General features: G+C 38.1%; 1 protein-coding gene across 1 annotated transcript; it reads right to left on the reverse strand.

The window, feature by feature from the left end:
- Nucleotides 1-41,301: 41,301 nt before the first annotated feature.
- Nucleotides 41,302-94,262, reverse strand: LOC149143314 (uncharacterized). The gene is made up of 7 exons (XM_089451769.1): nucleotides 94,031-94,262; nucleotides 93,765-93,934; nucleotides 93,590-93,691; nucleotides 93,315-93,392; nucleotides 44,040-45,632; nucleotides 42,267-43,914; nucleotides 41,302-42,125 (listed from the first exon to the last, which is right to left on the reverse strand). The coding sequence occupies exons 1-7, from the start codon at nucleotides 94,260-94,262 to the stop codon at nucleotides 41,302-41,304; spliced, it is 4,647 nt and encodes a 1,548-aa protein (XP_089307895.1).
- Between the last annotated feature and the right edge of the window lie 49,917 nt (nucleotides 94,263-144,179).

Below are 144,179 nucleotides of genomic sequence, written 5' to 3' on the forward strand. Positions count from 1 at the left end.
TTGATGATCTGTTTCTTAATTACCTTTAGTTACATCAGTTTCCAAAGGGATGAGTTATTGTTACTGGACCCTTGACTGATAAATTGCTTAGTCTTCTGAATGCATGATTTAGGCTTTAAAGTATTTTGCTGGAAGTAGATTTTCTTTCAAGCATCCATTTACTCTTGTATTTTCTTGAGCACTATACTACTAGCATTACTCTAACAAATGACAGCCTCAAACTGAGTACACTCTTTGAGATAACAAATCGTTCCTGGATTGACAAGTTAATGTGAGGTAATTAGAGGTGAAAAAGACCCTTTTTACGGCTTGACACATAGATCCAATACAACAGCAAATTTATGATTACATAGAATCACTAGAAAAGAAAAACGCCTCAAGGGATCCAAGTTCCTCAGCCAATCCAGAACAACTTGTCAATCCACAGGAACCTCTGACTGACTCACTTAAACAAGAAATCTATGAGTTAGAGATATTGAACAGGCATATTAGGAAAGAAAATGAAGCCCTAAAGGAACAAAGTAAATTGGATAAATCCATTCATGACAATACCATATTGCACCTAGGCCTATGGTACAAGAAAAATAGGAAGTTGAAGAGGAAGAATAGAAACTTGAAGAAGACAGTGATCAACCTTAAATACAAACATCTCATGAAGAAACCAAGGATGGATGTCACTTCAAAGAAGAGCAAGAGAAGAAAGTTGGATGTGCTGGCAGAAGTGTCAGAATATATGCAATACGAGAAAGAAGTTCACATTTTTTAAAATTGCATGAGGACATGTAATGATTTTGCAGTGGGGGTATGTTGAGCCTCAAAATTACTCTTTCGCTAGCAACTCTTCTCATTCCTTTTCTTTGTTTTTCCATGAGAAAGATGCATTCTCATCACCAATGACTGGTATATACTGTCTTGAGGAGGACATTTAGTGATTTACGTGTTATGCTTTTATGTTTTGTTGTTTGAATAAATTTTCGTATATTAGCTATGGAACGCATCCTATTCTGCAGCTAATCAACTATTTCACAACTACCTTCATGCCCTAACAGGTTCCAGGTGTCAAAAGGAGAAACTAGCTACATGGGCAGCTTGGAAATCATCGTGACACAGACCCTGTCCTATTCACTTAGCCCAGGTCGACAAAGAAGATGGCATAAGACTACGGTCAATGGATAAGTCAAACGCAGAGACCGAAGGTGACAGGACTCTGTTTTGTGGTTAATTAACATGTTTCACAATGATGGGAAGCGTTATCCGGAACAACTACCTGTACCTACAAACTCCAATAGCCACCTATAAAACCGAATCCAACAACCACCATGTCTTGGATTTATGTCTCCAGCAGCCAAGGAAGAAATTCTGCATATCTATCTTCTAAATGTTTAGTTGTAGCATGTTTTTTTCCACAAACAGTTATGTGGTTTTTCTTATAAATACCTGTGTAAAGGACTGAAGAAGCTAGTAGTGATAGTAATAGTTTTATTGTGAAATCGAAGTTCTAGACTCTGTAATTTCTGGGCATTTTGTGTCCATGTTTTTAATATGAAGACCGCATGTTTTATGAAAATATGAAGGAGTTTTCTTGGAGTTGATTGAGCAAGCGTAGCCTAATCAGTTGTAGAGGGCCCCTGCACTGAAGAAGGTTTCATTTCATTTTATTTTTCTTCTTCTTGTTAACTGTAAATTCATCATTTTCTTTCATAGTGTTTATAATCATTTTCTTATTAACAATGTTTATAATGCAATTTCCATCATTTTCTTATTAATAGTGTTCATAATTTAGAGTAGCTTCCATTTGCTTGATGTATTTTTAGTTTATCAGTAGTTTAGAAGATGAAACTCAGTAATGTAATCTAGTTTACTTCATTGACTATTTTGCTAGTTTATATTCTCAATTAGACTAATCAGTGCCATTTACTATCTTTGCCATTTTATTTTTAGTTTATTGACTCCTGGTGTTAATGAATGTTTATGAAAAACCCTTCAAGTTGATAATTCATCCTTAACTAAGTGGTTGAACATTTCATTTATGCAATGAGTTATTGCTGCATCTCTATATTTGTTTTCTCTTAGATTAATGAAGTACAGAATTCCTCAAATGTCATCCTAAGGAGACTTTCTCCCAAAATTAAGAGGCAGAGTAACTAAGTATTTCATTTAGTTTTATTTCTGTAATTAGTTAGACATCAATTGCAAATTTCACTTTCATTTTTAATTCATGATTTGGAAATGATTATAAAACAGGAAAAGAAATTTTGTTTTCATTTCTTTCTTAAGCTTTGTTTCCAAGACTTAGCTCCGGTTTCATTTCTTTCTTAAGCTCTGTTTTCATTTTTTTTAGATTTTGAACAGTCTTTACAAAAGTTAGATTTAAGTTTTTGATAATTATATTGTAAATCATTAGGAATTAAAAGACCAAAAACCCCCCAAAACAACATAAAACACAAAAACAACAAAGTAAGAAGGGTTATCTAGCACAAACAGTGCACTACACTTCATCAGTTTACGATACGCAGATTGATAATTTATGTAGAGCAATTTAGGACACTAAATTGACCAAACAAAGGACGAGACGATGTTAACAACATATACAACACATTTCCATTTATAGATTATGCATTACAACAAATGAAACAATTCAGATGTAGAACACAGGTTAAAGCAACATGCATTACAAGTGTTAAAGATCAGTCTTACAACAGATACAATACATGTGTGAAAATGTGTTGGCCTGTTAGCAAGCTTTTGAATTAAGAGAAAGTTTCAAGATACATTGCTACACCATACATCACTAACCCTGAGTATGGAGCATTGGAGCCACTACTTGTTCCTCAAAGAAAAGATTACAGACTCTTGGATATGTGGGAGGAGCCGAGGCGAAAAGTCCTTTCCATGTACAAATGACGGGGTATTTATAGCCAAGGGTGAAATTGACCCTTATGGTTGTTCGACTACCCTCATGACTATTTGACTTCCATGACTTTTCTACTTACATGACTCTTTGTTCAACAAGTGGGTCTCTTGGACTTCCATGTTACATCACATTGATTGACAACATAGCCCATAGTGGAGATCTGGGCGACATGACTCAACATGACTTGACATGACTGTGCTAGTACATTCGTGCTGCTTCTGTAGTGCATGTTAAGCTACAATGCTGTTAGGTGATGGATGTCTTCATGGTGTATCATAGCTTCACCTCCGCCTGGTGAAGTGCGCAGAGTCTTTGATGGTCCTTGGTTTGCTTGATGAAGCTTCAGCATGTTGTTCCTTGCTTGCATGTTGGAAGGCTTGACTAGCTCATCTGTTCGCGAAGGTGCATTTTCGTCACGTTCGTTCCTTTCACATGCATCGTTCGTTCTTCCGTCAGTGAGCCTATCCTTCTGCATCAGCTCCCATCATTCATCCCATTCGTTGTCTTGCCATGTTTGTTGGTGTACCTATACCTGTAGTCACTCATGATGAGACAACATCAAATCCAAAACCTCCTAATCTAACATGACACATGATCATTTCGGATGTAGGTGACCAGGAGACGTGACAAGGTTGTGAAGTGGGATGATGGCTCTGGGCACTATAGATGAAAATTGCACAAGAGTCACTGAGTGATGGAGACAGGAAATCTGAGTCGACAGTGACTGTTTGCGAGGTTTGGCTCGACTGGGAGGAAAAAGTGCGTAAATTTTGGGAGGGAAAATCTGGGCTGCCGGAAGGCAAGGAAAGCATGCTCTGCACATTTTTAAGAATGAACAGGAAGCGAGGGCTAGACAACCAGAATTGTGCAATTTTCTAGACGAACAGGACGGGTTACATGAAGGGTTAATAGGCAGAAATTGCGTAGTTTTTGGGAGGAATTTCCCAGGAGACTGGCAGCCAAAACTGCACAATTCACAGAGGGAACTGGCAGTTGGCTACTGGGGTCACTAGTAGCCAAAACTGCGCAATTCCTAGTGGGAATTGGTGGTTAGCTGCTGGGGCCACTGGCAGCTGAAACTGTGCAATTCCCAGAGGGAGCTGGCAGTTGGCTGCTGGGGTCACTGGCAGCCAAAAATGCATAGTTCCTAGAGGGAAGTGGCAGTTGGCTACTCAGTCACTGGTAACATAAACTACATAATTCTTGGAGGGATTCACTGGCAGTATGCTGCTAGGAGCTACTAGGGGGGAATTGCACTAAAGCTGGGAAGTCGACTTGCTGATCATCTCTGTGAAATTTCTAAGATGAGCGAAATGCTAGACGACAGAAGGCCTACTCATGAAAACTACACAATTTCTTGGATGAGCAGTCGGTCAACTGTCTGGATGACTGAATTGGAAAACTGTGCAATTTTAGGAAGGAGACAAGGACGTGAACTTGGTGTTCGTCCGACCTGTTTGTGAAATTTCCTCAGTCAATTGAGCAAGTGAGGTTAGTGGCCTCTATGTGATTTTTGAAGGGAGTCAGTCCCCGGGGTGACTGTCGTGTCTAACTGTCTGGGTGGTTGGCATGGAAGATGATTTGATTGCTTGCGGGCATCGCAACTTGAAAAGATTAGCTTGTAGAGAATAGTCTTTCAGATTAATCACATTGAAAGGATTGGGTCGACGTTTCAAACCAACTAATGTGGTTCATCCTCCGGACAAGGTGATTAATCCTTGTCCTAAGGATGAACCACATTAGCTGGTTCGAAATGTCAACCCAATCCTTTAAATGTGATTAATCTGAAACACTATTCTCTACGCAATGGATCATAGAAGTCTTAAACCTAATACTAGCTTAGTGCCTCTGCGTTGTTCTGGTTGATAGTCGATAGAGTCGAAAGCGGTGTGATGGTCTGGTTGTCAGAGGGGAGTCTGGTTGTTAGAACTTTAGCAAAAATGAATAAGTGTGTGAATGATTGAAAGATGCATGGGTGATCATACAAACACACACTCACATGACTCGACGACGAAACAACCCAAACCATCTAGACACACATGTTCAACATGACTGACCGACGGTGCAAGTGACAAGCGTGACACTCGTGATTGACCATTCATTGATCGAGATGACACTTGCATGATAGTGAATGTGACTCTGTGTGTGAGTGCGACAGATGCTTTCATAATGAACATAACAAGCACATACGAAGCGAAGACTTTGAGCATAACCAGAACATGGTCGCAAGCATGACTTAGACACCAGCATGTAGAAACTTGAATGAAATGAACAAGCAAGGCAGATGCAAAGACTCACACGAGCTCACAAAGTGAACCTGAGTGTGTGTAGTCATTAAGTGAAACTCTCAAGGGAGGCTCCAAAATTGGTGCAGGCCAAAATTTTGGAGGGTGGTTGTAGTTGCTACAACAATTGGCAACACATTGGTAGAAATCCAGCTTCTCTTTTTCGGTTTATTACTAGCACGGGGACTTGTTCTTCCAGGGATTCTTGAATCGTTGTGCGGGTTACTTTAGTTTAACCCCACTTACCCCATGGACATACATGGTTCACCCTTTACCAACTCAGTCAAACAAAATCAAAAGTTCAACTTAGATCTTAGTGTTTTGAATCCAGGAAGGGTAGTTTAGCTCACGAGTTGAAGATTTTTAGAGTATAAGTTTTCATCTCTGATGTTGCTCCGATGCCAGCAGGCCTAGATAGTACCCCAGTGTAGTCACGCAGGAATACACACATTGCTCCACTGCCAGCGAGACTGGTCAGTACCCCGGTGGAGTCACATGCTTCACCTCTCTGCACAGGAAGCCTTTCTCTTCTTTCGCCTTTGTATTTTTAAAGAGGACTGTGAATAGGCACTTATTTATTTTTGGGGTGGAAGAGGTATCCCAAATTATTGAGAGCAGAAGAGGTTGTTCCTTCAGAGAAGCATGTAATACCTCTGACATAGGTTTGCTCATTTATATTTTCCCCTTCTCCATTTCTACTAGTTGGATGAGCTTGAACACATAGAGCAGAAGGATGAGTACAGGCATGGGGCTTCCTAGTGTGGACACAAGTTCATGGTTGGACCAAAAATTCCCTTACATATGGTTCGTATTTTCCATCAGGACTTCATTAACCAAAGGTTATAACCAAGCACAGATAAGACGGAAACAAGACTAGCCAAGTGCTGCAGTGTCACAAGTCTCTTCAAATTTCAGCCACATACTCTATTCAAAATCTAGAGCGTAGTAGTTGGCATCAATTATTTCCATCAACATAAATAGTAATATATCAAACAAACAAAACACATGTGAAAAAAATTAGTAAGCAGAATCAAACAAAGAAAAAAAAAAGATAACAAGCAAAACAAACTGAATGAAAACAACAAGTAGCAAGAAGACTATGTACATGGCATGGGAACGGCCCGACCTACTAAAAATAATGCTTGAGATCTTGGCCATTGGAAGGAAGGTTGTTAATCCTTATACCCAGTGATTGCAAATGATATATGTGTGGGCCAAGATTCTCGTATACCAGTAAGTCCACTAGGTTTTGTTACTGAAATCTGGTGGCCTTCCAGAAGACCTTCAAGTGAAGAGAACACCATTGTTTCAGGCATTGCATGCAACATGGGCTCTGATGATGGCACATGGTAGTTGTTTATATTCCTGGAAGGGTTCAAGTTTCTGAAATCAATGTATAAGAATATTTTCCCGGAGTTCTTATGTGTGGGATTTAAACTAGAAAACCAAGTATGATGACGAACTTTGCAGGTAGTCCAATCACCTAAAATGTTAGTCAATTGTTTCTGTAAAAGGAGTGCAAACAACATGTATGTGTTACCTGGTCTTTGCTGCAATGGCTTGTCTCCCCCTTTACCTATAATCTCATGTTTAATTTCTCATGTGTAATGTGTACTCATTCATCATCTACCCTTGTGGACACATCCGGGTACTATTTGATTAGGTGGTCAAAAACTGACCATTGCTACAGTATGCAGTTTGTACCAAGACTAACCATCTTCAGATCGTGATTGGTCCCCAGGTTGCTTTGTTTGTTCATAGTGGTGAGCTTGCGGGTTCTGCTATTTCTTGGTCCTTGACCAAAATGTCGCAAATCATAGAGCTTGTTTATATAACCCAACCCCTTGGGGATGGGGTTTCCTTTCTTGCCCTCAGATGTAGTTTTCAAAGAAAGATCGTGCTTACCTTCATCAACTGTTATGTTCTCAAAAGTATCAAAACTGTTCGCAGAGTATGGTATCACCTTGAGTGTGACCATGTTGAGGCTGAGGGTCTTGGTCTTTGAGCCATCATGTGTCTTTAACTTGTCAAAATCCATGGCCCACAGCTTGGTAATGCACAAGTCATTTGGCATGCTAGTACTGCTGCTGCTACTATTTCTACTGCTAATTCTACTTTCGGTACATTGTACTGTACAAGTTCCATTATTATTAGTTGGGCAAGGAAGCAGTCCCAACTACGCACCAGGTGAGGTTGGAGCTAGCTGTGCAAGATAACACCCCAATGTTGTCTCAAGGATGCAGTTGTCGAACATGAGTTCTGCGAAGGCCAATGGTTCATTTTCGCCATTGAGGGGAGTGACATTATGTTTCATGTACCTCTTGGATTCTACTATGATTTGGTTGCACAAGCCACATGTGAGACCAGTCTATAGCGAAATATCCATCTAGCTTGCTGGACCAATCTCTGCTGAGTAATAGACCATATGTTTCCGGTATGTCCACAACAACTATGTTGATGCATTGGTGGAATCGACTGTCATGGGATAGTCAAATGTTCATGTCTCGCAGTTCACCAATGGTTAGTATTGATGTTCGATCAAGTTGGATGATTCACGTGGATGTCTCGCTCCATTGTGCATTGATCTTCTTAGCAATGGAGAGTGGCATGACGTTGGTTGTTGCACCAGAATCAACCAATAAGTTGTGGACATTGTAGTTAAAAACTTGAAATGAAAGTAGGAATGGAGGGAAATCTGAGTTTGCTTCTTCCATCCGGAGTGAATTGAGCACTGTGGAAAGTGATCTGGGAGGTGTGCTTACTCCTTTGCTGGTAGAGGTTGCACTCTTTACTGTTGTCTGTCCCAAAGCGTTCAACATGATATCTCGCTAACTCTGGATCTTAGCCAACTCTAACAAACTGATGTTTGCTCGAGTTTTCTTCATGTCATCAACAATGTTGTAGTCCAGAGGTGGTACTCTCACCGAGGTGTCCAAGGTGGAATGGATGTTCACGTTGTCCAACAGAGTGTTTGAAAAATGTTGCTTATGGATGTACTCTTATCTGACGGTGTCTTCCCTGGCTTGCTTTGTGTTTTCTACTTCAGGATGGCCGGTGGATCGGCCTTCCTTAACAGTAGTCTGATATTTTCTTGCATCTCCCCAAGTGTAGGGGGAGCCCCTTTACTTCTAATATTGTAATGGTCAGTTTTCTTCTGGGTTTGCTTCTCAGTGTTAGTTTGCGAGCACTGGTACACGTTCACCATAGAGCTTGATGGCTCATCAGGTGCAACCCCTTGATCATTGTTAGTGTCTTCTGGCTGCTCTTGCATATCTCTTCGCACATTAAGTGTATGACTGTAGAAAGCATTTGTGACTCACTTCCAGTCCTTACAAGAGTTCTCGAGATGATATTCTTCATGGAAAGAATAGAACTTAGGATCCGTACACTATTTGAGCTGGAACATAGGCTTCTATGCACTTTTTGAAGCGAACTGGTCGCTACTTGACGAGTTGATTACCTGTCTCTACCTGGGCAGATGACTACTTGCAAAAGTGTCCATTTTAAGTTGTTTGAGTTCGAACACTTCAGTGGTCAAGCTCATGACAAGGTGAGTGAGGGTCTCAATATTGATTTCTTCCTTGTCCCTACCCTTACTCACCATTGCTTGGGACTTCCTTCTTGCATCCTTGGAGTCCTTTGTTGATTCGTCATCCTTGATGACTCCTATCGCACGTTAGTCTTTCCCAATAGTGATAGCCTCCTCACAAGTTTCTAGAAGTGTTGGTCTCGCAACCCACTTGATGAACTGTGCAATGCTGGTTGGCAGTGCAGACGTGTAGTAGTCAACAATAATGGAGTTATGAGGTTTAGTGTTCGCTGAAAACTTGTTCAATATGCGTGTAAACCTCTGATTGAAATCTTTCACTCTCTCTTTACCCTCCATCTTCAGGCTTCCCAATTCTTTGAGTAGCATGGCTAGGGTATTGTCATCGGAAAAATTTTCAAGAAACATATGTTTGAAAGCACCCCAATTTTGTATGGAGTTGGGTGGAAGGTTGTGATACCAAGCAGCTACGCGGTCGTCCAAGGTACATGGGAACAATCTACATGCTACATCGTCATAATGTACCTCAGGGTCTGCAGTTGTAGGTAGAAGTTGTCTAAGTGGTCTTCTGCCTTCACCGTGCTGTCAGGGTTGAACTTGATGTTTATTCTCTCAGCTCGCTTCGGAATCTTATGTAGAACAACCCAGAGAGCCAATGGTCCTTGATTCATCCATTCAAGATTCGGGTCAGCCATCTCTTCATCTTCTTCATCCTCTTCCTCTCCTTTGGAGTCTAATCATTCCAAATCTGAGTCTGTTGGTTTGTCTCTGCCTCCCACTCCTCCATTTCCTTTCCCTCCGCCTCATATACCAGAGTTCGATCCCAATATCACAAGAGTGCCTTGTTCATCTCGCGGGAATATTAGAGATTCCTCTCCGTCTTCAATAGCTTCTTCTAGACCTTCAAGCATGGTAAGGACTACTTCTTCCATCGACGATACAACAACTCCTATGGGAGTGGCTTTTGGCTTCCTAGATGTGTGTGGAAGATGTTGTATGCCTAGGATCAGTTCGACTGCTTTCGCGAACTGGCGAGTGATGGGACAAACGGAGTGAAGGTGTTGATATGAAATCTCGTGTTCAATTCTGGGAGGTGAGGAGTAACCAACTGCAGAGTCGCGTGTAGGTGAGAGGGAGTGTGAGTTACTACCTTGACCAGATGGTTGATGAATGAGTGTGAGGGGAATTTCATCCATGTACAACTGGCTTCCCTCCTTATAATGCTAGAAATTTTGATGGTGCTGGACCTGCCAACATTCAGGGGATCTCCCCGATATGAAGTCCCAACTAGACCTCACACTGTTTGGTGTAGGAGTCCCATCCAGTACGATGGCACGATTTCCATTATCTGAAAGATCTGCCTCAACTCTTGCTTGTTAGTACAGGAGAGTGGTTTTCTTGGTCTTCGAGAAGTGAGGTTCGCGTGCCTGGTGAGTGTACATGTCACTTGTGTCAATGGTTCTTTCACCATCGAGGGAGACGGTGAGAGTGAGTTCCCGGTCAATTAGGAGCACTCCCAATACTGCTAGGAACACACAACACAACAAGACATGCATAGCTTCTAGAGGAGAAGTCCACACAGATGAGGCAGTCACACATACAAGGTAAGATAACACGTACAACACTCAACGGATTAGTTCGAACGAGTGCAATGGTTGTTACATCAAGATTCATGTGAATGGTCTTTCTGATGTTTGGGAGAGTAGTATACAAGGGCAAGACAGCGTTAACAACATATGCAACACATTTCCATTAATAGATTATGCATTACAACAAATGAAACAGTTCAGATGTAGAACATAAGTTAAAGCAACATGCATTACAAGTGTTAAAGATTAGTATTACAACAGATACACTACATGTGTGAAAATGTGATGGCCTATTTGTAGGCTTCTGAATTAAGTGAAATTTCCAAGACACATCGTTACACCATACATCACTAACCCCGAGTGTGGGGCATTGGAGCCACTACTTACTCCTCAAAGAAAAGATTACAGACTCTCTTGGATATGTGGGAGGAGCTGAGGTAAAAAGTCCTTTCCATGTACAAATGAGGGGTATTTATAGCCAAGGGTGAAACTGACCCTTGTGGATGTTCGACCACCGTCATGACTATTTCACTTCCATAACTTTTTGACTTACATGAATCTGTGTTCAACAAGTGGGTCTCTTGGACTTCCATGTTACATCAAATTGATTGACAACATATCCTATAATGGATATGTGGGCGACATGACTCATGACATGACTCGACATGACTTGACATGACAGTGTTGGTACATTTGTTCTACAACTGCAGTGCATGTTGAGCTACAATGCTGCTGGGTGATGGATGTTTTCATGGTATATCATAGCTTCACCTCCACATGCCGAAGTGCACAGAGTCTTCGATGGTCCTTGGTTCACTTGATAAAGCTTCAACATGTTGTTCCTTGCTTGCATGTTGGAAGGCTTGACAGGCTCATATGTTCGCGAAGGTGCATGTTTGTCACATTCATTCGTTTCGCATGCATCGATCGTTTGTTCGTCGATGAACCTATCCTTGTGCATGGGCTCCTTTCCCTCACCCCATTCATTGTCTTGCCATGTTTTTTTGGTGTACCTATACCTGTAGTCAGTCATGACGAGATGACATAAAATCCAAAACCTCCTAGCCTACCATGACACATGATCATTTTGGATGTAGGTGACCAGGAGAGGTGACAAGGTCGTGAAGCGAGATGATGGCTCTGGGCACTACTGATGAAAATTGCGCAAGAGTCACTAAGTGATGGAGATGGGAAATCTGAGTTGATAGTGACTGTTTGTGAGGTTTGGCTCAGCTAAGAGGTAAATTTGTGCAAATTTTTGGAGGGAGAGTCTGGGCTACTGGAAGGAAAGGCAGGCATACTCTGTGCATTTTTTAGAACGAATGAGCGGCGGGGGCTGGATAGCTAGATTTGCACAATTTTTGAGAGGACGGGCCGGGCTACATGAAGGGTCAGTAGGCAGAAATTGCGCAGTTTAGAGGAGCTTCCCGGGAAACTAGCAGCCAAAACTGCGAAATTGCTAGAGGGAACCAGCAGTTGGCTGCTGGGGTCATTGGTAGCCAAAACTACACAATTCCTAGAAGAAACTGGTAGTTATCTGTTGGGTTTAGTGGTAGCCAGAACTACGCAATTCCAAAACGGAACTGGCATTTGGCGGCTAGGGTCATTGGCAGCCAAAACGCCGCAATTCCTAGAGGGAACTGGTAGTTGGTTACTGAGTCACTGGCAACAGAAACTGCACAATTCTTGGAGGGAACTGGCAATTTGCTGCTAGGAGCGGCTAGCGAGTAAATTGCATTGAATTTGGGAAGTCGGCCTGCTGATCATCTCTACGCAATTTCTAAGCTGAGCAGAATATTGGACGACAAAATCCCTGCTCATGAAAACTGTTTAATTTCTTGGATGAGCAGCCGGTCGACTGTCCGTATGACTGACTGGGAAAACTATGCAATTTTCTGAAGGAGACAGGGATGGGAACTTGGTGTTCATCCTGTCTGTTTACGCAATTTCCTCCAGTAGTTCAGCGAGTGAGGTCAGTGGCCTCTGTGCAATTTTTGAAGGGAGTCAGTCATGGGGTGACTGTCAGGTCCGACTGTCTGGGTGGTGGGCATGGAAGATGATTTTATTGCTTGCGGGCAGTGCAACTTGAAAAGACTAGCTTGGTGTGTCTGCGCTATTCTAGTTTATAGTCAATCAAGTTGAAAGCGGGGTGATGGTCTGGCTATCAGATGGGAGTCTGGTCGTCAGAACTTCAGTAAAAACAATTAAGTGTATGAACAATCGAAAGATGCATGAGTGATCATAAGAACACACACTCACATGACTCGATGATGAAATGACCCAAACCATCCAGACACACATGTTCAACATGATTAACTGATGGTGCAAGTGACAAGCACGACACTCGTGATTGACCATTCATTGATCGAGACGATGCTTGTGCGACAGTGAATGTGACTCCGTGTGTGAGTGCGACGTATGTTTTCATAGCGAACACAACAAGCACATACGAAGTGAAGAATTTGATCATACCAGAACATAGTCGCAAGCATAACTTAGACACCACCATGTAGAAAATTGAATGAAATGAACAAGCAAGGCGGATGCAAAGACTCACACGAGCTCATGGAGTGAACCCAAATGTGTGGAGTCATCAAGTGAAACTCTCAAGGGAGGCTTCGAAATTGGTACAGGCAAAAATTTTGGAGGGTGGTTGTAGCCACTACAACAGGTTGCTTGGGTGGAGCTGGATGAGTGACTTGTGGTTGATATGGAGGTGGAGGTGGTAAAGCATGGGTTTGGATGAGTTTAGGTCTCCACCCTTATGATGGGTTATTCCATTGAGGATGTGGAGAAGCATATGGATGAAATGATTGATTGACAGGTTGGGGAGGATATTGAGGAGCATAAGGCCAAGAAGGAGGTGTGGACCATGATGGATGGGTGGAACAGTACCAGGGTGGAAAGTGTGAATTCTCTTTGGGATGGTAATAAGAGTAAGATGCACCTTGCATGCCCTGCTAATATGGCTGGGGTCCTTGAGGCCTCCATTTTTTATAAACCAGAGTTGCTTAGCCCCACCTTCTGCCCCTTTGTATACAAATTTTAATCCAGATAAAGAAGGGAATTTATTTGTGGCATGGTTTTCCTCACAAACTGAGAAAACCTCTATGACATTTAATGGGAATTCACTTCTAGGGTGCCTTCTAGTGCATTTAGGGAAAAAAATAGCTAAGGCCCTTTCTGCTTCCTCTTGTATCCTCTTGATATGCATGGTATCCATTTGCAAAGCAAAGGTATGCAACATTTCACTTTTAAATTCCTCAAACGTGTTTCCAGTTTCATTCTTGATGGATGTTGTGGAGGGAGATGAACTAACCACAGCATGACTAGCCCTACCCTTCTTCCTAGCAACCCTAGAGTGGTTCTTGAACACTGTTTTGATGTCTTCATAGGATAATTGATAGATGTGTCCCCCAGACATCATGTTGAGGGTTTCAAGCATGTCCTCCCTAATCGCTCGGAGAAGAAATAACTTGAGTGATTCAGGATCAAGGGTGCATCTGGCCCTCCTATAACTGATTTAGAATCTCTCCTCATAGTCATCTAGGGATTCATCAGGTCCAAGAGTGATTCTCAAGATTTATTCTTTGGTTTATTTGGACCTACATTAGTCCCTGTACTTGTTGTTAAAGGCTTGTTGCATTTGATCCCAGGTAGTGATGTTATCCCCAGGAAGAACCATAAACTAGCGCAAGGCTGCATCCTTAAGGGTGGATGGGAAAAGATTAAGCTTTTGGTCATTAGAGGTATAGTCATAAGTCCTACAGACAACAACAAAATCAAACATCAAATTATCAGGATCCTCAAAGTTTAAGCCATGGAAGTGAGGAAGGGCAATAGGGCTTATATTCTTCATTCTAGCCTCTCCATTAGTCTAGCTGATAGAGGAAACTTCCTCATTCCTATTTTTAGCCATGGTTTGGGTATGTGAAATGGGTTCTTCTTCTTCCCCAATAGTTTCTTCAAAAATCTCAGGTTGTTCATCTAAGGGTTCTTCTGACTCCCCTGTAGTCAGAGAGGGAAGATAACAATCACCAAAGAAGAGTGAAGGTTGACTATTTGGGGGTGTGGGGGTGTTTCATAATAATTTTCCTTGAGTATCTCTATTCCTATGAGGCATGAAATAAATTTTTTCTTCTTTTATATGATTTTTGAAAACTGCATGCAAAACAGAAAACAATGCTTAAGCAGAAATAATATCTACCTAGACACCTCCCCGGAAACGACCCTACAAAGTGGTGAGCCCTACTATTGCACCAAGAGTGCTGCAACTCATAAGGGCTCCTCAACATTATTTATTAAACCAATGTTCATACAAACTTTGAGGTGACAATGCTATATACACAAATATGGAATTCTACCCATGCCACCCTCAACTAGGTCATTTGATCAATAGGGCTCCAAGACCATCCTTCTACTGAATCGGGCGGGAATTAACTACTAAAAATTAAATTTAAAAGCTAGCCCTAATTTATAAAAATTAAATTCTTTTCAAATCCTAACTTGTATATGCTACCAATTGGTAAATGCTACTTAATCAATTCATGCAAGAACACAAGCGTTATACTACCTGTAGAAAGGAAACTACACTATTTGAAATCAATCATCTAGCTATCAAATTTACTTGTAAATAGGAAATTATCCTACTCAATCATAACTCAATATTTCATGTATCCTCTATCTAGTTCACACTTGTGTGTAAAGTAATGTTCTACTTGTGCTAAATCTGTGATAAAGAAGCTAATGCTATTCTATCTTGTAGTGAACGAAAAAGGATGGTTGGAATGGTTGCGGTGCTGACTTTGATCACGGAGTCCACTCTGGGGATTCAACCTACTCCTAAATTAAGTCAAACTTGCATTATAGGTCAAAATAATGGAAAAGCAGGCTGCTACAGGATCCCTATATTACTACAAGAAGGCCTGTAATGCTACATGAAGGCTTCTGAGAGGGTTTGGAGGGTAAGAACGATGATATCAATGGATAGAAAGGTGGATGGAGGTGTTGGGTCGTTAATATGCCATTATTATTGTCACTTGTGAACGTTTATTCCACCCATTTCTACCATTCTTCATCATGTCATTTATTATAATTTATTATATAAATCCATTTTATGATGATTTATGCTCTTATATTATTTATTCTCCTTTATTTCTAATAAATTGATGATTATGTATTATTTTACCAATGATAGTTCTAATAAGTTGGTTATAACATTATTCACCATTTTTAGCCTCCAAGGTAGCTTCCAGATTGAAGATTTGATTTTTAAATCTGCAAACTCAGAAATTCGCTGGTTTAAGGAGTGACAGTTTTGCGGTTGAGATTCTGAGAAAATGAAGGCGAATTTGAGAAATCCGGAACATGGGTTTTGTCCAGAACAGGCCCAATTAACTTTACAAAGAACGGTTTGCCCAAATTCGGCTTGTACAGGGCGAAATGTAGGGTTCTTTGAGCACGATTTTCTCAGATTTGCAGTTGCGGCCGTCATCCAAATCTCAGCTGCAAACCCAAATTCGTATTGATTTTGTTGAGAGATGAAAGGAAATATATTTTCTTGTTGATCATCTGGTTAGAATCAACCTAAATGTGTAAAAGAAATCATGTTGTAATTATCTATGCTCTGATCGTTCTCTATTTAAATGAAACCAAAGATCAGAGAGGGAGGACGATTGTTTTTTGTAATTTTACGGTTCCAGAACAAACTTTAATCATTGAGTCTCACTGAGACATGATTTTGTTATACTTTTGTGGATGCGATTAATATAAAAGACTTGGTGTTCATTCCGTCTCTGCGTCTGGAGTAATCTAAGGCGGTGTACCATCGGCAGCTAAGGGCCCGGCTCCGAAGGACACTTGCTTTTGTATCATTATACGGTGATTTGTGTGTGGATTGTTTATCTTTATTACGTAGCAATTTGATACGTTCTTTATATGATATGCTATGCTCTGTTATGATCAATGAATGAATGATTTCTCCATGTAAGAACTCTGCACTATATAATTGAATTCACACGGGGTCGAATTGTATCTTTATTCAACCATTTCTGTAACAGAGTGCTGGTATGAATATTTGTGGGATTTGAGAGTAGCGTCATTCTGTTTAGAAACATAGTTATATCATCCAATATTCTTAGATTTCTATATTAGTGTGTTGTGTATATATGATAAATGATGTTCCATAATTCATTTGTGAATATCGTCTCATAAAGTAAAGTTCATTGAAATTGCTTTTGAAGATTGTTATTTTATTGCAGAGTGTGAGTAAGTTGGTTTTGACTCGCGAGATTTAGTTCTTTTGATTGCTGTTTCATTTATTGCTGTTCTATTTCCTTTTGCTATTTCATTTTACTTGCTGCCATTCCATTTCCTTGCATTTACTGCTTTGGTGTGAGAGAAGGTCTAAGCCTGTAGTGAGCCTCAGCAAGTCGCTGCTTAGCTCCCAGACCTATGGTCCATGCTCTAATTTCCTTTCCATCAGTTTCTAGAGGGATGGATTATCACTTCCGCACCCTTGACTGATAAGCTATCTTGTGTGATTTTATCATTTTGAAGTAATTTAGTCATAGTTTAGCATCCGTCTACTCTTTTGTTCTCTGAACGTTGTACTACTAAACATTACTCTTGAGTAAATAGCCGCCTCAGACTGAGTACACTCTTGAAATAAAAAGTCGTCCCTGGGTTGAAAATTAATGTGAAGGTAATTAGGAGTTCAAAAGACACCTTTTTATCGCTCCACATTTTGGCGCCGTTGCCGGGGAGAGTGTAGCCATTTCTAAAGAGTAGTGTGAATCTGATGAGTGCCTGCTAGGGAAGAGTTGGATCTTAAAAACGGAAGGTAAGAACCTGCGTACAGAGCATGTAAAAGCCCTACTCCCCCGTCCGCTTTCCAGCAGCACTGTTAAAGAACTTAAAGTAGAAATAGATGTTTGAATTTTTGTGTGAATAATTAGGAAAAAGATATATATATATTTTTTAAAATGAATCACATGATCTCACGCAAGTGGTGATGTAAGAACCACCCATTTCACTAACTAATTGACAGGAACATTTGAAGAAGGAGCCTTGAAGAAACACATGAAGAACATCTTCTATTATGGAGCAGCTCTCCGATGGTTCATGAGCCTAGGTGGAAATTGCATCCAATCATGGGAGGACATGAAGAACATATTCTTGAAGAAGTACCAAGACTATTGCAAATCCAATGAAGATATTTTCGGTATGATACAAGGGGAAGATGAAAGTTTGGAGGATTATGTAGATTGATTTCAATACAACCTTCAAAAATCAAAATATAAGCATTTGGAGAAAGAGACCTTAAAAACACTCCTTCTTAAAGGGATCAAAGATGAATTTTTAGAACTCTTAAATCTGATAGGAAAAGGTGATGTTTTTCAGTTATCATATGATGATGTTTGTGAGTTGTGCATAAAGTATTCAAGAGGAATCTCCAAGGCTGGTAAGAATTCTAGAGATGTTTGTTCTTTCTTTTCCAAATCTGCTACAAGAATAGGAGACATAAGAGCTGGAATCAATGTTTTATTTGAAAATTTTAAAGTTGATTTTATTAGCTCTCTAAATGAAAAATTGGATGTTTTGCAGGTTCATAAAAATGAAGAATTTGATGAAGTGTTTTGTTCTCATGACCGAAAGGAGCATCTCATAGATACTCACACTTCCTTATCTAGGATGGAAGTATCATATCAAAGAGGTAAGGAGGCTGCAACAAGGTCAAAACCATGGAAATCATGGCCTACAGGTATGGTTCAAAACACTCCCTCTCCACTTTCTTACTTGCATAATCCATTATGGAATATTAATGTGTTAGGGCAGCCATGTCAATTTCAATATAACCACCTATCTTGTTTACAAGTTGGGCATGGTTCATCTTATGATGGCATGACTACTCTCCCTCATCTTGTAGCACAAACATATTCTCCATATTTTTCACCAGCACTTCCACAACATCCTGCTTGCATACCAAATTCATTCACTCAACCCAATCAGCCACATCATCACAATGCTCCATTCCTTACACATTTTCCTGCTCAACTAATTCCACACCCTCACCACAATAAACCAGTACAACATGCTTACAATGTTGAACTGCCAAATTTACCCACCCTTCCCACCCATTCTATCTCACATGTGTTATTAGAGAAAACCTACAATGAGATTCAGAATGTTTCAAATGAAAAAATTGTAGAAGCTATGGAAGAAAATGAGGTTTCTTTTACTATGCATCAACAAGCTATTTTAAAATCTCAAGAACTTCATGATATGATGGCTATGCGAAATCAAAAAAGTAAAGGATATATTGAAGATTGGTTTCACTCCATCATTTGTTTACAACATCACTCTGTGCTTCAACAATTTTTGATACCATTTTTTGAAGGGAAGTTGGCTTCTCATACCCTAATATCCATTAACATGCATTTTTTCAAATTTGGTTATGTGCATATGTGAAGCCTTACTTCGAAAATGGCTTCACTGGAAGTACTCATATAATTAGTCATATTTATCCTTCAATCAAAGTAGGTTAGTGAAAATAAAAAAATAAAAAATAAAATAAGGACATAAATATGTGCATTTTGTTCTTTTGTAAAACTAGTTGTTTTTGTTGCAACATGCTATCGAAATCAACATCGGTGATAATTTTTTTAATAATTTGTGTATTTAGATGAATGATAATGGAAATAATAAGTTCTACAAACACTCATTTTCATTTTTATCACCAATTTGAAAAAATGCTTGAATTTCATTTTTTTTGGCTTGCAGGCTTGATGAACTTTCTGGAAAAACAGTCGGGACAGTCACGTTTTGAGGGACCAAAAGTGAATATTTTTAAAACCTTTTTCTACCCCACGTATCCCTTGATGTATACTTTCTAACCCAATTTGAATCACTCAATTTGGATTTGAAACGAAAACGTTAGAGCCAAAACATTGACCGGATGTCTAGCGCGCAGCTCAGGAATAGAGTTGGGACAGTCAGTTTTTGGAGGCCTAAATGAATGAATTTTTAATACCTGTTTCTATGGTAGATTCCCCTATGAATCTAGTTTACAATACAATTGGAATCACTCATTTTCGATATCGTATGGGGAAGTTATGATCAAAATACTGACTGTCTATCGTAAATCAGCACCCTTAAAACTGTCTTTCCGGTTGTTCCTTACAGTATTTGACCCATCAATTCTTCTTCTCTTCAAAACCTGTTTTTATTGGAGATAAATAAATGAATCTACTTTCATTTCCAATTTGAATCATTCGAATCCGACATCAAATGAAAAAGTTATGCTTGAAATATCAATTGTTGGTCTAAGCTGGGTAATCGACAATGACTCTATTATGCAGGTTGTTCTAGCTGAAATTGACATATCATATCATTGAATTTCTAAAATTTGTTTCTACTGGAGACAAACATTTGATTTAGCTCTCATTTTTCTTTGGAATCACTCGATTTCGACGAAAAATAAAGAAGTTGTGATTAAAACACTGCGGGCTAGCATGATTGGCCACTGCTCTCCTGCAAGTGACAGATAAATTTTACTTTGTTATTTTCTCAATGGATTTGTTATACAGAGTAACTACTTGTTGTTTTTTGCATAATTCTTGGACTAGGGGAGCCCGATCACCTCTCTTTCTCCATGATTGAATGTTTTATTGCAGGTAGACACTCGTTTTTTGCAGGTCCTGGGAAAATAAAGAAGGTCAATTTATGGACGAGTGATTTTTCAAAGAAATTTTTATAAAACAAAGGAATTTTATCCAAATCATTACCCAACGAATTCATAATAGAACAAATGAAGAATTGATTTCCATTTGAAGATTCATGTCATGTCTTTGCTGCGAAAACATTTTTCGAATAGATCATTTTTTTTTACATAACATCATAGCTGTTGCAACTCAATTTATTTATTTACATACTGCTTTTTGTTGTTTCTTTTCTAATTTCTCTTATATTTTGTGTTTCAGGTGTTGCTTCATTCAAAGTGCAACTCATCCTCAGCATCAATGCAGTGAACAGCTAATTCATTCTTTGCGTGTTTGCATTTTATGGTTGTGTATTTTGCTGTTCCTTTTCTGAAGGGACAGCATTTGTGTGCATTTTTGTCGTTCATGCTGTTCCTTTTTCAAAGGGACATAATTTTCGTTTTGCTATTTATTTTCTAAAGGAATAACACTTTTTGGTTCAGCCATTCATTTTGTTGTTCCTTTTTCACAGTTCATTTTGCTGTTCCTTTTCGAAATGGAACAACTGCTGTTCCTTTTCGAAATGGAACAGCACTTTTGCACTTTCACGTTGAGTGTGTTTTTGCTGTTCCTTTTTCAAAAGGAACAACATTTGGTGTGTTTTTGCTGTTCCTTTTTCAAAAAGAACAACAGTGTGTGTTTTTGCTGCTCCTTTTTCAAAAGGAACAGCAGTTCGAGTTTTTGCTGTTCCTTTTTCATTCCTTTTGAAAAAGGAACAGCAGTTCGTGTTTTTGTTGTTCCTTTTTCAAAAGGAACAACAGTTTGAGTTTTTGCTGTTCCTTTTTTCAAAAGGAACAACAGTGCGTGCTTTTGCTGTTCCTTTTTCAAAAGGAACAGCAGTTCGAGTTTTTGCTGTTCCTTTTTCAAAAGGAACAGCAGTTTCAGTTTTTGCTATTCCTTTTCTCAAAAGGAACAACAGTGCATGTTTTTGCTGTTCCTTTTTCAAAAGGAACAGCAGTTTGAGTTTTTGTTATTCCTTTTTCAAAAGGAACAACAGTTCGTGTTTTTGCTGTTCCTTTTTCAAAAGGAACAGCAGTTTGAGTTTTTGTTGTTCCTTTTTTTCAAAAGGAATAGCAGTGCGTGTTTTTGCTGTTCCTTTTTCAAAAGGAACAACAGTTCGAGTTTTTGCTGTTCCTTTTTCAAAAGGAACAACAGTTCATGTTTTTGTTGTTCCTTTTTCAAAAGGAACAGCAGTTTGAGTTTTTGCTGTTCCTTTTTTCAAAAGGAACATCAGTGCATGTTTTTGCTGTTCCTTTTTCAAAAGGAACAGCAGTTTGAGTTTTTGTTGTTCCTTTTTCAAAAGGAACAGCAGTTCGTGTTTTTGTTGTTCCTTTTGAAACAGTTTGAGTTTTTGCTGTTCCTTTTTCAAAAGGAACAGCAGTGCGTGTTTTTGCTGTTCCTTTTTGAAAAGGAACAACAGTTCGAGTTTTTGCTGTTCCTTTTTCAAAAGGAACAACACTTGGTGTTTTTGCTATTCCTTTTTAAAAAAGAACAACAGTTTTGCCTTTCTTTTTTTTTGACAAGCACTCATGATCTTAGGAAAACGGCATCCCAACTATTTGCTTGCATGGATTCTTCTCTTTCAAAAGGAACGACATTTTCATTTTCGCGTTTTTGTGTGTATTTTTTTTTTTTGGTATGCATTTTCTTTGTTGTTCCCTACACAGAACACCACTTTCTTTTTGAGTGTTTTTGTTGTTCCTTCAAAAAAAAGCAACACTTTGAGAGTATTTTTGAGAGCAACCCTTCCTTTCTCTTGTGGGATTATTCATAGTTCATCTCAACCACATTTTCTTGATTCTCTTTCATGGCATGAAGTACACTACTTTTATGAGGACAAGAATTATGGATTCTATTGAAGCAAGTTAATATCATTCACGTTATGATCTTTAACAGGACAACTCCTTGATGATAGATTCTTTTCAGAAGGGACACAATTATTTATATATCAATTTACTGCATTGTTTTCTGTTGAACATGATATTGATTGACCATCTTAATACCATGCTGGTTCCATCATCCCTGGTTATAATCTTCTCTGTTTGTAATAAATGAGATTATGGGTATATTTTTTTCTATTGACATCTTCAACTTCTTCCACCATCCCTGCTCTTAAGGAGTACTGAGCCTCCCTCATTTTATCATAAAAATACGTAATAACAACACAATTTTGTTCGCAGATGGAGGATAGGGGGTCTTATTACGAGCTAGCCTACCATGTTCATAAGGCTGTAACAAAGTGACATTCCCATTATGGCCACCACACCAGGGTTATGATCCATTGGATAGCCAAATTATCCTTGGAACAGGAGGTCTCATCACGAGCCGGCCTGATCACTTTTGCTACATCCTAGTGAATGGCAGTGTGATTATCTGGTTACCACGCCAGCACACTGATCTCTTCCATAGAACAACACTGTAACTCTTCATTTATAAATTGAGGATTCTGGCTCATATGGGTTAAAAAGCAACCCTGCCGAGGCTATGGACGGCTGCTGGCAGCAGCGGCTCTGCTTATGGTATTAAAGTTATATCTTATCGTCAATTATTATTATAATACCCTTTTCTTATTTTCCTTTTTATCAGAGACATTATTTCCTTAACTTTTTCCCTGTTTTGAACCTTTATGCATGAGAAATTGTTTTATGATCAATCACATCATTTTCAGCTAGAATACCGTCAGCAAAGCATTTTTTTTAGCATATTGTTGTCCTTTTCCATTTTGCATAAACTATCATCACTCCTAAGCGTCCTATTTCTTATTCATGACTATCTTTACATACTTTGCTCTCATTATAACCATAACTCTCGCTGTCCTATCATTGATAAGTGTACTCTGCTTCACTTACTGATATATTGTTCATTCCATTGCCTTGCCGTCCACACCACCCCTCTCATATGCTTTATGGTTATGAAACCCATTTTCCAATTGGAGGGGGGGAATGTATGCATTATGGGGTTTCATGCGATATGATTACTACACTTTGCCATACCTTGTTGATTTGACAACATATTAGTATTGCATGTATACATAAGTTTTTCTAATTGAAATTTTGCATGCATTTTATCTGTTGCTACTCAAAGCTAACGCTATGGATTCAAGAACATTGTATGCAAAATAGTGCTTTGTTTATAAGAGAACAACAAGTATGGGCAGAATTCTATTCGTAGCATGACCACACTATTGCACTTCACAGTAGAGGCTCGTGAACATGAACAATTCTTCAAACATGATGTGCTTCCCTGGATTCCACCTTTTGCATCACTTTTAGCACCAACTCTGCCTACATCAGCTTCAACAACTGCCAGTATTTATATGTCATTCCACATTTTTGGAGGTAAAACTTGAGGTAAAATTGCATAGTTTTCTAATTTATTATAAATTTAGGAGAATCTAATGAAAATCCATTTTGAGCATTATTTGTCATCCTTCATTCCACATCTTTACCACTTCCCCTTTTTCAGCAGCATGTCATTTTCGAGTGTGGGGGAGTGTTCTTTTCATTCATTTCTTTCTTATGACCACGCCATTCATATTCTTTATCATCCATTGCTATTCTTATTCATTCTCAACACCTCCCTTTTACACCAAGCATAGAATTCAACAGATAATAGCTACCACCTCTATTTGTTTTCTAGCATCGCATGAGGGCATGCTAATTTTTCAAAGAGGGGGAGGAATTGCTACGCATGATGGATGTTTTCTATTTCTTTCTCATTTAAGGCATACAATTTCAGTGTAGAAATTTATTTCCATAATATTTTTTTTAAAAACTATGAACTCAATTCTTGTGATCTCTAGGAAACACAAACATACTATTAAAATACACATACCTAGATAATTTCAAGATAAATTGGTTCATAAAAATTTTGGAAATCATGCACTCTCACCTACAGCCATTTTGTTTATATCTCATGATCCGTGCATCAAAACAGTCCGATTTTTGGATCATAAAGGCATTTATATATTATAAATTACTTGCCAAATTTTGACAAGCTGGTTTATAGTTTTTGGGAAAATGGTTAATGAAGTTTGTTGTTATCTATGTCATATTTTGCTGCAACTTCATACATATAGTTGAATGTCAATCTAAAAATTGTTATGCCTTCATCGAGATTGCTAAAATTGAATATTCATTAATTAAGGAAGCATTCATTTGTTCTCAAATTTTTATTGCTTGGTTAACACATGGGTTTTTGTCTTTGGGTTGCATGAAGACATGCAATATATTCAGTTTTCGTTGCATGAGGACATGCAACATATTGAGTGTGGGGGTATGTTGGGCCATGAATACGACCACTTTGTAACACTTATTTCATCCATTTTTACTCTTCTCTATTATATCATCTATTATAATTGATCATTTAAATCCATTTTATAAATGATTTATGCTCTCATGGATGAATATTATTTATTCTCCTTTATTTCTAATAAATTGATGATTATGCATTATTTTATCAATGATAGTTCTAATAAGTTGGTTATAACATTATTCACCATTTTTAGCCTCCAAGGTAACTTCCAGATTGAAGATTTGATTTTTAAATCTGCCAACTCAGAAATTCACTGGTTTAAGGAGTGACAGTTTTGCGGTTGAGATTCTGAGCAAATGAAGGCAAATTTGAGAAATCCGGAACATGGGTTTTGTCCAGAACGGGCCCAATTAACTTTTTCAAAAATGGTTTGCCCAAATTCGGCTTGTAAAGGGAGAAAAGCAGGGTTCTTTGAGCACAATTTTCTCAGATTTGCAGTTGCGGCCGTCCTCCAAATCTCAGCTGCAAACCCAAATTCGTCTTGCTTTTGTTGAGAGATGAAAGGAAATATATTTTCTTGTTGATCATCTGGTTAGAATCAACCTAAATGTGTAAAAGAAATCATGTTGTAATTATCTATGCTCTGATCTTTCTCTATTTAAATGAAACCAAAGATCAGAGAGGGAGGACGACTGTTTTTTGTAATTTTACGGTTCCAGAACAAACTTTAATCATTGAGTCTCACTGAGACCTGATTTTGTTATACTTTTGTGGATGCGATTAATATAAAAGACTTGGTGTTCATTCCGTCTCTGCGTCTGGAGTAATCTAAGGCGGTGTACCATCGGCAGTTAAGGGCCCGGCTCCGAAGGACACTTGCTTTTGTATCATTATATGGTGATTTGTGTGTTGATTGTTTATCTTTATTACGTAGAAATATGATACATTCTTTATATGATACGCTATGCTCTGTTATGATCAATTAATGAATGATTTCTCCATGTAAGAACTCTGCACTATATAATTGAATTCACACGGGGTCGAATTGTATCTTTATTCAGCCATTTCTGTAACAGAGTGCTGGTATGAATATTTGTGGAATTTGAGAGTAGCGTCATTCTGTTTAGAAACATAGTTATATCATCCAATATTCTCAGATTGCTATATTAGTGTGTTGTGTATATATGATAAATGTTGTTCCATAATTCATTTGTGAATATCGTCTCATAAAGTAAAGTTCATTGAAATTGCTTTTGAAGATTGTTATTTTATTGCTGAGTGTGAGTAAGTTGGTTTTGACTCGCGAGATTTAGTTCTTTTGATTGGTGTTTCATTTACTGCTATTCTATTTCCTTTTTCTATTTCATTTTACTTGCTGCCATTCCATTTCCTTGCATTTACTGCTTTGGTGTGAGAGAAGGTCTAAGCCTGTAGTGAGCCTCAACAAGTCGCTGCTTAGCTCCCAGACCTATGGTCCATGCTCTAATTTCCTTTCCATCAGTTTCTAGAGGGATGGGTTATCACTTCCGCACCCTTGACTGATAAGATGTCTTGTGTGATTTTATCCTTTTGAAGTAATTTAGTCATAATTTAGCATCCGTCTACTCTTGTGTTCTCTGAACGCTGTACTACTAAAAATTACTCTTGAGTAAATAGCCACCTCAGACTGAGTACACTCTTGAAATAAAAAGTCGTCCCTGGGTTGACAATTAATGTGAAGGTAATTAGGAGTTCAAAAGACACCTTTTTATCGCTCCACAGGAGGTTGTGGTATATGGATGAAATGTGGCCAATACCCCTAGCCAAGATCAACACTTTAGGAAGGTCTGTTTTGGACTAAGAGGGATGCTCATGGTGACTTGAGAGATAGAGCTCAAGAAAGACATTTGAGATTCGTGAAAAGAGGGCAGAAAAGTCCTAGATGGAGATGGTAAAAAGGTCCCTTTCCTGAAGGTCCAACAATCCTACAACATCACATCCACCTCCTCTCTTATCATTCACAAAATATCATAAACAATGATGGAAACAATGAGTTGAATTTAAAAACGATCTAACTTGTGCCAAAAACTTTGACTATGCAATGAATAAACTTCTAAACTACAACAAACATATGCAAAAAAAGATGACTAATATAGACATTTTTCCAAGAAATCATAATCAAAGTGTTTTTTGGCTGAGTGTAGATTCCTCCACCCATGCTCCCATGAGAGAGATGAGGTAGAGGTAGCAGTCACATGCTTTTTGAGGAATTATATTCTAATAAAATGCAACAAGCTAACAAACACTCTAAGCTAAAAAGGAATACAAGTACACAAGAGGGACCTAAGATATTGGGGTTGGGCCCAAACCCAAGAGCCTCAACCCTCTAAAACTAACTTAGTGATGGATCAATAATAAAATTCTCATTATCATTTCATAAATGTCAAATACATCACATAACAAGTCAAAAATAGCAGTAACAAGTGCTTGAGCTCAATAGCTTCTTAGCTGAAAACAAAGCTCAAATCCTAATGAGCTGTTTGTCATGTTTATTTACAGAAAAGGGTAGCTAACAACAAATCCCTAGAAAATAGAGATGTTTGTCTCCCAAAAATTAAGAAAGGTGGATCTAGATCTCCTTGAACTGCACTTGCTTGGCTGCCAATGAACTCGTCCTACTTGGGTGCCAATGACCTCATCCTGCTTGGGTGCCAATGACCTCGAGTTGATGAGAGAAAAAGTGGTGATCTTGGCTGATTGAGGGAGTTCAAGAGGTGTACAACCTCCTAGATTCTCTCCCTGTTGTCTACTCTAAGTTCCTGCATTGAAATTATCTCAAAATTTCTCCACTGCCTGCATTTAAACCATATTAGGGCACATGACATAGAAAAACATCTTTCACCCCTCTCACTAAGAATAATATAACAAAATTATAAATAAATGTGAGAAAGAAGTAGTTTTAAAGTTGGAGGATGGAATTATGATGCCTATGATATTCCTATTGATGAGCCTCATCACTTGTATTGAGACACAGTTGTTGCAGTCGTTTTCGTCCCTAGTGTGCCCCTGGTATCTTTTTCCTACCTTCACATACACTGAGATTTTTTTGTATATTGACAAGAATTTTGAAATTTTTTCTTTCTAGTTTTATTATCCGTTTCATATAAATGCCATGTCTGTTTATATATATATATATATAAATATATTATAAATTTTCATATAATTGCATATTAATATATTATACATGGTGTTTGTGTTTTTCTTGAAATATAGCATTTTGTTTATAATAAAAAGAAATGAATACAAACGAACAGAAATGGTACTATAGCCTTGTTATTTGTTTCTTTGAGTTCAATGGGATTTGTTTGTAAAGATTGATAATTATTTATTTTTCTTTTCAAATTATTCATGTGTTGTCTTGCATAAAGTTGAGAAGATTATTCTCTATGCTTAGGTACAAGTTTATAATGAAATCACTATAGAGTTGATCTTAGATATGTGAATAAGGTCATCTTGGTAGTTTTCTATCAGGGTTTCTTTATTTGCATTTGTGCTAGAGATCTTTGTAGATATTCAAATTACTTTGGGATTTGCAAGTGAATATTCATCCTAAAATCAAACACAGTTCTTCCCTTCCTATTAGAAGCACTTTAGCTCTTGGCTAAGGGAGAGGTTATCTTTCTCTTTGACAAGATAGGTTTCCTTTTGTGTTATTTTGCATCGTAGGATTACTTGCATTTGATTCCTTTATTTTTTAAGTCTCCTTGCATAGGAGCAAGCGTCATAGTGGCTAGACTAAGCCCCAGTTTCAGTCACACTTAAAGGGTCATTTTTTCTAAATCTATATCATACATATGATTCCCTTTCCTTAATTTTTTTAATCACAACCATATTCACTCATAAACAAACCGAAGGCCATCATTGTAGATATTGTACATATTAGGTTACTTAGATTAAACTTACTTTAGGCTAGTCTTAGGACACAGGTAACTGGAGACCCATTGAACCAATCAGGTTTTCCATCACAATGGAAATGAGTCAAATAAGGACTCTGACCAGGAAATTCCTCACATGTTGATCCAGGACATTTCCAGGCATCAACACTCCCACATCTCGCTCACTCAACATTTTCAAGGTAACTTACAGTCTCAACAGCTTGGCCAATGTATCCCTCAAATTCCAGTAGGAAAAACTGTGTATGGTATGGAACAACCTCCACTGACCTCACCTTATGTGGGTATGATGCACAATCCCACAGGGCAATAATATCAACCTTTACAAGGTATCCTTCAGACACCTTATTTAGGCCATCAAATCCAAACTCATCCATTCTAGCATTTTCAAGGTTATCATGGATCTAGACAACAAGGATATGCATATATTGGTTATTAGAATCCTTCCTATTCTGGTACCTAGGTTCCTCTTTATCAGAACCCTCATTATTATGGAATGAAAATACCTGTTTCTCAGGCTATCCCATCTTATCCAGGTTATCCTTCTCTGAATTTTAATAGGAAGTTGTCATTTTTGGCCACTCTTGAACTGCCAGATTTGACTCGGCTCACAAATACCACTTTCACTACCCTTTCACCTCCCATCAAGATACCATCTTGTGAAAATATATTTAACTGTTCCATCAAGTTATTATCATTTGTAGCATCAACAACATGTGCTAAAACCTATTTATATTCTTCCTTTCCATCCCATTTCCCAAGGATTACACAAGACATCAAGACACTATCTTCTAGTAACTTAAATAATATCTCACATACTTTCCCACCTCGATCATAATGCACATGAGAATCAATACCAAGTTTGAAAGAAACTTGAATGAATGTATTGTTAGTCCTCTTTTCATATGAATCAACCATGAAGGAAGCATAGGAACTTACTTTCTTCACTTTATCTCCATATGTGAAACCATTGGCTTTTTCCCATCCAATATCAATATCCTCAACTTCTTTGCTCAAAATTTCCATTTCATCTAAATGAAGTATGATTAGCTCCCTTGAACGCACCATGAAACTAAATCTATTTCAAAAATTTCAAGGCCTTATAGGTCATTCTTGATTCAATAAATATGGAAGCCATATTTCTAGGCATAAAATCCTTACAGATCTCTTTCATAAAAATTGAATGATTTTTTTCGAGTACTCCATCTAGGTCTTCAATAACATTCTCAATTTTGGACTCTTTTTTGTATTTTTTTCTCACGATCTTCCTTGAATTCTAGCAATAATGTCATTTTCTTCTACATATTGAAGTGACTTTCCAAATAACCATCTACCAATTTCCCTAAATTTCTTCTTCCCCTCATCTACTCTACGATTAAACCATCCTGAGCTCTTCTTAAGACTCAATAAGGATGTCCTCAAGTGGTTTCCAGGTGGCCTTATAGTATAAAGTGTAGTTTTATATTTTGAACAACCTTCTGGGATTTCTCTTAAATCTTGTTAATTTTCAAAAATTTTATTTTCTATAGGTGCATTTCTATCCATTTGATCATGTAAGTTACTAGTTGTTTCCATTGTATCATGACCTATAGTTTGATCTACTAATAGAAATTCAGGTATTGCTCCTAAAACTTGTTCATTTGTAGAAATTGGATTTTCTGTAGGTGCATTTACATCCATTTGATCATGAAAGGTAATATTTCTTTCCACTATTTCATGACCTATACTTTGATCCACTAAAAAACCTTCAGAGATTTCTCCTAAAGCTTGTTCATTTAGAGAATTTGGATTTTCTATTAGTGCATTTCTATCCATTTGATCATGAAAGGTAAGAGTTTTTTCCACTGTTCCATGACCTGTAGTTGTGTCTACATTCATTGGATGCTTTTTGAAATTGTTTTCCATTGGGTAGGACTACAATTTCATTACTTTCAACTATTATTGGAGACAAAGTTGCCTTGGTTGTTCAACAACATTTTTGTTTGCCACAATTTTCTTGCATAGTGGACATTGAGTTTCAACATTTGTTGCATTATTGCATGTTGTTTGATGGGAATTCATTATATACTATTGTGGGATGTAGTTTTTATCTACAAATGCATTATTTCATGTTTCTTGAGGCAAATTCATGACATTATTTTATGGTATGGAGTTCTGATCTGCAAATTCTTAACGTTGTTGACAAGAAGCACATCTAGCAACTCTTTTACCTCTAGTAGGAGTGACTTGTAGGATAATGTTATGTGGTCCTAGAATTGGAATATTAGGCATTTCTATTTATTTTCATAGCCCTTTTTTCAATGAATTTTTTTTTTGATATTGCTTGTTTGAATGACCCATTCATGCATTACAACAATTATTCACTAGATGTTAGGGTTATATTGTCTAGAAAGGATTCTAGGGTTTTATTTGTTGTGACTGAGGAGTCAATTTCTAAAATGTTGGTTCTATTTAGGTCTCCCATGAATTTCACTTATCCTACAATTGACTTAGTTGAGGAAGAATTAGTTTCCAAATTCAAATCTTGTCTATCTCTGCAACAAATTGAAATTGTCAAAAAATATCTAAATCTGAAAGCATATGTTGAATAGCTAGATTTCCCTCTCAAATATGTTATTTTCAAATCAAATGTTCGAATGGTATTTTCCATGTTAACTTACATTCTAGGATATAGTCATGATAAGTTGATAGATGAAAAATTCTTAGTGTTTCTTATGTCACTTTTTGAATCTAAGAGATTTAATTTCCCTAAGTTTCTTGCTGAGTATATCCATGATCAAATGGTCAATTATAAAAAGGTCAAAACCTTCACATGTTAGTAATACCTTGTGTATCTACTGCTGGACAATTTAACTAATGAGTTTAAGGAATTGTTGGATGAAGCTCTATCTAAATATTATGGGATAGAGTCTATCATTCATAGAGCACCATTTGTAAGAAACAAATCAACATGTTTTTTTCTAGTTTGTCAATAAATTCATGCGAAAGTGTATGATTTTATTTTTGAGGAGTCCCCCCAAGAATGGACACAAATTTTGAGAAAATTTTACAGCTCAGTCATCAAACTAGGGTGGGTGATTGGTTTCTGCATGAAGATCATACAATTCTTAGGGTATTTGGTGCTAAGGTTCAACCCTACAAATTGCCAGTGTTCCTACCACTGAGAAATTTTACCTTAGATTGTCTAAGACAAAACTTAAATTCAGACCAAATCATAGTTTGCAAAGAAAAATCTTCCTTTGTCTTTCAAACTTCTTATGAATATTGGTCCATTTACAGTGAAGAATAGGAATGTTGCCAAAATTATTGAAGATATGTTAACCTGTTTGAAATTTGAAATTGTAGAGGCCTTTCAGTATGACCCTTATAAGGTTATTACAAAAAAAATAAGGAAACATTCTCTGTCAGAGTATGAACTTCAAGGTAGACAAGAACTAGTGGAAACAACTAACAAGGAATCATGGAAGATTATCACTGACAAAGAATTAGTAGAAATATCCTTGGAAACAAATACATATGTGATTTCAAAACTTGCAAAGAAATAAATTGGTAGCAAAAGACTTACTTCTAAAATGGTAATTTACCTTGAAACAGATCAACAAAATGGATAGGATTCAGAAGGAAAATGGTTTAAATAAGTTCATATTAGTGAAATAGATTTTGCAGCTTCTTCTTTAAGTTAGCCTATTTCTAAGAAATATGTGTCAAGTGAGCCTATTATATAGATTGAATATTTATCTTCGGCTAAAATGACAAATGTTCAGTCTTGACAAGGTATTTCTAGTGTTGTAATTGTAAAGTAGTTTAGTAAGATAAAATCACAATCAAACACTAAAAGAGATAAGGAAAGTCTACAATTAAGGAATAAAGGTTCACCTATCTTCGCATCATGTTTTAAACATAGTAATATGTCTTTGAATGTAGCAATTTTGGAGTCAATTAAGAAGGATGTTAGATATTATGAAGACTATAAAGCTACTCAATTCAACATTCAGATGCATAGATTTAGTATGCAAGATGTGATGGACATGCACGAGAAAACTAGTAAAATGGTCTTTTCAGACTGGATTAAAGTTTTTCGTGAGCAAGGAAAGTCTTCAAAAAAGACTATTAAATTAAAAAATAATAGTAAATTGTGGTGGAGAAAAAAACATTATGGTTTGAGAATCAAGAACTGTAGAAGAAGATAGAAGAACTAGGTGATGATCCCACTAATCTCGCTGCTCTGAAATATTTGATGTGGGAAAAAAGAGATCAAAATAAGATTTTAAAAGGAAAACTTACTCCCAAACTTACAACAATACAAAAAGAAAAGGATGAACTAGAAGATAGTGCTATGAAACCAGCTCACAAAAGATAGAAAAGATAGATCAATGCCTTAGAATTCAGCCTCTTCGAGGGGGCAACCTCCTTTACATTACATAAATGAACAATTCTTGGATGATTCAAATGAAAAAACCTCCTTTCTATATATAGGAGTCTAAGGAGTCATAATATAGCCCAGCGGACCTAACAATAATAATATAAAGCCACAAAAATAACAATAGAGGGATTCTATGGGGCACAATAATAACAATATGGGGACAATATGGGCACAACAATATTAATAAGGGATACAACTACAATAGTAATGGGGTAATCACTAGTATTATAGGGAACTAACATGCCCCTATCCTTCAAAAAAGTGTTCTCCTCAACGCTTGAGTAGTTCTGGATGCTTTTGTATAAAATTCTCATCCTACCATGTGGAATCTTCAGCGGATAAGTTCTTCCACTTGATGAGATACTCCGAAATTGATCGATTTCGTAGTTGTCGAGTTCTTGTTTCTGTGATTACTTCCGGTTCCAATATAATTTTTCCTTCCTCGTCAAGTTTTGGAAATATTGTTTGAACTAGGAGCTTGTTGCCTATAACCTTCTTTAAACATGAAACATGGAAAACTAGATGCACTCAAGAAGCTGCAGGAAGCTCAAATTTGTATGCCATAGTACCAATCTTTTGCAACACCTTGTACGAACCATAATACTTTGGTGATAATTTATTATCCTTCTTAGCTTGCTTGAGGGACATTTGTTTATATGGTTGTAGCCGTAGGAATACACAATCACCTACATCAAAACTTCTTTCGCTGCGACGTTGATTTGCCTGTTGTTTCATTCTATTCTGTGCCAACACGAGGTTATCCTTTAAGAGTTGGAGGACTTGTTGTTGATGTTCGTTGTGATGTTACACTGCTTGAACCTTAGAATTTTCTCTTAAATATGATGTGATGGATGGTGGCTGATATCCATAAAGTGCCATAAATGGGGTCATTTTTGTTGCTGTATGGAAGGAAGTGTTATACCACCATTCAGCCAGAGGCAACCATTTGACCCATTCTGTCTATTTATCAGATACAAAGCAACGGAGATATCCTTCCAAACATTTGTTTACTATCTCAATTTGCCCATCAGATTGAGGATGATAAGATGAGCTATGAGCTAACTGAGTACCAAGACAAGAAAATAATTCTGTCCAAAAATTTCCAATGAAAATGGGATCTCTATCACTTACAATAATCTTTGGGTTTCCATGTAGCTTTTGAATTGTTTCCATAAATGCAGTAGAAACTGTACTGGCTTTAAATGGATGTGATAATGCAAAAAAGTGTGCATACTTGGTAAGTCTTTCAACTACCACCATGATGAAACTCTTTCCCTCAGACTTGGGTAAACTTGTGATAAAATCCATTGAAACCTCCTCCCAATGTTCGCTTGGAATGGATAAAGGTTGTAATAGACCTGGGGTCTTAATTGTTTCAACTTTATTTTGTTGGCAAACCAAACATTCCACCACAAACTTTTGAATATCCGATTTAAGGCCATCCCAAAAAAATTCCTTCTTAACCCTGTGGTAAGTTTTTAAAAATCCTGAGTTCCCTCCTAAGGGAGAAGTGTGCAATTCCATAAGAATCTTTTGTTTGAGTTGGGAATTCTTACAGAGGTATAAGCGATCTTTGTACCATAACGAATCATTTTTCCAGCTAAATGTATCAGATGTACTGGAATCTTGTTGTAACTTTCGAATAAGTGCCCACACTTCTTCATCATTCTTCCATTCCTCCCTTGCTTCGTTTATCCAATCTGGTTGGATAATAGAAATGGCGCACAACAATGCTTCCACATCCTCATCCCTTCTTGAGAGTGCATCTGCCACCAAATTTTTCTTCCCTTTTTTGTAGATGATTTCAAAGTCATAACCCAACATCTTTGTGACCCACTTTTGTTGCTCTTCAAAGGATAATCTTTTTTCTAAAAATTATTTAAGGCTATCATGGTCCGTTTTTACCTTGAAGTGTCTTCCCATTAGGTAGGGTCGCCATTTCTTAAGTGCATGTAGTATTGCCAACATTTCCTTCTCATAAATAGCTTTGTGTAAAAACTTTCCCTTTATTGGACGACTTTCAAAAGCAATGGGTCTTTCATCTTGCATTAAAACAACACCAATTCCATTTCCTGAAGCATCACATTCCACAATAAAGGTTTTTGTAAAGTCTGGTGTAGCTAAGACCGGTGCTTGCCACATTGCCTCTTTAAGATGTTCGAAGGCCTTTGTTGCTTCTGGAATCCATGAAAATGCATCTTTCTTCAATAATTTTGTTAGAGGTGCTGCTATTCTCCCATAATTCTTAACAAACTTGCGATAATACCCTGTCAACCCGAGAAATCCTTGTAGATGCTTTATGGATGTGGTTATTTTCCATTTCTTAATGGCTTTAATTTTGCTAGGGTCTACCTTAACTCCTTCATGAGATACAATATGACCCAGATATTCCACCTCTTGTACTCCAAAGAAACATTTGGATCTTTTTGCATATAATTTTTTCTCCTCCAATAGTTGTAGCACCCTATCAAAATGTTCAACATGATCCTTCCAAGACTTTCTGTAGATTAGCATATCATCAAAAAATACTAACACAAATTTTCTAAAGAAGGGTTTGAAAATGGAATTCATCAACCCTTGAAACGTAGAAGGTGCATTGGTAAGGCCAAAAGGCATGACCAAAAATTCATAATGACCCTCATGAATTCTAAATGTTGTTTTCGGAATGTCTTTAGTCTTCATTCTGATTTGATGATATCCTGAACGAAGATCCAACTTGGTGAAGTAAATTAATCCATGCAATTCATCCTGTAATTCATCAATGACAAGAATGGGAAACTTATCTTTAATAGTGAGCTCGTTCAGCTCCCTATAATCTGGACACATGCGCCATGATCCATCCTTCTTGTGCACCAATACTACTGGAGCATAGAAAGAACTTTGACTAGGTTGAATTATACCAGCCTCTAGCATCTCTGCAACCATACGTTCAATTTCACTCTTTTGGGCATAGGGATATCTGTACGGCCTGATGTTTGGAGGAACACTTCCTGGAATCAGATGAATAGCATGATCATGATCACAAATAGGTGGGAGACCTTTGGGAGTCTCAAATACCTTGGAATGATTATCCAAGAATTTTTGGAGATATGGAGAAATAGATGATTCCGATGTGGAAACATCTAGCGAACATAATTGTGCAATTACACCTCTTTGTTCCTTTTTTAGAAGCTTTGTCATACCATTAGAGTTGATTATCTTTCCCGGTTTCCCTGCAATACCCCTTAATTCAACTTCCTTTCCTTCTGCAGAAAATTTCATGAAAATCTCTTGAAAATTAAAAGCTATTGTACGAAAGGATTGTAAACATTGGACTCCTAGTACAACATCAGCACCTCCCATTGGAATGGAAAGCATTGGGCTAGTCAATACATATTCTCCCATGGATAGTTTGATATTATGGCACTTTACAGAGCAATTTATCATTCCTCCATTTGCAACCATCACTTGACACTCTGGTGTTGGATATAGGAAGCAATTCAATTCTTTTGCTATCTTACAATGAATAAAATTGTGGGTACTTCCTGAATCAATCAACACTATTACCTTTTTCTTCTTGATTTTTCCTTCTATCTTGATGGTTTGAGGAGTGGTAATTCCAGCCAATGCATCACAAGATATGGTCGGATTCATTTCTTCTTTATCTAGGCTTTGTTCCTGGAGTATATCCTCTTCTTTTGACCTTTGTTGCTCCTTTTCCTCTTCCTCTTCACAATCTATGTATAATAGTTTCTTCTTAGCACACTTATGACCTTTAGTGTATTTTCTATCACAACTATAACAAAGCCCTTTTGCTCTTTTTTCTTCCAATTGTTGTGGTGTCAACCTTATATGTTGTGGAAGACTAGGGGCAACAACACTTCCATCTTTATAGTTGTGAGTGGTATGCTTCCTGGTTGCCATAATTTTGCTTTCCATTTTTCGTGCTGACCTGAATGTCGTCTCTAATGAATCAGGTTCCCAAAGGAAAACATCATGTTGGATATTATCCTTTAAAGTCCCTATGAACACATCAATCATATGCTCCTCTGGAATATTTTTTACCCTTATGTTCAATTTGTAGAACTCCTCAATGTGCTCCATTATTGAACCCTTTTGTTTGAGACTTATCAATTGGCTAAAAAAAGTGTTTCTTTTTGTATCCTCATAATGTGCTGTCAATTTATCCGTAAAAATTTCCCAAGTGATAATTTTTTTAGGAGATCAAAGCCATTGATACCATACAAACTGATTTGGTTCCAAATATAGAGTTGCAATACGTACCTTTTGTGTCTTTTACACATTATTGAGATTGAAAAATTGCTCCATCTGTAATATCCATGTTGTGGGATCCTTGCCATCAAACTTCCTCATATCAATTTTTGGAATATGGTGGGTCTTTGCTCCAACATTAGAGTCTATGAATTCATGATTAACATTTCTTTTTTTCTCACCATGAATTTCCTTCACTACCCTTTCACCCTTAGTGAGCATTACTTGTAGAAACTTTGTCAAATCTGTCTTCAAATCTATCTTCAAATCATCCATCTTAGCTTCCACATCATTCATCTTAGCTTCTACGCCTTTATTTAAACAATCCATCTTAGCTTCTACACCTTTCTTTAAACCATTCATCTTAGCTTCTACATCTTTCTTTAAACCATCCATCTTAGATTCTGTTACTTTTTGTGCAAGTGACGCTTGTTGCACTTGGTCTCGTAATTTTGATATATCATGTTGCATTTCTTCCTCTTCTTCATGCGTCATGCTAGAGATTTCAGGTTGCTTACTAGGTGTTTGAATTTTCTTTCCTTGGGGCATTAATTACTGATAATAATGCTTTACTATGCCCTTCGAATTCCTTCAAACTAGTTTTTCAAACCAAGCTTATGCAAAAATTTAAAAAAAACAACACACCTTTTTTCACTTTGTAGGAGCTTGATATTGAATCTGATGTATCTCTGTAATTTCAGATCATCCAGTTCTAAAATTGCGACATGCGGTAGCTCTTTGTGTCCTCTTTCCAATGCCACCAGTCTGATCCAAATTGGATTCTCCAGGGAAGAGTTATGCCAAATCTCACACAGTGACCTGATTATAGACTAGTTCAGTAGACCGAACTTGTACGACGTGCCACGAGCTACTGTTTCGATCTTTGGCTCTGAAAAATATATACAAGAAACTACAGTCCGTCCTCTTTCTGTACCTTCTTATGAAATTTCAATCGGATGCTCAGAGAGAAAGTTATAACGATTTTCCCAGGTCACATGTTTGGAATGTAATTCAGGAGTCTTCAAAAAGACCAACTTCCTCAGATCATATCTCCGCAAATATAGTGCGAAAAGATTTGAAATTCGGACCCTAGGTTCAGTGCGATTTTGTCTAATGGGTTTTTTTTTTAGCTTCTAAAACGTTGCAGAAAAAACAGTTATAGCGAAAATTCCACGATGACCTATTTGGAGCAGCGAAACCCTAGAATCCAAAGCTTTGATACCAAATGTTATGAAACTAGCTCACAAAAGATAGAAAAGATAGATTAACGCCTTAGAATTCAGCATCTTCGAGGGGCCAACCTCCTTTACATTACATAAATGAACAATTCTTGGCTGATACAAATGACAAAACCTCCTTTCTATATGTAGGAGTCTAAGGAGTCACAATATAACCTAGCCGACCTAGCAATAATAATATAAAGCCACAAAAATAACAATAGAGGGATTCTATGGGGCACAGTAATAACAATATGGGGACAATAGGGGCACAACAATATTAATAAGGGATACAACTACAATAGTAACGGGGTAATCACTAGTATTATAGAGACCTAACAGATAGCTTAACAAATGCTAAAGGAACAATAACAAGATTACATAATGAAATTACATAGTTAAAGCTTGAAATAATGTTTCTTAAACAAGGAGGATATCCACATACAAGTGAAGGTTCAGTTGAACCTAAAGGTCAATTTGAAGATGCATGGAGAAATATCCAAGTAGAATTCACCTAGCCAAAGAAAATTATATCACAAAAGGAACAAGTGATTGAGTCTAAAAATATAACTCTATAAAATCTTGTTTCAACAAAGTATGAGTTGCATAATGAAATTTTGGATATGAGGATCAAAGTGACTAGAGTATCTACCCTGGAAGAAACTAAGCATCTTCTTTGGGATATTATCATGTTTGAGATCAAGAAATTAAAAGAATATCGTGGCTTAGCGGAAGATGAGTTGTTAGATGTAAATTGTCTTGAGAATTCTGAGCTCATTAAGTAGAATTTGGGAGAAAATCTAGCAATAGCTCATGGTGCTATACAATATTTGGAATAGAAAACAAAGAATGAACTAAAATTAAGAGGAGCCATAGACATAGTGGATTTGATTTTGCTAGTTAGAAAGGTGACTAATAAAGAAGTAATGCTTAAAAAAGTTGAAAAAAAAAATTAATCACGTGTCTAAAAGAGAGGTTGATTTTTTTTTTTCTAAATTAAGACTACTGCTATATTAAGGAAAAGAAAATATGTACAGAGGTTTACTTTCTGCGAGGAGGCCGAAGCCAGTCCTCAAGCTTAAGCAGCTTTAACTGTATCCTGAGACAGAGTCCATTATAGTTCTTGGACTTCATACAATCTAGACCCAAAATGACAAAGACTTCATATTCACTGGCCGGACAGAGCCATTTTACATCATGAACCATTAAACATAAATAGCAAATTGCGGAAGCCTGAGGCTTGCAGTAAAGGCCTGACCCAAAAACATAAAAAGGACTCCAAAAACACAACATGAAATGCAGTATCATGACGGTAAGAAAAACTAAAACAGAGCACCCGTGACTTAGACTGGCTGGTTGGATGTGGCCTTCTGCCTTCCAGTATCTGGGCTTGGCCGGCCGAGCCAAATCACCGACTCGTCCTCGTTCTGAAGCGGGTGTCCCTGAACTGGCGAAGCACGAACATTGAAAACCTCCACCTCCATATTTGAATTGGGCGGTGGCATGACCTCGTGTACAGAGGCGGCGTGACCAGTAATGTCCTGTCTTGGAGCACAGGAGCTGTAAACGTTCATCTCCACATTGGAATTGGGCAGCGGCTGGACCTCTTGCACAGAGGCTTCATAGCCAGAAGTTTCCTGAATTGCTTGCTGGGCTGCGTGTCGATGAGTGCGATACACCAAACCTTCCATATCAGCCAGGAGGATATCGCTGTCTTGGACAATTTCCACTGTGGGGGAGCTGGAATTAGACCGGCCAGGCTCTTCTTCAGAGATGAAGACTGTAAAGGTGACCACCACTTCAGGGCGAACAAGGCGGCTAGGAAATCGGAATCTGAAGGTCTGGTAGGTGCCCTGTGGAAGGAGACACTCCTGCTCCGAACTAGAGGATGAGGGTGGCTCTACAGCAATTGGCGCAATTGGGTGTAAATCGTCCAGAATCACGCGGGTGCCAGACCTTCCTCCACGCCTAGGAACCCCTCTACTATGCGGCATGGCTTGTAGGATAAGCACGACCAAACACTCAGCGAGCCCTTGAGAATTTGCAGACAGGATGCCTTCACTCAGTGCACTGAAAGTAACAATAGAATGGTTATGCACTGTGACTAGCATTTCAAGAGCCATAGAATACTTAACCTGTAGTTTCCACACGGGGGAAAGGCTTTGGGCCTTTCTCCCCTTTCGCATCAGAGCCTGAATAGCCATGCTTGGCATTAATGCAGCATCCTCCCTCTTTTGCCGCAGACCAAGAATAATAAACCATTGCATTAACTCTAAGAGCTCTGTACAGGCTGCCTTGTACAGGCGTCGACGTTCTCTTCCGCCTACAGGTGTCATGGCGCATGCCATGGTGAGGGGCTAGTAAAGACACCCGCATCCGGGTGCGAGGTTTGAATCTGAGCGATTTCCTGAGAGATGATTGCCCTCAGTGTGTCTAATTGATCTCTGGAAGGAAGGTTGTCTACAGCGCCTTCGAAGTGGTTATCTTTTGCTTCCACTCCAAGGTTGGCTAGTAGATCGGCTAGCTTGTTTCCTTCCCGTCTGATATGCTTGAAAGTTATAGCTTGGTGCATGGATATCCAGTGGTTGATCAAATCAAGCCTCTGGGACAGTCTCCAACTACTACTTACTTTGTGTACCGGGGAGCCATGCTGAAGCTTTGTGGCCATTCTGATTATTATCTGCGAGTCCCCTTCTACAATGAGGGGGAAGAAATTTTTCCTGTGTGCTATTTTGAGTCCTCTCCATAGACCTTCCAATTCCGCAGAATTGTTAGTATCCCAGCCTATCGAGCCCATGAAGATGCTTAGAGGATGGCCATTGTGATCCCTGAACACGCCTCCATAACCTGCTTGTCCGGGGTTTCCTTTAGAGGCTCCGTCGAAGTTGAGTTGAATCATGCCTGCCGGAGGAGGATTCCATGAACTTGCTTCCTGTCTGTGCTTGTTTGGAGTTCTATCTTTAGTTGAGTAATGGTTTATGCTCATTTGCCAGTTGTCCCATATGGCTTTTTCTTGAGGTAGAGTGGGAAGGTCGTCGGGATGCCATTCCTTGAGTGAGAGAGTCTCCTTGATGTTATTATGGACAAGATTCCACAGTTGTTCCAGCTGCAGCATTTGATCCTTGAATATTCTACGATTGCGCTCTTTCCACAAATTCTAGGGAAGCCCATGGTGTGCTAGGATTTGCCAGCCATCGCCACCAGATTTTGGCTCCCATTGCTTTGTTATTATGCTCGAGATCTCTTAGACCTATGCCTCCTGCATGTTTGGGTAAGCATACTTTCTCCCACTTTAGAAGAGCCCATTTTCGATTCTGTCCTGAGCCTCCCCATATAAACCTTCGTTGTAGATTCTTGATTTCTTTTAGGACCCATTTGGGGGCTGCTAAAATGGAAAAGAGATACAAAGGCATTGATTGTAGAACTGCTTTTATTAGGACTATTCTGCCAGCGATGTTCAGAGATCGATTTGTCCAAAGAAGCAAACGATCTTCTAGTTTTTCTAAGAGCTGCCTCCAGGAGGAATGCTTGAGAGCAGAGCTCGTGAGCGGGGCACCTAGATATTTAGAGGGCAAAGAGGCGGAGGTGAAACCCAGGATGCGTTCAATTGCTCTTTGAGTGGTGACAGGGGTGTTGAAGAAATAAATTTGGGATTTGACTTGATTGATGAGGGCGCCGGAAGCATCAGAGAAAGTGGAAAGAAGGGTTTTTATGAGGCGAGCTTCTTGGACCGAGGGATGGGCAAAAAGCATGTTGTCATCTACAAATTGCTGGTGGGTGTGGACCGGGGAGTTGTGAAAAGAGAGACCTCTTAGCTTTCTATTGGTCTTGGCTGCTGTGATGCTTCTACCCAAGCCCTCAGCCATGATAACAAAAAGGAAGGGGGATAAGGGATCTCCCTGCCTTATGCCTCTAGAGGGTCGAAAAGTGGCTGAGGGGATGCCATTAATTAAAACTGAGAAGAAAGCAGAGGATATTAAACTATAGATCCATCTAATCCAAGCGGGAGCAAAGCCAAAAGCTGTTAGAATTTTGTGAATGTATACCCAACTTAGGCTGTCAAAAGCTTTGGAGAGATCTAGTTTAAGCAGCATACCTGGTTTTTTTGTGACTTTTAGAGAGTGAATTAGCTCATGAGTGAGAATAATTCCATCTGTGATTTGGCGTCCTTCAACATAGCCAGATTGCTCAGGCGAGATGATGAGGGGAAGAAGCGGTTTGAGCCTGTTGGCAATGACCTTTGAGATAATTTTGTATATCATGTTACAGAGTGCAATGGGCCTGTATTTGTCCGGTTTGTTGGAGTCTTCTCCTTTGGGGACTAAAGCAATGAAAGTAGCATTTAGTCCTGGATACATCCACCTGAGCTCTCTGGACTCCTCTACCACCTGCCAAACTTCGTTGTTTATCAGGTCCCAGAAACGGTGGAAGAAGTTTGCCGTGAAGCCGTCTGGTCCGGGCGCTTTTCCTTCTTTCATCTGTTTTACCGCCTCTTCGACTTCCTGCATAGTGATGGGCTGTATCAGGAGATTTTTGTGCTCCTCCGTGATGACCTTGGGTATGTTCTGAGTGAGACGGTTGATTGCTGGCATTCGATTGATTTCGGGCTCTTTGTAGGCTTTTGTGAAGTGGTTGGTGAATTCCTTTTCTATTCCCTCATGCGTTTCAATCTTCTCTCCCTGCTCATTATTAACATGAGTAATTTGATTTATCATTCTTCTTTGGACTGTGGTTTTGTGAAAGAATTTTGTATTTTTTTCCCCTCCTTTGAGCCATCTTATTCGGGATTTCTGCCGCCATAGGATTTCCTCTTGCTTAGCTCTTTCTAAGATCTTTGATTCTATATCTTGTTCCTGTTTGGAGAGTTCCTCTGTTCGCCCACCTGTGATAATTGATTGTTGTATTTTCTTCATTTCAGTCTGGAGTTGGGCCTGATCTGCAAAAATGTTGCCAAATATCTTATGGTTCCAGTTTTTGATTGCCTTTTTGAGATTTTTCAGTTTTTGTTGGAACCTGGCCATTCTTGAGCCCTCGGTTGAATTGAAATTTGTCCAGCATGTTCTGACCATCTTTTCAAAATCTGGATGAGAGAGCCAAAATTCCTCAAAACGAAAGGGGCGTCTGAGGTTTTGACCAGGCCTGTTCCATTGGAGTTCTATGGGCCAATGATCCGATCCAGAGCATGGGATAATGGAAGCTGTAAATTCTCCACCTACATGAGTTGCATTATCTGAAATGAGGAACCGATCAAGGCGCGATGCTATTTGTTGCGCTCCTGCTCTCTTATTTGTCCAGGTGAAGATTCCGTTGCTGGTTGGGACATCCATAAGCCAGTTGCTGTTTATGAAGTTCTTTAGAAGACCGTCATCATTATTTGAGTTGCTTCTGCCTCCTCTTTTTTCGTCCATACTGGCTATCAAGTTATAATCTCCTCCAGAGATCCATAGAGGAAGAGGTCTATCTCTATTGAGTTCCGATAATGTGTTCAGAAGTTGGTTTTTTTGAGCTGTTTCCTGTGGGAAATACACATTAGTTAGCATTCCATGAGCATTCGTACCTGAGAGGTGGAATGTGGCTTGAATGAAATTCCTATTAGCTTGAATGTTGCTGAGGTGGATTGTCCGGGCATCCCAGAGAATGGCTAAGCCTCCGGAAGCGCCATGTGCATCTACTGCTGTAACTAGCCCTCCCGGCCAGGCCTTCGCAGCTATTCTTTCCAGAACTGCTGAGTTACATTTCGTCTCCTGCAAAAAAAGAATGCTGGGTTTTTCTTGCTTCAACATGTTTTTTAGGATTCTTCCTTTTTTGGGGCCGTTAAGCCCTCTAATATTCCAAGAGATTAATTTCATTGAGAAAGGTTGGGGTGTACATTGAAGTACTTAGTCAGTTTGGCATATCGCCCTGACTCCACCAGAATCTCTCCTATCTTGATTGTTCTTTCTAGGGTGGTTTTCCGTCCCCTTTTTTTGTTGTCCTTTGATATGAACTTGCCGTCCCATGGACTGCCAATCTGTACCCCTAGAGAATATTTTTTCTGTGCCTTGCTTAATACTGCTACCAGATTGTCCACCTGTTGTTCCGGGATTTTTTCAAAGTTCTCTGTACTACATGCTTGTTCTAGACCTAGGATATCCAGCTCCCCGATGTCTAGGGTCTCCAGGTCCTCGTCCATAACTTGGGGCGATTGAAGAATGTCTTCAGTTTCTGTCGAAACTTTTCCACTTAGTTGAGAGTATTCCATATCCATTTTTTCCGTTGGCTTTGACATATTATTCTGATACTCTTTCCGGTGCTCTCGATGGGTGATATTTTTCCCTCCTTGCGTTGATGTTTCCCCCGTTTGGTGTTGCTGGACTACTTCATCTTTCTCCTGTACCTCGTCCGAACCCTTCTCAGCTATTTTGTTTAGGGGATCGAATCTATTGCTGGATGCTGCCTTGTAGCCAGGGTTTGCCTTGGGATTATTGGTGGGCTTTCTGTTTCCTCTTCTTCGATTGACAACCTTTGTAAATCCATCAGGAGAATGATTGCTCGATTTGTCCGGCATAGAGGTTGGCTTATTTAGTGGGCAATCTCTATACAGGTGTCCTATTTCATGACATTTTCTGCAACGAAAGGGAACCTGTTCATAGTCTATGACTTGAACCCATTCAGAGTCTTCGTGAAAGAAGCTTACCGTATCTGGCAAAGGTTGTTTGAGATCCATGTAGACGCATATTCGGGCATATGAGATCTGCTTGCGAAGTCTTGTTTCCTCTGCTATTCTGACAAATTCGCCAATAGCGTTGCCAATCTCCTTCAGTGAAGTTTCCTCCCAGTATTCCCAAGGCAAAGAGTAAAGCCTTATCCAGACTGGCGCAGAACTCAAATCCTCCTTGTCTGGGTTGAATCTTTCCACCCAACCTTTGAGAAACAGGCCCGCCGAGTTAAAGAAGTATGGCCCTCCTTCCAGGATTCTGGTTCGATCTTCTAAACAGTTGAAAACAGCAGTGAAGAAGCCCTTTGCTCCTAGATGCAGAGATATGTCCCCTTTTGGATGCCAAACAGTGCTGATCCAAGCCCTTAGAGCTCGTTCTGTGGGCCAAATCCCTATAAACTTGCCGATCAATGCATGATCCCGCATATACTGTATTCGGGCGTTGATTCTTTCACTTGGAAAGTACACCTTTGGTCGATTAGTAGCAACAGGTTTGCAGGTTGAAGAACTTGCTTTATTCCTGTTCTCTGTCTCAGAATCTCTATCCCTCGGCTGACTGTTTTGCCTGGTCCCTTCGCTGACCTCATTCGGTTTGTCTCCATCTGTCGTTTGCCGTTCTCTCGCAGTCGGAGAGGGGGGAGGCTCTTGGTCCTCCCCCTGAGGGGGAAACATTGTTCCGGCCCTTATGATGCCGTCCACCAGCGCTCTGCTACACCAGTGATTACCGCAGATCTCTGGCTCGACAGACCTGCCGCCTGCAGGGTACTGTCAAAACCCTAGGAGGACCCGTGATGTTCCATTCGCCTCTCTCGCCAGTCCGATTCCGGAATCATAAAAAAAAATCATTAAAAGAGAGGTTGATTTAAAGAAAATATTTGAATATATTTTCAAACAAGGGTTCCCTTCATTTTGGGATGAGAAGGGAAATTGTATTCTAGAATCTGAATATCAAAAGAAATTGGAGAGATGCCAAGATCAACCCAACTTTTTGAATCTTGCTTCTCCATTAAAGGCTCAAACTATTTATGATCCGGAGGGAAATGATTTCAACATCCTTTATATTCTTGGAAACTTTATCAAATCCCCCCTATTTTCTATTGATATCATACAGATTTAGATTTGTTGACCAAATAAATGTCAATCATTGGCATTCCAGGACAATCAATGCGGGATAATATTTCCAAATATGGAAACAAAGTTCTTATTCAAAGTCAACCTCCTACTCCAAAGGGTTAGCAGTAACTGTTTCAGTTTTTTAAGTAGTAAAAGTAGAGTTTATAGTCATATCCCATTTTCCAAGGAAAAATCAATCATTTGAGGTCTTAATTGTTCCAGAATATTTTGTAATTTTTTCAAAAGTAACATAATTTGTTCCATATATGAGATGGATTTCAAAGGAACTCCCATCATCCAAGGGAAGGAGAAACTAGTGTAAACCTGAGGGATGTTAGTCTTCACATATTAGTCATGTTGTTGGTTTCTTTTTAATCATGTTTATTGAATTTGGTTAATGTTTAGTTCTAATTTTGAGTTTTTCAATCTCTTGTTCAGAGTCTTTTTATTTCTAGTTAAACATAATGTAAACTTTTTTTAACATTGTTTTATATATAAGTCTAGTTAGACGTAGCCTCTACGAGGCATACAATGACATTCACCTCCACTTCCAGCAGGAACGAAGGTAATTTTGCAATATATGTATATTTCAGTAATTAATATAATACAACTGTCAATACTTTTTTTGTAATTTTGATGTTAATATGTCTCATTATGAGGGATGATGGAACATGAACTTAGACTCTGATGGTGGATATGACTTTTGTAATGGCTTATGAAACTCTTTATTAATATAATGGTGTTATTTTTTTCCTTACTAGAATTAAAAAAAAAAAAACTCTTAGTACTTTACAAGAAATTTATAAATACCATTAATGGGAATTTCTTTTTATGAAAAAACATAGTTTGAAGTAGAATAGAATGAAATAATATAGTTTTAAGTAGAATATAATATCGTTTCCTTGTACAGTTTGAAGTAGAATACAATATTGTTCCCTTATTCAATTAGAAGTAGAGAATTAGAACTTTAATTAAATCCTTGAAGAGGATTACTTTTCATCATATATTCAAAGAATTGAACACTGTAGTAGATAAAATGCCAAAAGAAATGTTTGGAAACAAGTTGTATACTTGTTCTATGAAGAATACAAGGAGGAATTACACATAGACAATAAAAAATCATCGATAGAAATAAATAATTTCAATAACCTGAAGGAATTTTTGTGTGTGTGTTATAAACTCCTGGTATAAGATCTTAATTTTTAAAAATTTCCTCCATAAACTTGATGGTAAACATTTTTCTAAGCCCATCTTTTTTGTTTTACTCTTTGTTTTTCCTAAGAAACTTAGGATTTTAGCCATTCATTTCAATTATGACAATGTTTCTTATAGTTTATGTATAAGTATGATACCATCATGATGTTGTGAGCATGCTACAAAATCCTCATGAAAATGGTAATACACATATATGGACTTCATGCAAATGCTATAAGAAAAATATGGACTTGTGTAAGACCATGAGAGGAAGAAACATATTCTCTACAACTAAAAGCACTTAAAAATACCAAAGGATAAAACTCAGTCTTGCATTATGGTCAACTAAGCAGGCATTTCACATTTAGAAGATAACCTTGTAATGTATTTACATAGTAGTTTTTTTAAATCTAAAAATTACTAAACTAGAAGTAAAAGAATGCCTCAAATTAAAAGAAAAATCATTTCTCACTGGGATCACTAAAGAATACTCAAAAATAATGATTGGGCATGCATTTTACTAAACTATTCAAATTCAATTAAAAACAGAGGAATACCAATTTTGAAAACCTTCCAACTTAGAATGATTTTCAAAATTATTAAGGAGGATTTTTTCAAATGCATATATACCTCCAAGTATATGCTCTTATGTTTTTAAAAAAACCTCTATAAAGCTAGTGGAGGAAATTTTTCTAAGCCTATTTTTATAGTTATCAGACAAATCTATAAAGTTATGGACTTCACACAAATGTTATAATACAAATATGTACTTATTTAATACCATGGGAGGAGGAAACATATTATCTACAACTGAAAGCACTTAAAAATACCCAAGGACGGAACTCATGCTTGCGTTTTGGTCAACTAAGCGGACATTTCACATTTAGAAGGTAACCTTGTAGTGTATTTACACAGAAGGATTTTTTTAATCCAAAATTAGGAAATTAAAAGTAAAAAAATGTGTCAAGTTAAAAGAAAAATCATTTCCTATCGAAATCACTCAAAAATACTCAAGAATGAGGGTTGGGAGTGAATTTCACTGAACTAGTCAAATTTAGTTAAAAAATGAGGAATACCAATTTTGAAAATAATGTTGCAGACAACTTAGAAAGAGTTTCAGAATTATGAAGGAGGTTTTGGTCAAATATGTGTGTGTGTGTGTTTTAAAAAATGCCTCTATAAATCTTGTGGCATGCATTTTTCTAAGCCTATTTTTATAATTATAAGACAAATATATAAAGTTATGGACTGCATGCAAATGTTATCAGACAATCTGGACTTGTTTAAGACCATGGGAGGAAGAAACATATTTTCTACAACTGAGAGTACTTAAAAATACCCAAGGATAGAACTCACACTTGAATTTTGGTTAACTAAGCAGGAATTTCACATTTAGAAGGTAACCTTGTAGTGTATTTAAATCCAAAATTAAGAAACTAGAAGTAAATGAATGCGCCAAATTAAAATAAAAATCATTTCCCACTGAGATACCTCAAAAATTCTCCAGAATGATAGATGGGCATGCATTTTACTGAACTAGTCAAATTCAAACATGGTATTTTCATAATAAACATGGGATTTTAGCCATTCTTTTCAATTATGACAATGTTTCTTATAGTTTATGCATAAGTATGAATCCACCATGATGCAATGGGACTGCTACAAAATCCTCATGCAATTGTTAAGACACATATATTAACTTCATGCAAATGTTATAAGACATATATGGACTTGTATAAGACCATGGGAGGAAAAAAGATATTTTCTACAACTGAAAGCAGTTAAAAATACCCAAGGATAGAACTTAGGCTTGCATTTTGGTCAACTAAGTGGGTATTTCACATAACTTTGTAGTGTATACACAACAAGATTATTTAAATCAAAAATTAGAAAACTAAAAGTAAACAAATGTGTCAAATTAAAAAAAAAAATAAATAAAATCATTTCATATCGAAATCACTCAAAAATACTCAAGAATGAGAGTTGGGCGTGCATTTTACTAAACTAGTCAAATTTAGTTAAAAACTTAGAAATACCAATTTTTAGAACATTGTTGCACACAACTTAGAACGAGTTTCAAAATTTTGAAGGAAGCTTTTGTCATATATATATATATATATATATATATATACCTCCAAGTATATGCTCTTATGTTTTAAAAAAATCCTCTATAAGCTCATGGAAAACATTTTTCTAAGCCCATTTTTATAATTTTACTCTTTGTTTTTTCATAACAAACATAGGATTTCAGCCATTCTTTTCAATTATGACAATGTTGCTTATAGTTTATGTATAAGTATATGAATAACATATATAGTATGATCAGTTTAAATTTAGTCAATAACCAGATATCAAAGGCAAAGGGATGTCTATCGATAATGAGGAAATTACCAGCTAAAAGTCACTTACAAAATGAGACAGAATTCCCAATGAAAATTTGTTAAACCCAACAAATATTATATGAATACAAGAACAAATTAATAGTATTTTAAAATCGAATTTGATATCACTTTTCCAAATTTTTAGCCCAATTATAGTTCATATTTTCTTTTCAATTGGTAACTAAAATCTATCTGGGCATAGCTTCAGTTGTTCATTGAGATGATTTAACCTATGAGCTTAAAAAAGGGAAGCAATATTTCAGTTTTTTATTACGTTACCAACTTAAATCCATCTGTCAATGAAAATTTTGAAGTTACCGGTCATATGATAGATAATGAATGAATGCATGATCAATTGAATTTCTTGATTTTATGACTAGGTACTGGTTAATAAATGTGCCACCCTCCTCTTAGATACTATATCAATTAAATATATATTTTATTGTCATTTTTTCTCTTGGAAGAGTGTGCGCAGAAGCGGATATTTATTGCAATTACGAATTCCCGCTATCTTAACTCAACATGTGTTAAGAATTTCATTTAGATAACTCATGTTCAACTTGTTTTTTGGGGAAAACATGATAGTTTTTCTGCAATATTTTCCCAAAAATTCTATCTGTTTGTATTTTTGTGGCTAAACCATGTTGAGTGAGTTGAAAGACACACATTCTTAATAATAAAAAAACAATACTTTTAAATCCTATTAGAAATCATAGCCAATCAAATAAAGCATATTTTGACAAGGAAGAACACATTTTGAAAAAAAAATCATATTTTTCATATCCATGATTAAGAAATAGGATATATTCTAGTGTTGGATAGAATGTTATGACCTTTACCCAAACAAATTATTTCTTCATTGTTGGGGTGTTTTCTTCTCGAAGGTGTACGCAAAGAAACCACTTTAGAATATGGATGAAAAACAACCTCAACAATAAAAATGGTTGTAAAACAGTGTGGATCTGCAACAAATGATAGAAACAAAACCTGCCAAAGCCCTGATCTATGCAACAAAAATAGTTAAACAAAAAAATGGAATAAGAAAATAAGCACAAGTAACTTCAATAATCCAATGGAAACCAGATATGTAAAGAATATATTCTATTAAATGACACCTGTGAAGGGAACAAATAATGTACTAGTCCCCCTCTATGGGATGGGTTCTTGGCTATCCTCAATGCCTTCAGCTTTTGTAGAGTCTCTCTCCTCTATAATGTGTAAATCCCAACAAACAAAATGTTTGAGCTCAGTGAGAACTCAATTGAAAAATAAAATGGTGTGCGACAATGATAATAATCAGAGCTACAACAGTGAGTGCAACAATGAAAATGGTAAAAGTGAAGAATGAATGTAAAACCCTCCAATTTATAGAAAAATATCAAGTTATCCTCGAAGAATGGGAAATAATAACATATTACTAACCATATTCTAGAATGAACCATTTGGAATATTTTATTATATTTGTTTGGAAGGAAAAAGTATTTAAATTGCTTAAATACTTTTGTTTAGAAATAATAAAATAAATAAATGATTTATTTATTATCTCAAGAAATATGGTTAAGGAATAATAAACAAATAATGATTTATTTAAGTATTCCTAAGGGATTTAGTCAAACTTGAGAAGGAATAATAATCAATTAGTGATTAATTAATTATTCCTAGAGAAAAATAAGATAATTAATTATTTATCTATTTATTTCTCATAATTGGGTCAAATATGACAAGGAATATTAGTTAAACAATGGTTTAATTAATTATTCCTAGAAGATAATTAAATAAATAATGATTTATTTAATTATTCTTCATGGGTTTAACTAGAAATAACTTAACAAATGTGGTTTATTAAGTAATTTCTTATAGTGAAAGCAATTTTACTATGGTAAAATTGGCCCTACATGGTGTACTTCAATCCATCTAGTAAATTATGGCTAGATGATCAATTTTTGGTGATAACAGATTGCCCCCCAACATATGAGTGTTATTATCAAAATGTATGACCAAAGTACGTTGTAAGGACACAATCACTAGACACCGAAGGGGAGTCAAAGAGAGAGAAAGAGACCAATGGAGATGAATCGAAAGAGGATAGTGACAGAGGGTGCGAGACTAACTAACTGATGTAAGTCTCTTTTTATGATGTGGTAGATGATCTCAGTGAGGCAAGGGAGGCATACTTATACCCTCTGAGATAACTCAGTAAAAAAAAAAAAATGCACCCAAAAAATGAAACTGAGCAGTAAAGTACATGCTGAATGGTACATGACATGCTGGCATAAATGAGCCAAAAAATAATACAATGTGTCCCACATACATAATGTGCCTCAAAAAACACTAGCGAGGAATGAATACAATAACATTTGAGTACATGAGATATAATGGCCCTTCCCTCAAAAAATGGGTGGGAGGGAGGGTATAACAACCAAAGAAGCCCTGCTGAACAGGAAAGAGCTCTTCAAAATTGAATGGATCATCTGAAGAAGACATGCATGTTATGAGCGTTGCAAGCAACAGGAACCGAACCCATCAAATTTGTAGAACTGGATCTGAGGCTGTAGCATAATATGAAGTCATCTAGACATGTGGGGGGCTACCTAAAGGGCCACCCCCTCATGAGGTCTGAAACATCTCACACACACCTGGGAATCAATTGTACAATCTGTTGCATCACTGGACCATCAAGTGTATGAATCACGAGCATGACACAATCAAGTCAAAGGGAAATGATGATTCCCTTTGCTTGATCTGAGGCACCGAACAAGAGTGGAAGCTGGAACTAAGATACACCGCCCTCTAGGCCATTCTTCTAGAATAGATGTGTTGATGTCAAAAGAATAGGGCTCGCCATAGGTGAGGCAATGAGGATCCTCAACTAAGGAATGAGGGAGAATAGTAATATGATTGATGGACTGACACTAGGGAAAATGGGGAAAATGGGACTGAGGGACAAACATATGACTTCCCTTGTCAGAGCATAAAGTGTATGGTTGACCTGGCAACGACTGACTCGACTCCGGAGGGAATGGGGGACAGTATGACTGAAGTCCAAAATGGGCAACACGGGATGAAGGGTATGCAAATATCGATGGAATAATGTGACATGATATAATGGGATGTGAAACAGACTCCATGGATGTAAAGGTGACTCATCGCAGATGCTTTGAACAAGGGTGACTTGATGATGTTGCCATAGAGAATAGGCGCGGTGGGGACCATGAAAACATGAGAAAATGATGGTTTCCCATGAGGAAAATCGACATGTGAGATGACAAGCACCAAGGGAAGGTGGTCCCTAAAGTAAAAGCGTCTCATATGAAGAAATTCGATTATAAGAGGCGACGAAGTGACCCTTAGTGGAAAAATGACTTCTAGGTGAAGTTTCAAATCATCAAAAACTAAGAAAGACACATCATAGTACTCGATGAGAGATTTCCAATGGTGCTGACGGTTTATCAAAATGCGCTATGGTTTGGCCGCAATGGGTGACAAAAAAACTGTGGGTTTTTCCATAAAAGGACGCTTTCCCTCCAATTTGAATTCATGTGCTAAGTGAGTTGTGGTGAATTTGGAGAGGAGGAAAAGGCCCTAAATCTTGTGGAGATCGTAGTGGACAAATCGATCATCAGAATCAGGATTTGTGACTTTCAAGTAGGTGGCCTTACTCATCTCTTCAGTTTCAGTGGTTTATTTTTTTATTTTGGTGCCTCACATCTCCCTAGGAGACCCCTACTCATCTTCATAGTTGAAATACACTTTTTGGGCCCAGAACTATGCTCTGGCTCGGAGGAAAGAGAGGAAAACATGTGTGCTCATAGGTTCTGGGAAGAAAACTGTGATTTGGAGCTGAGAAGGAGAGTGGTTTGTTGGCCTAGTGGGGATTGTAGGATGAATAGTCAAGGCCAGTGTTTTCTTCTCTGAATTGACAAGACATGTGGTGTTTTGCAGGTATGGCAGAGTTGAAAATCAACTAGCGCAAGCGAGATTTGGACACCCTTCAATCCGATATTCAGAGGGATTAGGGGGTTCGAGCGGCGCTAGCTCCCTGCAGGGTTATCAAGTTGTTAGAGAACCCATTGATGAGGGTAGGTGAGCCCTTGTTATCGATGATCGTGAGCTATTTGGATCCCGACCAGGACATATTTTTGGTGGAGGGGAACAGGATCGAGTTCACATTACAGGATATTTATTTTTTGACTGGACTCCCCCCCTTAGGGGTGATGGGGGATATACACCTAGTATTTACTCGTGGGAGGAACATTACAGAGTTTGTGAATTGCCATTTTCCATGGGGTGTTTGTGTGAAGGACATAACCATCCCGATTGGTGATATATATAGGTTAGAGACACGGGATGTCGCCTAAAAAATGCTACGGATTTTGGGTAGCCAAGCGTTCCACCACATCATTGGCGGGCACATGATGCTTGTTGAGAGTGTATTGGTAGGGACCTACTATGGGTGGGCCCAAATGATGTTGTCATCGGTGAAACACCAGCTGAGTCTATGCAGGAGATAGGTGAACAATGATTGTCCATTTGGTATAGTGCTATGTGCTTTCTTCTTTGAAAAGATATCCACCATCTGCTCTCATGTACAAATCTGGGATGGGGGCCTAGAGGAGACCAAGATGCACCTCTAGGGGAGCTATTGCAGAGAGGAGCAGGTGGGGGGGTTGTGTTGGGTCCCTATAATACTAGTGATTACCCCATTACTATTGTAGTTATACCCCTTATTAATATTGTTGTGCCCCTATTGCCCCCATATTATTATTATTGTGCCCCATAGAATCCCTCAATTGTTATTTTTGTGGCTTTATATTATTATTATTAGGTCGGCTGGATTATATTGTGACTCCACAGACTCCTATATATAGAAAGGAGATTTTGTCATTTGTATCAGCCAAGATTTTTTCATTTATGTAATGTAAAGGAGGTTTCCCCCTCGAAGAGGCTGAATTCTAAGACGTTGGTCTATATTTTCTATCTTTTCTTGAGCTAGTTTCATAACATTTGGTATCAGAGCTTTGGATTCTAGGGTTTCGCTGCTCCAAACAGGTCATCGTGGCATTTTCACTATAACTTTTTTTCTGTGACGTTTCAGGAGTCACAAAAAAACCCATTTGAGAAGAAATCGCGCTGAACCTTGGATCCGAATTTCAGATCTTTTCGCGCTATATTTGCGAAGATATGATCTGAGGAAGTTGGTCTTTTTGTAGACTCCTGAATTACATTCTAAACAGGTGACCTGGGGAAAATCGTCATAACTTTCTCTCTTAAGATTGAATTGAAATTTCGTAAGAAGGTACAGAAAGAGGACGGACTTTGGTTTTTTGTATGAATTTTTCAGATCCATAGGTCGAAATAGTGACTTGTGGCACGTCGTACAAGTTTGCTCTACTGAACTAGTCTAAAATCAAGTCACTGTGGGAGATTTCACATAACTCTTCCTTGGAGAATCCAATTTGGGTTAGACTTGTGGAATTGGAAAGAGGACGCAGAAGGCTACTACAGGTCGCAATTTCAGAACTGGATGATCCGAAATTACAGAGATACATCAAATTCAATATCAGGCTTCTACAAAGTGAAAAAAGGTGTGTAGTTTTTTTTTTAAATTTTTGCGTAAGCTTGGTTTGAAGAAATTCAAAGGGCATAGTAAAGCATTATTATCGGTAACTGATGCCCCACAGAAAGAAAATGAAAACACCTAGTAAGGAACCTAAAAGCTCTAGCATGACTCATGAAGAAGAGGAAGAAATGCTACATGATATATCAAAATTACAAGAACAAGTGCAACAAATGTCACGCTCACAAAAGCTAACAGAAGCTAAGATAAATGGCATGGAATCTAAGATAAAGGGCATGGAAGCTAAGATGGATGATTCGAAGACAAATTTGAAGAGATACATGGCAGATTTGAAGACAGATTTGAAGATAGACATGGACGAATTGAAGATAAATATGAATAAGTTGCTACAAGAAATGGGCACTAAGGGTGAAAGGGTACTAAAGGAAACTCATGATGAGAATAAAAGAAATGTTAATCATGATTCTATAGATGCTAATGTTGGATAAAAGACTCACCATATTCAAAAAATCGATATGAGGAAGTTTGATGGCAAGGATCCTGCCACATGGATATTACAGATGGAGCAATTCTTCGATCTCAATAATGTGCAAAACACACAAAAGGTACGTATGGCAACTTTATATTTGGAACCAAATCAGTTTGTATGGTATCAATGGCTTTGATCTCGTAAAAAATTTATCACTTGGGCAATTTTTACGGAAGAATTGGTAGCACATTATGAGGATACAAAAAGCAACACTTTTTTTAGCCAATTGATAAGTCTCAAACAAAAGGGTTCAATAATGGAGCACATTGAGGAGTTCCAAAAATTGAACATAAGGGTAAAAGATATTCCAGAGGAGCATAGGATTGATGTGTTCATAAGGTCTTTAAAGGATAATATCCAACATGATGTTCGCCTTTGGGAACCTGATTCATTAGAGAAGGCATTCAGGTTAGCAAGAAAAATGGAAAGCAAAATTATGGCAACCAGGAAGCATACCACTCACAACTATAAAGACGGAAGTGTTGTTGCCCCTAGTCTTCCACAACCTATAAGGTTGACACCACAACAATTGGAAGAAAAGAGAGAAAAAGGGCTTTGTTATAGTTGTGATAGCAAATACACTAAAGGTCATAAGTGCGCTGAGAAGAAATTATTCTACATAGATTGTGAAGAGGAAGAAGAAAGGGAGCAAGAAAGGTAAAAAGAAGAGGATATACTCCAGGAACAAAACCTAGATGAAGAACAAATAAATCCAACCATATCTTGTAATGCATTAGTGGGAATTACCACTCCTCAAACCATCAAGATAGAAGGACAAATCAAGAAGAAAAAGGTAATAGTTTTGATTGATTCAGGAAGCACCCACAATTTTATTCATTGTAAGGTAGCAAAAGAATTGAATTGCTTCCTATATCCAGCACCAGAGTGTCAAGTAATGATTACAAATGGAGGAACAATAAATTGCTCTGGAAAGTGCCATAATACCAAGCTATCCATGGGAGAATATGTATTGACTAGCCCAATGCTTTCTATTCCAATGGGAGGTGCTGATGTTGTACTAGGAGTCCAATGGCTACAATCCCTAGGTACAATAGCTTTTAATTTTCAAGAACTTTTCATGAAATTTTCTACGGAAGGAAAGGAAGTTGAATTAAGGGGTATTGCAGGGAAACCAGGAAAGATAATAAGCTCGAATGGTATGACAAAGCTTCTAAAAATGAGCAAAGAGGTGTAATTGCACAATTATGCTCGTTAGATGTTTCCACATCGGAATCATCTATTTCTCCAGATCTCCAAAAAGTCCTGGACAATCATTCCAAGGTATTTGAGACTCCCAAAGGTCTCCCACCTATGCGTGATCATGACCATGCTATTCATCTAATTCCAGGAAGTGTTCCTCCAAACATCAGGCCGTACAACTATCCCTATGTCCAAAAGAGTGAAATTGAACATATGGTTGCAGAAATGCTAGAGGCTAGTATAATTCAATCGAGTTAAAGTTATTTCTCTGCTCCTGTAGTATTGGTGCACAAGAAGGATGGATCATGGCACATGTGTCTAGATTATAGGGAGCTCAACAAGCTCACTATTAAACATAAGCTCCCCATTCCTGTCATTGATGAATTACTGGATGAATTGCATGGATCAATTTACTTCACCAAGTTGGATCTTCGTTCAGGATATCATCAAATCAGAATGAAGATTGAAGACATTTCGAAAACAACATTTAGAACTCATGAGGGTCATTATGAATTTTTGGTCATGCCTTTTGGCCTTACCAATGCACCTTCAACATTTCAAGGTTTGATGAATTCAATTTTCAAACCATTCCTTAGAAAATTTGTGTTAGTATTTTTTGATGATATACTAATCTACAGCAAGTCTTGGAAGGATCATGTTGAACATGTTGATAGGGTGCTACAACTATTGAAGGAGAAACAATTATATGCAAAAAGATCCAAATGTTTCTTTGGAGTCTAAGAGGTGGAATATTTGGGTCATATTGTATCTCATGAAGGAGTTAAGGTAGACCCTAGCAAAATTAAAGTCATTAAGGAATGGAAAATCCCCACATCCATAAAGCATCTGCGAGGATTTCTCAGGTTGACAGGGTATTATCTCAAGTTTGTTAAGAACTATGGGAGAATAGCAGCACCTCTAACAACATTATTGAAGAAAGATGCATTTTCATGGACTCCGGAAGCAACAAAGGTGTGTAGTTTTTTTTTTAAATTTTTGCGTAAGCTTGGTTTGAAGAAATTCAAAGGGCATAGTAAAGCATTATTATCGGTAACTAATGCCCCACAGAAAGAAAATGAAAACACCTAGTAAGGAACCTAAAAGCTCTAGCATGACTCATGAAGAAGAGGTACAAATGCTACATGATATATCAAAATTACAAGAACAAGTGCAACAAATGTCACACTCACAAAAGCTAACAGAAGCTAAGATAAATAGCGTGGAATCTAAGATAAAGGGCATGGAAGCTAAGATGGATGATTCGAAGACAAATTTGAAGATATACGTGGCATATTTGAAGACAGATTTGAAGATAGACATGGACGAATTGAAGATAAATATGAATAAGTTGCTACAAGAAATGGGCACTAATGGTGAAAGGGTACTAAAGGAAACTCATGATGAGAACAAAAGAAATGTTAATCATGATTCTATAGACACTAATGTTGGATCGAAGACTCACCATATTCCAAAAATCGATATGAGGAAGTTTGATGGCAAGGATCCTGCCACATGGATATTACAGATGGAGCAATTCTTCGATCTCAATAATGTGCAAAACACACAAAAGGTACGTATGGCAACTTTATATTTGGAACCAAATCAGTTTGTATGGTATCAATGGCTTTGCTCTCGTAAACAATTTATCACTTGGGCAATTTTTACGGAAGAATTGATAGCACATTATGAGGATACAAAAAGCAACACTTTTTTTAGCCAATTGATAAGTCTCAAACAAAAGGGTTCAATAATGGAGCACATTGAGGAGTTCCAAAAATTGAACATAAGGGTAAAAGATATTCCAGAGGAGCATAGGATTGATGTGTTCATAGGGTCTTTAAAGGATAATATCCAACATGATGTTCGCCTTTGGGAACCTGATTCATTAGAGAAGGCATTCAGGTTAGCAAGAAAAATGGAAAGCAAAATTATGGCAACCAGGAAGCATACCACTCACAACTATAAAGACGGAAGTGTTGTTGCCCCTAGTCTTCCACAACCTATAAGGTTGACACCACAACAATTGGAAGAAAAAAGAGCAAAAGGGCTTTGTTACAGTTGTGATAGCAAATACACTAAAGGTCATAAGTGTGCTGAGAAGAAATTATTCTACATAGATTGTGAAGAGGAAGAAGAAAAGGAGCAAGAAAGGTCAAAAGAAGAGGATATACTCCAGGAACAAAGCCTAGATGAAGAACAAATAAATCCGACCATATCTTGTAATGCATTGGCGGGAATTACCACTCCTCAAACCATCAAGATAGAAGGACAAATCAAGAAGAAAAAGGTAATAGTGTTGATTGATTCAGGAAGCACCCACAATTTTATTCATTGTAAGGTAGCAAAAGAATTGAATTGCTTCCTATATCCAGCACCAGAGTGTCAAGTGATGATTGCAAATGGAGGAACAATAAATTGCTCTGGAAAGTGCCATAATATCAAGCTATCCATGGGAGAATATGTATTGACTAGCCCAATGCTTTCCATTCCAATGGGAGGTGCTGATGTTGTACTAGGAGTCCAATGGCTACAATCCTTGGGTACAATAGCTTTTAATTTTCAAGAACTTTTCATGAAATTTTCTACGGAAGGAAAGGAAGTTGAATTAAGGGGTATTGCAGGGAAACCAGGAAAGATAATCAGCTCTAATGGTATGACAAAGCTTCTAAAAAGGAGCAAAGAGGTGTAATTGCACAATTATGTTCGCTAGATGTTTCCACATTGGAATCATCTATTTCTCCAGATCTCCAAAAAGTCCTGGACAATCATTCCAAGGTATTTGAGACTCCCAAAGGTCTCCCACCTATGCGTGATCATGATCATGCTATTCATCTGATTCCAGGAAGTGTTCCTCCAAACATCAGGCCGTACAGATATCCCTATGTCCAAAAGAGTGAAATTGAACGTATGGTTGCAGAAATGCTAGAGGCTGGTATAATTCAACCGAGTCAAAGTTCTTTCTCTGCTCCAGTAGTATTGGTGCACAAGAAGGATGGATCATGGCGCATGTGTCCGGATTATAGGGAGCTCAACAAGCTCACTATTAAAGATAAGTTCCCCATTCCTGTCATTGATGAATTACTGGATGAATTGCATGGATCAATTTACTTCACCAAGTTGGATCTTCGTTCAGGATATCATCAAATCAGAATGAAGATTGAAGACATTCCGAAAACAACATTTAGAACTCATGAGGGTCATTATGAATTTTTGGTCATGCCTTTTGGCCTTACCAATGCACCTTCAACATTTCAAGGTTTGATGAATTCAATTTTCAAACCATTCCTTAGAAAATTTGTGTTAGTATTTTTTGATGATATACTAATCTACAGCAAGTCTTGGAAGGATCATGTTGAACATGTTGACAGGGTGCTACAACTATTGGAGGAGAAACAATTATATGCAAAAAGATCCAAATGTTTCTTTGGAGTCCAGGAGGTGGAATATTTGGGTCATATTGTATCTCATGAAGGAGTTAAGGTAGACCCTAGCAAAATTAAAGCCATTAAGGAATGGAAAATCCCCACATCCATAAAGCATCTGCGAGGATTTCTTGGGTTGACAGGGTATTATCGCAAGTTTGTTAAGAATTATGGGAGAATAGCAGCACCTCTAACAACATTATTGAAGAAAGATGCATTTTCATGGACTCCGGAAGCAACAAAGGCCTTTGAACATCTTAAAGAGGCAATGTGCCAAGCACCGGTCTTAGCTACACCGGACTTCACAAAAACCTTTATTGTGGAATGTGATGCTTCAGGAAATGGAATTGGTGTTGTTCTAATGCAAGATGAAAGACCCATTGCTTTTGAAAGTCGTCCAATCAAGGGAAAGTTTTTAAGCAAAGCTATTTATGAGAAGGAAATGTTGGCAATACTCCATGCACTTAAGAAATGGCGACCCTACCTAATGGGAAGACACTTCAAGGTAAAAACGGATCATGATAGCCTTAAATACTTTTTAGAACAAAGATTATCCTCTGAAGAGCAACAAAAGTGGGTCACAAAGATGTTGGGTTATGACTTTGAAATCATCTACAAAAAAGGGAAGCAAAATGTGGTGGCAGATGCACTCTCAAGAAAGGATGAGGATGTGGAAGCATTGTTGTGCGCCATTTCTATTATCCAACCAGATTGGATAAACGAAGCAAGGGAGGAATGGAAGAATGACGAAGAAGTGTGGGCACTTATTCGAAAGTTACAACAAGATTCCAGTACGTCTGATACATTTAGCTGGCAAAATGATTCGTTATGGTACAAAGATCGCTTATACCTCTGTAAGAATTCCCAGCTAAAACAAAAGATTCTTATGGAATTGCACACTTCTCCCTTAGGAGGGCACTCAGGATTTTTAAAAACTTACCACAGGGTTAAGAAGGAATTTTTTTGGGATGGCCTTAAATCAGATATTCAAAAGTTTGTGGCGGAATGTTTGGTTTGCCAACAAAATAAAGTTGAAACAATTAAGACACCGGGTCTATTACAACCTTTATCCATTCCAAGCCAACGTTGGGAGGAGGTTTCAATGGATTTTATCACAGGTTTACCCAAGTCTGAGGGAAAGAGTGTCATCATGGTGGTAGTTGACAGACTTACCAAGTATGCACACTTTTGTGCATTATCACATCCATTTAAAGCCAGTACAGTTTCTACTGCATTTATGGAAACAATTCAAAAGCTACATGGAAACCCAAAGATTATTGTAAGTGACAGAGATCCCATTTTCACTGGAAATTTTTGGACAAAATTATTTTCTTGTCTTGGTACTCAGTTAGCTCATAGCTCATCTTATCATCCTCAATCTGATGGGCAAACTGAGATAGTAAACAAATGTTTGGAAGGATATCTTCGTTGCTTTGTATCTGATAAACAGACACAATGGGTCAAATGGTTGCCTCTGGCTGAATGGTGGTATAACACTTCCTTCCATACAGCAACAAAAATGACCCCATTTATGGCACTTTATGGGTATCAACCACCATCCATCACATCATATTTAAGAGAAAATTCTAAGGTTCAGGCAGTGGAACATCACATCGAACATCAACAACAAGTCCTCCAACTCTTAAAGGATAACCTCGTGTTGGCACAGAATAGAATGAAACAACAGGCAGATCAACATCGCAGTGAAAGAAGTTTTGATGTAGGTGATTGGGTATTCCTACGGCTACAACCATATAAGCAAATGTCCCTAAAGCAAGCTAAGAAGGATAATAAATTATCACCAAAGTATTATGGTCCGTACAAGGTGTTGCAAAAGATTGGTACTATGGCATACAAATTGGAGCTTCCTGCAGCTTCTCGATTGCACCCAGTTTTCCATGTTTCATGTTTAAAGAAGGTTATAGGCGACAAGCTCCCAGTTCAAACAATATTGCCAGAACTTGACGAGGAAGGAAAAATTATATTGGAACCGGAAGCAGTCACAGAAACAAGAACTCGACAGCTACGAAATCGATCAATTTCAGAGTATCTTATCAAGTGGAAGAACTTATCCGCTGAAGATTCCACATGGGAGGATGAGAATTTTATGCAGAAGTATCCAGAACTACTCAAGCGTTGAGGACAACACTTTTTTGAAGGAGAGGGGCATGTTGGGTCCCTATAATACTAGTGATTACCCCATTACTATTGTAGTTATACCCCTTATTAATATTGTTGTGCCCCTATTGCCCCCATATTGTTATTACTGTGCCCCATAGAATCCCTCTATTGTTATTTTTGTGGCTTTATATTATTATTGTTAGGTCGGCTGGATTATATTGTGACTCCTTAGACTCCTATATATAGAAAGGAGGTTTTGTCATTTGTATCATCCAAGAATTGTTCATTTATGTAATGTAAAGGAGGTTGCCCCCTCGAAGAGGCTGAATTCTAAGGCGTTGGTCTATCTTTTCTATCTTTTCTTGAGCTGGTTTCATAACAGGTTGGGAGCATGTTCCTACCCAAATTTTTTGCACACTAGGATGAGATGCCCCTATTCTTAGATGATTATCCCTATAGTGGGATGAACTACCAAGATGATACTAACCTACCGCTTCCACCTAGACGAGCATGGGGACCAGACGGAAAGTGTTAAGTTGCTACTTTTTATAGTGCATTTTATATTTTTATCACATGTATATGGTACTGAGTGTAAAACATGTGGTATGCATATATAGCACCGGTAAAACTGGCAGGATATGCAGGCCAATCAGCAGTGCCTGGGGCTACACATCAGGGAACATCATCATCATGCCAGGGTCCAGACGATAGTGCTCTACTCGCTGACATACATCGTAGATGTGATGTGCTCCTGACCGGAGTTTCTAAGCATGGGTGGCATGAGTTAGACGATCAATACACATATGAGTGTACAAGCCTTTCCTCAGAGTGGCAAGGGATCATGCAGCACATGGATATGGCTGGTCAAGCGGTACATGATCTACGGGTATGTGGAGCAAAGCCTTTGGTGTGGGATCTACCAGACAGTGACTAGGGACAAAGACATGTGGGTCCCTTTTTTTTATTTTTGTAACATGCTATGGGCATGTATGATGTATTTAGAGCTATGGGATCCAAACACTTTTATGTTTTTTGTGATACATAATGTGATTATGCATATTTTTTATGACGATGATGGTTAGTCATGTGTTGTGTTTATGGTTGTGGTTTTTGGTATACATGTGATGAATGCCAATCCAGAATTTTATTTGTAATGGTATCCACAAAGTTATTTTGGGCTCTAGGAAAATGACTGAAAGTAATGGTTTCAAATTCACGTACCAACATCTTAGCTCGTAGATATTTTCTAAATAGGACTTGGTTATGCACATGATACACACCATTCAATTGCATGACAAGAATAAAGGAATATAAATGAACATAAAGATGAAGGATGCAATGAGAAAGGGCATCGACTAAAAAACCTATCATTACACTATATTCAGCCTGGATATTGGTGGTAGATACAATGCACACGCCGTTAGAATGGACTAACGTATGTAAGGGGGTAAAATTGGCCCATGCTAGTGAGGCTAGATTCCTAAAGAATCTACTCACACCATCGGCATAACAGATATAAAGTGTGGATGATGGATCCATATAAAAGGTGAAAAATAAAACAAATGAGATGATGCAACCTACCTAAATGCATGATAGAAATAAATACATAAATCAATGGGATATGCTATGGGTGAATGGGTCTCAACTTCTGACGAACAGGAGTGGCATCGGGCCATGTGTCGATATGGTGTTCAACAATGGCAGGATTAATTCCGGGCATCTCTGAGTAAGACAAGAAGAAAACATCATGGAATTCTTTGAAGAGATTGGTGTATGCCTCAATTTCTTCCAGTGTGCATTGTGCCCCCAAGGTAATGTTTTCTTTAATCCCTGGTTTGTAGAAAATGTTGATTTTGATAGTAGGAGAGATTTTGGCCATATTTCCTTCTTCGAAAGCATCTAGGGCAGTGATGGGATGTTTAAACCAATCGACTTCACCATGGATGAATTATTTTGATTCCACAACGTATTGGTTGTGAGACTGTTGCGGCAAAAAGTGTGCACGATGGTGCATATCATCCCAAGGGTAATCAGGGGTAGACATAGCTTCCATGATGTCCTCATCAGAATGGAAGATGGGCAAATGGGAGGAAGATGGACTACATGACATGACGATGATACCTGGTGCATCATCCTAAGAAAGAAGGTTCACATACGCATCATCTGAAATGGTAGACGACGAACTAGTAGATGGAAAATCTACCAAGTTGAGACTCGGGTTTCCGATGAAGGAGGTTCAGTAGGAGTGCGCGTAGAAACTTTAGAAAGGTTTTCCTATGAAGAAATCAAGGATGACGAAAGGTAAAGGATATGGGTCATGGTATCTGTCATCTCTTCATCTGGGGGAGGGATCACAATGGTGGGATTAAAGTCTCCCTATTCTGGTGTACTAGTGGTACCAGAATCCAAAGGTAGAGGAGTAGATGATCCACTATGAGTGGCCTCGAAGTCACGAAGCACTTGGACGCAATCACGAAATTCATCGAGACGAGGGAAACAATGGGAATAATGACCATAATGATCGCACAGGGCACAAGGGTGATTTGTGTGCAATGTTTTAAGTCTTTTGACTGAATTTGGTAAGGTAAATTGGACCTCAGGGACATTAGACTCAGGAAATGTTTCATAAACCAAAGGTCTGAGATGAGAAAGTTCAGGACAGTTATTGGTGGCATGCCCAATAACCTCACACAAAGTGCATGGAGGTGTCGACTTTGGATTTTTAGGAGCTGGAGGTGCTTGGGGAGCGTTGTCCTTAGGTTCCTTCTTCTTGGCTTTGTCCCCCTGTCCGAATACTTTCGCAAGAGTGGGCTCCTGTTGAGGTTGCGGTGGAACTGGAGCATCGATAGGGGTTGTAGGAACTGTTTGAAACAGGGTCAAAGCCTGATATAGTCTAAGTTGACTAGGCGAAGTGTTCACTGGGGGATCGATGTACGAGACTAGGATCCCCATAGTCATATTAGGGAGAATCAACAAAGCCATGACAAGGAAATAAAAGATTCCAGGAGGAGGAAACAAGAAAGGTATTTGTCCTATAGGGTAATGTCCCGACAGAACAACTCCTGGATGGTTAAGACCTGGAGGAATAATTCCTAGTGGGAACAAAGGAGAGGCACCCACAAAAGGAGGAGGTCCTGGAGGGGTGGATTCAAATGACTTGGCTGATATGGTAATAGTAGGGTGTTGTGGAGCTGGTTGTTGACCAAAGGTACTAGACTGCTTTTGAGCAGCTCGTGACGCTTGTAACATGTAAACACTCGATGAGTTGGGCTCAGAGATGGGAGGGTGAGGACCAGGGAAAGAATGCAACAAGTTGGAATATTTATAGACTCCGGGTGAAACACTGGTGAGAGGGGTGGCACACTAATTTTCGAACATCGACGAGATAATGGGCTTAGGGGAGGTCAACTCGTAGTATGTCAACTGATTGATAGTGACGATATTCCCTTCATGGGGAAGCACATCTTGTGGAAAACAACAAATGCGACGGCTGACATGGCATAAGTGTAACTACAACCCAATAGAATGTTGTAATCTAGAGGGGCATCGATAACCTCAATGTCTAGAGAAAGAGTCTTTCCTACAAGAGTCACTGGACAATTGCGATACATGACGAGGGGCTGGGAGGGGTGACCATCCCAAGCACATAAAGTGATGGTGGATGGGGACAGTTTAGGTGACTTGAGTTGCTTCCAAATGACAGCAGACATCACGCAGGTGGATGCACCTTCGTCAATAATGCATCAGGAGATGACAACATTACAGACTCGGACTGGTATCTGGAAAGAAATGGATGATGGTAATGGAGGATGTTCTAATGCATCAACAGGAAAGATAATCAAATGATCATCTGAAGGATCTATTTCACCCAAAGTAGTTAGTAGAGATTTCTTCTGAGAAGGGCATGACTAGAGGACCTCCAGCATCGACATGGCGGCAGGTGATTGCGCCAAGTCGTCTATTATAATGTACGTGTGGGCAGCTCAGTTGGAAGCCACATTATGACTCAATGGCCCTTTGGGGATCTTGGGAATTGAATCAACCTTGGGCTGAGGGATCTATAAGGGACCATTTGGTGTCGTAAGAGGCTCAATAGATTCTTTGGTTTTGGGCTTGGTTGCAGATAAAGTCGATGGCTTGTTGTATTGACGCGACCGAGTTTGTAAGTTGACATCGAAGGTACTAAACTCGTCAGAATTCATCATGAGGATCTGGTAGTCACTAGGACCATAAGGTTGGGGAGGGTGGGCTGCTTGACCTTGCTGAGGTTGAGAAACAAGAAATCCTTATTGAGGGAAAGGATTTGTAAGCACGACCGGTTGAGATGGCACAGGATTCTGAGGCGGTTACTGGATGAGAGGTTGACCTCTAGAAGCTGCTTGGGCTTCCCACATTTGGCACATCTAAGGTAAGAGGGGACACTCATGGATATAATGGCCATGTACACCACAACATGCACAAAACTTGTTCATATGAATAGACTTGTTCTTCTTGGGTTGGTTTCCCTGTTGCTGGTTATTGCTGTTAAGCTAGTTCCCCTGGGGTTGATTAGGTTGATTATGGTGGTTACCCTGGTTTCCCTTGTTACCCTTCCCCTTATTCTTTTTTTTCAAATTTTGGGGATTGGTCGCACTCTGTTGTGCATACACTTGACCCTAAGGGGGCGGTGGCTACTAGGACTGAGGATGCATGGGAGGTTGCAACGCTAATGCATGAGGGGATGGGGTGCTCAGAGGTTCATAGGTGTAAGATGGTGAAGAGGCAACGGTCTAGTAGACAGTTTGAGCAGTAGCTAGCCCTGACATCTGATGGTGTGGTTGGGTGAATGCATAAGATGTGCTTTGTCCTGAATACACATGGCTGGCAAGAGGAAGATAAGCATTGGAGGAACTAGTGCCCCCCTGCGGATGGCCATAACATTGCTAAGAATATGGAAAAGGATGTGAAATATCTCCAACAATACTGTCGGTGGCGTGAGATGCCCCTAGTGCATTGGCACCACCAGGACAAGGGAGGTCTGGTATAATAGTATAGACATAACCAGATTGAGCATAAATCAAGTCATATTTCAGAGCAGTCTGGAGAGCCTCTTCCTCTATCTGAGGAAAGTGAGATACGACATCTTTGGAAATGGGCGCGAGTCATTCCTGGACATGGTCGGAAAGATGGGTGGTAGAGGACTAACGAAATGTGGTCAAGAGCTCTGTACTGATGTCGTATCAGAGAGGTAACTGAAAATATGAAAGGAATGCTTTAGCAAGCATCGCAAAAGTGGAATGAGAAGCGGAGGGCTGGTCAATGTACCACTTTGCATCATCTCCAGTGAGCGTGCTTTGAAACAACCGAAGACGAATGGAGTCATCAGTGATGGAATTAGATGAACAACACATATGGAAGGAGCGGATGTGATTAGTGGGGTCCTCTCTAGAATTACCCTCAAACTTGGGAATGTCTGAGGGAAGCTTAGTCGGCATACTTGGCCAACCAACATCATGGTGTATATGGTCATTAATCAACTGGTTAAAACCTGGGAGACTTAACCCAGCCATGAAAGGTAGTAAATGGGATGTCGGAATGGTTCCTGTAATGGATCTAATAGCTGTGACTACCGGGATAGAACTGGAGCCACCACTAGGTTGATTTCCTGCACCTCTAGTGGGTCCTGAATGGTGATGGTATGCGGTGAAGGAGGCTCAAAATTAGATGAACCAGAAGAAGAGTTGGTATGGGGACTCGGGGGAGGACTAACTCAAACCCTACGGGGATGAGTAAAACATCCAAGCAGAAACTAGGAGGAATACCTAAAAGTCTCCACAACAAATGCATTGGTGGCGCAATGGTTGCAAGACACAAGTGACATGGAAATGGTGAAGCGAGATAAACAACATATCTTTGTCTCTGTTGGGGAGATAAATTAATTAAGTCTTGGCTTGGTGATGCTAACCAAGCACCCTTTTCTTAAGGTGTTCTTGTGTGTGGAAATATGTGTGTTTATTAATTAAGCCTAGATCGTGTTTGAAAAAAGAAAAAGAAAAATATTGTTAAAATACTGTAAAAACAAAAAATGAACAACAAATCAACTATCTAAAACCCCACCCAAACTGGGTTTGCAAATATTGCGCTGGTTGGTGGTGAAATCAACCAAAAACACACAAAAATGGCTAAGAGATCTAAGTGTCAGTGTGACTATTACGAAACTAGCTCACAAAAAGATAGAAAAGATAGATCAATGCCTTAGAATTTAGCCTCTTCGAGGGTGGCAACCTCCTTTACATTACACAAATGAACAATTCTTGGATGATACAAATGGCAAGACCTCCTTTCTATATATAGGAGTCTAAGGGGTCATAATATAATCAGAGCCGACATAACAATAATAATGTAAGGGCACAATAATAACAATAGTGGGCTTCTATGGGACACAATAATAACAATATGGGGACTACATGGGCACAAAAATATAATAAGGGGTTGTACTAATAACAATAAGGGGTTACACTAGTAGTATAGGGACCTAACATGCCCCTCTCCTTCAAAAAGTGTTGTCCTCAATGCTTGAGTAGTTCTTGATGCTTCTGTATAAATTCTTGTCCTCCCATGTGGAATATTCAACGGATAAGTTATTCCACTTGATGAGATACTCCGAAATTGAACTATTTCATAGCTTTTGATTTCTTGGTTCTGTGACTGCTTCAAGTTCCAATATGATTTTTCCTTCCTTGTCAAGTTCTCGCAATACTGTTTGAATTGGGATCTTCTACAACTTTTTAATGAGTTCCCACTCCTTTGGGCATATGGATATATGTAAGGCCTGATGTTTGGAGGAACACTTCATGGAATCAAATGAATAGCATGATCATGATCACGAATAGGTGGGATGCTTTTGGGAGTCTCAAATACTTTGGAATGATTGTCCAAAACATTTTGGAGATCTGAAGAAATACATGATTTCGATGTGGGATCCTCCAATGAACATAATTGTGCAATTACACCCCATTATTCTTTATTTAGAAGCTTCGCCATATTGTTAGAGTTGATTATCTTTCCAGGCTTTCCTTCGATACCCCTCAATTCAACTTCCTTTCCTTCCCAAAATAATTTCAAGAAAAGTTCTTGAAAATTAAAAGCTATAGTACCCAAAGATTGTAGCCATTGGACTCCTAGTAAAACATCAGCACCACCCATTGGAATGGAAAGCATTGGGCCATTCAATACATATTCTCCCATGGATAGCTTGATATTATGGCACTTTCCAGAGCAATTTATGGTTCCTCCACTTGCAACCATCGCTTGACACTCCAGTGCTGGATATAGGAAGAAATTCAATTCCTTGGCTATCTTACAATCAATAAAATTATGGGTTCTACCCGAATCAATCAACACTCTTACCTTTTTCTTCTTGATATTTCCTTCTATCTTGATAGTTTGAGGGGTGGTAATTTCTTCTAATGCATTACAAGATATGGTCGGATTGATTTCTTGAGATTCGATGTGATCTTTCAATTCTTGAACATTTTTCTTCTTGATATGTCCTTCTATATTGATAGTTTGAGGAGTGGTAATTCCATCCAATGCATTACCAGATATGGTCAGATTCATTTCTTCTTTCTCGATGTGATCTTTCACTTCTTGAACCTTTTTCTTCTTGATATGTCCTTCTATCTTGAGAGTTTTAGGAGTGGTAATTCTTTCCAATGCTTTACAAGATATGGTCGGATTCATTTCTCCTTTATCTAGGGTTGGTTCCTGGTATATATACTCTTCTTTTTACGTTTCTTGATCCTTTTCTTCCTCCTCTCCACAATCAATGTAAAATAATTTCTTCTCGGCACACTTATGACCTTTAATGTATTTGTTATCACAATTGTAACAAAGCTCGTTTTCTCTTTTTTCTTCCAATTGTTGTGGTGTAACCTTGTATGTTGTGGAAGGCTAGGAGAAACAACACTTCCATCTTTATAGTTGTGAGGGGTAGACTTCCTTGTTGCCATAATTTTGCTTTCCACTTTGTAGCAACACCCTTTTTCTCTTTTTTCTTCCAATCATTGTGGTGTTTCTCTAAAGAAGGTGCTGCTCTTTGTATCCTCATAATGTGCTATCATTTCCTCCATTAAAATTGACCACGTAACAAGTTGTTTACGAGAACAAAGTCGTTTATACCATAAAAATTGATCCGATTCTAAGTATGAAGATGCAATACATACCTTTTGTAACAGTGGTACACCATGTAGATCATAATATTGCTCCATTTGTAGTATCCAATTTACTAGATTCTTTCCATCAAACTTTCTCATATCTCCTTTTCTTGATTTCAGGATCTCGATCTTCAAATGACTGTAACTTTGTACTTTCAAATCTCAAAGTTCTGAAATTGCCTCCTGCAATAGCCCTATGAGTCCTCTTTCTAACCCCACAAGTCTGATTAGAATTTGATTCTTCAAGAAAGAGTTATGCCCAATCTCCTAAGATGACCTGATTATATAATGTTTCAGTAGATCGAACTTGTACGACGTGCCACGTGTCACTGTTTTGACCTTCGGATGCAAAAACTATGCACAAAAAGTTACAGTCTGTCTTCTTTCTATAACTTCTTATGAAATTTCAATTTGTTGCTCAGAGAGAAAGTTATGACGATTTTCCCTAGGTCACCTATTTAGGATGTAATTTGGGAGTCTGCAAAAACCCTAACTTACGCAGATCATATATCTGAAAATATAGCGAGATAGGATCTGAAATTTGGACTTGAGATTTAGAACGATTTATTCTCAAACGGGTTTTTTCTTTAGCTTCTAAAACTTTGTAGCAAAAAGGTTATAGTGAAAATACCACGATGACCTGTTTTAGATGAAATTCTAGAGCTTGCCAAAATTCTAACTTCCTCATATCATATCTCCGAAAATATAGCAAGACAAGATATGAAATTCGGATGCAGGGTTAAGAATTATTTCTTCTCAAATGGGTTTTTTTAGCTTCTGAAACGTCGCAGAAAAAAAGTTATAGCGAAAATACCACGATGACCTGTTTGGAGCAGCAAAACCCTAGAATCCAGAGCTCTGATTCCAAATGTTATGAAACCCGCTCACAAAAAAGATAGAAAAGATAGATCAACACCTTAGAATTCAGCCTCTTCGAGGGGGCAACCTCCTTTACATTACACAAATGAACAATTCTTGGATGATACAAATGACAAGACCTCCTTTCTATATATAGGAGTCTAAGGGTTCATAATATAATCAGAGCCGACATAACAATAATAATGTAAGGGCAAGATAATATCAATAGTGGGATTCTATGGGGCACAATAATAATAATATGGGGACTACATGGGCACAACAATATAATAAGGGGGTTGTACTAATAACATTAAGGGGTTACACTAGTAGTATAGGGACCTAATAGTGACTGGGATCAAATGACACTATGCTACTGGAAAGTGGTGCAACAACAACAAAAAACCAGTGAGGAAAATCATTGCAAAAGATAGGGAGATGGGTGTGAAACCTAAGGCAAATAGTGGCACCCTAAGGAAAATGACCAAACAAGGCTCAAGAGGGAACTTTGGATGGAAAAAACCTATCTTTGAAGATATGAAAAAGGAAGGTACATATCTGGAAAATATGGCTTAAAGCTCTGCAAAAACTCAGACTTATTACTCAGCTAAACTCCTCCTATAAAGGTGGAAGCGTACTAGAAGCCCTAAGGGGCTAAATTCCACTTCGACGAGTGAAATAGAGTATATCAAGGCCTAATCGGGCTAAGACAATGGTCAACCAACCTAGAAGACTGCTCTCGGCAAAACCCAGAAAAAGATCAGAAAAATATTCAAAAACCCTAAAATCATAGGTAGTGACCTGATTTAGGGGATATCACACTTTTTGGGCCAGAAAGTACATTTTAGACCTCCATATCATAGGTTTGGGGCAGAAAAGTGTGATCCTTAGTTCTCGGGCAGCAAGTCTCGGAAAATTTGTCATCTCTGTCGTGACTGGTTCTTGTGACCTACAGAAATAACCAAAAAACTTGCGGAAGTTAGAAATTTGACTGATCTAGGGGTAGAATGCTAGTAAACAACATTAAGAGATTGAAAAAAGAAAAACCCTAAGCTGAAAACTGAAGGTCACCCAGGTTTCTAAATCAAAATTAAAAATGCAATGGAGTCGCCATCTATTGGTGACAATAAGAAATTCCCCACTAGAGTCGCCATATGTTGGTGACAATCAGAAAATTCCCAGCGGAGTTGCCATCTATTGGCGACAATCAGAAAATTCCCAGCGGAGTCGCCATCTATTGGCGACAATCAGAAAATTCCCAGCGAAGTTGCCATCTGTTAGGGTGTTTTCTTCTCGAAGGTGTACAAAAAGAAACTAGTTTAGACTATGGATGAAAAAGAACCTCAATAGTAAAAATGGCTATAAAACAGTGTGGATCTGTAGCATATGATAGAAACAAAACATGTCGAAGCACTGATCTATGCAACAGAAATAGTTAGACAACAAAATGGAATAAGAAAATAAGTAACTCCAATAATCCAATGGAAACCAGATATGTAAGGAATATATTTTATTAAATGACACCTATGAAGGGAAAAAATAATGTTACTAGTCCCCTTCTATGAGATGGGTTCTTGGCTATCCTCAATGTCTTCATCTTTTAGAGAGTCTCTCTCCTCTATAATGTGTAAAACCCAGCAAAAAAAATGTTTGAGCTCAATGAGAACTCAAATGAAAAAGAAAATGGTGTGCGACAATGATAATAATCAGAGCTACAACAGTGAGTGCAACAATGAAAATGGTCAAAAGTGAAGAATGAATGTAAAACCCTCCAATTTATAGAAAAATATTAGGTTATCCTCAAATAATGGGAAATAATAAAATATTATTAACCATATTCTAGAATTAACCATTTGGAATATTTTATTATATTTGGTTGGAAGGAAAAAGTATTTAAATTGGTTAAATACTTTTATTTAGAAATAATAAATAGATAAATGATTTATTTATTATCTCAAGAAATATGGTTAAGGAATAATAAACAAATAATTGTTTATTTAAGTATTCCTAGGGGATTTAGTCAAACTTGACAAGGAATAATAACTAATTAGTGATTAATTAATTATTCCTAGAGAAAAATAAGATAATTAATGATTTATCTATTTATTTCTCATAACTAGGTCAAATATGACAAGGAATATTAGTTAAACAATGGTTTAATTAATTATTCCTAGAAGATAATTAAGTAGATAATGATTTATTTAAATATTTTTCATGGGTTTAACCAAAAATAACTTAACAAATGTGGTTTATTAAGTAATTTCTTATAGTGAAAGCAATTTTACTATGATAAAATTGGCCCTACGGTGTACTTCGATCCATCTAGTAAATTATGGCTAGATGATCAATTTTTGGTGATAACATTCATATTATAAGATGTTGTTCAAAATAATAATTTAACTAAGTTATATATATATATATATGAATGACAACCTTGTAAAAATACATCTTTAGTCTAAAATTATTGTGATACATCAAGGAAAGCCTTAAATTTCCATTTTGATAAGAATTTAAAAATATTTTATTTGATGCATTATCAAGCCACTAATTTGGAGGATAAAACAAAATAAAGATGTTATGTTGGAAAGGAAATTGTTGAGATTTTTGTAAAGTTATATTAACCCATCTTATATAAGTAATAATATATTAGTTATTAAGGGGAAATTTTCTAAGAGGAGGTGTTACTTTATGGTATCAAGGGGTGTTACATTGTGGTATCACAACTTGGTTCACGCACTCAACCCTTGGAACCATAATAACATTCCACATTGTTATTTACTATTTCATAAACTAATGTAAATTGATTTTTTTCTTAAAGCATGTATCATGGATAGAAGAGGAGTAGGAAGGAGTATTGTTACAAGAGGTCACAACATGGTGCCACATTGGTAGCAAACTCCAGTCATGCCACTTAATGATGGGTAGTATATTGCAACACAGGAATAGATTCCTGCTGGAGAAATTTTGAAGCTAATGAGATCTTTGCAACAAATGTATGAAGCTTTAATGAACTTATTTCAGTGAGAATAGGGAGGACCCTCTGCTCTAGAAAAAGAGTCCCAAAATCCAACATGAAACAACATGCATTGGGAACTACAAAAATTAACATTTCCAAAATTTTGGGGGCCCATGGATGAACAAGCCATGGAAGCATGGCTAGAAAACATGGTCATGTGTTTCACTTTGATAGACTACACCTTTATTGTAAAAGTGAGGATGGGGGTATTTCAACTTAAAGGAAAATATTTACTATGGTGGAAGACACTCTTGCCCCAATTGGGTATGGATATTTTAGAAGTAACCTAGGAGTTGTTCAAGGAAAAATTTAGAGAACAACTAGGAATTCATTGAAAGGAAATTGAATGAGTTCAATTCCTTGAAATAAAGCAGTCGCTCTATACTCGCATATGAGACCCAATTCATGGAGCTGCTCAAATATGCTCCACCTTGAACACCAAAAAGTTAAGAGTAAACAAGTTTGTTTATCGATTGAACTTTAACATCTCAGCCAAGGTAAAAATTTTGATGCCTCATACCTTGCATGAGGTGGTTTAGTGAGCCATCATTGTTAAAGAGAAGACCTTGAGTAATGGTTAGGCTAGGCCACCCAAAACTACGAGTTTAGGGGCACCTAGTGGGAATAACATTGAGTGCATAAACCATATAAAAGTACTAGTCTACAATAATCAAATATGGTCAACAAGAAACAAGAGGCCACCATATAGGCCTCCATTAAAGTAGTCATTATCTACAACATAGCAGCCATGTTCGACATACCATTATTGCCACATACAACAATTTTTTTCCACACCTTAGTAGTACATGATGCGACGGTCTGATGCATACTAGAAGAATTCCAAGTTAGAATTTAGTTCATTTGGTAGTGGGAGCTAGGCTCCTAAGACAAGGTGTTGGACTTGTGGAGTTCCACACTATGAGAGGGATTTTCCTTGTTGAAATTATAAGGTTAGTGTAGTAGAATACAATTTTCTGCCAAATAATTACCTCCTAATGATTTTCAACTAGTATTTTATGCATTTTCTATCATTAGATAATTACACTTCAGAAAATATCAACAGTAAATGTAGTGGAAATAGTAAAGATCATAGAAATACGTCCATGCACAAAAAGAGATAATATTTGTACCCTAGGAAACCTAATATTAGGAGAAATATCAACAAATTTCCTTGGGAGAAACTGTTCTTCAGAAAGGTTTAAAAATCAACCATTTTTTCTAGAAATATATGCCAATAATCCAAGTCAAACACCATGAAAAACTAGCCAAAACATCTAGTTGTCAACACTAGTCAAACCAACCAAAAATCATAAATTCAACACTGGTCAACTCATCCTAGTCAAACTAACATGTGGTCAAACTTCAGCCCTACAGTCAACTGTGATCAACCCTATGGTCTGCGATAAAATATATATGTTCAACACTATGCACGTGCAACCCTAATTCCATCAAATCTGGTCAACTAAGTCTGAAAACAGCTCGGACAACTTTGGTCAAACAAAGATCAAACTTGCTCGTCAAAATCATCCTTCTTCTCACATGTGTGACATTAAGAATATGAATATTAATGATGAAAATAAATAAATAATTTCTTTGCATTAGTCTCCAAATGAGGCATCTTAACATATTATTTATACACATCTAGGGGGTGTGAAAACCTAAGGTACATGTCCCTTCACAGGTTGGATGGCATGACCTTTTCCTCGGCCAACCTATCTCAATAAAAATAAATTTTACATAATTTTTCTAGGGATAACTTTGAGACCCTTTAGTCATGCGGTAATACCTCTCAATGGTACACAAAAATCGATGCTCCCTCCTAGTGAGGGGGGTATTCTACTTAGCTAAAATTAGATTTATCCTTGGCTAAAATTTCTCCTCCACCAGAAATGTTCATGAGCTTACTATGTTGATGTAGTTTCTCCTCACATGTATGTTTGTAGATATAGATCACTCCGTCCTAGAGCAAGCAATGTTAGTATCCTAGTCCATTTACCCATAGCCAAATCAGCATGGCCCAATGGGTAAATGTTTCAATATCACTTAGTCAAATTAGCATGGCTTCTTAAGAGAAATTATTCCCTTGGGCCAAGCTACCATTCACCCCTGGCCAAATCAACATGGCCCAGGAAAATTATCATGGCTTCTTTGGTGAAGGTATCAATCTTCCCTAGTCAAATTAGAATGAGTCTATCGATTCCAAATAAACATTAATGGAAGTGTTTCCACCCTATGTTGCAGTTACCCTAGGAAATTCACCCCTAGCCAAATTAACATAGCTCCATGGGTGAATGTATCATTCCCCCACTAGTCAAATCAACATGACCCCATGGGAGATGTCTGCCTTATCCAGCAAGCATCAACACTTGAGGTCGTTCAACCATATCCATTTCAACATGGCCCAATGGGTGAATGTATCATTCCCCCTAGTTAAATCAACATGATTTTGTGGGAAATTTTCTTTGTAATGTTCCCTCCCATCCCCTTGGACTCTCCAAGGCCCATGAGAGGTGTTACTTATGTTTGACATGACGTCATAGTTATGTCATGGAAATGAGGTCACAAAATTATTCCTTTTTCCAACTGATTTAAAACTAAAACCAACACCACCATCTTGTCAAGCTCATCAAGACCTTTTTTACAATAATTTTTTTCCCTAATTCAACTTATGGATCAAAATTTGTGGTCATTATAAGTTTCACCCACTAAACCCTGCCACCTCATTAGGGTCTGCCACACGGTGCCCACGTCGTCACTTCAATAGTCCTGGATGACTCCATGTGTAATGGTAGAAATACACACAGTTTTAGCGTAGTCAAGGTTGGTCCCCATTGCCACAATCAGCAAACAACATTATCGTGTACTGATTACTAACCCCCCACCCTGGTCTACTCCCGACTTACCTAAGCCCTGACTATCTTGGGTCTAAATTTCGCATGAATACTACTTCCAGGATGACTCACCCAACTACCAACCTTTCTGACTCTCGACTCACGCTTGGATCCCTTTTCACAAAGTTCTCGGACTAAAAGTGTTCTGTGAACTTCTTTTAGGCAATACAAACCTACATTTTAAGAATTTTTATTGTGTGTACAATACTTTTCCTCACCTCCTATGAGCTCATGGGTTGTAAATCCAAGTAGATCTAAACCCTAGCTAAACTCTCTCAAACATGAAGACTTAGTCATCCATGCCTAAACATCAACTTTACTTGTTGAAACGCGCAATAAATACTTATTCCCCAGACTTCACTAAACTATCATAAAAGCCTCATGTCATTGCGTTTAACCATTAAAATACATGAATATCATACAAATGAACATAAACCCATGAACATAACCCAAAAGGTTATATGGAATCTCAACTAGCTCCCTATTTACTTATACATAGATTATGAAAACAAGTTCATTCATTCCTTACAACTCGACACACACAAAGCATAGAAATATAAAAAATAACATTACATGCCCAAAACCATGTTTACTCATTACAACTCAACATAGCATAGAATATAAATAAAAACAATACTTGTCACGATACCATATTCATTGATTTAGTGAAATAACATCACAAGAACAAAAACATAAAAAACACGTATCTTATAAGGATGCATGACAACTGAGATTGGGACTTCAAATCTCCACCCAAGCTTAGGAAGACTGCAATGCAATATTTCTTACAGTCAACCAACCTTGAGCCAAATTCCATAGCTTAAGGAAAATTTCTTTAGATAAACCACCATATCTCCTCATCGCACGAGGGAATCCAGAGATATCACCATCTCCACTCTTGTAACCAAACTAGGGAATCCAAAGATATTAGTATCTCCACCCTTGTAACCAAAGTACGGAATTCAGAGATATCACCATCTCCACCCTTGTAACCAAACCACGGAATCCATAGATATAAAAATCTCCACCCTTGTACCCAAAATAAAGAATCTAGAGATATCACAATCTCTACCCTAGTAACCCAGGCAATAATTTTTTAGTGACTCCACCCAAATCCGGGAATCCAAAGTTTATTGAATGTGATTGTTGGCCTGAAAAAAAAGTATGGGAAGACATCATGAACTCTATTTTAATAAGAACCCAAAGGAACATGGTCTTCACCCAAACTAGGAATCTAGAGAGCCTTTGACCTTCACCGATGGGAGATCCATATGCCCTCTTCCTACACTTAAAATCGAAAGTCCTCCTCTAGCAACCCACTAGACAACCAGTGCAGGTTGTTGTAGCCTTGTTTCCTCCACACTACTCTCATAGTTTTTTCACTATTTTTCCTCTCGATCTCTTGTCCCTTTTTTTTGGGAGGCCCTCCCCCATGGAATTCCAACACTATTGTTGCAACCATATACTAGTGGAGTGGTTGTGCGCTTAACCAATATAACCACTCTGCTAGCGCAATCCACCATAATTTAATTTGTGTCCTCTTTCCCTTGTAGATTTTTCCAAAGAGGTATGTTTCTAGTATTTTCTTTATCCAACTAAAGTCAAGGTATAATCAACTCATTTAAGGTACCATAAGAATTCCCATGACCTTCATTAGTAACCATCTTCCTCCAACTTCCGAAAAAAATTTCCTCCCCAAGCTCTGAAATCCAAGTCCTAATATCTCAACTAGTTTTCAATTTTAACAAAAATGGATACATTATTTACAACATGGGAATTTGTTAGGCTATCAAAAGCCCCACCACCTTGGAGGAACATCATACTTGGTGTTCTATATCCATACGCATTTACAACTATGCTTTAAACTAAGAACAAAACCCTTAAGAGTTTTATATGCATAGCTATGCATAATCATTTACAAACTTATTTACATTTGATTAACCAACAAAAAAAATGGATATGTTGCCCACATATAATGATTCACCTCCCATGTGGCTTCCTTGATTTGAAAGTTCCTCCACTACACTTTTACTTTCTCGATTACTCAATTATGGAGCATGAGATACCTCTGATATAGGATGCGTAGAGGTTCCAGCTGGAACTCTCCCTCTGGTTCTACCTAAAACATTGACCAATCAATCCCATGATTAACATCTTTCATATACGTTTTGAGTAAAGAAACATGGAAAACATTATGAAATTTTATTGTTGGTAGTAAGGCCAAATTATAGGCCACTCACCCTATCCTTTCAAGCACTTGAAATGGCCCACAAAAATGTGGTGTCAACTTGGCACATGACCCAATTTTTAGAGAGATTCTTTTCGGTCTAACTCATAGGTAAGCATGAACTCCCACTTTAAATTTCTTATGCACCCTATGTTGGTTTGTATAGCTATTTTTCAAATATTGAGCCACCTTTAAATTCTTCCTGATTGTCACCATTTCCTACTCCATCCTGAGCATATCATGCCCAGTGAGAACACTATTCACTAGATCACTCCAACTGATAGCAGTCTTACATCTCCTCCCATAGAGAACCTCGAATGGACTCATTTTCAAGGATTCATGGTAACCATTATTGTAAGAAAATTCAATGAGTGGAAGATATTCTTCCCACTTCCTTGTCTAGTGCATGGCATACATTTTAAGCATGTCCTCCAATATCCTATTTGTCCTCTTTGTCTACCTATTTGTTTGTTGATGGTATTTCATACTTGAATAATGAATTTGTACTAAGTTAACAAACAATTCCTTCCAAAACTTGGAAGTAAACTTTTCATCTAGGCTAAGATAATTCTCTTAGGTAATCCATGCACCTCACAATTTCTTTTATAAAAATTTGATCTATGTTACTTGTGGTGTAAGTCAATTTACCAACCACAAAGTGAGAAACCTTGCTCAATTTGTCAACCATGAACATGATGGCATCATGTTTCTTAGCTATCCGTGGAAAACTTGTGATAAAATCTAGTGAGATTACTTCCCACTTCCATTATGATATGAGAATAGGTTGTAATAATCCTATTGGATGTCTACACTCATCTTTTACTTACTGACAGAATGCACTTTGAGATAAAATCAACCACTTCCTTTTATAAATCTGGCCAATAGTAAAAAAAAAATTGGCTATTAAGGTCTTTTGGTATCATGGGTGGCTTGAATATGGATTTTTATGAAATTATTTTAATATGATCTTCTTCAAGTTGTTCTTATTTGGCACATAAATTCTATTTTTAAATTTGATTAGTCCATGCTTTGTGAGTTGAAATTTCTTGTCTTTCTCATCTTCTAACAATTATTGTAGCTTTTATTTTATTTGTTGATATTTGTCATCTTGTTGTCCTGCAATTTTAATTCTTTCCTTGAGATCAGTCCCATAGGAACATATGGCTACGTCATGGGCTAATTGAATTCACCTATTGAGCACATCAACAATGCAATTTTCCATCCCTTTTATGAATTTAATTTCGAAATAAAACTCACTAATTGTGGCCAACCATCTAGCCTAACTAACATATAACTTTGGCTGATCAAATAAATATTTTAGACCTCCATGGCATGTCATCAATATGAATTTTCTTCCAATGAGAGAATGTCTCCACATTTTTAATGCGTGAATGATAACCATAAGTTCCAAATAAAGAGTCATGTAATTTTTCTCGTGCTTCTTTAACTTCCTTGATTCATAGCACACCACTTGGCCTTCCTGCATCAAGAATCCACCAAGTCCCTCCTTGTAGGCATCTATGCAAACCAAAAAGTCCTTGTCTGGGTCTGCTATTCTTAACACCAGTGCATGTGTAAGCAAGTGCTTCAGTTGTTCGAAGCTTGCAACACATTTAGTTGTCCATTTGAATTCCTTCCCCTTCTTCTGCAATATCGTGATTGAGTAACCAACCTTGGATAAGTTCTTAATGAATCTTCTATAATAACCTTCTAGAATCAGAAAATATCTAACCTTGGTCACATTCTTTAGTGCTATCCATTCCATAATGGCTTTAATTTTCTTTGGGTCAACCGTTATGCCCTCCTTTAAGACCACATCTCTTGAATATTGAATTTGGGACTAAAAGAATTCACATTTACTAAGTTTTGCATAAAGCTTATGCTCTCTCAACAGTTGTAGCATAACTACCAAGTGTTTCTCATGTTCCTCTTTGTTCTTTGAATAAACCAAAATATCATCAACAAATACCAATACAAATTTGTCAAAGAATGGACTAAATATGTTGTTCATCAGGCACATGAAGGTTGTTGGTTCATTAGTTGTTGGGAACTTTGTTGGAATTGATGTCAACAAGTCATATACAAGATGATGCAAAGGTATCTGGTTAGATAATTCCTTATGATGATGACATGAAGATTACAGAGGAGCTACAAGAGGTTGGAAAAGGTCTATATAATTTGTAGAAGATTAGAAAAGGTTTGGAGAATCTTAACTGTGAAGTTTTGAGCATAAGTTTGGGTAATGCAAGTTTCTAAGTAGAAACCCAAGTTATAGTGTGCCTCACAGAGTAGAAACCTGAGATATAACATAATTTTTGAATGGATAGGGTGTGTCATTGTCTATAAGGGAAGAAAAACAAAAAACCTTAGGGAAGAACCATGGAATTTCCTAAGGTATTCACAAGCGAAAGGTTGTGCAACGTATATTTGATCCTATAGAATATTACCATCAACAAAACACTAGGTTTTCCCATGGTAATCTTGAGGAAAATAAGTCATAAAAGGGTAAGTTGTTTGATCAGTCTAGTGTGTATTTGGATGAGTCATTTTTGCTCTATCTTAGAATAGGTATTTGCACCAATGGGAGAGGGTTAAGGCTTAAGCCACCTTAAGGTTTAGTAATCTAATGATATGGTAAGTATTTCTCAACATATCTCAAATTATGTGAATGTAATTCATCTAATTTTATCTCATTAGAGCGCAAGTCATGCATCAATATGATATATGAGTTTAATTCTTTGAGGGGAGAATATGAATACAATCATTGCTTAAATAAGCACGTAGAAAGAAAATGTCTCCTTACAATCTATCTTGAATCAAAAAGTTTCCTTGATTTTTTTGTGCATCATGGTTTTCGCTGATGTGTTGTGAACACTAAAAGGTCTATAAACTTGTGTGCACCATCACTCCACAGAAATATTGATCAATTGTGCACTCCTACAATGTTTACCAATAGGTCGTGTGTCTTGTCACAAAGATGTTGATGATTGTTCTTCATTGTAGAGGGTGTATATATGTAAAGGGGTATATATCTAACAATGTATGCATAATGAAGGAAAAAGTTCTTGTTTTTGTAGATTATTCTTTCACTAGGGTCTACTCATAGATCCATATGTGCACACTAGTAGTTTAGTTTCTGAGTTTGTACACATAGTGAATCGAGGTTGAATATTTTTTTCATGAATTTACATTGACCTTTTTTCTAAGTACACGGGAAAGATATCTAGATGGTGAGATAGAGATTAATGTGTGAAGTTGTTTCTTGTTTTAACGAATGAACATTTTCATGGTTTCCTTATAATTTGATTTGCTACTTAGAGTTTACGAGAGTGTGTAAGAGTTTCGTAGAATGACTCTCATTTTTGATAGATTGATCTACTATAGATAGATTTCCATTGACTTGTTGCAGAAGATGAATAGGTAGAGAAAAGTTTTAATTTCTTGGTTTATACTTGAATGGGATATTTATGATGCCATTATTTGTTTTGCAAAGAGCTTAAATGCAGAACTCATGACTAAGTATGGTGTATACCGAAACTAGTGAGAGACTTCTATTTGACAGAGTTTACTCTTACATTTCATTAACCCTCATGTATGCATGACCTTGTATTCCTAAAGGAATGCAGTTATAGAGAGACCTTCACATGTTGAGAGAGAATTTTTTATAGATCTATGCTTGTTAGCATTGGATATTTATCTACTCCTATTGTAGAAGGGGTTTGTGCACAAGAAAGAGGATTATTTACAACCTTGTTTAGACATAGGCATACAAATCGACTATGTATGCAAGATTGATGAAACTTTTGTTTGTCCTTTGTATGGTGGCTTGTTGCAAAGGTTGAGAGTTATCTTTATTTACGACAATGAACTAAGTTCAGCATTATTGGCACCTTGTGCTTAGAACTACCCATGATGATGTTGTTTCTTGTATTGCAAAGAGATTGTCATGATATAATGCAAGGGTCACCTCTGTGGTGATTATTTATTGAATTCAAGGTTTATCTTTATGGTTGATGAAAGTAGTTTCTTGTTTTGTATCTTGCAATGAGAGTAGATGGTTATGCTTGAGATTGGTTTGTAAGAGGCTTAACAGATTGCACACACACACACATATCCATTTTGATGTTGGATGTACTTGATGCATTGTAGTGTTGGCATTATGACACAGATTTGGCCTATCACACAGGTGTTGTCCTTGATGCAACTCACTCAGATGACAGATCACAGTTCAGACTCACAGAATGAAGAAAGAGAGGTATACGCAGGTTCCCCATTGACCAAGTCGTGTGTACACGTGGGTTCGCAGACCAAAAGGTGCGTATAGAAACACACACAATTTCACGGAAGGAAAGGTGCGTACATGTTGGAAAACTTAGTTTTGGTCTATGGTATTTGGTCCATGGTATTGTGATCCATGGTATTGGTCCAAGGTATCTTGTTCGAAGTGTTGACCCTAGGTATTTGGTCCAAGGTATTGGTTCTAAGTGGTTTTGGTCCATGGTATTGAGTAAGGCCTAAGACTATAAAAGGAGGAGAAGATCATTAGGAAAAGACACTCAAGTATTGAATATCTTATGAAGAGCAAGATCTAGAATACAGGTTATTGGGTAATGGTGCATAGCTGGATCTAAATCAAGGATGAACCTTAGCGCTTGATGAAGGATAAGATCTAATGATGGGTCAAGATCTTAAGGCTTGAAGAGAAGTATCTTTGTGTGGTTTTGATCTTTTATCTAAATAACTGGCACATGTTGTAATCTGTAAATATGATGATCTAGGTATAACTGATGTCTGGAATTGTTGTAAATTTTAAATCATAATTTACAGATTTATACACAGGTTCACTTTAGCAAAGGAACATATACACGCTGGTTCTGTATATCAAAACAGTGTATACATCTTAAATTTGATTTGCAGATCTGTACGCAGGTTCGCCTTGAGAAAACAATGTATGTAGGCAAGTTCGACACATTGAAGTAGTGTATACCTCATAAAATATGCTTTAGCTACTTCTGTTTGTTGTTGCAGTGTTTTAGGTTCTGGCTTGGGTTCTGGTTACTATTACTGTTTTCTGGTTACAATATTCTAAGAAGTGATTGTTTGATTCAATTTTGGTTGGTGCAAAGGAGATTTGTTGATGCAGATATATTTGATGTTATTGATGGATCCAGTCTAAAAATTTATGAAACATGGTCCCTGGAAGAAAAGAGAAGGTTGTAGCCTTCTGTAGGTCAACACCTACGTACTAGTAAACACATTAGCTAGTACAAGAGCTAGGTGGTTGTAGCTCCCTTTCAGGAGAAGCTGGAGAACTAGAGAAGGTTGTAGCCTTCAACAGGTAGAAGCCTGCGCACTGGTATAAGACTGCACCAGTACAAAAAATTGTAAAAATAAGTTTCTTATTAAAAGGAAGATAGAGACGATTGCAGCAGGTGGTTTTCACCTACATTAGGTTTCCACCTTATATCTTGTGTTCATGTGTGTGATATGTTGTTTTCTTTTTACTACAATTGGTTACTGTTTATATGGTTCTGATGCACAGATTAAAGATCAACATATAATAAATTAACTAAATTATAAGTTTGCAGGGTATATGCTAGTTGCCTTAAATACAGTTGCGTATACACGAAAGTTTCACTAACTGAAGTAGCGTATATGAATTTGATTATGGAAATGAAATATTATTGACTTGCTAATACTGATTCATCCCCGCCCCCCTCTCAGTATTATTTCCAACAATTGGTATTAGAGCAGGTCCTTCAGAAGAAGCTTGATCGCTTGAAGGAAGATCTATTATCATGAGTAAATACGAAAGAGAGGGATCCATTAGACCACCAATCTTTGATTGGAGCAACTTCATTTATTGGAAGGTAAGAACCACAACCTATCTTCAATCTCTTGGAACAGATGTATGGGAAATTTTGGAAGGAGGATATACATTTCCATTAGCAATTCCTATAGATATGGTAGGTAAAAAACAATATGAAACAAATGCCAAGGCTATCAATACATTATTGGGGAGTCTGTCACAATCAGAATTTTTCAAATTTATGTAGCTCAAAACCGCCAAAGAAATATGGGAGAAGATCGTTCTAAGCTATGAAGGAGACAATCAGGTAAAACGTGCAAAACTACAATCTCTCATAATTCAATATTAAACTCTTAAAATGCACAATGATGAAAGTATAGATAATTACTTCTTACGTATAGATGATATTGTTAACTGCATGAAGAACTTGGGTGAAGAGATAAAAGAAGTTACTTTAGTTGAAAAGGTTTTAAGATCCTTGTCTACTAAGTTTGAATCAAAAGTTTCCTCTCATAATTCAATATTAAACTCTTAAAATGCAAAATGATGAAAGTATAGATAATTAATTCTTACGTATAGATGATATTGTTAACTGCATGAAGAACTTGGGTGAAGAGATAAAAGAAGTTACTTTAGTTGAAAAGGTTTTAAGATCCTTGTCTACTAAGTTTGAATCAAAAGTTTCTGCCATAGAAGAAAAGCAGGATCTTCAGAGTATTACTATGACACAGCTGCACGGAATCTTAACTGCTTTCAAAATGAGAAAAGGAGGTCCATTAGATATGAGAGAAGCCACATTCAAAGCTTCAGGAAGAGAAGAACTCAATGAATCAGGACATATTTCAGAAGGAGAGGAAGAAGCAAACTTTGTCAAGAACCTTCAACGGGGTTCTGGAAGATTCAGAGGTAAACTACCTTTCAAATGTTTTTCTTGTGGAAGAGTTGGTCATTATGCTACCAAATGTCCTCACAAAGATAAGCTTGATAAAGGTAAGGAATCAACAAAATGGAATAGAAAACAAAGTGTAAGTAAGAAGAGCTACTATACGCATGAAGATAGCGATGGTTTATCAAATAGTGATGAAGATGAAAATAGTAATGACTATAGACTCTTGATGGCTTTCAAAGATGATGATTTCTCAGATGTTTTAGATGAAGATGGCCTTTATGAAGAAGTCTCTAAACTGAAAAGTTGATTAGAAGAAAAGCATATGATTATAGATACTCTGACATTCCAACTTGCTGAAAGATAAAAACATAATGAAAAATTAGAATGTGAAATTGTGGGTCTAAGAAAGGATATTGAGAAAACAAAAGCTCTCAATCTTAGATTTGCTAAAGGATCAAAAACCCTAAATGAAATTATCAAAGTGCAGCGTTCTCCTCTGATAAAGATAGGTCTTGGATATACTGAAGAAGCATCCCAAGCACAGAAGTCGTCAACCTCCACAAAAAGCTATCTTGATGCAGCAAAGAGAAGTGAACAATTTGACAATCGACAGCAAAGGCATAAAGTAGATCACCAGGTAAATCAGGCTCAATTTACATCAAGGATAAATAGAAGCTACAACCAACCTCAGGTAAATCATACTCAATATGTTTCAAGAATGAATAGCAACTACAATCACCAGGTCAATAGATTTGATAATTGCAGGAACTTATTCAATGGCTAATGATTTTCATGTCATAACTTTGGACACAAAGCTTCTCAATGTGTTGCTTATAAGACCATCATGACTAGAGAAGCGATAAATCACAGGAATGTGACGGGGATCATGAAACAGACTTACAATAACTTTTCTCTTCTAGAAAAAGAAATAGAATGCTCCATCACAACTTCGATCATGAAGAATCTGAATGCAGGAGTAAATTTCAGCAAACATCTCAGAAGGAGCAAACTTCATTAAATCCCAAAATATGGAGGAAGAAAGAACCGCAAACAGAAAGATGTGGTATAGCCTTGTATGCAAAAGGACAAGAAAATTAGTGGTACATCGACAGTGGATGCTCGAAACACATGACAGGTGATAAAGAAAAACTTCAATCATATAATGCCTTATAAAAGGAAAAGAAGGTCTCATTTGGAAATGACACTCCTATTGTCATAAAAGGTAAAGGTTCTGTTATCTTAAAAGAAAAAGTTAAAGCTAGGAACGTTATGTATGTCGATGGTATAAAGCATAACCTATTGAGTGTCAGTCAAATGTCTGATAAAGGAAATGAAGTAGTATTTCGATCAAATGGATGTGTTGTTCGTGAGCTTGATACAAGAGAAACTGTGATCAAAGGCATAAGAACTCCAAACAACTTATATATACTCAAGGGAGGACAACAATAATGATATCTAAGCAAAAATGATGAACACTGGCTATGGCACAGAAGATTGGGGCATCTAAGATTCTCTCAAATAAGAAAAGCATGCAAATTCCAGATTGTTCGTGATCTTCCTGATATCAGCATTCCAGAAAATACAATATGAAAATCATGTCAATTTGGTAAGAAACCGAGCACATTTCCCTTAAAAGGAAGGATCAGCTAGTAAGCCTCTTGAACTTGTTCATACTGATTTATGTGGTCCATCAAGGAGAAAGTCATCTCGTGGAGAAGAATACTTTATATTGTTCATTGACGATTTTTCTAGAATGTGTTGGATAGGACTTCTAAAGCATAAAGATGAAGCATTTGAAAATTTCAAAGCCTTCAAAGCTTTGGTTGAAAATGAATCAGATCGCAAAATCAAATGCCTCAGATCTGATCGAGGAGGGGAATTTACCTCGGATGAATTCTTCAACTTTTGTGAAGAACATGGAATAAAAAGGGAATTCTCCACCGCAAGGACTCCTTAGCAAAATGGAGTGGTAGAAAGGATGAATAGATCTGTTAAACAAATGGCTCGTGCCATGCTAGATGAGTCTGGAACTCCTGCAACTTTCTGGGATGAAGCTGCATTTGTTGCAGTCACTATTCTCAACAAAGCAAACGTTCGGGCAAACAGCACTCAAACTCCACATGAACTTTGGTATGGTAAGACTCCTACTGTAAAATACTTCAAAGTTTTTGGAAGCAAATTTTACATCAGAAGGACTAATGAAAAACTTGGTAAGTTTGAACCCAGAGCAGATGAAGGCATTCTCCTTGGTTACTCTTCTCGAAGTAAAGGATATAAATGTTATAATAAAAGACTTGGGAAAATTATTGAAAGTATTGATGTTGTGGTTGATGAAGCATGCAAAAATCCAAAGCAAGTAAAAACTGAAGACTATGAAGAAGATGAGGATTATCCTTCCACATCAAATCAGACTAATTCTGAAGAAGAAACCAATGAAGCACCAGAAGAACAGATAACAGTAGAAGAAAAGACTCCATCCAGGTATGTTCAGAAAAATCATCTAGAGACTCAAATTTTGGGACAGAAAGAGGCAGGTGTGTAGACAAGAAGAACTATTACAGAAGCTTCAAACTATCTAGCATTTATTTCCACCATCGAACCTAAAAATGTAAATGAAGCATGCAAAGATGAATGTTGGGTCAAGGCCATGAATGAAGAACTTGAGAAAATTGAAAAGAATAATACTTGGGAATTAGTTCCTAGACCTCATGATAAGAATATCAAAAATGGATATTCAAAAAAAAGCTGAATGAAAATGGAGAAGTTATTAGAAACAAGGCTAGACTTGTCTGTAAAGGGTATGCTCAACAAGAAGGCATAGATTTTGAAGAAACTTTTGCACATGTTGCTAGACTTGAAGCCATAAGAATGTTCCTTGCTCTTTCTAGTTTTTAGAAATTCAAAGTATATCAAATGGATGTAAAATCTGCCTTTCTTAATGGAGACTTAGAAGAAGAAGTATATATTGAGAAACCAGATGGATTCATACTTGGAAATGATTCAAAATTGTATGCAGACTTATAAAAGCTCTCTATGGTCTAAAACAAGCTCCAAGGGCCTGGTATTATCGTCTTGACAAATCCCTCCATCAACAAGGTTTTTCAAAAGGATCAACTGATAGCAATCTATATACAAAGATTGACAACAATAAATTACTAATACTTGTTGTATATGTTGATGATATCATTTTTGGTAGCAATGAAGAAGCCATGAGTCAGAATTTTGCTTCGGTAATGTAGCAAGAATTTGAAATTTCCCTGCTTGGTGAGCTTACATATTTTCTTGGTTTACAGGTTCAACAAGATAAAGATGGTATTTATTTGTCACAAACCAAGTATCTCAAGAAGATCTTGAAAAAATACGGCATGGAAGATTCTAAACTAGTATGTACCCATATGGTAACAGGATGCAGTCTCAGCTCAAATGATGAATCAGCAACAGTACATCAACCAACCTACAGATCCATGATTAGCAGTCTGCTTTGTTTAACAGGTACCCGACCAGACATCATGCATGCAGTGGGAAGTTAAAATGGTTTTCAAATATCTTCAAGGAACACAAAGTTTTGGTTTATGGTATCCTAGAAATAAAGATCTTACACTTCATGCATATACAGATGCAGATTGGGCAGGAAATGTTGATGATAGAAAAAGAACTAGTGGTGGTGCATTCTATATGGGTTCCAGATTAGTGTCTTGGTTCAGCAAGAAACAAAGTTCAATTGCATTATCTACAGCTGAAGCAAAATATGTGGCCGTTGCATCTCGCTGCACACAACTCCTTTGGATGATGCAAACATCGCAAGACACTCAAATCACATGTACTCCACCCATCTCCATTCTATGTGATAATACAAGTGCCATCAGTATTTCAAAGAATCTAGTCATGCATTCCATGACCAAGCATATAGCCATCAAATATCATTTTCTACGTAAACAAGTGCTTGAACAAAAGGTCAAATTGGAGTATGTTCCCTCCAAAGAACGGGTTGTTGATATATTCACCAAACCTCTGCCCAAAGAGCCAATGCAAGCTGCAAACAAATTCTTCAATAATAATTGAAGATGAAGCTGAAAATAACATCAATGGTTTTTCTCAATTGGATTTTCCATCTCAAAATCAAGTTTCCCATGTGATGATGTGCTTGTTTATTTTTTGATGTGCTTTGTGATTATATTATCTATTATGTTATCTGGAAATGCTTAACCCAATTATTCATTAACATTGTAAAATAAAAATAAAAATACTAATTGCATGAAACACAGATTCACCCCTGTTGGTCTGCTAACAATCCCCCTGTAGTTTTAGCCCAAATAAAAGGGCTCCATTATAAATTTGAAATAATCCCCCATTTATGACATTTGGTTGGTTAATGGTTTTGATGCTTCTTTGCTCCCAAAAGACTTTTACATTTCGAAGCAATTTGACAAATATCTCTTTGGAAGCAATCCCTGATTTTTGTGATGGATGAATCTTGATTCGACCTTCACTCCACATAGTATCATATACGCCTTTCTCAATTACCATTAAATGTCACATATGTATTCATATAATGTACATGATATAATCTCTCTATAGTGTACATAGTATACTCATATTAATTTTTTATTAAACTTTATATTCTATTACAAATTACATATCATATGAATAAAGTTTAAACTAAAAATATATTACATTTTATTATAACATAAATCGAATTATCACATTTCGAATACCCTTGAATATATATTACATAATATAACCTTTGTAACTATATGTATTATAGTTCAGAACGAAAAAGCGCTATATATTTATATAAGATATATATAAAACTCCATATACATGATGTAGAACAGAGCATATGAACTATATGTATTATAGTTCATGATGCGCATGTGTCATAATAGAAAGTAAAGGTAGATTATATATATATTGGTTAACAAAACGCTTCAATGAATTTTAATAACATCATAAAATGAAATGCCTAACTTAAATGAGGTAAACCCAAATAAAAACAAACGAATAAAATAATCAAGGGTAATAAATTACAATCCATGGTTTTTGTATTTAATATACACTGTTTTAACCCATAAGTAAACGAATTTAATATGAAAAGGCACCTTATGTATTATTTATAACAAATAAAGTCGAATTAATGCTCTTAGAATGGGATTTACGAAGGTTTTGAAGAAGACTCCATACAGTTGCTAAGGGACAATGCGACAAAGCGAAAACACGAGCCAAGCAATGGATTTAATAATCCATCCATCAATGAATAAAGTCTTACTGATTGGCGGTTAATGAGTGAATGTAACGCGCGGAAGTGAAGTTATGTTGCTACGATACCGTGTTGATTTGGCGAGACTTGGAAGGGTGAAAATTGCTCAAGCCATGCATAATACCAGCAAAGCAAATCGTGACTGCGTAGGGATTTTATTGTTATGAGGATTAAGGGATCCTTGTTACTCTTGTAATTTATGTTGTAAGGCATTTTATTGTTATGAGGATTAAGGGATCCTTGTTACTCTTTCATTTCATCCACGTTCCACGATAACCTGTTGATTTGGCGAGACTTGGAAGGGTAAAAATTGCTCAAGCCATGCATAATACCAGCGAAGAAAATCGTGACTGCGTAGGGATTTTATTGTTATGAGGATTAAGGGATCCTTGTTACAGTTGTAATTTATGTTGTAAATAATTTTTATTTTAGTAGTTTTTTCTTATTAAAAAAAAAAAAGGAAAAGGAAATAGAAAAGAAAATAAAAGAAAAATTAATTAATTAATTAAAAAAGAAATGAAAAAAAAAAAAATAAATAAATAAAAGAATAATAAAAAAAAATATAATATTATGAGCATGTTTAAATGTAGCATTTATATTTTCTTATTCTTAGTTTTTAAATAAATAATTTTATTGTAATAATTCAATGTGATTGATTGCTGCAGAGCAATTAACATTCATGCAACTTTGAGTGACGAGATCGGGCCTATTGAAATCAAAGGTTCCCGACATATTGTGGGACCCCCGCATTATATTTTATAAGTGTTAAAGGTTCAGTACTTTGGTCATCTAATTCAATTAAAACCTTACTTAAAGATGCTTTGGCACAGTTCCCCAGCCTAGAACTGTCTACAAAGTTACAACAATTACAACCACAGTTTTAAGGATTGAAGAAGATAAAACAAGTCTGAGAATTTGTTACACAGGTAACGGTCTGCAACATACATAATCATCAAATCTCACAACAGGTAGCATGATATCTTATTCGGGAAAATTATTAAACTTGTAGTAAACAAAATAACTCTAGGACACAATATCATGGTATGTGTTGGTCTACATGGGCAATCCTAAGTTGGATTTACAACACTTGTGCATCGTGTTTATGATCATTTGTTATGGTGCAATTTGACAAAAAATGAAGAGAACAAAACGTGGAGCAGAGGATTTCTCTTCTCAGTGTTACGAATCAAATAAATAAGATTACATTGGAAACATGAGTAATAAATGAGTGGAGTGAAACTCGACTTAAACTGGACTAAGTGAAACTAAACTAGGAAACTTGGAGGGACAATTTTGACACCTAATAGGCTGTTGGAATTAGATTCTCCAACACTCCCCCTTAATTACAACTATATACAAATTCAATTAAAATGCCTGCTAGTCTATGTCTAAGCTAGGCTTACAATTTAAAAATTTGGCTTCAACTACATTTACTTGTCTTCTTCTTTTCTTCTAGATGATGTAACCTCTAAATTGTTTCAACATTTTCTTCTTGTTGTATCCTTCAAACCTTAGTTTCTTCATTTGCTGGTGCAGGTATTCCATTGTTCTAGTCTATTTAAGCATGTCCTGGACTTCTTCAAAAATCGGCTTGTATGTGGATTGCTGCCACATGTCATCTTTTGTTGTGTTCTTTTCATCATCAATATGCTGCAACATAAGACCATAATACAATTTCATCTCTTCAGGACTCCAATACCTGAAAATTTCATTAATTTGTTCATCATCCAAGCTGTCCTCAAGGTTCATTGCTGCAAATTCTATGCAAACCTCATCTAGACATGGTGTTGCAAGCCATACTTCAAGGAAATTTAATTGTTCTTCAAAATAATTTTGTGTACCTGCACACTGAAAATCAATGATAAGTTTAAAAACATTTGTAGAACCACATTGGTTCTATTCTTTTTGCCTGCAATGAGAGCTTTCTCCTGTTGCGCTTCCTTTTCTGCCTCTTCCTTTGTCTCTGTTTTCTCTTTGTGGGCTTCCTTCTTTGTCTCTGCCTCTATCTCTGTCTCTGTCTCTGTCTCTTCCACTTTTGTACTAACCTGTGTTGTTGCAGACAAGTCGTCTTCCACTTGGTTTTCAAATTCAAGTGGCCTTCCTTCATCGAATAGCATCATGTCGATATCATGTTTTTGTTGCATCATCTGCAACCATTAATCATTACTCAAAAAAATCTTCATCGAAGTTTACAACAACAATATTAATTTCTGGATTAACCATAGCATTGACTGCTCCAATGGCTACTTCACTGTCATCAGCAAGCTCAGTTGTTGGATTTACCAAAATTTCATGAACAAGATCTCTTGCTGGATTCATCAAATTTTCATCTACTTGAAACTCTGCATAGTGGGATTCACGAGCATTTATGCACTCTTTCACTACTTCTTCTATAAATTTATCACAATCATATTCCACTTGTCAGTAAGCACAATGGGATTCAACAAACTTTCCATCTCGTTGTAGATTTGTTGTTATAGATCCACCTTCATTTTCAACTTCAATGGTCCCCCTTACACCAAAACTCCTCTCAAGGGTATCCCAAGCCTCCTTGGTTGTCTTGGCATTTGAAATAAAGGGAAGAATATTGTCATCCACGAATTCTTTTATGCATTTCAATGCAAAGGCGTCCTGTTGTCTCTTCACTTCCAAATCTAAAAATATTTCAAACATCTCCTGTTGTCGCTTTGAAATTCTTAGCCTCTTGGCTTTTCCCATTTGTTGAGAGCTCACAGAATGCGGCTCAACAAACAAATCGACCTGAAGACTTAGTGATTTCTTGCAATAAAAATATCTTTGCCACTGTGACTTTTTTATTCATTTTTAAAAAAATAAATCTACAAATTTTCCAAAAAACAATACTTCTTTTACAAAAACTATCACAAACCCCTTTTTTAATTGCAATGCCCATGACCAATTTGAACAATATCCCCTTTGTCTTTAACAAACAAATTTGATTTTCTATTATTTTTAAAGAAATCTTTGTCCTTTAAACATTTTGAAACAATACAAGAGCATTTAAAAAACACCATCTTTAAAGAAATTGAATGTAAGCCCTTTTTTAAATTACATAAATCTTTTCGTTAAAGTGCATGAACCATTTATAAAATCACGTAAATTGTTTTCCATAATACCATGGAGCTTCATTTCAACATTTAGATGAACTCTTTTTTAAATTAATACCATCCTTCATCCAAGGCAATTAAAAAACAACTTTTGTCACTTTTCTCATTTACCTTTCACTATCTGTCATCTTTTTCTTTTCATTCTTAAGTGTTGGAAATAATAATCCCAACCACCGCAATAAACAACTTGACAACAGCCATACATGTTAGACACTTTTGCAGGGTGCGTCTCTGCTTGAAGACATTTTTGCAGGTTGCATCTCAGTGTGAAGATAGAAGGTCTGAAGTCAAACGCGAACCATTCAGAAACCCAGCAAAGGCATTTAAAGAATTTATGTACTTAGGTAAACAAATATGGGCAAGCATTAATTCAACAACCTTGCCCACACTCCAGAAACACCTGCGCGACTCTGATCACACTCAACAACAACATCAAAATTAATTTCGCTCTGTCATGAATTAAATGTAAAATTGTATGTTGAGTTATATATGAATGTAAAAGTCATTTTGTAGGTGTTAGACTGTGTAGAGAGGTTAGAGAGTAAGAAGTAAGAAAAGAGCGCAAGTCTCTGTGGAGAAAATGGTGGAGCAATTTTTGGTGGGCGCGTGAAAACAACAGTTACTCTGTTTTACTATGTGTTTTATGTTGTAAATGAGCCACAGTCTCATGTAGATGTATTTTCATGTTTAACAAGTGAATACAAAGTTTTAGTGTGTTGCTCCAAACCTATCTTGTTATTTTTACTGTGAGTATTCATTAAGTCTCTTGAATAGTTCCAAGGTGTGCGAAATCCAAGTCTAGGAAATTAGCCTCGCAGTTCACGAAGGTAGCTCCGCGAAATCTGCTTCGCGATGTGCGAACCTAGTTTCACGAAAGTCACAACTCTCTGCCTCTCCCCTCTGCGAAAACGAAAATTAAATTCGCCAAATATTTCTAACATGGTATCAGAGCAAGTTAAACTCTGTTAGTGTAAAAACAAGTGTTTTTACTAACAGTGAAAATTGTTTTGAGCGCGGATTGTTTTTTAGCATATTTACCAGCAGGTAGAAAGTTTTTTTTTATGCTCAGAAATGGAAACATCAAGCACAAGCTTGACTAATCCTCAAATACCTCAGTTTAATGGAAAAATTTATAATTATTGGGCTATTACAATGAAGGCCCTGTTTTCTTCTCAAGACATTTGGGATTTGGTGGAGAATGGTTTTCAATAACCAGCAGATGGAGCAGCATACAATGCCTTATCTCAACAAGAAAGAGATGTGCTAAGGGAAAACATGAAGAAGGATTAAAAAGCCCTATTTTATATTTTCCAAGCAGTTCATGAAAGTATTTTCCCAAGGGTTGCAGCAGCAACGAAGTCCAAGCAAGCATGGGACACCCTCCAGACAGCCTACCAAGGCATGGCAAAAATCAAAACAACAAAGCTGCAAATGTTAAGGAGATATTTTGAAACACTTTGTATGAAAGAGTCTGATAATATAGACTCGTTTTTTACACATGTAAGTGGGTTGGCTACTCAAATCAAGTCTCATGGTGAGACACTTGAGAAAAGAAGAATAGTTGAGAAAGTTTTGAGAAGTTTGCCAGCAAGATTTGAGGCCATTGTTGTGGCCATAAAAGAGAAAAAGGATCTCTCACAGTTCTCAGTGGATGAGCTTAATGCATCATTGATTTCTCATGAACATAGACTGAATAGAGCAGCAAGCTCCTCATTGGAGCATGCCTTCAAGACATAAGTATCGTTTGGTCAAGGTTGATGTAGAGGAAGATCATATTCTAGAGGAAGAGGAAGAAGCTCACACATAGGTGGAGGAAGCAACCCTTCAAGCTCAAATGGAAGAGGCAGCAATCAAAATCCAAGTCAAGGCCCAAGCCAAAATCAAGCACAAGGTCAAAGGTATGATAAATCTCAAGTCCAATGTCATTACTGTAAGAAGTATGGTCATTATGCAAATGAATGTAGAAAGAAGCAATATGACATTAGTAACAAACCAAGTGTAAATTTCACAAGAGAAAATCAGAACCATGATAACATGTTTCTAGCTTGTAATGTAGCACAAGAAAAACAGAGTGATATATGGTATCTAGATTTAGGGTGTAGCAACCACATGTGAGGAAACATAGAAATGTTTTCTGATCTAGATGAAAGTGTGAAATCTGAAGTGACATTAGGGATTGATAGCAAAGTCTCTATCATGGGAAAAGGAAGAGTTAATATCCTAACAAAGAAGGGGGAGAATAAATACATCTCTGATGTTTACTTTGTCCCCGGTCTGAAACATAATCTCATGAGCGTTGGACAGCTCATGCAGAAAGGCTACAATGTCTTCTTCAAAAATGATGTGTGCACAATTTTGGATAGGCCTCCAAGCAGACAGTTGATTGCAAAGGTTCAGATGACAGAAAATAGAATGTTTCCCCTAAAAATAATATTAGATTTTCAGAAAGAAGGTGAACAAGCACAACTATCTATGAACTCACAAGAAAATGGAAGAAAAGGGACAGTTGTCACACAAGTAAACTTTCAAGCAGAGGTAAAAGATGAAAACTGGTTAGGGAACTTGAGATTTGGACATCTCAACTTGGAGGTTTGAATCTGTTGCATAGGAAATGCATGGTGAAGGGTCTACCACTCATAGAAAAACCTGACATCATATGTGAAGGATGTATCTTGGGCAAGCAACATAGAGAGACATTTCCAGCAGGAAAGTCAGTGAGGGAAAAGGCACCTTTGGAGATTGTCCACTCAGACTTATGTGGACAAATGCATACATCATCAATTGGTGGCAGCAACTATGTATTGACCTTCATAGATGACTACACAAGGAAGACACGGGTCTTTCCCCTAAATCAGAAAATTGAAGTGTTTGAGCCGTTTCGCCAATACAAGGCTCTTGTTGAAAAGCAAAGCGGACATTTCATCAAAGTCCTTAGGACAAATAGAGGTGGAGAATACATCTCACATGACTTCCTTCGATTTTGCAAGGAACATGGAATTCATAAGCAATTTACAACAAGATATACACCACAGCAAAATGGTGTGGCAGAAAGGAAGAATTGGACCATTATGGAGATGGCAAGGAGTATGTTGAAGGCAAAGCATTTGCCAAATGACCATTGGGCTGAAGCTATCGCTTGTGCAGCGTATATCTTGAATAGATGTCCAACCAAAAGCATCCAAAACATTGTTCCTAAAGAGGCATGGAGTTGAAGAAAGCATAGTGTCACTCACATGAGAGTTTTTGGATGTGTAGCTTATGCACATGTCCCGGATGAGTTGAGAAAGAAGTTGGATAGCAAGGGGGAGAAATGCATATTTGTTGGATACAGTGATGAATCCAAGGCATACAAACTCTATAATCCATTAACCAAGAAAGTCATAATCAACAGAGATGTGCAGTTCATAGAAGAGGAAGCATGGGATGGAAGTTTAGAAAGGACAATCAATGTCAAAGCATGCATACCACATGAGGACACAGAGGAATTAACAACAGCCAGTAATTCCTCAATAGTGACTCCCTCTATTCCTATTCAAGCGCAGCGAAGCAGGCAGCAAGCAATTCCATCAACAAATAATAGGACAGTTTCACATAGCCAAGCAAGTGCTTCTCTAAGCACACCACAAAGCGTGACACCAAGTGACATATCAAGCCCATTTTCAGCAAGCACAAGAAGGCCAAAATTCAGAAATTTAAATGAAATCTATGAGCAAGATGAAGTTGATAGTAGCACAGGTCTGAATTCCTTATTTGCATTATTTTGTCATGTAGATGACCCAATCCACTTTGAGGATGCAGTCAAAGAAGAAAAATGGGTTGCGGCAATGGAGGAAGAAATAGAAGCAATAGAACGGAATGATACATGGGAGTTCGTGAGCCTTCTGAAAGGAAAACATGTCATTGGAGTTAAGTGGGTCTATAATACCAAAAGCAACATTAAGGGAAAGATTGAAAGACACAAAGCAAGGCTAGTTGTCAAAGGATACAAGCAGCAACATGGAAGAGATTACACAGAGATGTTCGCCAGTCGCGCTGATGGAGACAGTGCGTGCAGTTGTGGCGATTTCCGCACAGCATAAATGGACAGTGTATCAGATGGACATAAAGTCAGCGTTCTTGAATGGAGTGCTGAAAGAGGAAGTGTATGTCATGCAACCGCCTGGTTATGAGATTGAAGGACAAGAAGACAAAGTATATCGGTTGAAGAAAGCTCTTTATGGATTGAAGCAAGCACCGCGTGCATGGTACAGCAGGATAGATGCTTACTTGTTGAACAATGGTTTCGAAAAATGTGACGGTGAGCCTACTCTCTACATCAAAGAGAGCAAAGGTAAGATTCTCATTGTCATCTTATACGTAGATGATTTGATCTTTACAGGCAGTGATGATTTCCTCATCGCTGATTTTAAACAAGTAATGAAGAGTGAGTTTGAAATGACTGACTTATGATTGCTAAGATATTTTTTGGGCATAGAAGTGAAGCAAATAGAAAATGGCATTTTTATCTCTCAAGAAACGTATGTGGTGGAAATTTTGGAGAGGTTTAAAATGCAGAATATCAAGTCCGCACCGACTCCAACTATCACAGGGTTGAAGTTGAGCAAAGAACATTGCAGCAGCAATGTCAATCTGACATTATACAAAAGCATGATAGGCTGCCTGATGTATTTGACCGCCACTAGGCCAGATATAATGCATGCAGTAAGTTTGGTGTCAAGTTTCATGGAGACACCCAAGGAGACACATCGACAAGCAGCGAAAATGATTCTGAGGTATGTTAATGGGACACAACAGTATGGCGTTTTGTACACAGCAACCAGTGATTTCAGTCTGGTTGGTTACACTAACAGTGATTGTGCAGGCAGTGTTGGTGACAGAAAAAGCACGTCAGGATATGTTTTTCATTTGGGTTCTGGAGCCATTTCATGGGCCTCCAAGAAGCAGTGAATAGTGTCACTGTCAACAATAGAAGCTGAATATGTCGCAGCAATAGCAGCAATGTGTCAGGCAGTTTGGATGAGAAGGATGTTGAGGGATCTTCGTCATGACCAAGAGGGCGCGACAACTATTTTCTGTGACAACACCTCAACAATTGCATTCTCAAAGAATTTTGTCTTCCACAAAAGGACCAAGCATATTGATGCTAAATATCATTTTATTAGATAGTTGATTAAAAATGATGAAATTATGTTGCAGCACTGCAGGTCACAGGAACAGCTTGCTGATATTTTCACAAAGCCATTGGTAGGAGAAAATTTTGTTTATCTCAGAAACTATTTGGGAATTGTCAATGGCGGCAGTTGTGATTAAGAGGAAGTGTTGGAAATAATAATCCCAACCACCACAATAAATAGCTTGACAGTAGCCATACATGTCAGACACTTTTGCAGCCATACATGTCAGAAACTTTTGCAGGTTGTGTCTCTACTTGAAGACATTTTTGCAGGTTGCGTCTCAGTGTGAAGATAGAAGGTCTGAAGTCAGACGTGAACCATTTAGAAACCCAGCAAAGGCATTTAAAGAATTTATGTACTTAGGTAAATAGATATGAGAAAGAATTAATTCAACAACCTTGCCCACACTCCAGAAACACCTGCACGACTCTATTCGCACTCAACAACAACATCAAAATTAATTTCGCTCTGTCATGAATTAAATGTAAAATTGTATTTTGAGTTATATATGAATGTAAAAGTCATTTTGTAGCTGTTAGACTGTGTAGAGAGGTTAGAGAGTAATAAGTAAGAAAAGAGCGCAAGTCTCTGTGGAGAAAATGGTGGAGCAATTTTTGGTGGGTGCGTGAAAACAACAGTTACTTTGTTTTACTGTATGTTATACCGCGTAAGTTTAAATCTCTGTAAAATTTGATTTTATGTTGTAAATGAGCCACAATCTCATGTAGATGTATTTTCATGTTTAAGAAATGAATACTAATTTTTAGTGTGTTGCTCCAAACCTATCTTGTTATTTTTACTGTGAGTATTCATTAAGTTTCTGGAATAGTTCCGAGGTGTGCAAAATCCATGTCTGGGAAATTAGCCTCGCAGTTCACGAAGGTAGCTCCGCAAAATCTGCTTCGTGATGTACGAACCTAGTTTCGCGAAAGTCACAACTCTCTACCTCTCCCCTTCGCGAAAACAAAAATTAAATTCGCCAAAAATTTCTAACAAATATTTTCGATACACCATATGAATTCTTTGACTTTGTGTGTCTCGTGCTTGATCTTTTCTTCCTGGAAACTTGTTGAAAAGCTTTAATGAAATGAAGGTTGACATGTGGCTTGTCGTTTCTTGAATGGAAAATGACCTTTCATACCTTTTAAAATGTTGAATCAACGTTTGCGCAACTCCATGGAATTTTGTGGGGAGGTGTGAGCGCTCGTTCAATTGTTGTTTCTTGCGCAATTTCTTTTTGGTTCAGATGCAAAAACGCTGCATTGAACTTTTTTTTTTACCAATTTCATTTTTTCTCTCTTCACATGTGGTGAATTCATATATTTTTTTTAGACCTTTTTTCTTCTTTTTTTGGAAGTTAAAAAAATTGAAGCATTGCTTTATCTAGATGTGACCTGGTGTTGTGATACCATGACAAAAATTGAAGAGAACAAAACTTGGAGCAGAGTATTGATCTTCTTAGTACTACGAATAAGTTAAATAAGATTACATTGAAAACATCAATAATAAATCACTGGAGTGCACTCGACTTAAACTAGACTAAATAAAACTAAACTAAGACACTTGGACAATTTTGAGACCTAACAAATAATTGAAATTAGATTCTTCAACACAATTATTCAACACATTGAACTATCCAAAATAAAATTTGTGATACAAATCTTTTGTTAATTTGCATTCTCAAAAGGATTTTGTTGTTCATACAATATTTTAATAATTGTGTTTGTTGTTTGCAGGTTCAATAGTATTTTGAGCCTAGTAGACGCGATTCGTCACCAACTGGAGCCGCTCTTCTAAGAATTTTCAAAGGTCGAATGATTTTTAACACTGGCATGTTTGGATGAAAGGATTCAGTTGTTATAATGATTGTTGGAAATGGTCTTATTCTAGAAAAACTCAATACGGCACATCAGATCGAATCGTTTCCTTTCCCATTTTTAGATCGATCTGTAGGAAATATGGAGCGCTCTCTACGAGCTGAGACTGTATAAAAACAAGTATAGTTGACATGAAAAAGGGAATGAAACAATAATGTTAATCTTCCACTTCGACTGTGGAGTATACATAATTTTTGTAAGCTCTTCTTTTGATGTGATTTGAATCTGTTAAAAATAAATTTTATATGAGTTATCTTTCCATAGTTGTATATTGTCTGTGTACTTTCTATGATTTGGCTTTGGAAAGTTTATGGATGATAAATTTTACGGTTCTATGAATTGACAAATATTTTATCGTATTATTGTTCATTATATTGATTTTATTTGCTATGCTTTAATATTATCTCATTCATCCTCCAGTGACTTGTGTCGTGAGGAGAATACAGATCTCACATCTCGCAGATTCTGACCCTTGTGATTTGATCCCATGAGTGCAAATTCCTGAGGATGTTTTTTTGCAATTTAGATTGATATATGTGTTTTATGGTCTATTTTATTATTTGTTTGTTGATTTTATTTATAAATATATAATTAACAATGGCACCCAAAAGTGCAAAGTTACACGGAAAGAATAAAATATATGAGAAAATTATTTTGGAAAACTATTTCAATTAATATAAAAACTCTTATTCCTAATAAAATAAATATTACATAAATATTAAATAGATCAGTTTATAAATATTATATAAATTTTAAATCAATCGGTTTGCACACTAGTTCTATGGTTTCATGTATGTATATTGGTCTCAGAGTCTTCAGTCACATATGTTCAAGAGTATGTAAATTTCTAATAGTTAGAATTCCAATTGGGAAAAACAACTATATAGGGAATCCAATCCATTCCACATGACTTAAATAAAATTGTGAATACTATATCAATCTCTCTTTATGTGCAGTTCATTTTTTTTGACTTTGTTCACAAATCATTGTAAAATTCTCTCTTTCTAAGTTTCCACATCACGAGTTATATAATTGAACTTATGCGAGTTATATGATTGAACTTATTTTTTATTATGTGAGCTAGGGACGTGTAAAATAATGAAAATTTATGGTCTAAATACTGCTAAATTGGGATCAACGGATGTTATTGAGACTGTAATGGGGCACATAGTGGTTATAGGGTGCCTTTTTGTTATGGGAACTCTGTATTTGTGTTGTACAACAAATTTATCAGCTATTCTAACAACCCTACGTTTAGAACCAACCCTTAAGGACATCAATAGTGTAGTGGCCAACAGGGTAAAAAATGGGTTTCAAAAAGGGTCATTTTGCCAAGGACAATTGAGAGAATACTTCAAAATTGATAAGAGCTATGAGAAGAAAACCCATACACTTTCTTGAAATGAACTAAGAACTCAAACAAAATGAATTAAATGGAGCTATGAGATATGTTCGGAAAAGCTTTGTGTACATAGCTTAGTTTTCACATGTATCTTCCTTCATATATAATATTGCCTCATCAAAGAGGGCTAATTTTATTAAGGTTAGAGTTCTAATTCTCAACAAGTAAGATTTTAATTATTTTTAATTAGGGGTGCATCATATGAGGTGGATGGTGAGAAGATATCTTACAATTTCATATTATCAATCTATGAGTATTGAGTTAAATTTTAAACTGGTTGATCTCTAGAGTTTAAGTCTTCAATATTACATTCTAAGAAACATTAGGTTATTAAATTTTCCCTTGTTAGACATTGACGAACTATGCAAGGTTAAATTTAACTCTATTTCTATAATTCTTTTTCTATATAGTTGTTGGAATTATTTATTAAATATTGCATAAGCTAAAGAATTTTCACGCAAGTGGTTATAGATTGCTTGAAATCAACGCCATTCATGAATAAAGTCAGAGGTGGGGGGCACACACCATTAAATTATGTTGACTTTAGTTAAGACACCAATTATTGAAGAAAAAATTCTTTAAACAATGAAGATGACTATTTCCATGCTTTGTTTAGTGGTAAGGTATGTGCCATTAGAGACGAACATCCATACATGGAATCCCTAGTAGTCAGAAATTCCAGTATCCTCACCTTTGCTTGAAAAATGTTCACCACATAAAACTAGGGATCTATAAGTGATTCATATTTCCCAATGTAATTTGATTTAAGTTAAAACCACTCAAACATCCACCAAACTTACTATTCATGATCTTCAATCCATTTTTTGTTTTTATGTAATCTCATTTAGATTGAAAACTTATCTGCAGGAATTTAGTTGCATGCATAAGAAATTGGCAGAGAAGATTTCTAATATAATACTCAGCTTAGCAAACAGTGCCACACTCCAAGTCCTACAAAAAAAATGGTTGCCATATTACCATGAGGATTCCAGTGGATATACTCAATCAGAATCCGACCAAATTCAAATTGGCAATGTGTGGGTATTTTTGTCATATTAGGATTGGTTACAGTATTATTGCTTTACTTGGCGAAATGGAAATGGAATGCTTCAAAAGTAGCTGCACAAAATGTCCTCCAAGACTCATCCAACCATGGTGAAGGCTTCAAAATTTAACATAAATATGTGGCTACGTGACACGTCCACCTTAATCTCTATTTGGAGTGATCATGTTCTATTGCATGAGATTCATTCTCTCTTTCAGGCCACCCGCAAATAAATCCCTCCCTTATCAACACTTGCATACAACACAATTCATAATCCTTCCCAATATCTTGATATGCCTGAGAGGATTTATTTATACTAAATAAACTGATGATGAAGACCGGCACAAGTGCATATGAAATCCTTCACAACAATTTTATCCGGTTCATAATCCTTCCCTCATGTGCATTTTTTGTTAAAGAAAAATCCAATACCAACTAATGCTTACAACTCCTACAATCATATTCAATCGACAGGTCAACTTAGCCTCTGCAGTGCTAAAATTTCCAGTGTTTACAACAAAAAATTCACATGAGTCTTTTCTTTTCAAGACTTTTGAGCATTTGAGATGGTTGATTAGTAGCAAGAGTCATGCAGAAAATCCATGGACATACACCCAATTCAACATAGATCATGGGTTTCATTACCTTGTTCATTTCTGGTACAATCTTGTTGTTTTTTATGGGTGTCACCACAAGGCATTTCAATGTCTCTGAAACTTGTGCGAGGACCTATATCATAAGAGAAAATGCCGAGGAAATATCATTAGGTTCCTGTACTTAGATTGCAAACAGTTATAATGCTTGTGCTTCATTGCTGCTAGAAAATGTTGTTAAGGGTGAAGCATCACTGCTACTAGCTACACATAATTTTGAATACGCTAAGCTTGTTGTTGGTACTTTCTTATTATGCTAATACAAGATTTTTCAATAATATGGGTTTGATTTATCCTTTGGTAATGGCCACAATTTTCCAGTAAAATTAGTTATTGCAAATGCTAAAGAATTGGGAAGAATTAGGGATTGTGAGAAAATGTCATGGTGGGTTACAATTCGCTTAACGGAAGGGCATGGTGGACAGTTTATTTTTGCTTTGATGAAAGCGGTATTTTCATTTAGAAATTATCTTCAAAGATACCATCCCAACTCCCTACAACTTTTCTTAGTTGAAATAGAAGGAAACAACTGCCCCAAGATTAAGACAATTATCAAGTCCATGCCTCGGGATATTAGAAGTTTTAGGGAGTGGTTAAGTCCATGCCTGGGGATATCAGCAGTTGAAGGGGATCTTAGAAGTTGAAGAGAGCGACCATATGATGATACGACTCATCATCAGAACCAAAAATCGGTCCACACTCCTCTCCTTCCATTCTTAGGTGCAACTAAAAAATGGTACAGCGCGACAACCATGCCTAGGAATATGCGAGAGCTATCAAATTTATCATAAACCTTAATGAAATATTGAGGTAAAATCAAAGTAAATGAGACTCAGGAAAGGGAAAACAAGCTAGCGACAAGGGGCAAAGGGGTTGGTGACAAAGGGATGAAGGGGAAGGGGTGAAGGAGTTGGTAACAAAGGTGAAGGGCGAAGGGGTTGGAGACAAAGGATAAGGGCGAAGGGACAAGGAAAAATGGCCCACAAACCCTTTCCACTTTCCACATGTCATATTTTCACTGAACGAAGGAGGAGGAAAATGGTGCGTTGGGATTGGCTGGGATGAACAATGTTTTCCTAGCCAACTCCATAGAGGGAACACCTTCGGTGTAAATTAAGATATTATTTTAATAATAAAATTGATAGAGTTAGCCCTTTTCATACTCTGTCTCAACTAAGAAATTAATAGTAATAAGAAAACACACACACACACACACATATATATATATAGATATATATGTTTATTATTATTAATGTGTATTTTTAAAACCTAACAATGTTTGATCTCTGTTAAGTTTGAGGGAGTCAAAGCTTGCATTGATGTAGTTCCATATCTTTCATCTCAAATCACATTAAGGATTAATATTTCTTGTTTGTATTTATAATTTTATTTATAAATTAAGGTTAGATTATGTTATTTTCCTTAGTTTAATTTCATTTCATAAATTAATTTGCAAATTGCATATTTTTTTTTCTTCCAAAAAATACATCTATATTTCACACACCAATTACTATACATTCTAACATTCACTTCCTATATCATAATCTTGTACATTTCTTGTATTATAATGCCTTGTTTTATTTTTTGTAACATAATTCTATTTTAGCACATTGTTAGTTTTAGATATATTTAACAATAGTTTAGGTTTTATATAGTTATTATAGAATAGGATAAACCCTCTGTCTTTTCCTTTTATGAGAGGAAGAGGTATCTAGGCTAGCCAAGCCTTAAAACACATCGAGGATGACCATGCCAAATAGCTAGGGTTATTAAAGAGCTACGGTCTAGGTCGTTTCTCCCTTTTTAACTAGGATGCATAAAACCCACGTCAACACCCCACTTCTTAGCATTTCTAATAATTGGTATTAGAGCTAGATTCTTAAAGGAGTATCTTGATTGCTAGAAGGAAGATCTAACATAAATGAGTCGGAAAGATGAATTTTTTCATTAAAGCCACATTTGTTTAATGGAGCAAACTTCATATTTTGGAAGATTCGAATGAGGTCCTACTTGCAATCGCTTGGAGCTAATGTTTTAGCAGTTATTGAAAGGGGATATCAATGCTCGAGATCCATTCCATCATATGATGTAGGAAATAAACATTACAGAAGCAATGCTAAAGCAGTCAATGCCATTCTCTGAGGACTTGCAAAATTTGAATTTGTGAAGGTGATGCAGCTCAACATCGTAAAATAAATGTGGGAAAATTGGTCAATAACTATGAAGTTGATACAAAGGTAAAAGGTGCTAAGTTACAATCATTTGGAATTCAATATGAGTCTCTTAAAACACATGAAGATGAAAATATTGCAAACTTTTTCCTCAAAGTAGATGAAGTAGTAAATACTATAAAGGGTTTTGTTGCTAAGATTCAGGATTCTATGATTGTTGAGAATATATTAAGGTCAATAACTCCTAGGTTCAATGCCAAAGTTTCAACAATTGAGGAAATGCAGGATTTGAATCAGTTATCTATAGAAATACTCCATGGGGATTTAATAGCTTCTGAAATGATAACAAAAGGGGACTAATCGGAAATTAGAGAAGCTTCCTTTAAATCTACAAGTAATAGAAAACAAAAGAAAGAACATGATGATGCTAGCTACATCTCAGATGAAGAAGATGCAAACTTTGTCAGGAAGATGCAAATAGGTATTGGAAAATTCAAAGGTAAGCTCCCATTTAAATGTTTTTCTTGTGGAAGGGTAGGACACTATGTTTCTAAATGTCCATACAAAGACAATGTTGCAAAAGGAAATAACACTTCTAAGAAGAATGTTAAAAGGAATTAAAAAGAAGAGTTTTTATACCCATGAAGATAGTGAATGTTCTTATGATGAAAAAGATAATAACTCTTACTCTAATCAAGAATATAAAATTCTCATGGCCTTTGAAGATCAATTAGCAAGTGAATAAGTTAATTGTGATGATTCAAAGGATGCATTGAAAGAGACTTACATGCTCAAATTATAAGCAAGAATCAAGAAAAGGAAATTAGAATGTACAAAGAGAATAGCTTAGCTGAAGAAATGACTTAGTTAAAGGTTTATCTATAGGAGGCTAAAAGAGTGGAGGAAGTACTAAGAAAACAACTTCAAGAAAATGAAAGGCACTGCAAGAAATTAGAATCTAAAATAGTGGGATTAAGGAAAGAATTCGAGAAAATAAAAGTTCAGCTAAATTTAAATCTCATGCTTAGAAAGGGATCTAAAACATTAGAGGAGATCATTAAAAGTCAATGTTCCACATCAAACAAGACAAATCTTGGATACAGTCTACATCATAATAAAAAATTATCAAAACCTATGATCTGTACTGGAGTAGGTCCAAAGAGTCATGCCAATGTTGTAAAGGGAATTAATGGTCAAGGCAACAAGGCTCAACAAAAGTAGGAATATCAAGCCATGCAAATGTAAAAAATGGCGGCAGCCAAGACCAGAGAGAAATCCTTTCTATAATCAAGAGCCATGTTATTCAAGAAAGTTCTTTACTCCCAGGCACACTTATTTCTTTGGTCAAACTTTGTTTGTCATAACTTTGGCCATAAATCAATTCACTATGTAGCTTATGAAACTATCAAGACTAGAGAAGTAAGATCCAAGTATAATTTAAACAAGACAATCAAGTATAATGATGCTTTCTCTCCTCTTTTGAATGAAATTGAATTTTCTATATACAGTAACTTTGGGCATGAGGAGATCACATGGGTACTGGACCGAGAGCGATGGATGCGTTTCACGGTATTAGGGTTTCAGCAGACTGCGTCGCCGCGGCTCCTGGAGGTCTGCCCTGCTCTCGAACGGCCAGAAGACTGAACGATGGTCACTCTACGCTTGAATCTACCCTCTCGCCTTGGGTCAGATTCTCAGATGGGAAGATTATAAACGATTCAAGCTACAGCAAGAAGAGTTCGGCGTGTTACCCTCTCTTCTAGGCGCAGTTCGAAAAATTCAAGGCGGTACTCGCCTTTCATCCAGAGGTTCTCACTCTAAAACAACTGATCCTCACCCAGACTTGTCTTGATGCGCTCCCCTCTGCAATCGCATTACACAGGCCCGGCAGATCCGTTTGCGTCTATGGAAAACAGAGGCGCATGGTGTCCATGCCCCATTTTGGCAAGGAGAGGATCCGATCTCACGAGCCAGGGTTGATTTCAAATGACAGGGTCGAAGATCAAGTTTGTGGAGGGAATATGGACCTGGATCCACGATGTTCAGGGATTTCTATGCTCTCGGCTGCGCAGATCTGGTCTTCTTTCACCCTGACGCAGCGTTCTTACAGAGGATTCACAGATCCCTTTACAGCAGATCTGCGTTGGGGCAAAAAATATCTCAGCCAGAAGATTTCTACTCATCAGCGGTATCCTCTCCATCAAGAGGTGGAAGACTCAAAAGACTCGTGCACCAAGCTGCCCCAGAAATCTTATGAAGATTCCCCTGCCCCCTTTCAGATTCAAATAGCACAGATCTCTGGCAAAACCGTCATGCAATGGGTAAATCCTACAGATCTGGTTCAGAATCTCAAAGCAAATCTGGAGCACAGGCTTGGGATCCCCTCAGCCCTTCAGAGACTTATCTTACAAGGTAAACAACTCGAAGATCCTCTTCCTCTCTCTTCTTACAGCATAAATAGCAACAGCTCTCTAGTGTTTTCCTTTCGTTTGAGAGGTGGAGCTGCAGGTCAATCCTCTTCTGCTCCTCCAAACTCATACAAAGCTGCAGTTCGCCCTGAGATGCCCGCAACCCCGGAACCTCCCAAACCCAAGCCTTTTTTAGTTGACAAATTGGAGGAAGTTCCCTCTGTCGAGATCTCCTACTCTGATCTTGCAGATGACACCCAAAAATTTGCTTAAAGGGCCATCATCTGCAGATTCAATGGGCTCTGGCCGCGCTCAAAGGATCTTTATGACTGGATCAAGGACAACTGGACTGACCGTTGCAAGGTTTATTTCTGTGCAAAGGGATATTTTATAGTGCTGTTCGATGACCTCGAGCACTACTACAACGCCCTAGATGAAGGCCCTTGGTTTATGGATTCATTTGGCCTCTTCCTAACTCCATGGTTTCCAGACTTCGACCCAGCTTTAGCAGTCATCACTAAAGTCCCTGTATGGATCAGACTTCCAAATCTCCCAATTCACCTGTGGCGCACAGAAGTATACAGGCAAATAGGCAATGCCTTGGGTAGCTTTATAATGGGAGATTACAAGAGAGAGCGGCAAGGTCTCTATACATATGCTAGAGTTTGTGTGGAGCTTGATTTAAGCAAGGGATTGCCAGAGTACATCAATCTCAAGATCAAGGACTCTGTCTGGACCCAATTTCTAGACTACGAAAACACTGCCTTCCGATGCCGCCATTGTCACCTAACAGGGCACCTGCATGACTCCTGCCCATCGCTGACAGCAAGAACGAAAAAGGGCCTCTTCGCACATTCCAAGCCTAAGCGTTGGGCTCCCTGTCCACCGCCGCCAGCTGGAAGCTCCAGCCCCCCAAGTATGGAGAAGAAGGAAAGCGATTCAGATCCAGACCAAGCACCTCAGCCGATGGACTCGATGGACCCGCCCGCGGACAATATGGGGCACACCCATGTCACAGAAATCTCCCAGAAACGCCCCCATGAGACTTCATCCTCTGAATCAGAGAAGGAGTCCCCGAAGATAGAGAACTCCAGTCTTCAAGTTGTTCTAGCCCATTCTCCCCATGATGGTTGGACAAAAGTTAACAAAAAGAAAGGGAAAAAGCATTGTGGTGTAGTTACTGACCCGCTGGGGTAATAGCCTGATAGTCAGTCTTTGCTCTCAAATTTTCTGTTGTAGCTCTGAGATTGTTTCTTTCCTCCGGGACCGAGGTTGATGAATCCATCATTTCCGGTCTGTCGATCTTTTGCTTTTCCTGTAGCTCTGAGATTGTATCTTTCCTCCGGGACCGAGGTTGATGAATCCATCATTTCCGGTCTGTCGGTCTTTTGCTATTCCTATTTGTACTATATTTCACTTAATAGATTTAGTATTTACCGAGAAAAAAAAACTTTGGGCATGAGGAGAGTGAATGCAGAGACAACATGTTTCCATATTATCAACATGAACAAAAAGAAAAGCCACCCAAAGTCTAGAAAATAAAGACTCCCTCTTCAAAAAGATGTGGTTTAGCTATATATGCAATGGATCAAGTGAATCTATGGTATGTTGACAATCCTTGCTCGAGACACATGACAAGTGAAAAAAATAAATGTCTCTTGTAATGAATTTAATATAGAAAATAATTTTTCTTTTCGTAATAATTCTCCTACTACTATTAAAGGAAAAGGATTTATGATCTTAAAATATAAAACCAAATCTCATAATGTATTGTTTGTAGATGGATTAAAACATGCATTGTTGAGTGTCATTCAAATGTGTGACTAGGGGCATGAAGTCATTTTTAGGTCTAAAGGTTATGTAGTCAAAGAAATTGGAACAGGGAAGACTATAATCAAAGCAACCAAAAATATAGATAATTTACACATCTTAGAGGGTGATATTAAACATTTCTACTTGATAAATAATGAAGAAAGATAAGTATTGCAAGAGTGGTTAGGACATATCAATTTCAATCAACTATATAAACTAAGAAAGAAGGGATTTTTCCATGAAATGCCATATATCATACCTCCTGAAAATAACATCTACAAATATTTGGTAGGCATCCAAGAGTTCAATTCACGACAAAATAATTCTCTTCAGAAAAACTCTTGAAATGATTTCGTTGTAGTGGATGCAACATCCTCCAAAATTTTGGCTTGCACTTAAATTTCACATCCTTCCTTGATATTCCCCTCTATTGTTGCAAACACTTGAGCTCATTTCAAGATCTTCATTTGGAGTCTTTTCACCCCTTTTGCTTGTTTGATCAACTGTCTTCTTTGGGTATGTTTGGTTGTTTTACGATGCTTGCAATCTTTTTCTAGTGATTTCGAAGGTTGGTCTTTGTGTATTCAAGTTTTCCTATATATGTAAACATTCGTCACACTCATACACAAAGTTTTTAGCACTGTCGCACAAGTGTCATTATAGTCATCCTAAATTCTATCTCAAGTGGTGCACTTTTCGCTTTGTGTTTTAGGAAATTCTCACATAGGTAATGCTTTGCCTTGTTGTTCCAGTGAAGTTCCTCACAAGTTGACTTTCCTCTACACTTAGCCATTTCTCCAAAAATCCTTTTGACCGGGAAACTTACTTTCATTGGACCTAGATTGTACTGCGCACTACACAGTCTCAACCCTCAGTGATGAAACCTTGTTTCCTAGAACTTCCCAATGCGGAGTCACTGTCCCCTAGGGTAGTTTCACTATGCAATTCTAGAGTTGAATAGCTTGTCTTCATCCCCAAAATTGCACAGTAACTCCTAGTAGCCTAACCTGAACTGTGCATTTCGTAAGGTCAATCCTCAAGCTTCCCCCCATACCTTTTGGAACCCCACAATGTGTAAAGAACCAAGTCTGTGTTGCCTCCTAGAACTACGCAGAAGTGTCCCCTGGTCTCCTCCCTCAGCTGGGACCCACTAATCTCAAGAACTGAGCGGATATGTCCTCCAGGCCCCTCTGCTACCCAGTACTACCTTGCCTCTGAAAACTATGCAAACCTACCGCCCAGGGTTCCATCCCACATCAACCACTGACTATATAAAATACACGATCCTATCTCCTAGTGGCCCTTGCATAATTTTTCCCCTCATTGAGGATTGTGCTTAGTAGTTACTCAACCAAGTTTGAGCTACGCTCTGCACAGTCTCAGTGACCAACCTCCCTCCCTGCCACCTAAAACTACACAATGTGTAGTTATTGGGCCCTCTTTCCTAGCTTGTCACATGTCCTAGGCCCAGTCCATGGGTAACATTTCATCATATTAGACTAGGGATTTATTGGATTCGATGTCATCTTGTCATGAGTGAATTGCAGGAACAGATACACTGTTAGATCATGGCGAGATGATGAAGAAGGAGAAGAAGGAGCAAACATGTTAGAAGACTCACTCACGGCTGGACAGACAAAGAATATTATCAAGAACAAGCAAAGGGAACACATGCATGCAACCACCTCTCAAGAATGAAGATCATTGAAGACCCCGCATCATCAAGTTATGTGAAGGAGAAGAGAAAGAAAATCCAAGAACACATCTATCACCAAGAAGCAACAACATCTTGACATTGCCACCTCAGATAGCTAGTCCATGTCAACAGTGTCATGTCAAGTCGCGTCATGAATTGTCAAAGGCCACATCACTATTATGAGTCATGTCTATTGTAAATCGAATGTAATGTAAAGTGGAAGTCCAATGGACACACATGAATATGAAGATTCATGTCAATTGAAAATTCATAGGAAGTTGAATAGTCATGAGGGTAGTTTAAGAGTTACAAGGGTCAGGCATCACCCCTTGGTTATATATACCCCCTCATTGTATGAGAAAGGGACTTTTCACCTTGGCTCCTCCCACAAACCATAGAGAGTTGCAGTTAGTTCTTTGAGGAGAAAGGAGTGGCTCCACTGTACCACTATTGGGGCCAGTGATGTATGATGTAAATATGTGTCTTGGAACTTTTCTTAATATAGAAGCCTTTTCAGGCTAGCACTTTTCCATGCATGACTTAATATATGTTTATAAGACTATTATGTGAGCATTTATATTTCATGTTTGTTTCACACGTACTAAGATAGTTGAATTATTTCAGTTGTTTTAGTGCTTATCTTCTTGGGAATGTGTTGTAATGGTTGTCCCTACTGTCTCATCCTTGTGGACTATTCTGCATGATGGTAGATGGATATTTTCCTGTTCTTTGGTTTTAACGACTGTTGCATCCGCTGTGGACTATTCCACTACATGTTATACAGGTCTTCCTAGTTCACGTGTGTCTCTTCCTGGGTGGTACTATTACCTCTCACTTAGAGGCTCACTTTTCTCCCCGCTTTTGTAGTAACAGAACCTAGACACATTTGTGTTGCACACTCACTGGGCACACTCACCTTTCTTTTCAAAGGTACCATTGCAACACTCTCATGTGCTGAAGGAAAATCTCTTAAGTATTTGGCAACTGGGCCATCATATCGAATGTGACTCCTACACCAAACGATATGAGGTTTAATTGGGATCTCATATTGGGGAGATCCCCTGAATATTGGTCGATCCAACATCGTGAACATTTGTGGTGCTAGAAGGAGGTCCGCCAGTGTTTTATCCCTGATTGTCCCACTAACCCCACTCATCCATTTTCTGGTCAAGGCAGTAATGTTCACTCCCTCTCCCCCATCCGCAACTCTGAAGTTGGTAATTTCTCACCTCCTAGTCTTGAACATGAAATATTGTACCATCAAATCCAGGCTCTCAATCCCATCACTCGTCAAATTGCAAAAGTTTTTGAACTGATTCTGGGAGTGTACGCTCTTCCATATTCTCAAATGAAGACCAAGACTACCCCCACAAGAGTAGTAGTTACATCTATTGAAGGAGTGATCCTTGCCACCCTTGAAGAGCTAGTAGAAGTTGTGGAGAAGGAATAAGAAGCTCCTCTTTTTCAAGGAGAAGAGGAAGGCCACCCCTTGCTCTGGCGTTAAAGTTCTAATGGAGGAGGTGGAGGGGAAGGAAATGAAGGAGAAGAAGAGGAGGAACCAATAGATTCAAAAGAGGAAGAGGAAGACAACATGGCAGACCAAAATTTTGATTGGATGAGTCAGGGCCCATTAGCACTTCTAGGTGTCCTACACAAGATGCCAAGACACGCAGAGAAGCTCTTAACGAAATATGACCCTGATAAGACAATGAAGGCAAAAGATCACTTAGACAATTTCTACCTACATCTGCAGACACTTGAGGTACATTATGATGAAATTTCATGTAGGCTATTTCCATGTACCTTAGATGGTAGAGCGGTTGTATGGTACCACAACCTTCATCCAAACTCCATCTAGTATTGGAGGGTATTCAAAAGGATGTTTCTTGAGAAATTTCTGAAGACAAGAGCCCTGACATGTTACTTAAGGAGTTGGGTAGTCTCAAGATTGAGTAGAATGAAAAGGTCAAAGGTTTTAATCAGAGTTTCAACTCTATTTTGAACAAGTTCTCTGACAACAAAAAACTTCATGACTCCATCACTATTGACTACTACACTTCTGCCTTGCCAACCAATATTGTGCAGTTTGTCAAGCGAGCTATGGAACCAACTTTAACAGAAAACTATGAAGAGGTTATTGTCATAGAGAAGGACCTACACACTATTGGAGTCATTGTAGATGATGAACCCACTAAGGACTCCAAAGACATGGGTAAGAGGTCTCAGACCTCTATGGGCAAGGCCATGGAAAAGGAAATGAGTGATATTGAGAACCTTACTTGTCTCCTCAAGTCCCTGACCACTAAAATGGATGAACTTAAACATAGGACAAGTAAGACTACCATGAGTAGCAGGCCCCCCAGGTAACCACAAATGAGTAACATAGCTTCTAGCAACAGTAGCAGTAGTCGACCAAATATGTGCAAAGTTCCAACATGGTTATGAAAATTGATAAAATCAGCACAGATTCATACTGTATGTTCTAGCATGAACATCATTCGAAAAAATGTGCCCAGAATGGAACCATGGAATGAGTAGTCTTGTTACACAGTTGTGTGACAAGGTCATGGTTGATGAAAAATCGAACCCTGATGAAGAACAAGAAGCTGCTACAACTGATTAAAAGCTCCAATCACTGGGAATGCACTAAACATGTATCAATACATTCTTGAAACCCATAAAAAAACCACCGATAAGGAGCATCTGAGTGATGGTCCAACCTAGAAGCAAAATAATCGATACAACTTGAGAAGTCAAGGGGACACCACTGTGATTGAGGTAGTGAAATAGAAACTCATAAAAAAAATTTTAACGAAAATGGGTCCTCCAGTCGACTCAACACAGAATGCTCAAAACAATTCTGGCAAGACAACTTCAACGAAAAGTGTTTCCACATGTAGTAAATACAGAACCATCCCACTGAAAACCATGAATTCAGTTCCACCCTTGGACACCTTGATGAGTCTTCCTATAATAGAGTACAACATTGTAGAAGACATGAAGAAGGCTCATGCGAATATTTCTATGTTTGAACTTACAAAAATCATGAACCAGCGGGACATTATTCTATGAGCACTTGGGGAAACCTCTACTGGTGAGGCCACCTCTTCAAACAAGGTATGTTAGGTCCCTATAATACTAGTGTATTCCCTTATTATTATTGTCATTGTAGCCCCTTATTGTTATTTTTGTGCCCATGTTTTCCCGATATTGTTATTATTATTCCCCATAGAAGCCCACTATTGCTATTGTTGTTCCCTTACATTATTATTATTATGTCGCTCTCATTATATTGTGACCCCTTAGACTCCTATATATAGAAAGGAGGTCTTGTGATTTGTATCATCCAAGAATTTTTCATTTATGTAATGTAAAGGAGCTTTCCCCCTCGAAGAGGCTGATGTTGAAGTCATTTAGCTATCTTTTCTTCTATTTTGTGAGCTGGTTGCATAACATTTGGTATCAGAGCTTTGGATTCTAGGGTTTCACTGCTTCAAACAAGGCATCGTGGAATTTTCACTATAACTTGTTTTCTATAAAGTTTCCGAAGCTGAAATTAAAACCCATTTCAAAAAAAATATTTATGATCCTTAGGTAAGAATTTCAGATCTTGTCTTGCTATATTTTCATAGATATGATCCAAGGAAGTTAGTGTTTTTGCAGGCTCCCGCATTATATATCAAACATGTGACCTAGGGAAAATCGTCATAAGGTTCACTCTAAGCATCAGATTGAAATTTCATAAAAAGTTACATAAATAAGACAGACTTTATTTTTCTGGTTATTGTTTCCAAGTCCAAAGGTCAAAACAGTGACACGTGGCACTTCGTCCAAGTTCGCTCTACTGAACGAGTCTATAATCAGGTCATCGTGGGAGATTTGGAATAACGCTTTCTTGGAGAATCCAATATTGATAATACTTGTGGGGTTGGAAACAAAACTCATAGCGCTACCTCAAGATGAAATTTTAGACCTTAGAGATCAGAAATTACAAAGATACAACCGATTCAATATCTAGCTCCTACAAAGAGAAAAAATGTGTGTTGTATTTTTAAATTTTTGCATAAGTTTTGTTTGAAAAATTAGTTTGAAGGAATTCAAAGGGCATAGTGAAGAATAATTATCATTAATTGATTCCCCGAAGAAAGAAAATGGAAACACCTAGTAAGCAACCTGAAATCTCTAGCATGACTCATGAAGAAGAGGAAGAAATGCAACATGATATATAAAAATTACAAGACCAAGTGCAACGAATTTCACTCTCACAAAAAGTAACAGAAGCTAAGATGGATTGTTTAAAGAAAGGCATGGAAGCTAATATGAATGGCATGGAAGCTAATATGGATGGCGTGGAAGCTAAGATGGATGGTTTAGAGGTAAACATTGAAGATTTGAAGAAAGACATGGAAGGTTTGAAAGGAGGTTTGGCAAAGTCGCTATAATAAATGCTTCCTAATGGCGAAAAGGTAGTAGAGGAAACTCATAATGAGAATAAAAGAAATGTTATTCATGATTTCATAGACTCTAACATTGGATTGAAGACCCACCATGTTCCAAATATGGATATGAGGAAGTTTGATGGCAAGGTTCCCATAACAGTGATACTACATATGGAGCAATATTTGAATCTCCATAATGTGAAAAACACATAAAAGGTATGCATTGTGACTTTATATTTGGAACCCAATAAGTTTGTATGGTATCGATGGATTTTGTCTCATAAAAAAATTGTCACTTGGAAAATTTTTATGGAAGAAATGATAGTACATTATGAGGATACAAAAAGCAACACCTTTTTTAGCCAAATGATAAACCTCAAACAAAAGAGTTCAATGGTGGAGCACATTGAGGACTTCCAAAAATTGAATATAAGGGTAAAATATATTCTATAGGAGCATAGGATTGATGTGTTCATAGGGGCTTTAGGATAGGGGCTTGATGTGTTCATAGGGGCAAGAAAAATTGAAAGAAAAATTATGGCAACAAGGAATCCTACCAATGACAACCATAAAGATGGAAGTGTTGTTTCTCCTAACCTTCCACAACCTACAAGGTTGACACCACAACGATTGGAAGAAAAAAGAGAAAAAGGGCTTTGTTACAGTTGTGATAACAAATACACTAAAGGTCATAAGTGTGTTGAGAAGAAATTTATTTTCATAGATTGTGAAGAGGAAGAAGAAAAGGAACAAGAAACATCAAAAGAACAGGATACACACTAGGAACAAGCCCTAGAGAAAGAGGAAATGAATCTGACCATATCTTGTAATGCATTGGCTGGAATTACTACTCCTCAAACTATCAAGATAGAAGGACATATCAAGAAGAAAAAGGTAATAGTGTTGATTGATTCGGGTAGCACCCCTAATTTTATTGATTGTAAGATAGCGAAGCAATTGAATTTTCTTCCTATATCCAACACCAAAGTTTCAAGTGATAGTTACAAATGTAGGAACCAAAAATCACTCTGGAAAGTGCCATAATATCAAGCTATTCATGGGAGAATATGTGTTGAATAGTCTAATTCTTTCCATTCCAATGGGTGGTGGTGATGTTGTACTAGGAGTCCAATGACTACAATCTTTGGGTACAATAGCTTTTAATTTTGATGAAATTTTCTTGAAATTTTTTTAGAAGGAAAGGAAGTTGAATTAATGGGTATCACAGGGAAACCGAGAAATATAATCAGCTCTAATGGTATTACAAAGCTTCTAAACAAAGAACAATGTGGCGTAATTTCACAATTATGTTCGCTAGAGGTTACCACATCGAAATTATCTATTTCTTCTGATCTCCAAAAAGTCTTGGACAATCATTCAAACGTATTTGAGACTCCCAATGGCATCCCACCTATTCATGATCATGATCATGCTATTCATTTGATTCTAGGAAGTGTTCCTCCAAACATCAAGCCTTACAAATATCTCTATGTCCAAAAGAGTGAAATTGAACATATCGTTGCATAAATGATAAAGGCTAGTATAATTCAGCCTAGTCAAAGTACTTTCTCTGCTCCAGTAGTATTGGTGCACAAGAATGATGGATCATGGCACATGTGTCTGGATTATAGGGAGCTCGAAAATCTCACTATTAAAGATAAATTTCCCATTCCTGTCATTGATGAATTATTGGATGAATTGCATGGAGCAATTTACTTCACCAAGTTTGACCTTCGTTTAGGATATCATCAAATTAGAATGAAGACTGAAGACATTCCAAAAAAAACATTTAGAATTCATGAGGGTCATTATGAATTTTTGGTCATGCATTTTGGCCTTACGAATGCACCTTCTACATTTGAAGGTTTGATGAATTCTATTTTCAAACCCTTCCTTAGAAAATTTGTGTTATTATTTTTTGATGATATACTAATCTAGAGCAAGTCTTGGAAGGATCATGTTTAACATGTCGATAGAGTGCTCAAACTATTGGAGGAGAAACAATTATATGCAAAAAACTTCAAATGTTTCTTTGGAGTACAAGAGGTGGAATATTTGGGTCATGTTGTATCCCATGAAGGTGTTAAGATAGACCCTAGAAAAATTAAATCCATTAAGGAATGGAAAATCCCCACATCCATAAAGCATCTGTGAGGATTTCTTGGGTTGACAAAGTATTATCGCAAGTTTGTTAAGAATTATGGGAGAATAGAAACACCTCTAACAACATTACTGAAGAAAGATGCATTTTCTTGGACTCCAGAAGCAATGAAAGCCTTTTAAAATATTAAAGAGGCAATGTGCCAAGCATAGGTCTTAGCTACAAAAAAACCATAAAAACATTTATTGTGGAATGTGATGCCTCAAGAAATATAATTGGTGTTGTTTTAATGCAAGAAGAACGACCCATTGCTTTTAAAAGTTGTCCAATCAAAGGAAAGTATTTACACAAAGCTATTTATGAGAAGGAAATGTTGGAAATACTACATGCACTTAAGAAATGGCTACCTTACCTAATGGGAAGACACTTCAAGGTAAAAATGGATCATGATAGTCTTAAATAATTTCTAGAACAAAGATTATCTTCAGAAGAGAAGTAAAAATGGGTCACAAAGATGTTGGGTTATGACTTTGAGATCATCTACAATAAATTGAAGCAAAATGTTGTTGTAGATGCACTCTCAAGAAAGGATGAGGATGTGGAAGCATTTCTTTGTGCAATTTCTATTATCCAACCAGATTGAATAAACGAAGCAAGGGATGAATGGAATAATGACGAAGAAGTGTTGGAACTCATTCAAAATTTGCAGCAATATCCCAGTACATTTGATACATTTAGCTAGAAAAATGATTCGTTATGGTACAAAGATCACTTATACCTCTGTAAGAATTTCAAACTCACACAAAAGATTCTTCTGGAATTGCACACCTGTCCCTTAGGAGGGCATTCAGGATTTTTAAAAACTTACCATAGGGTTAAGAAGGAATTTTTTTGGGATGGCCTTAAATCTGATATTCAAAATTTTGTGGCAGAATGTTTGTTTTTCCAACAAAATAAAGTTGAGACAATTAAGACCCTAGTTCTATTACAACCTTTATCCATTCCAAATCAATGTTGGGAGGAGGTTTCAATAGATTTTATCACATTTTTACCCAAGTATGAAGGAAAGAGTGTCATCATGGTGGTAGTTGATAGACCTACCAAGTATGCACACTTTTGTGCATTATCTCATCCATTTAAACCCAATACAATTGCTACTGCATTTTTGGAAACAATTCAAAAGCTACATGGAAACCCAAATATTATTGTAAGCGACAAAGATCCTATTTTCACTGGAAATTTTTGGACATAATTATTTTCTTGTCTCGGTACTTAGTAAGCTCATAGCTCATCTTATCATCCTCAATCAGATGGGAAAAATGAGATAGAAAACAAATGTTTGAAAGGATATCTTCGTTGCTTTGTATCTGATAAACAAACACAATGGGTCAAATGGTTGCCTCTGGCTGAATGGTGGTATAACACTTCCTTCCATACTGCAACAAAAATGACCCCATTTATGGCAATTTATGGATATCATCCACATCCATCACATCATATTTAAGAGAAAATTCTAAGGTTCAAGTAGTGGAAGATCACATTGAGCACCAACAAAAAGTTCTCCAACTCTTAAAGGATAACCTGACTTTGGCGCATAATAGAATGAAACAACAATAAGATCAGCATCGCAACGAAAGAAGTTTTTATGTAGTGACAAAAAAATGTCTCTCAAGCAAGCTAAGAAGGATAATAAATTATCACCAAAGTGTTATGGTTCATATAAGGTGTTGCAAAATATTGGTACTATGGCATAAAAAATTGGAACTTCCTGCATCTTCCCTAGTGCACCCACTTTTCCATATTTCATGCTTAACAAAGGTTATAGGTGAAAATCTTCCAATTCAAACAATATTGCCAGAACTTGATAAGGAAGGGAAAATCATATTGGAACCTGAAGCAGTCACTGAAATAAGAACTCGATAGCTACGAAATCAATCAATTTCATAGTACAGTCAAGTGGAAGAACTTACCTGCACGAGATTGCACATGGGTGTTATAGACATTTTTGTGCCTAACAGCATGAAGCATGAAATGTCAATAATATAAGGGATCCAAAGTCCCTAAACATGTTGTTCCTACCCCTAGAGGAATAAGGTCAGCAAACCACAGCACTAAAAATCAGTTCTCCACCTGAAAACACTCAAAAACAAGCTATTTCTGGATCATGTCAGCTGCTCCACTGAGCATCTGCGCTGAATGTCAACTGCTCCACTCTGTACCTGCGCTGAATGTCAAAAGAAATGAAGGCTACCTGCGCTGGATGAGATTGGCCAAGTGGCACAGTCATTCTGCAAGGTGTCAAATGCCCAGGAAGCTTCCAAAATGACACTTGGATCAGGGAATTCGCCTTGTGATGAGTAAGAGGATCTAGATCTCCAAGTGGAAGCAAGAAACTCCAAGTGGACCCAAGAACTGAAGAATAACTGAAGTGGGAGAGGACACTAGTCAGCTTCATGTCAGCCTCAGGCTGACTCATCCTTTCTCCAAAACTCCTATATATAGAGCTCTCTCATGAGGTCTAAGGAGGCTGGAATCTTGTGTATGTAAGGAAGTGCTGTTGGTTTGAGTATAGAACTATTGGGTGATTTGCTTGAAGGAGGTGAAGAGGACATTTCTTTCTACTGGGAGGTGTTGCTGGATTGGGCCGCTTATGGTTGTAACACTCTCAGAACTTTACTTCTTCCATTAATAAAGCATTTGAGATTCTTCTATATGCATGTGTCTCAATGGTGTATTGATGCTTGTATATTTGATTGATTCTAATCCTTGAATCAATTATGGATGTATGCTTCTTGTAGTTTCCTTTTCTTGTGCTTTTACAGGATCTTTGTGTAGCTAGGCCAGTGAAAGAGCAAGGAGCTGGGAGCAAGCAGCAAAGAGGGAAGATTGGATCAACCATTAGCGGAAGATAAAGGTTAGTGGATCCCTTTCTCCTCTCTCTTACATCTCATAAAGAAGTAATCTTGAATAGCTTTGCATTCAGTTGTTGCTGAGGTACTATCACCCTTAGAGTGGGATAGGGTCATTCCGTATTGGATACTTTTCCCAAAAACAAATTGGCGACTCCGCTGGGGATCGTATCTTGTTGGTTGTTTGTGTTTTTGCTATTCATTTCATAAACAAAAGGAGTACCGAATCGAACTGTATTTGGATCTTTCAAATACAAATTAGAGGGCAGCTACTCTAGCTCAGTTTCTGGGTAAGTTTATGATTTGAAGAGCTGATCCACAAGGACTCTAATAAGCTCTTAGTGATAGCTTTTCATTTGGCCAAAAACTGTGAATTTTTGAGCAATCTGTGACTCGGAAACCAAGAGAAACGAAAGTTTCGTTCTTCAGTGAAGGCTGTGTGAAGGCTGTCTGCATTTCAGCGCAGTTCCCGAAGGGGCTACCTGCGCTGAAGGTCAAACTGCCTGTGTACTACCTGTGCTGGACCAGTTTTGCCTAGTGCTACTGGGGTTTCCTGCTGTTTCTTGCCCTGTTTTCACTCTTGTTTTTTGCTGCCTGTTACCAGTCAATGTACCTATCTGAAACCAACTTTCCTTGCCACTATTCCACCTCGGTTGTATAAAGAATCTGTGTTTGTTCTTTGTGTATTTCTTATACGTTTACAGTTTCCCATAACGAAAGTGGACTAGTCTTGTTGTGGCCTCTTAGATCTAGACCTGTGATTAAGTGTCGTTTTGATCTTAAGAGTTAGTTGATTTGCTGTTCATAGCTGATTGAGCTTTTGCTTTCGTCATGTGGTTTGAATTTATATATTTCTAGTGTTGAAACAAGTAAATTTTAAGGTGTCTTTTGATTTTGGACAATCTTGTTTCCTTTCACTTGAAATTGAATTCGAAATTATACAACAGCTTTCTTTTTGTGTCACACAAAAATTAAGAGAGAGAAAAGAAATACTTGCATTGTGCATGTGCATTATGACAGTTTGCATGTTGATTTAGGGAAAATGCATTAGTGTGTGCTCTATTATCTATGTGAAAAGGTGTTATCTTTCTTTTCCCTCAGTAGTTAAGATTTTCAAAGTTGAAAGATTGAAAAGCTTGCTTATCATCTTAGACTGCATTTAGGAGTGTTACTATACATCTCGTGGTGATCCATAAAGGCAAACTTCTAAACAAGATCAACCTTAAAATAAATTGAATTTACATAACAACGCATTGAAACATAACGCAAACACATAGAGGTCTAAGCTAGAGACATCTTCCGGCGTCGTTAAACGTGATATCTTAGCGTTGAGTGGTTGGGTGATTCCTCCACGGTGAAGTGATAAGTATCAATACGGACTTGTGCTCCCACGTACCGTCGCGTATATATTGGGAGACCCCTATAGGATCAAAGCCTTTATCCATAGGAAACCGTGTCGACCACCCTACTGATCGCAATGCAGTGAACACAACATTCACGAAGATCGACCACTCGTACCGTAAAACGTATTCTGTGGTTTTGCGAAAAGTTTGCCACACCCTCTGCCTAGAACTCCAGAGCAGTTTCTTTTGGCCTTTTTCAAACTCTATAACTGAAAAAGTCCATCCGAGCATTTGTCACTTCGGGCTCGTTAAAACATCGAAGGAGACTAGAGTCATCTTTAGCTTTTTCTCGACTCTTAAAAAGTGAAAAAGAAAGTTGTGTCTAAAGCGTCGTTATAAAATTTATTTTAAACGGAACATAATCACCTCATATTCCTACGTTGATCTGTAGGTTGAGAACATGGAACGCCCCAACCAAGGAATTCCACATGATGGAAATCCTAGTCCTTTCTCCTCTTAGGGAGAAGTTGGTGCGCCCCACATGGCCACATTGTTGCTTCCAGGACTGACAATTGGCCTGCCTATTTGGCTATTCTCAACCAATGTAGTTCAGAACACCATGGTTCCTGAATAGTCGAGTCAACAGTTAGATGAGTCTAGAGCTGCCCACCAGCCTTCCACTTCCTATTACTCTTCCTCCAATCCTTCATCTTCGAAAGGTAGAGCCGGCAAAAGCCAAGCTCCCGTGGAGAAGACGGACAAGAAGAAGAAAGAGAAGAAGAAGAAGGAGCCTAAGGCGACTGGGGGCAAGCAAAAGACATCTGACAAAAATCCACACACAGCACAGACTGGGCCTAAATCGCCATGTGTCATATGTAGAGGAGACCACTTCCATAGAGATTGTCCCTGTATTCCCCAGATACTAAGGGACTGGTCCCCTCGGTTGCACAATTCGGGAGCATCAACCTCTGATAGCCATGTTGAATGCTTACTGTCAACCAGCGAAAGTGAAGGTTCAAGACAAAAGGGGGGAGCTAGATCCCCCTGTAGACTGTGTGAAGGCGATCACGCCATCCACCATTGTCCCTTCTTAGACGAAGTGAAGAGAGTTTTGGAAGATCGCCCGGTTTCACCGTTGAGACTTCCTCCTGGATACAAAAAACTCGTGCCAAGTCCTTCGTTGGTTGAAAATACAACTGGCCCGCTCAAGTGGTCGGCTGAAGCGTCAGTCATTGAAAATGAACCTACTGAATCCAGACCAGACGAAAGTCTAAAGGTCGATACGGCAGTTGACCCGATTCTTCCTTCAGAGGTTTCATCCTCAAATGACACCGTCACTGAAGATTCATCTTCAAATGACACCCTCACTGAAGAGAATAAGGATGACACCATCCAGATTCTTTTCATCAACACAGATTCTGATGAGCATCAGGGCAATGCGCCCATTCCTTTATCGCAGGAAGGAACATCGTCAGGGTCGTATCCGGCCGTGTATTCGGTCCCACCACCAAGCAACCTGATTGTGTCCTTTGATTGGAACCAACTAGGCAAACCCCAGTTGCCAGCCAGTATACCATTCAGAATCATAGTCCAAATTTATAGGATGGTGATGGCCGGAACTATCATTGATGAAGGGGCATCTGTGAGTATCCTTTCCTCTGTTACTTGGAAAGCACTAGGTTCCCCAGCGCTTTTGCCTGAGATAAGAAATCTCTCGGGCTTTGATAAAGGAACCAGTCGACCATTAGGGATCCTCCCCAACGTGCCTGTTACATTGAAAGGGAAGACCGTTCAATTGAACGTGATGGTCGTTCAAGGACCCTTGGATTATAACCTACTCCTTGGACGAGACTATATATATTGCATGGGAGCTATAGTCTCCTCACTCTTTAGAGTAATGTGTTTTCCACACGAAGGAAGGGTGGTCAAGCTCGTAGACCAACTTCCATTTCCGGGATCACGCATCGCAAATAGTCAAATACCAACCCTCAATGGTCTATTCACTCAAGAAATGTCTCCACCCCTAGTCCTCCTTCCCGATGAGTGCGAGTGATTCAGAAAGATGGGACTGGAACCCAGGGGACATGCATCCTGGTCTTCTTCGGGCAGAGGAAACTCTGGGTATAAGGTAGAATTTCCGCGAAATAATACGACTAGTCCATACCCCGTCCGTATTTGGAAGAGGGGTTGTTCTGGAATAAGATTCTTTTGTCAAGGTTACTTGTTTGACAACAGTCATTCACCCTTGTCTATTTCGATAGACATTGCCGAGGAAGTGTTCAGTTTGAAAGATTAACAGAACAATCTTTGGGTAACCAGGAAGAGGCAAGCCTCACCCTTTAAAACAAATGTTTTATCAGATAAGTAGGGGCAGCCTCGAAATTGTACTTTATACCTGGGGGCATGCAACCTTTTGGAATGCAAGCAAGGGACGACTATTTATTTTTTTAAATTTTTAGGTCCTCCCTTTAAACCTGTAGGTCTAACCCTTTAAACTCGTAGGATTAGCCGTTTCCGAACTTGTATAAAGAAAGGATGAGAGGGAGCAAAGCTTAGTGAAGATGAAGCTCTATAAAAACTAGAGATCTCACAGGAGACATTTCTTATCTTATGACTGGTATATCGAGCAGTTTTAGCATAAAGTTCATGCTCGTTAAAAAATAAACGCAAGATCCAAGCAGTTTTAACGCGGTCTTCATGCTCGTTAAAAAATAAATAAAAGCAGTGAGCAATGTTTCCTCCAGAGTTTAAGATCATTTTTATCTAAAAAAAGAACCTATCCCGGTAAATAACCTCTGTGATCGTAAATTTATCAGCCGTAAAAAGCCTTGGTCGTGTTTGCACTTGCCACCTCCATTCCATTTGGCCGATCGTTCACCCCCATATGATTGTTTACCCATTTTGAGGAACAGCTGCGAAGAGTGATTTCACTTAGCCATCCTTGTGACACTACCATGATTGGAAAATTCCAACCTGTACCTGGAATCTACTGCTATCCCTGTTTATCACTCGTTCCTCAAAAGATGAGTCTTCTTTGAGCTCTTTTCATCTGACTCGTAAAATATGAAAAGTTTGCCGAGTTTTGGCCTTCCAGCTCGTTAAAAGGACCGGAAGAGCTATCCCTCCTCTAGATTTTAATCTTTTTGGACCTGAGGGATTATTACACAAAAAGGTCGAGCGCTTGTTTATTCGGCTCGTTAAAGTTATCGAAAACTCATCCCTTCTGTATTGTTTTATACTTTTTCGGACTTAAGGGATTAGATGACGAAAAAGGAATTTTGGAGTTAACTTTCTGTACCTTTTCAGACTCTCTAAAAATGAAAAGGACCGAGTTGTCTTTGTCGCTAGACTCGTTAAAATGATTAAATAGCGACAAGCTTGTCTTTAGACGAGAACGAGTTTCCCTATCGCTAGGCTTGTTAAAACATAGCGATGGGCTTGCCCGAAGGGCAGGTTATAGAACAAGCATATGTTATCCTCCTCAAGCTTGACAAAAATAAAGAGGTACTGGTCAGAAATGACTGGGGAAAAATTGGGAGAACCTCAAAGCTTTAATGGTAGCAAGTCGCTCTTGAACATGACACTTTGTCCTCCGTATCACATCGGGTTGGGTTGTTTCATTCACCGGTCTCATCACCATGGTCTTCACCAAACCATCCACATTTGGGGTAATGCTACCGATCCATCACATCAGTGTCGTTATATGTTCAAGAGATGTTGTTCAGAAAGAGTCAACTGTGTCCCATCCACTGCCATACATTATCCTTTATTCACCCATGATCGCCACCCTGAATCATATCTCACAGATTGTTTTCACCTCCACTAAAATCATTAACTCTGTTCCGTGTCACTGATGTGGGATTCATTAAGGCCCTCCTTTGACAGATCGCTTCTTGTCGACTTCAGCTCATTATCCAAGGAGTTGATCTAGGAACAGCCCCCCCAGTACTTTGAAGCTTGCATGCCTCAATGGCAAGTTTCTCACTTCTGGCGATAGGAATACATCAATGACCTTCGACCAGAAGATTTTTCGTGGTGTTCGACGCCAAGTCCTATATTCACACCACGTGAATTGTACTGTAGTACCTTGAGGGTCATTATCATTATCGGTGATTCCTCTCGCGCTTGTTAACGGTTTACATTATTGACCGGTAATCAAGCGATGTCCTTCCATGTTCGACTTCAGCGCAATTCTCACATGGATCGAATTGTACTTAGAGTGAAGATCGAACGAGTTTGAAGACCCCGGATCTAGTTTCCTCCATCCGGGCTGCGATATATATTCAGGAAATATAAAGACATTTGATATGTACATTATTGCAGCAGATGATCATCCTACTCAAAGGATGATAATTTCAGCAGAGAATTATCAGTCTACCATCAGACGGTCGTCTGTTATATGTACCAAAATGAATTTATAAAGCTGAGCATGGGAATGCCCGCCTCAGCTATATCATGAAAGCCTAATGAAAAATAATGTATTGTATTGTATTTTATTACAGGGCACCTCTCAACGATTGAATGAACTCCGGATCCTCCTGATAAAGCATTTCACCCGATAAACGACCTCAAACTTTAGGGGGCAGCTGTTATAGACATTTTTGTGCCTAACAGCATGAAGCATGAAATGTCAATAATCTAAGGGATCCAAAGTCCCTAAACATGTTGTTCCTACCCCTAGAGGAACAAGGTCAGCAAACCACAGCACTAAAAATCAGTTCTCCACCTGAAAACACTCAAAAACAAGCTATTTCTGGATCATGTCAGCTGCTCCACTGAGCATCTGCGCTGAATGTCAACTGCTCCACTCTGTACCTGCGCTGAATGTCAAAAGCAATGAAGGTTACCTGCGTTGGGCGAGATTGGCCAAGTGGCACAGTCATTCTGCAAGGTGTCAAATCCCCAGGAAGCTTCCAAAATGACACTTGGATCAGGGAATTCACCTTGTGATGAGTAAGAGGATCTAGATCTCCAAGTGGAAGCAAGAAACTCCAAGTGGACTCAAGAACTGAAGAATAACTAAAGTGGGAGAGGACACTAGTCAGCTTCATGCCAGCCTCAAGCTGACTCATCCTTTCTCCAAAATTCCTATATATAGAGCTCTCTCATGAGGTCTAGGGGGGCTGGAATCTTGTGTATGTAAGGAAGTGATGTTGGTTTGAGTATAGAACTATTGGGTGATTTGCTTGAAGGAGGTGAAGAGGAGATTTCTTTCTGCTAGGAGGTGTTGCTGGATTGGGCCTCTTATGGTTGTAACACTCTCAGAACTTTACTTCTTCCATTAATAAAGCATTTGAGGTTCTTCTATATGCATGTGTCTCAATGGTGTATTGATGCTTGTATATTTGATTTATTCTAATCCTTGAATCAATTATGGATGTATGCTTCTTGTAGTTTCCTTTTCTTGTGCTTTTACAGGATCTTTGTGTAGTTGGGCCGGTGAAAGAGCAAGGAGCTGGGAGCAAGCAGCAAAGAGGGAAGATTGGATCAACCATTAGCGGAAGATAACGGTTAGTGGATCCCTTTCTCCTCTCTCTTACATCTCATAAAGAAGTAATCTTGAATAGCTTTGCATTCAGTTGTTGCTGAGGTACTATCACCCTTAGAGTGGGATAGGGTCATTCCGTATTGGATACTTTTCCCAATAACAATTGTGACATTGTTACAATAGCCGGTGTGGTTGGGATGTTCGTCACAGGTACACATTGTTGCATAGAATATACAACCCTTGGTTGTTGAGGTAGCATAGGTACCCAACTACTTGATGCAATTCCAGTATAACCTAAATACTGTTGAGAACTTTCGTATGGATATCCACCCAAAGGAGGTAATGAAAGGGCATACTGCCCCCCCATACGGTAGAAATCCAGAACTCAGAGGGATTGTTAGTCCTTGAGGACTAGATGGCCCAAATTGACCTCCATGAGGATCAATCTGTCGAGTCTCAACATAAGAGTTGCCGAGTATTACTTCGGATGAACAAACTGGAACAGACCACACTGTCAAAATAGTCCCTTGGTGGACTCCTTCTAGCTGTTGAGAACTAGTTGGGACAGCTGGTATGCCGGCAAACATCGTTGGAGTGACGGCAGGGGCTTCTGTTGTCGCTGTGTCATTTGACACAGTCCTAAATGATGACGGTTGTTCAGACATTTTAAGTCTATCCAATAGATTGCCTAACGATTCTACAGGAACTTCCATCTGACATTCCTAAATTCAATGGAAATCCAGGTGAAGACCCATCGAATCACGTGATGACTTTTTATCTGTGGTGCTCGTCGAACACCCTAAACGACGATTCGATAAGGCTTCGCCTTTTTCAGAGGACATTGACAGGTCCAGCGGCCAAATGGTATATTGAATTGCCAAGAACCTCTTTCGACAATTTCAGTTCCCTAGCCACGACTTTCTTAACCCATTTTCAATTACCGATAAGGTATGAAACGGGAACAGAAATATTAACCAACTTCAAACAGACAACTGCCACCCATATATCTGATCATAAACATGAGTGGCGTCGTCATCGTAGGATGGTGAAAACATATGTTCCCGATCAGCTATTAGCTGCATGGTTCATAAAGTCGTTGCTTCCGGCTATTACGGAAGATGTGGCCAAGGGGGAGTCGTAACAGAGGAGCAAGTTATTGCTTGTGCACAATATTTGGACTTAGTTTATACCCAGTCCGGCACGCTCTACGACAAAATACCTGACGCCCCTAGACCGGAATTTTCAATTCCTCCCCCTCCTAAATCAAATAGTGACTCTCATGCCGGTGATGGCGTGATTGGCACGGCAAACACGAAATCAATAAAGGCTTCAGCAAAGAAACGGCGTAAGAATTCGGATCAAAATGCAAAAGGAGAAATTCTTGCTTCGGAAGTAAATGCCGTATCAGAAGATAAAGGCAAAGAAACCAATCAACCGGGAAGCAAGAAGAAACAAAACAAAGGGAAGAAGAAGAAATAGGGTGAGTCATCCCCTGGGAAAAATTCTTCAAACCCTCCTGGGAAAGGGAAACAAATTTATCCATGTCAAATATGTGATGAAGAGGATCATTACACAAAGAATAGCCCATTCAAAGCTGAGTTAAAGAGGTTCTTTAAAAGTTCCCAAACATCAGCTGTGTTAACTGATCCATTTCCCAACCCAAGTCAAAATCTGGTTGATAGTGGAAATGCTTCCCCGTCACAAGTACTTATGTTGTCAGTTTCGAAACAACAAAATGATGCTTTGATTTCGACAAGGAACAAAGATTATGGGAATCCTCAGATGTCGAACGAAAATGGTAAAGATCAACCAAGTAGTTCGACAACAACTTCGACAGAAGTTGTACCACCCATCTTCCCTGAATTGACAATAAAGCCGCCAAAGGGTGTAGTACACAAGTCAACATTTAATCCTCGCGCTAGAGCGGCGCAGCATTATAACATAGTGGAAGATTTGGCTCATTCGCCATCCGCTATGTCGACTCTTGAAGTGCTACAAAATTGTCCAACCCAAAGGCAGGCGTTTTTGTCAGCAATTGGTGGGGTTGATCCTAAGGATTCCAATCTTGTATCCTTTGATCACAAAGGATATGATCCTCAGTTACCAGCTCAACTAGCTTTCCTTATTCAAGTGAAAGCCCTCAACAAAACTGTTCACAGAACGATTATTGATGAGGGGGCTTTTAGGCTCCTATACTACTAGTGTAAACCCTTATTGTTATTAGTACAACCCACTTATTATATTGATGTACCCATGTAGTGCCCATATTATTACTCTTTTGCCCCATAGAAGCCCACTATTATTATTAATGTGCCCTTACATTATTATTGTTATGTCGGCTCTGATTATGTTATAACCCATTAGACTCCTATAGATATAAAGGAGTTATTTTCATTTGTATCATCGAAGAATTTTTCATTTATGTAATGTAAAGGAGGTTTCCCCCTCAAAGAGGCTGAATTCTAAGGCGTGAATCTCTCTTTTCTATCTTTTTGTGAGCTGGTTTCATAACATTTGGTATGAGAGCTTTGGATTCTAGGGTTTCACTGCTCCAAACAAGTCATCGTGGCATTTTCACTATAAATTTTTTTCTGTGACGTTTTAGAAGTTGCAAAAAAAACCCATTTGAGAAGAATGGACGCTGAACCTTGGGTACGAATTTCAGAGATTTTTACGTGATATTTTCGGAGATATGATCTGAGGAAGTTGGTCTTTTTGCAGACTCCTGAATTACACGCAAAACAGGTGACCTGGGGAAGATCGTCATAACTTTCTTTATGAGCATCGGATTGAAATTTCGTAAGAAGGTACAGAAAGAGGACGGACTTTAGTTTTTGTTTATATATTGTTTAGAGTCAAAGATTGAAACAGTGACACGTGGAACTTCATACAACTTCACTCTACTGAACTAGGCTATAATCAGGTCACTGTGGGAGATTGTGCATAACTCTTTCTTGGAGAATCAAATTTGGATCAGACTTGTGGCATTGGAAAGAGGACATAGTGGGCTACGGCAGGTCACAATTTTAGAACTTAAATATTCGAAAGTACAGAGTTACAGTCGTCTCAAGGTAGAGCTCCTAAAATCAAGAAAAAGCAAGATGAGGAAGTTTGATGGCAAGGATCCGGTAAATTGGATACTTCAGATGGAGCAATATTTTGATATACATGGTGTACAAATGTTACAAAAGGTATGTATTGCATCTTCATATTTAGAACCAGATCAATTTTTATGGTACAAAGGTCTTTGTTCTCGTAAAAAACTTGTTACGTGGTCAATTTTCACGGAGGAAATGATAGCACATTATGAGGATACGAAGAGCAACACCTTCTTTAGAGAAACACCACAACAATAGGAAAGAGTAAAAGGGCTTTGTGACATAATGGAAAGAAAAATTATGGAAACCAGGAAGCATACCCCTCACAACTATAAAGATGGAAGTGTTGTTTCTCCTAGCCTTCCACAACCTACAAGGGTTACACCACAACAATTGGAAGAAAAAAGAGAAAAAGGGCTTTGTTACAATTGTGATAGCAAATGCACTAAAGGTCATAGGTGTGCTGAGAAGAAATTATTTTACATAGAATATGAAGAGGAGGAAGAAAAGGATCAAGAAACATCAAAAGAAGAGGATATACATCAGGACACCACCCCAGAGGAAGAAGAAGTGAATTAGACCATATCTTGTAAAGCATTGGCAAGAATTACCACTCCTCAAACTCTCAAGATAGAAGGACATATCAAGAAGAAAAAGGTGCAAGAAGTGAAATATCACATCGAGAAAGAAGAAATGAATCCAACCATATCTTGTAATTCAATGGATGAAATTACCACTCCTCAAACTATCAAGATAGAAGGACACATCATGAAGAAAAATGTTCAAGAAGTGAAAGATCAAATCGAGCATCAAGAAATGAATCCGACCATATCTTGTAAAGGACTGGAAGAAATTACCACTCCTCAAAATATAGAAGGACATATCAAGAAGAAAAAGGTTCAAGCAGAGAAAGATCATATCGAGCATCAACAGCAAGTTCTCCAACTTTTAAAGGATAACGCCATTTCGGTGCAAAATCAAATGAAACAACAGGTAGATCAACATCGTAGTGAAAAATGTTTTGATGTAAGTGATTGGGTATTTTTACTGCTACATCTCAAGCAAGCTATTTATGAGAAGGAAATGTTGGCAATACTACATGCACTTAAAAAATGGCGACCTTACCGAATGGGAAGACGCTTCAAGGATGAGGATGTGGAAGCATTATTTTGTGCTATTTATATTATCCAACCAAATTGGATAAACGAAGCAACGGATGAATGGAAGGAGAACAAAGAAGTATGGCCACTTAGTCAAAAGTTGCAAAAGATCCCAATTCAAGCAATATTGTCAGAAATTGAAGAGGAAGGAAAAATCATATTGGAACCTGGAGCAGTCACAGAAACAAGAACCCGACAGCTACGAAATCGATCAATTTCAGAGTATCTCATCAAGTGGAAGAACTTATCCGCTGAATATTCCACATGGGAGGACAATAATTTTATACAGAAGCATCAAGAACTACTCAAGTGTTGAGGACAACACTTTTTGAAGGAGAGGGGCATTTTAGGCTCCTATACTACTAGTGTAAACCCTTATTGTTATTAGTACAACCCACTTATTATATTGATGTACCCATGTAGTGCCCATATTATTACTCTTTTGCCCCATAGAAGCCCACTATTATTATTATTGTGCCCTTACATTATTATTGTTATGTCGGCTCTGATTATGTTATAACCCATTAGACTCCTATATATATAAAGGAGTTATTTTCATTTGTATCATCGAAGAATTTTTCATTTATGTAATGTAAAGGAGGTTGCCCCCTCGAAGAGGCTGAATTCTAAGGCGTGAATCTCTCTTTTATATCTTTTTGTGAGCTGGTTTCATAACAGGGGCATCGACATGTATTATGTCGATGAGCTGCTGGAAAACTCTAGGATCTCCAACCTTGTCGCGATCTTCGACAACATTAAAAGCTTTCGACGGAAGGACTTATAACTCATACTGTATCCTTAATAACTTGAAAGTTTAACTAGGAGGAAAGACAGTAGAAATTGATGTTGAGGTCATTGATGGAAATCTTGACTATAACATCCTACTGGGAAGACCATGGATTTATGCCATGGCAGCTGTTGTGTCGACTTATTTTAGGAAGATCTCATTCCCATTTGAAGGAGGGATTACGATCGTCGACCAACAGAATTTCCTCCCAAATGGTTCACAAGTTACGGGAAGCATTCCCATGATCCATGAAAGTAACCATTCAATTCAAGATATCGGAGTAGGATTATTGAAAGACCCCACATTGATGGGAACTTTCGTGCTACCACCTCGTATTTATATAGGAAATGTACCGTTCATAGCAACCTGCAACATGATATCTTCAAAGAAGGTCGACATGGATCGTTCAATGGTGTTGCCCCCAAGCCCTTTGGAAATATTGTAGCAATCAATGTTTCAAGCATGGGAGGCGAGCCCAAATCAACGCTCGTCAAGCGTTTGGGTAGATAGGTCTAGAGAATATGGAACCCCATTAGATCCTTGGTCGAAAGTACATGGGACTGACGAAGGAATCTTACGATCAATGATGATTGAGGGGGCACCATGGAATGATCACCACCATCGTTCCCTTCTTCCGGAATATGAAGAAGATACTCAAAGTGACCTTTATCACCCTTCAGTATTTGAGTTCCTAACAAATACTGTAAATACGGTGGATTCCGAGCGAAACCTATCCAATATTGAAGAGACTATAGCCACAAATATCTCGACCAAAACGGATGTTGTAGAGAATATTTATGTCGGCAAAGGTTGTCCCCCTTCAGAACTGGAAATATATAACGCTCTTTTTCGCGAATTTAGAGATGTCTTTGCTTGGTCATATGATGAAATGCCAGGCATTGACTCGAGTATAGTTGAACAAGAAATTAAAATGTATCCTGATGTCAAACCAGTAAGACAACGGCTTCGGCAAGTGCACCCGAAGAAAGCCGCTGCCATTAAGGCAGAAGTTGAAAAACTTCTCCATGCTGGATTCATCTACCCAGTTCCTCTAACCGATTGGGTATCGAATATTGTCCCTGTTATGAAAAAACAAGGGACGATTAGAGTGTGTGTTGACTATAGGGATGTAAACCAAGCTTGTCTGAAGGACAACTATCCTACACCCTTCATCGACCAGATAATTGATGAATGCGCCGGATGTGAAATCTTTTCATTTATGGATGGATTTTCGAGGTATAATCAAATAAATATCCGCCCACAGGACCAGCCAAAGACTGCATTTATTTGTCTATGGGGCACATTCGCTTATCGAAAATTACCCTTTGGTTTAAAGAACGCAGGGGCGAAGTTTCAGAGGGCGATGAATTATGCCTTCCATGACATCAAGAGCATTGTTCAACCTTATCTCAACGATCTTCCGGCTGATTCGCGAAAGCGGACTGATCATCCACAGCATTTAAGAGCAATATTTCTACGTTGCCGACACTACAAGATAAGACTCAATCCACACAAATGTGTGTTTTGCGTCGGTTCTGGTCGTTTACTTGGCTTTGTAGTCTCTAAGGATGGGATTCGTCTCGATCCCTGTAAGGTTCAGTAAATAATTAATTTGCCTCCACCTTCAAATTTGCTTCAGATTCAGAAACTCCAAGGGAAAGCAAACTTTCTGAGGAGGTTCATTCCAAATTACGCAGAACTTGCTAAGGGTTATACTCGTCTTTTGAAAAAGGATGTACCTTTTGTCTGGGACCAAGTGGCGCAAGCTTCTTTTGATGCTCTGAAAGATTGTCTAGTAAAAGCATCATTAATGTATGCCCCGGACTATCAAAGAGATTTTAACCTGTATCTGGATGCAACGGATACGACCATTGCAATGGTTTTAGTTCAAGAAGTCGATGGAATTGAACATCCTATCTATTATTTAAGTAAATAATACAGAAAGTAAACGATACAGAAAGTAAATATTCTTATGTTGAAAAACTAGCGCTTGCAGCTGTTCAAGCGATTCAAAGGTTTCGACATTATGTCCTCTTTCGGAAAAATACCATCTTGTCAGATTGCGACCCCATGACTTATATACTGTCGCGACAATTGCTGGGGGGCAAATATTCAAAATGGATAGCGATCCTTCAAGAGTTTGATCTGGAATTTGTAAAGTCGAAATCAAAGAAAGCTCTAGTTTTCGCGGAATTATTATGTAATTTCCATCGTCGTCCAACAATGAAACATCGGAAGAGTCAATCGTGGACAAAAGTTTGTTTCTCATATCTACAAGCGATGAGTGGTATGGAGATATCATAGTTTATCTCCAAACCCAAAAATTCAGGCCTACCACCTCTCGCTCAGAACAAAAATGTATACGATACCAAGCAAAAGACTACATGATCGTCGGTGATTCACTTTACCATCGTGGTGTCGATACGGTTCTGAGGAGGTGCCTTACCCATGAGGAGGCCGAAAAAGCCCTGAATGATTGTCATTCAGGCGAGTGTGCGGGGCATCAATCTGGATATGCAACAGCACAAAGAATCTTACAAGCAGGATACTTCTGGCCAACCATGTTCAAAGATTGCATAACCGCAGTCAGAAGTTGCCATGCTTGTCAAATTTTTGATAGCAAAACCAGACGACCACCCACACCTTTGCAGCCTATAGTTGCTGTTGGGCCCTTCGCCAAGTGGGGCATCGATTTCATGCAATGTAACCCCACCTCGATCAGGGGGCATGGGTATATTATAGTCGTTGTTGACTATTTTACCAAATGGGCCGAGGCGATGCCTACATTGGATAACACTGGTGAAACAGCTGCCATTTTCTTTTTCAATCATGTAGTCGCCAGGTTCGGCGTACCACAGGCTATAGTTACAGATCATGGATCGCATTTTCGCAATCACATGATGGTCGAATTAGCTGCCAAGCTAGGGCTATCTCACGACAGCTCTACCCCATATTACCCGCAAGCCAACGGACAAGTTCAGGCAATCAACAAGGTCCTGAAGCGTATGTTGCAAAGGATGATCGGGGTTCATAAAAGAAGATGGCACCTGATCCTGTACTCAGCTTTGTGGGCTTACCGGACCTCGGTAAAGAACGCAACCGGGTTCACACCTTTTCAACTGGTGTATGGCCTGGAAGCAGTCTTGCCAATCCAGTGTGAAATTTCGTCGCTTAAACTTGCAATTGATCTCCTCCCCGGAACTTCAGAGGAAGAGGCTCGTTTCTTGGAATTAATCCAGTTGGATGAAACCCGTCGTGACGCCGCTTTGGCTAATGAGGCCCATAAGAAACGAGTCAAGGCTCAGTTCGACAAAAATGTCAAACTCCATGTCTTCTCAGAAGGTGATTTGGTCTTACTTTATGATCAAGAATCTGATAAATTGGGAGCAGGTAAATTCAAGTCCTTATGGATGGGCCCCTATATTGTTAATAGGGTGTTAGTAAAAGGAGCCTACGAGTTAATGGATTACGATGGAATTCCACTGGCGCAGCCCCGCAACGGGTTATACCTCAAGTGTTACTATGCTTAAATAGTAACCTGCATGCTTTTGTTGTATTTTGTTTTCGCTAAAGTGTTTGTTCTGGTCGAATGATCCACCTCTTTCACTTGTGGCAGATGTCGAACCTTATGGAGACATGTGTTGGATATGCCGACGGAGCAAGTCGTAGTTCATGGAACCTGTCTTCTGCGGCCTGGGCCATTTTTGATCCAAGCGGCGAGTTAGTAAGTTGCAGAGGTGTATGTATTGGGCAATCAACGAATAACATCGTTGAGTATAGCGCGTTGATAGAACTACTCTCTGATGCCATCACACGTGGCATACGCCGACTAATTGTCAGGCTAGACTCACAGCTCGTAATACTACAACTCAATGGTATATATTCTGTCCGCAATCCAGCTATTTATCGCATGTTCCTAAGGGTTAAGATCTTGGAAAGACGATTTGATTCAATTCAATATCAACATATTTCAAGAAACTTAAACACATTAACTGACTCATTAGAAAACTATGTGTTAGATAGACATTTGCAACATTTATAAAAAGGACACATCATCAAAGATTGTACATATGGATCATATAAATCAACCAGAATAAAACCCGGAAATGAAAATATATAAGCTGTTTATATAAGTTCATACATAATGTTCTGTAACCAAGACAAAATTGGTCATATGACCTAAAAACTCAAAAAGATGCTAGGGGGCACCCTAGCCTAGTGGTGCTCATGATAGTACGTCACGACCTGTGAAATCATGCGCAAGAGACGAGTCCATCGTCTAGGCACACCAATAGTATGCCGCTGTAGCTGTAAAGGTAACTCGTCAATCTGTACATCCGGAAGACCACGAGTAAGGCTCTCAACCTGCTCCTGCACAGCTGTAAGGGTCTCATTATCGTCAAGATCGCGAATAACGACTCTCCTAGCAGGCTCCACTGCCGGGGCAGCAGCTGGCGATCTTGGACGAACTGTTGGACGAAAAAGACCAATATCTGCATGCACCCAAGAGTACAATTAAAAATCTTGATAGAATAAAGCACAGCAACATTATGAATAAGAACAATAAACAGTAATATGGTCAAGGAGTTTACCAATGGCACCCCACTGCTCGCCATCTGGTAGCACCAAATCCGGATCACCTCGGAAATCCATACCCACATATGGATACTCAGAAAACGCCAGCTCCTGGCGCTCGAACCACCTAAAGAAGGCCTCAGTAAAAGTAATCTGAGGTTGACCAGCATGCCTAGACATGTGGTCGACCCACCTCTGCATGCGTGGCTCGGTCGGAGAAGGCAAGTCAAGTATGATGTACTGAGGCTGCATCAATGGGATTTTCTCCAAGGTGAAGGCAGTCAGAATAGAACCTAATCCAAAGTTCTTCAGCTTCCCGTCCTTTACCTTGGTCAATTGACTTTTCATCTGAACAAGTACTGCATCACACCAGTTGAATACTTTCGGTTGGAGACACTCCAAGGCGTGCTGCATATAAGACTTGTTGGCAACATGTAGAGCTGCGCTGCCGGCCATCCTACCAATAGTGAACAGAATGGACCTGAGAGCCCGATCAGTAATCTCATGGATAACAATCTTGCCATCTCTGCTCGGGTGAGATCCTTCCCTACAATACTGGCGGACATAATCTCTGGTGGAATCAGTCCCCCGGGTCGTACCTGATAAGGAAATGGGGGCACCTCGTCTTGACAATCCAGTCAAGAAGTACATGTCCTCTATGGTCAAGGGGATGACCTTTCCCCTAATCTGGAACACTTGGTTAACAGGATCCCAAGCATCAAGCATATACTGCAGTAAAGAAATCTGTGCTCTCATGCTAGAGATACGGAAGAACTTCAGCAGGCCACAGTTCCGCAGCGCATTCACTGTGACCGGGTCATGGAGGGTAATCATGTCCTCCTCTTCATGTTCCTGTTCTCGCCATGTAAAAGACATTTTGTTCAAGATTCCCTGCAAAGCAAACAAGAGAAAGAGAGAATTCCTGTTTTGATGAAAAACTGGCGAAAAAATCATCAAAAATAACCTTAAAAATTAGTTTTTTTGAGCCCAGCGCAGGCAGAAGGTCCTCCACTTGCGCTGAGGGTCAGACTGCCTTAAGGCAGATTGACCTTCAGCGCAGGTTTTGAATGGGGAACCTGCGCTAAACCTAGGGCGCCCTGGCAAAACCCCAGGGGCTGAGAAAGACCGGAAAACAGGCATAAAACAGGAAAATGAAACCGTGAAAAGAAAGTGCTAGGGTTTAGCTCCTACCTGGTCCAGACGGCACGGAAAATCATCTGCAGAATCTCCCGGAATCAGCTAGTGAAAATCAAGGAGGAAGAGGCACCTCCAGAGCTCCAACAAACCAAATGCAAATGAAATGGTAAATGAGAGGTAAAAACACCTTTTAATGGCTTTTTACGTAGTACAAAGTGAAATATTAGGGTTATAATCTCATTTTCCTGCAAATATTATTCATTTCTAACAAAGTTTGTTGCAGCAATTGAAAATGCAGTACTATATTTGAAAAGAGAAAATCTAGTAATGGTAAAAAATCAAAATTTGACCATATAATCGAGCAGTTTTAGCATAAAGTTCATGCTCGTTAAAAAATAAACGCAAGATTCGAGCAGTTTTAGCATAAAGTTCATGCTCGTTAAAAAATAAATGCAAGATCCGAGCAGTTTTAACGCGGTCTTCATGCTCGTTAAAAAATAAATAAAAGCAGTGAGCAATGTTTCCTCCAGAGTTTAAGCTCATTTTTATCTAAAAAAAGAACCTATCCCGGTAAATAACCATTGTGATCGTAAATTTATTAGCCATAAAAGCCTTGGTCATGTTTGCACTTGCCACCTCCATTCCATTTGGCCGATCGTTCACCCCCATATGATTGTTTACCCATTTTGAGGAACAGCTGCGAAGAGTGATTTCACTTAGCCATCCTTGTGACACTTCCGTGATTAGAAAATTCCAACCTGTACCTGGAATCTGCTGCTATCCCTGTTTATCACTCGTTCCTCAAAAGATGAGTCTTCTTTGAGCTCTTTTCATCTGACTCGTAAAATATGAAAAGTTTGCCGAGTTTTGGCCTTCCAGCTCGTTAAAGTGACCGAAAGAGCTATCCCTGCTCTAGATTTTAATCTTTTTGGACCTGAGGGATTATTACACAAAAAGGTCGAGCGCTTGTTTATTCGGCTTGTTAAAGTTATCGAAAACTCATCCCTTCTGTATTGTTTTATACTTTTTCGGACTTAAGGGATTAGATGACGAAAAAGGAATTTTGGAGTTAACCTTATGTACCTTTTCAGACTCTCTAAAAATGAAAAGGACCGAGTTTTCCTTGTCGTTAGACTCGTTAAAAAGATTAAATAGCGACAAACTTGTCTTTAGATGAGAACGAGTTTCCCTATCGCTAGGCTCGTTAAAACATAGCGATGGGCTTGCCCGAAGGGCAGGTTATAGAACAAGCATATGTTATCCTCCTCAAGCTTGACAAAAATAAAGAGGTACTGGTCAGAAATGACTCGGGAAAAATTGGGAGAACCTCAAAGCTTTAATGGTAGCAAGTCGCTCTTGAACATGACACTTTGTCCTCCGTATCACATCGGGTTGGGCTGTTTCATTCACCGGTCTCATCACCATGGTCTTCGCCAAACCATCCACATTTGGGGTAGTGCTACCTATCCATCACATCAGTGTCGTTATATGTTCACGAGATGTTGTTCAGAAAGAGTCAACCGTGTCCCATCCACTGCCATACATTATCCTTCATCCACCCATGATCGCCACCCTGAATCATATCTCAGAGATTGTTTTCACCTCCACTAAAATCATTAACTCCGTTCCGTGTCACTGATGTGGGATTCATTAAGGCCCTCCTTTGACGGATCGCTTCTTGTCGACTTCAGCTCATTATCCAAGGAGTTGATCTAGGAACACCCCCCCAGTACTTTGAAGCTTGCATGCCTCAATGGCAAGTTTCTCACTTCCGGCGACAGGTATACATCAATGACCTTCGACCAGAAGATTTTGCATGGTGTTCGACGCCAAGTCCTATATTCACACCACTTGAATTGTACTATAGTACCTTGAGGGTCATTATCATTATCGGTGATTCCTCTCGTGCTTGTTAACGGTTTACATTATTGATCGGTAATCAAGCGATGTCTTTCCATGTTCGACTTCAGCGCAATTCTCACATGGATCGACTTGTACTTAGAGTGAATATCGAACGAGTTTGAAGACCGCGGATCTAGTTTCCTCCATCCGAGCTGCGATATATATTCAGGAAATATAAAGACTTTTGATATGTACATTATTGCAGCAGATGATCATCCTACTCAAAGGATGATAATTTCAGCAGAGAATGGGAATGCCCGCCTCAACTAGATCATGAAAGCAGAATGAAAAATAATGTATTGTATTTTATTTTATTACAGGGCACCTCTCAGCGATTGAATGAACTTCGGATCCTCCTAATAAAGCATTCCACCCGATAAACGACCTCATACTTTAGGGGGCAACTGTTATAGACATTTTTGTGCCTAACAGCATGAAGCATGAAATGTCAATTATCTAAGGGATCCAAAGTCCCTAAACATGTTTTTCCTACCCCTAGAGGAACAAGGTCAGCAAACCACAACACTAAAAATCAGTTCTCCACCTGAAAACACTCAAAAACAAGCTATTTCTGGATCATGTCCGCTGCTCCACTGAGAATCTGCGCTGAATGTCAACTGCTCCACTCTGTACCTACGCTGAATGTCAAAAGCAATGAAGGCTACCTGCACTGGGCAAGATTGGCCAAGTGGCACAGTCATTCTGCAAGGTGTCAAATGCCCAGGAAGCTTCCAAAATGACACTTGGATCAGGGAATTCGCCTTCTGATGAGTAAGAGGATCTAGATCTCCAAGTGGAAGCAAGAAACTCCAAGTGGACTCAAGAACTGAAGAATAACTGAAGTGGGAGAGGACACTAGTCAGCTTCATGCCAGCCTCAAGCTGACTCATCCTTTCTCCAAAACTCCTATATATAGAGCTCTCTCATGAGGTCTAAGGAGGCTGGAATCTTGTGTATGTAAGGAAGTGCTGTTGGTTTGAGTATAGAACTATTGGGTGATTTGCTTGAAGGAGGTGAAGAGGAGATTTCTTTCTGCTGGGAGGTGTTGCTGGATTGGGCCGCTTATGGTTGTAACACTCTCAGAACTTTACTTCTTCCATTAATAAAGCATTTGAGGTTCTTCTATATGCATGTGTCTCAATGGTGTATTGATGCTTGTATATTTGATTTATTCTAATCCTTGAATCAATTATGGATGTATGTTGCTTGTAGTTTCCTTTTCTTGTGATTTTACAGGATCTTTGTGTACCTGGGCCAGTGAAAGAGCAAGGAGCTGGGAGCAAGCAGCAAAGAGGGAAGATTGGATCAACCATTAGCGGAAGATAACGGTTAGTGGATCCCTTTCTCCTCTCTCTTACATCTCATAAAGAAGTAATCTTGAATAGCTTTGCATTCAGTTGTTGCTGAGGTACTATCAACCTTAGAGTGGGATAGGGTCATTCTGTATTGGATACTTTTCCCAACAACGATGGGAGGATGAGAATTTTATACAGAAGCATCTTGAACTTATCAAGCATTGAGGACAACACTTTTTTCAAGAAGAGGAGCATGTTAGGTCCCTATAATACTAGTGTATTCCCTTATTATTATTTACATTGTAGCCCCTTATTGTTATTGTTGTGCCCATGTTTTCCCCATATTGTTATTATTGTGCCCCATAGAAGCCCACTATTATTATTTTTCTACCCTTACATTATTATTGTTATGTCGGCTCTGATTATATTGTGACCCCTTAAACTCCTATATATAGAAAGGAGATCTTGTCATTTGTATCATCCAAGAATTTTTCATTTGTGTAATGTAAAGGAGGTTCCCCCCTCAAAGGGGTTGATTTTGAAGTCGTTGATCTATCTTTTCTTCTATTTCGTGAGCTAGTTTCATAACAAGGTATCTAGTAAGTCTCATGATGCTCTTGCATCTGTGCTTAATGCGCTTTGCATGGAGGAGGCAACCTCACTCTGCCCACCATTATTGTTGTCATTTGAGATATTTAACTTCAATGTTCACAGCTGCTTGGTTTATTCCGGTGCATCAGTTAATGTCATGCCACTCTCCATGTTAGGCAGATAAATCCCTCTTGCTAACAAGAGTGATCTCCCTAGATCCTAAAGGAAACTACAAAAAACTAGATAATCAAGCCAATTCCTTCCCTGAATCTATCTTTTCTTGAATCATAAGCTAACAAGGTGAGAAATGGAAATTCATACCTTATTACGACATGCTTGATGAAGATCCCCCTTTGTGCTTCAGTGCAACTCCCCCATGCTTGAACCCAAACCCGCACACATGCAAACAACAAAGGACCAAAGGCATATGAAACATAAATGATTCAA

This window comes from Pinus tabuliformis, chromosome X (assembly GCF_031772625.1).
Source record: "Pinus tabuliformis cultivar Carrire ecotype Pingquan chromosome X, CPIR1, whole genome shotgun sequence".
NCBI classification, from domain to species: Eukaryota; Viridiplantae; Streptophyta; class Pinopsida; order Pinales; family Pinaceae; genus Pinus; species Pinus tabuliformis.

Excerpts from the sequence above, each read along its gene's own strand:
- LOC149143314 (XM_089451769.1), bottom strand. The coding sequence starts at position 94,262 with ATGGGAAAAGCCAAGAGGCTAAGAATTTCAAAGCGACAACAGGAGATG. Across the intron at positions 93,692-93,764 it reads TTGGAGCAGTCAATGCTATG|ATGATGCAACAAAAACATGA; the intron begins GTTAATCCAGAA and ends TAATGGTTGCAG. Across the intron at positions 43,915-44,039 it reads AACTGACTAAGTACTTCAAT|GAGACGAAATGTAACTCAGC; the intron begins GTACACCCCAAC and ends CTTTTTTTGCAG.